The sequence below is a fragment of the Pyrus communis genome, chromosome 14 (genome assembly GCF_963583255.1).
Source record: "Pyrus communis chromosome 14, drPyrComm1.1, whole genome shotgun sequence".
In the NCBI taxonomy this organism is placed as follows: Eukaryota; Viridiplantae; Streptophyta; class Magnoliopsida; order Rosales; family Rosaceae; genus Pyrus; species Pyrus communis.
This window is the reverse complement of record NC_084816.1, coordinates 10,140,381-10,266,650: the sequence shown is the minus strand read 5'-3', so window position 1 is coordinate 10,266,650 and position 126,270 is coordinate 10,140,381. Positions and strand designations below refer to the sequence as shown.

The window sequence follows — 126,270 nt, the reverse complement described above, 5'->3', positions numbered from 1 at the left end:
AATAACTTTAGTTTTACCCAATTCAAAAATTGTAATAGTGGATAACTCTTATGTTACATTTTATGCTTTTATGTTAACAACTAATGAATATTATTTTTGTATAATAGAATTTACTAGCAAAAAAGAAAAACTAGAGAGTCTATACTCTAAAAATTAGTACTTGAGTGTTACTTAAATTGAACAAAATGACTAAGACAAAAACAAGAAAACATGGGGTGTGCTATCCACACACACCATTTTACTTTTCATGCACCTCTTGTTAAACATATGGGTGTGGATATCACACCCTTAAAACATATGGGTGCCCTTTTGGTATTAGCTTCTGGCTTCACCCCTGGTCGTAGAGCCGTCATATTTTTTGAAATCGAGGCCGAGAAGGCAGTATCACTTATGAACTTTTTTCATTTTTATTGTCTTGGCAAATTTTTCAGGGAAATACCCCAAAATGGGACAATTTCTTAATCTTGGGACATAAATTGGACAAACCGGCCATGCACAAAATCGAAATTACTAAAATGTCCACATATAAATACTAAAAATCCTCAGCTAATTTCATCATTTTGGAAGAGAGACATGCCGAGAGAGCATTGTGAGCTCTGGGTTTCTAGGTTGAGCTTAGATCTCTAAGCTTCGATTTTGAAGAGAGGGAAGTCGAGAGCGAAGATTTGAAGTGAGGGTTTCTCCTTTGCATCAGTGTTCCATCCTTAAAGATATGGTTTTTGTACCAGATTTTGCGTTTTGACTAGAAAGTTCCATTCTTTTCGGCCAATGAAGCTTCAGCAGCCATATTTCCATGCCATCCAGTTTGTTTTTCTCTCTCTCTCATCTCATTCTCTCTCTAACTCGATCATTGTCTTCATTTTTGCAACTAATTACTTGTTTCTTCAATTAGGTTTTTTAGATTTGTAGAGATGGGAAGTCGAACAAGAGAGGGATGGGGAAGAAAGGGCTCAAAATGTGTTTTGGAAATCTTTATTTGTTTATGGGTTTTGTTATTTTAGATTATGGGTTTCAATCTTCGTTTTGCATTTTAATTTTTGTTTAGGGTATTGACGATTCATGGAGTTGTGTTGGTGGATTTGGTTTTGTGCGTTTGTTACAAAATGCTCAATATTTATTAATTTGTTATGAACATGCAAATTTTTGTGAATTCGATTTGGAATGGGTGTAAACACGAAAATTCTGTAACGAATGAAACGAGAACAAGTGTACAAAGTAGATTTGTATTATGAATTTGTAGGTTACAATGTTTACAATTTTCTGCTAATTTAGTCTTCAAATTTGATGTAGATGCGTCGATTGTTGATCCAAGGGTCACAATGACTTGATCTCAGATGAATGATTGAATGATTACTTCAAGTTTTGAGCTTGAAACAATGCATGGATAGTCTTCACCTCTAGGTTTGCGTATAACCTGTGGCAAATGTGATGTTGATGAGGGATTTTTTTGATTCAAGGGTTTTGGCAACTTAATCTTGAATCGAACGTTGTTACAAGCTTTAAGCTTGCAACAAAGTCTTAAAGGAATCGGCACAAGTGCTTTTTGATTTTTCAAGGGAATGTTTCGGCTTTGGTCGAAAGAAAGCTTCGGCTTTTGGTTGTACGTTCTTCGAAGAAAGCTTTGGCAGAGGTTCTCCTTTTGAGAAACTTTTGGCCCTTCAATGTGGAAATTGTCGACCTTTATGCTTGTCTGAGGACCTTGTATTTATAGACTTCTTAAAGCTTGCCTTTGGATGGATTTGGCTTTGATTTGTGTCTTGATTCGTCCATGGGAGAATTTAGGCATCTTTTGTGTCTTAATTTCAGCCACTTTCCCTTGCTTGGCCAAAATCTAGGGCTTGTTACCTATTTTGTGAGCAATCTTCAATTCTTGCTTGTTTTATAAAGATGCTTTAGCTTTCTTTCTGGTTTTGGGAGCAACTTGGACCCCTTACCGATTTTAAGAGGGATTTTCTCCCTTTTGCCGACTTTTGGGAAGGTTTTGTACTTACTGCCTTTGCTTGATTTGTGCCATATGTCTGTGATGACTTGTTTATTTGTGAGGATCATATGTCACATGGAGCTTTATGATGCATCATTTATATGCAACGAAATTTACATGTCTACAAATGCCCCCACTTCAAGGCGCATTGTAAGCATGTGCTTGTCACATGTAGGAAACGTGTTTTGAAGTCCTGCAATGTGAATGTTCTAACTCAAGGGTCATCGAGACTTGATCTTGAATTAGTTTGTTTCTTCAAGGGCCATAGAGGCATATTTCTTGAATTGAGATAATAAATTTTGTCAAAGGCCGTTGAGGCGTATTTCTTGGACGAAACATTTATTCAAGGGCTGTTGAGGCGTATTTCTTAAATAAATGAAAACTTTCTTCAAAGGCCATAGAGGCTTGATCTTGAATGAAATGGAAATTTTCTTCAAGGGCCGTAGAGGCTTGATCTTGAAAGAAATTAAATTTTTCTTCAAGGGCCATAGAGGCTTGATCTTGAAAGAAATTTTGGAAATGGATAAATCAGCACATACATATTGTGCGTATTGATTTTCCATAATTTTCACAAAATAATTTGGTGTATTTTGAATTTTTTCCTTATGGATGTAGGAAAAAAAAAATGTTTTTCCTTCCTTAGGTAGGAACCTCCTTTAATTTTGGTAATGAGGTTGATTTCCTTCAAAGTATTGGAAAGCTTTGGTGATTTCCTTTAAGGTTTTGGAAATATTTAATGATTGTCCTTGGGTAAGTAGGATTTGCATTTTTTTTCCTTTCCTATTTTTTTTTTTTTTCAGCCAAGGGGGTATTTTCCCTCTTGGTTGGGAAAATTGAAGGCTTCTCCTTGCTTTGGATGGATTGCCTTTTGTATTTTGGCAAGGAAAGGTACTTTCCTTTGATGTTTTGGAAATTTTGAAGCCCTTTCCTTATTTCTTTGTTTCCTTTTCTTTTCTTTTGCTGATTTTTTTTTTGTTGCAGGAATAACAGCATTTTTTCCCTTTATTGCCGTGTATCACGTTGCCCATTTTGCTTGGAATTTGCTTCCTTGTTACAGCTGGAATGTGCTTCCTTGTTTTTATTTTCCTTTTGCTATTTGGTATGTATTCTCCTTATAGCATTAGCAAGTAATTGACCCTTATTTATAGGACAATTGGGTGTGTGTTTTTGTCACAAACTACCCTTGTTGTGCACTGCCATTGTGCTTGCTGCTGTGCCGTGTGCAATTGCTGTTTGCTACTGTGAGTTTTGTTGTTTGGTGCTTGTTGCAGTGCGTCACTATTTACCACGTGATGTTGTGCAAAAGATTGCAGCGGGGTTACACTGTGTAGTGCCTTTTGGTCACAGTTTTCCCTCAGTGGTGACTTTTTCCGTGCAGTGTAAGAAATTGCATGCATAATCAATGCGGGGTTGTGCAATGCGATTGCGTAGCATTTTGGTTTTCTTTGCTACTGTAGCGTGCTTTGAAGGACCGTCTTGTAGCTACCCTGTTTGCCGTGTTGCTCAAGCTTTGTGGCTAATTTCTTTTCATCGTTGCGACTTTGTCATCGTCATTCTTCAACATTAACTAGGTTTGTCTCGCATGTCTTTTGCTTTAGTGAAGCAAAAAAAAATTTCTTGCCGCCCCACTTTTGTGCTTATGTTTCCTTGTTTGTTTTGTTGCAGCCATGGTATTTTTCAAGTGTTTTAAAAGTACCATTACCATTCTTGCGAAGGAAGGCAATTGGCAAGATAGAGGAACAACGTTGAAGCTTTATGCGCCGTTGACTGGCCCTAAGGAGCTTGTTCTTCTTGCGAAAGACAACTCAATGCATATCAAGTTGTGGTATTTTGAAGTATCTTGGGAAGTGGCAAATTTTAGTCGACCAAATATGAAGAAGAAGGCATGTACGTCGAGGATTCTTATCTTGAATCTTTCACAACATGTTCGTGACAATTCACCGGCTTCGTTTAAGCTTCTTGGTGATCGCATTCGTAGCAGAGCTATGATTCAGAATATCATCTTGTCGACTACTGGAGAAGCCATCTTTGTTGAGTTTTACTGAGAGTGGCTTAAAGTTGTCTTAAGCCGATATAAAGATGTGCTTACCAACATGGGCCTTTATCATGCCTTGTATGCATCTTTGTTTAGATATGATCGCCATCATTTCGTCCTTTGTGATTTTTTTTATCATTGGTGTTCAGCGACCAACACACTTCACACGTCATAAGCGGAGACGTCGATTTCACTTTGGGATCTCCACAAGATAGGAGGTTTACCAATCCAGGGTAAGTTTTACGACTAGGTTATTCTTAGCGTGGAGGAAATTTCTCATCGCAATAGCTGATCATTGCTTGCGAGTTGACATGAAGTACAAGAAGTCTTCGAAGAAAAGTGGCCGCAACAAGACCACTAAGCCAAAGGGCGACTTAGAACTGTCAGGTGTTATTGGTTCAGCTAGATGTCCTGCCCTTGCCGAGTTAAAAATGTTTAAGGATCTTGGCATAGCGTCACAGCACGTGGAAGAATCTTACCTAGCCGTTTTCTTAGCTTATTGGCTTTGTAAGTTTGTTTTGCCCAAAAAAGACGTCAACTTTATCCACCCTAGAGTCTTTAAAGTGGCTAACAAGATGGTTGCAGGTGAATTTTTCAGCCTTGTTATTCTGATCGTAGCTAATATTTATGGCTTGAGTATTGTTTCGAACTAGACGAGCACCAAGTTGGGGCATTCTTCATCAACTTTGGCTAAGTTGGGGCCTTTGATGACAAAGTATTCTGGTGTGTTTTTTGCAAAGAGCCTTGATGATTTGCAGGCACATGCATTATTTAAAAGCTGTGAAGGTTTGAGAATTGACCATCTAGCAAGGGTTGGCTTGGCGCGGCAAGGTCTCATAGATGATTCGCACCTTGTTTCTTAGACTTGTCTTATCTCACAAGTCTTCGCTTGGGGTATGTTTCTTTGTGACAGGGAGACCGATGTATTGTTTAGCTGTATAGTCCTCACCATTTTAGCAGGCAGTTTCGTTTTCTTCAACATGTGCCAGGCAAGTTGAAGGAAAGCACATAGTTGGAATCCCTGTAAGCCGTGTATATGTATTGAGAGTCTTGTACCCATTCATGCATAAATGATTTTATCACCCTGTCTGCCAACGACGAGTTTAAGAGCAATCTGGCGACTCGTGCCTACATAGATTGGTGGTCAAAGGTACACCATGAAGACTTGGGGACGGCAAGTGACACCAATTCTTCTCGTTCACATAATGATGCGCCAAGAGAGGGTTATTCTACAGTTCCTATACAGCTGGCACCTTTTGATTTGCAAGTGCAGCTCATTTGCAAGATGAACCTGCAACTTTAGCTTCTCAATGCCCGTGTTTGTCTTCTCAGCGTTCGGATGCTTTTGAAGAGGTAGGTGACGAAGTTGACTCGCACAAAGATGAACTTGTTTTGCAGCAGTGTCAACAAGTTTTGAATAAGCGACCACTTGAAGGTTCTCAGGATGACAACGACATTAATTTCCGTCATAGAAAAATAAAATGTTTAGGCTTCCTCAGTTTGATGGCCATGTGTCATTTGAGAAAAATGTATGTATTTCCGTCTTTCTTGTGATTTCTTCTGCTTTCATTGGTTTAGCTTTTGTTTCTATCACCTTTCTTTGTCTTCTTTAGGCTAGGCCCTCTTGTTATTTTGAATTGGGGAACATGGGTTTTCATTCATTTACAAAGATGCTATTTAGAGGCAATCTACCCACAGACGAGGAGATTGGAGATCCGCCCAATGCGGAACTTGTTCTAAATCTGCCAAGTCGCCCAAGTTTACCGTGTGTAGGTTAAGGTATGCAAGAGCCTGTCATACATCCAACACCTTTGCTAGCTAGCTCTGAGATATCTCTAAGAGGGCCAAACCTTTATGGCACTAAGCAACTTATCCATCACATTAACCTTTGCGCGGCCATGGACATCAAGAGCCATATTGAGAAGAGGATTTCAAAGTGCCCATTAGAGGACCTTGTGTTGCTCAAGGAAGACTTGTCGAAGCTTGTTTCTACGATTGACAATCTTAAAGTTGATTCCTCACTCTTGAGAGTCAAGATTGCCGAACTTATGGCCGCCTCAACTGAGTATTCTTCCTTGCATGTTATTTCCTCGAAGAAGTTGAGTCCAGAGGTTAGAGCTCAGCAACTTGCGGTAATAGACTTATCAATTGCCCAAGTTCGATCTTCACAGTAAGCCGCTTCGGAAGGTTATCAAGCCACAGAGACTTCTTTGGCTTCTGTCCAGGCACGACTAGAAGCATTGGCACAAGAACTGGATCAGTTGGAAGTCGAAGCATCATGACTTCAGGGTGTTCTCTTGGAGCAGGAAGCTACACATTTTCCGCATCAAGAGGAGATTTTGTCTCCCACTGATGTGGAGACCTTGAAGACTTTGAAATGCTTGCTTGAAGATCGTCGCCGTAGTTTTAGAGACATAGCTTTCAAGTAGTGTCTTTTGTTCTTTGTACTTTAAGCCTTCTTTGTTTTTTTGCTCATTTTGTAATACGGCTTTGTAGCCGAATTCTTCCTTTAAAGAAATAAAGTATTCACATTCTTGAATTTGCTCTTTATTCTTCAAAGTGTTTGTGTTTTTCTTGATGATGTAACTGTACTTGAAGTTTTGAAGTTTCAAGTTGCCTACATACCCTCGGTTAAGGAGGGATCAAGTTATGGCGTAGTTTAAAGGAATGATAGATTGCTTTTGCTAGTTTTTATGGTTTTGATGATGATTTTGATTTTGATTTTTTGTTTTGTTTTGTTTTGCCGTATACAGTTTATGCTCTTGTGGGCTAAGAGAGTTGGGTGTCGCCTTTTAAGCTTGTGCGAACAAGGAGCATTGGGTTCGCGTTTTAAACTCGTGCGAACAAGGAGCATTGTTGCCGTGTGCAATTTAGGCTTGTGTAGGCGATGAGCTTTGTGCCGTGGGCAGTTTGGGCTCATACAGGCGAGGAGCATTGTTTGTTTGTTTTAGGGGTAGTAGCGCTTTAAGAACCTGTCATTGATGGGCCCGATCTTCAAGCTGTATTCCTGCATGATTAAGTAGGCACCGTTGGTGTAGACCTTTTGTATTACGTAAGGTTTATCCCACTTTGATGTGAACTTGCTTTTGTTTTGTGAGTTGTGATGATAGACCTTCGTAATGCAAGATAAGATCTCTAGTTTGGGTAGACCTTCTTGTTGAATGCCTTGGATAGCCGTGCTTAGCAGCAGTCCAAGTGTTGTTAAGCTTCGAGCCTCACTTCGTCAAGTGCTTCTAACTCTTGAAGTCATAGCTTTGTATTTTCCTTTTCAGTTAAGCCTTCTTGTATAGTTATCCTTAGTGAGGGGATTTGACTTTCAAGGGGCAGAATAGCTTCCACGCCATATACCAGAGAATAAGGAGTAGCTTGGGTAATCGTCCTATGTGTCGTCTTATATGCCCAAAGTGCTTCGCTTATTCTTTAGTGCCAGTCTCTCTTTGTTCGGCCGATCACTTCTTCAGGAGGTTGCACAGCATTTTGTTGAATGTTTCTGCAAGATCGTTGGCCAGAGCATGATTCATGCAAGACTTGTGCTACTTGAATTTGTATTTCTCGTAGAGCTCATCCATAAGTGGGTTGGAGAACTATTTTTCATTGTCGGTGATAATATAGCAAGGCACACCATATAGATGGATGATATGCTCTTTGATGAAACGGACGACAATTTCCTTTTTTACTTCCCTTAGGGCTACGGCTTTAGCCCACTTAGAGAAGTAATCCATTATGGCTAGGATGTAGGCTTCTCCTGCATATGATTTTAGTGTGATTAGTCATACGACGTCCAATTCCCATGCATCAAACGGCCATGATTTTGGTGTGATTAAAAGTACTCATTCAAAAGAGCGTCGGTAGAGTATTTCTTTGCAATAGAGGAAGAAAGGTGTTTGTCGATGTATTTCAGAACGGTGTCTAGGATCATCTGGAAGCTTTCCATGCTCCAAGCAGTTGATTAGTGGCTGTCTCCACTCTTTAATATTAACTGGAAGTACTGAAATGATGTTTATATCATCCAGTAGCATTTCAGTGATGAGTGGGATCACTTATCTTTGGTAAACTGGCACAATCGCATTTTTGTCTTCTCCTAGTGCCATACTTGAGGCTAGGTTAGCGAGTACGTTAACTCGTTCTGATAGGGCGATAAGCTAAATATGCGTTGTTTCTCAATCAATACGAGATCATCTGCATACTAGCTAAAGCTGTCAAAGGACAAGCACTAGCAGATTTGCTTGCTGATCATCCAGTCCTAGTCAATTGGAAAATCTCAGACGACTTGCCTGACGATGAGGTGTTCTACATCAACATCTTCCTAACATGGACAATGTTCTTTGGCAGATCCACACGAATAGACGGAGCGGGGGCATGAATAATATTCATGTTGCCACAAAGACAAGTATTACCCTATTCTTTCCGACTAAGCGAGCTATGCTCCAACAACGTCGCTGAGTACCAAGCGCTGATTATTAGACTCCAAATGGTGATCAACATAGAAATCACAACACTAGAAGTGTATGGTGACTCCAAGCTCATAATCAATCAACTCTTGCCTAAATATGAAGTGAGGAAACCAAGTGGATAGTGTAAGTATGCATGTAGTGTCTTAGCTTTTGGACGATAAAGACTCGGGCAAGGCACACATTCTGGATCGGTGAGTAGTTAAACTCAGCACCAAGGAGAGTTCTACTTAAGTAGTAGAGTGCTCTTTCCTTTTGGTCTTCATTTTCTTATCCCAAGAGTTCTTCAATGGAACCCTCATGTGCGGCAGTGTATAGGATGAGTGGCTTTCCAAGCACGGGAGCTTCTAGGACAAGTGGGCTTGCCAGGTACCTTTTTATGCTCTCAAATGCGTTGCGACAAACATCATACCATAGTGTCACTCTTCATGAGTCGACTGAAGGGTTAACAGTGTCCAGGAAGGTTAGAGATGAAACGCCTAATAAAGGCTAGCCGTCATTGTAGACTTTTCAGCTCATGTAGATTCCTTGGCTCGGGCATGCTTTCAATGGCCTTAATCTTCGATTGGTCCACTTCAATGCCACGGTGCTTGACAATGAAGTCGAGGAACTTCCTAGATGCGACACCATATGCACACTTCAACGAGTTCATCTTATGGTTGTAATGTCGTAGTTTGTTGAACATCCTTCGTAAATCCTTCAAGTGATCGGATCTCTTCTTGGTCTTAACAACTACGTCGTCTACATAACATTTTATGTTTTTGTGTAGCATGTCGTTGAAGATCTTTTGCATTGCATGTTGATATGTAGCCCCAACATTCTTCAAGCTAAAAGGCATTACCTTGTAACAGTAGATACTTTTTAGAGTACGGAAGGCTATTAGTTCCTCGTCTTTCGTAGCCATGTGGATTTGATTGTACCCAGAGAAGCTGTCTATGAATGATAGCTCATCATGGCCAGTGGTTGCGTCCACCATGATTTTGATGATTGGCAAGCATCGTTGAGGTCTTAGAAGTCTATGCAAACACGTATTTGTTCCGATTTCTTAAGGATAATGACAATGTTGGAGATCTACTTAGGGTATTGCACCTCTCGAATGAAGCCTGTTTTGAGTAACTTGTTAATCGCGGCCTCAATTTGTGGGATGAGCTCAGATCGATAGCATCTTTGAGTTTGCTTTATCGGTCGTGTTCCGAGCTTGACTGCAAGATGATGCACGTCGATGGTAAGGTCAAGGTCAGGCATTTCTTTATAGGTCCAAGCAAAGACGTCTTTGTACTCCTTTAGCAGTTGGTAGTAATCCTCGTTCTCGTCCTCGCTTAATAGTGTGCTTACGAAGATAGGTTTCAGTTCCTTGCTTATGCCTAAGTTGAGCTCATTAAGATCATCGACCCTAGCTTGCCCTTCATCCTCGAGTTGTAGTGGCGCAACAGTGACGTCTTCCTCAGGGATTTCGTCTTCTTTGTCTTCTTGGATAGTGATGTGGAAGACGTCTTGGACCTCTTCTTCAATGTCGTCCTCTTGGGTTTGTTGGCGTGAAGATTGGCTAGTGTGGATGATGGTGCACCTCTTTACCTTCAATTGTCATTTTGTGTCAACTTCCAAGGTTGCTTGACGCTTTATCCTTGAAGGAATCAAGCTTCGAACGTCATCTTTTTTTGCTAAACCGTCGAGCTTTTCTTCCTTTGGCGTTGTCTTCCTCTTCCTAGAAGACTTCTTGGTTTCTTCAAGTCTTTCCAAGGCTAACCATCGTGGAGGAGAGCTAGCCATGTTACTTTGTTTCTGGGTTTTAACAACCTTTCGAAAATAGAGCTTTGGGGTGTTGGTGTGTTAAGCTGTTTAAAGACGGAAGTTCCGTCAATCAAGTGCCAAAATTCTGGGTGTTGAACAATTCAACCTATCAAAGATTGACGTTCGAGGGGCATGTTTAGGCTTCTCTTGATCACTCACGCTGATGTGTTGAGTGCTAACGTTTTTCGTTTTGCTTGAAATCTTCACGGGTGTATTTGGTGTGAAGCCAAGTCCAGCTTTGTTGTTGTCAACTCCGTAACCATGCTCCTTCAACTTCTTTTGAGTCTCGATGAGCTCACATTCTTTGTCGTTGACATTGTTTGCATTATTCTTTCCAAGATTTGAAGAAAAGGCGAAATCATACCCAGCCTTTGACATAAGTTTATAGGCATTTGGGCTAAAGCCTTCTTAGGTTCTCTTGGTTGGAAGAGAGTTTGGTTCGACCCTCCTTGGCAGGGGTTTTACAAAACCTTGTGGTGGTTTTGAAACTTTAGTGTCGCCTAGCTATGTCAGAGGTAAAACTGCGTTTGTTTTTAGAAGCTTTACATCATCCTTGTGCAGCTGTGTATCGGCTTTGCTTGTTCCAGTTTCGAAAAGAGGTTGCTCATTCTTTCTTCTCGACATTGGGATGTATTAGAAGACTGGTGTGTTAGGTCCTTTTGATGGTGTCACAATGCCTTTGATTGTTGTGGGCTTAGCAGGCTCATCATCATCTTTGCTTGAAGATGGCACGCCTTCCCATTCTTGTTTCTTGGGCACAACTTGCCACTCTTGTTTCTTAGGTGTGGCTTTGCCTATGGATTTGATCTCTTTTGGAAGAACTTCAGGCACCAAGTCTTCATCTATGTAGAACTTGGCGTCTGCGAAGTGTGATTCGTCTTTGGTGAATGACTTGGTGTCGTCTTGTATCACATTTACTCATTCTCAGTAGAACTTTAAGCATTAATGAAAGGTGGACGGCACTACTCCATTCTTGTGATCCAAGGCCTTCCTAAAAGCAAACTATAAGAAATTTTTACATCAATCACATGGAATAACATGCTTGATTGAGTTCGCCAATGGTCATTTCCACTTGGATCATGCCCATCGCTCTTTGCCCTCCTTGGTTAAAACCTTGGATTAAGAGGCGGCTTCCGGATAATTCATCCACCTTGATGTTGATTGTGGTCATTGTTGACTTTGGCATGATGTTTATGGCCGACCCACCATCCACAAGCATACGGTTGATTTTGTTCTCTCTCGCGTACCTAGAGAAAAAGTGCCGGCATGCTTTCTTTGGGCGCGATGGTCTTCTTTTCCTCGATGGCGATGTTTTGCCTTTTTAGGGCTCTTTTATCTCCACTTTAACCATGTGATAGGCAGTGGTAGTGCATGGTTGGAAGAAGTCTTTTAGGAAGTACTTGTGCAAGGAGATTGGAATGTATGGCTCTTATTCCATAGTTTCCTCTACGTACGTTGGCTTAGCAGCTCTTACGCTCTTTTTGGGCTTCCTATTGTTGCAGCAGCGGTGCTTTCTCCTTTGTTCCACGTTTAGCTTTATGGCTTGTGGTCTTAGCTTCCTTGTATTTTTGTAGGTCACCAATGTCCACCTTTCTTCTTCGGTAGGTTCATTTTGGTCACTTACCCTCAACGATGGTTGTGCAGAAGGTGCCGTGTAGCTTGAGCATGGACGAGAGTGGTCAGACGTCACTTGGAGAGGCACGTGATCGAAGGATCAAAACACAATCGTAGTAGTATGTGTTGTGGCCATATCTTCAAGGTTAAGCTCGATCTGCCCTTGTTGTGCTAGTTTCATGATGAGCTCCTTGAGGACGAACCACTTACCGACATGATGGCTTACGATACGATGGTATTTGCAGTCCCTAAGATCGTTAATGTGATTCATCTCTTCAGGGCGTTTACATTCATGTAGCTCAATCACCTGTTTTTCCAGCAAGTCGTCTAACATTGCAGCCATGTAAGAGTCAAGAAAAGGGTATGTCTTCTTCTCCAACTCCCTCAAGGTGTTTTTGTACCTGTCTTGGGTGCAAGAAGGCTCACTTCTCTTTATCTCCTTCACTTTGTTCTTGGAGGAGATCTTGACGGGCCTTGAGAAGGTCTTGATGGGGCTAGTATTTACAATAAAAGTTTCCTAGACGAGCTTCTTCCCTATCTTGTCTACCTTTAGGGTGAAGACCTTATCTTTCTTGAAGTCAGTGATCGACTCATTCTTCCTATGGTTAGCAATACTCAGCTTTATGTCGTGGGAACGAGTTGCCAATTCCTCAAATATTCTTAGTTTTATGCCTTGAAGGATGTAATGTAACCCCTAATGTATGCCTTGAACACATATCTCAATAGCGAAGGTTTCAGAAAGCCGATCTTTGCACTCTAGACTTATTGAACGCCATCTATTGATATAGTCGACGACAAGTTCATCCTTCCACTGCTTTGTACTTGTCAGCCCCAACATACTTACGGTGCGGAGAGTGTTGTATAATCGGTTGAGGAATTCCCTTTCAAGCTAATCCAACTATTGATGAACTCAGGCTCAAGGTTGGTATACTAGTCAAATGCGTTACCTTTCAACGAGCGTACGAACTGCTTGACGAGGTAGTCTCCCTCCGCCTCATTACAGGTTTCGATGAAATGAGCAATATGTTGTTTGGGATTGCCATTTCGATCGAATTGCAAGAATTTTGGCGATTGATAACCCATTGGCATCCTTAAGACGTCAATCTTCTTGGAGTATGGCTTTGAGTACAGCACGAAGTCATGTAAGCTTCTTTCGTACTGCGCCTTGATTATGCTTGTGATCGTCTTTTGCAACTGTTGGATTGAGAAAAATCCCATGAGCGTTATAGCTCAGTCCACCTCTAGCTTATCCTCAGCTTTTTCCATTAAAGGCTTATCTTCCTTGGCGGTTTCTTTCTTTTGTGGATCAACCTTCGGGTTAACTTTCTCGTCGTGTTACGCCTCCAGACGGTTAACGAATGTAGCAATCTGCAAGTCCTTTTTCTTTCACGGTCCTTGTCAACCTTGCAATTGCTTCACTCATTTGTGCTAGCCACTCCTTGATTGAAGTCGCACCAGTAGTTATGACTTGCATGCTTACAGGATACGAGCTGCAACTTGAGTCGGCATCGGAAGTCAACAACTCAAAGTACCTTCTCGAACTTTCCTCTATTGGCGCCCTAAGAGAGGCCAATGTGGTCACAAGCTAGTGCCTCGAGTGTTATTGCTCTTTCAACATGTGTGATGTAGGAGTGGACGGCACAGCAGAGATAGCTTTTGCCTTGCTTCGAGTTGTGATGCCCAAAGTGCCACTGCTTGCGGCAAGGATGTTCTTGTTCTTTGCGTTGGTTATAAGAACAGCTTGATCCATTCTTGATGCCTTGTGTGTTTCTTGTGGATTTGAAGACAGAGATGAGAGGCAAAGAGATCCCACCGAGCATGACAAATTTGTAAACACGAAAATTCTGTAATGAATGAAACGAGAACACATGTACAAAGTATATTTGTATTGATGAATTTGTAGGTTACAATCTCTGTTTACAATTTTCCTCTGATTCAGTCTTCAAATTTGATGTAGATGCGTAGGTTGTTGATTTAAGGGTTGCAATGACTTGATCTCGAACAAACGATTGAACGATTGAACGATTGCTTCAAGTTTTGAGCTTGAAACAATGCGTGGATAGTCTTTACCTCTAGGTTTGCGTATGACCTGTGGAAAAAGTGATGTTGGTGTGGGATTTTGTTGATTTAAGGGTCTTAGTGATTGATTTTGAATCAAACATCGTTACAAGTTTTAAGCTTACAACAAAGTCTTGAAGAAATAGGCACAAGTGCTTGTTGATTCTTCAAGGGAATGCTTTGGCTTTGGTCGAAAGAAAGCTTCAGCCTTGGTTGTACGTTCTTTGAAGAGAGTTTTGGCTGCATATTAGTCTTCAAAAATTTGGCAGAGGTTCTCCTTTTGTGAGAATTTCAACCTTTCAATGTAGAAATTGTCGACCTTTATGCTTGTCTGAGAACCTTGTATTTATAGACTTCTCAAAGCTTGCCTTTGGATGGATTTGGCTTTGATTTATAAACTTCTCAAATCCATCCATGGGAGAACATGGATTTGCCATGGAACTTTGCATTAAAACCCTTAGTTTCATGTGGGAACTTGACATGTTTGTGTTGTCAATTGTTTTGGCCATCTAATAAGTCTAATTTTGCGTTAAAACCCTTAGTTGAAATAACCATTAACTCCCCTCAAAATTAGACTTATTAGATAGCCAAAACAATTGACAACACAAACATGTCCAAGTTCCTACATGAAACTAAGGGTTTTAACGCGAAGTTCCACGTGTGATACAACATGGAACTTCCTCCACTTCTAGGGTTGTTGAAGGCAAATCCTACATCATAGTTTAGCTCTGTAGACTCAGAGACGCCCTTGAAAAGTATAGATCAGGTCTGCGGGAGACTCAACTATGAGACGGTTGTTACCGAGTTTTGGAACCACAACCTGATAAAGGCAGAAAAAAAGCTTGTGGACCTCAACGGTGAAGTAAATGAAACATTGTACCGTGCAAGCAAGCAGAAAATGAAGGTTGACATGTCTAGAGAAAGGATCACTTTCCTAAAATTTGAATTGTTCCAAAAGCGTCAGGTCGTATTCAGTTGCACAAGCATTTTTGGGAGGGAAAGACCAAAATAGAGAAGGAACGCAACAAAGGCTTTGAGGATTCTTGTCGACTAGCAAAGGGAAAGGATCGCGTCAACCATAATGGGATTATACAACATTTTATTGTTGTGAAATGTATTAGCTATGTATTTTTGTTGTGAAATGTATTAGCTATATATTTTATGATACATATGTACAATGTATCCTTGTCATATGCACATAACATGCACATAATTTGCACATAATATGCACATAATATGTTGAGCATATGCACATAATATGCCATGCGCAAGAAATGCACACCTTATACAAGTATCCTGCATAACATATGCACACATTGGAAAAATTTTGTGAAATTTCTACAATTGGACTGAAACACAAATTGGAACATACCAAGTATTGTGCCATGTCAAAAATCAAAATTTTCCACACATTACTGTAAACCCAGTAGGCATTAACATGTTGGCCTTGGGATTTTGTTCAAGACTAGGCCTCAAAAGGGATGAGACTTACCCCATTATTTTAGGTTTCATATCTTAAAAAAAATGAACCATCCTCATATTAGTGAAATCCCAAACAAAAAAGTGCAAATTGGATACCAAATTTTTCCTTCCATGCTCTATTTCTAAATGAATTGGTTGGCAAACGAGTTAGCAATTTGACAAGACAAGCTATATGTGGTGTAGATGTAGTGTACATGACCCTCATGTCTTGTTCTAGCCTACTTAAGTGTGCTTGACATTCAATATGTGTAAGATGTGCTTTTTCCTCAAATCAACTCATAAATTTCCCAATGTTTAATAATAATATATTACAAAAGTAGTGGGTTTTAATTAATGTTTCGTTTGGGTATATAATGTGTGTATATAATGCACATGTGTTGTATACGGAGGATGGTTATCATTAATTTACTTATGTAATGGTATTGGGTGGTTTTGTTTTTTAATTATTACGTATTTTTTTCATGGGAAGATGTATCGTTTAAATGACCCTTTTTGTCACCGAAAATTGCACTGGCCCTTATTCTCCATCTATTTAAGTTGTCTTGTGGGTTTGTGTTTCATTACAAAACCACAAGTTCAATTTACATCCCCCCCCCCCCCCCCAAAAAAAAAAAAAAAAAAACACCATAAGTTGAAATTGATGAAGAAAGGTTGCACCACCTCTTCCTCTATACAATCTATTTTTGACGACGTTCTTCTCAAATTCTCATCATCCTTACTTCCCGCTCATTAAGGGATCTCTTTTCGACGAAGGTGGCCTCGAATAAGTTCAAGGAAATAGCTGAAGACCCTTGCATCTATCAACACATCAATATTACAAACTTTGAGACCGTCAACCCGCTTAGATCATGGGGCGACAAAGTCTTAAACTTCATCAATCGCTGCATCCAATGTCGCAACCACAAGGCCTTTTACAAGATGGGGATGCAATACTTCTTCTGAGACAACAAGGAAGAAGCCAGAATTAAGCGGCTTAAGAGTGCAATCTCTGAGGGCCATCAAGTAGCAACGTACGTGTATGGTGTAATCTTGGTGTGCCACGGGTGGGATTTCAAGCACGAATAACTCAAAGTTCTCTATTCTCTTAATCGTCACAACTCGGGACGATTCATTGTAATGGAATGCTAAGAGAGGTTATCGGGGTTTTATGTGCATAGGGAAGTAAGGGCCCAAATCTTAAAACTTCACCAAGACAACGCTGCCATCAAACCTTGTAGCAACTGTGGGAGTTGACAGGGTCACGTCACTCCGAACACATTGGGATTGTTGGTGCCATGATAAATTCAATAGCTGCAATACGTGTCGATGACATTAGAAAATGAACATTTTTTGTGATATAGTATGTGGTAGATAGGTACTAAGTTTTTCGTTTGTTTAATTTTGTTGTAATTGCAACGTTTAAATTCCAATGCAACCTTTTGTTTTCCTTTATGACTCTCATGTACTACTGAATTCATAATTCTATAGACTTTGTACTTTTAAATTTTTCTTTGTACAAATACACAAATGACAAGGTGTGGTCATTACCATGTCATTGATCTACCTTGTCGCCACTTTTTCCCACTCATCAATGCTTGCCTGTCTTTTTATTATTTTTTTTGGATATTATGCATGAATGACTGACATGCAAGGAAAATGCACATGTCATGCGTAGAACATGCACAATACATGCACAGTATATGCACACGAAATCTTCATTTCCCTTAAATGAATCCAAAAATTACAAATAATAGTCAATAACGTGTCTCATAGCTTTGGTGTGTGGTTGGGTTCTCGAGGGTTGTCTTAAATGAAAGATGCAGAGCACAAAGCATGAACAAAGCATGCTTAAGTCTCCAAAACCCGATGTCGTAGGTTTGAATCGTATAAGGTATGATTTTGTGTCGTTATTAATTGCGTTATGTTAAAATTAGACTACAATAATTGAGTACAAACCCAAATTTGACCTCCTTTAATGTGCATAACATAGTCAAGCCATGCACATGATATGCACATAACATGTACACACCATGCTCACTTGATGATCACAATATGCAAATTTGAAATGTACAAAAAAAAAAAAAAAAAAAAAAAAAAAAAAAAAAAAAAAAAAAAAAAAAAAGACTTCGAAATATCACTGGTAAATCAGTCATAGGAGCTACAAAAGAGACACAAGAAACTGAAATGGACTGGAACACCCCATCAAAGAATCGAGAAACGAATTTACAAACGATATAAGAAAATAAACGAAAACATTCATTTGGATACATATTATACCAAGTTTCAGTTTATCTTTCACAAGAGCCTTCAACAGAGATTAAAACATTCAAATTGTCAACAATGTTTCCATAAAATTGTCAAAAATTGTCAACATAACCTAAATAACAAATTCATCTTGTACAATAATAAATGTGATTCATCAAGCTCAAAAGCCTTACAAAAGCCATCAATAAGAGCATTGAAACTTACAACAGTAGCCACGAGAACTAAACCTTTTTTGCTCATCTTTCTCAAGAAGTTGAAACCATCGTCTCTGATAGCATATGATAATCCATTGAATCCAAGAACATAACCATCGCTCTGAAATGACATAAGATCGCATAAGAAAAGTATAGAAAAAGTTTAAAAATAAAATTAACAACTATATTGTATATCCTTCAAAACCATTATCAGATCAAGAGCTTTGAACATTTTTATAATCCAATGTGAATCTCAAGATTAAAGAAGCTATATATATGCTGCAAAGAATCATCCCAACTATCCACCAATACCAAGATGTAATTTTGGAAAATGGAACTCATAACAAACTGTATAAACAAGTTTCAATTCACACAACTCCACCAAAGGTTCCAAAATTATTCCCAAATTCTAATGATCCAGAATTCAATTCCACATATCAACTAAAATCATTTTCCCTCTAACAAAATCACTTCTTCAAAAGTGCAACCAAACAACAAATCACAATAAACTCAAGCTCATTTCTACAAATCAAAGCATCAAATTTCATTACAAAAATACAATTTGCAGAATTTAAGCCAAATATAAAAAGAAGATGAAGAAAAAAAGAGTCATAAAGATCCTGAGTAGCAAAAACAAGGGAAAATAGAAGATGGGTTTTACCTATGCCCAGTGGAGCATGAGAAGGTAGGGGAGGCGAGAGAGGTTTCCTCTATCTCTCTCCTCTTTGTTTCTCTTCCTACAAAATCAAAAATGAGGGTTGCAATTTTTTGGGTAACCCATTTATATGGGAGAGCAATTAAGTCATTTTAAGGTGTTCAAAATCCTATTTTTGTCCAGCAACTGTGTATGGCATGTGCATACTCTGAGCATATTAAAAAAAATCTTATTTCTATCCTAAAATTAAGAAATTGTCCTATTTTAAGATATTTTCCAATTTTTTATGTGGAAGTCAAAAAACTTTCCAATAATCCTTGAAATTGTGTTATATCATTCAGACTGAAAGTCAAAAGTAATATCAAGAGACAATTAAAAATCTATGTCGCGTTCACATGAGTAATTAATTGTAGAATGTTATCCTATAAGTTGGTGTGGAGGAGTGGTATTTATCAACTAGATTGTAGCGATTTTTTTTATTTTTTTTAATATAAATTATAGTAATTTCACTAAAAAGGGATGTGAGGCTAGCAATCCCTTATTGCAAGATTCAAGGTATAGCTCTTAATTAAGTGATATTTATTTATTTAGCAGTTTGTGGTGGTGTGGGGTTGTTATGGGATTGGACGGGGAAGTTCCTAGCGGCTGGAGCGTGGCGGAAGGAGGGTATTGGGTCTGCTCTCCACGCTGAGCTAGTGGCAGTATTGGAGGGCCTCCGTTTGGCGAGAAGGTTAGAGGCAAGGCATGTTCTGGTGGAGAGTGACTCCACACCTTCTCTTGCTGTAATTAATAATCACTCTAAAGATTTATCGGAGTTCGGTCTGTTGGCGGAAGATGCTAGGCAAGTGGCAGCTTCCCTCACTCTGATTCAGTTTGTGCACGTGCCAAGGTCTGGTAACAAGGTAGCCCATATATTAGCGAAGTTAGTTGTTTCTATTGGCAACGAAATTTGTATGATTTGAGAACCCTCGTGATCTCATTCAAGACTTCCTCTGCCAAGATTTGATGTAACAGCATTGAAGTCAATAAAATATGAGCTTTAGTAAATAAAAATAAAATAAAATAAAATAAATTCGAACTTGTTATCTACAAATAACTAGGTTTAATTTTTGTTTAATTCAAAAGTTTTATAATTGAAACTCAAAACCTTCTTCAACAAAATCCAGACTAATTAAGGTCCTTAGCCTAAATAAGTTGGTAAATGTAGTGTCGACGATCCCATGATAATCAAAGTTCTACAGCATTTAATTTTTTTTCAGGTTGCCGTCCCATAATCATCCCATGCCTACTAAATGATCCAAGATCAATCGTAACCTAGCTGTAAATTCATGTTGGACATGCTCTATAGCACTGAACCTTTATCATGTACAGTCCAGAGACATGCAAATCTTCGTCAGAGCATGATTTGGCTTGAGAACATATTCAATGAAAAGCAGTCCCCATCGATCCATCTACTCGTCTCACACCAATATATTACTACACACGTATACACACCAGCCATCTAATTTTGCAGCCCTTTTATTATGAGAGAGAGCAAAGGAAGGCAAGGCAGCCTGGCTGCTTAATACTTTATTGGGACTTCTAATGGATACACTATATAGTATTGTACATACATGTTCTCCTAGATTCCGGAGTTTAAGAAAATTATTGTCACTCTTCATTGGATCATAATCTAACTATAGATGTTCATTTAATTTTCTTTTTGTATTTTATCCTCCATAGTTAAATTAATTGTAAATGTAGATGGATGACAATGATTTCTTTGTGAACTGGCCAAGAAGAAGGAGAGTCTAATATTAACTGTATACTCTACATAATTTAAGTTCAATCTAGAGAATCCAAATAGGTCATCTGCCCCACGAAAGGGCTCTTTTTTGTTGCTTTGGGAAGGCAAACAATCATTGGGATGGTTAAGAGATTAAACTGTGACCCTAACAATTGGTTTAAAGACAAAAGGGGACCATGGATTTGTATTCACAGTGGATCTGAGATGAAAGGACACCGCCCAAATACTTTCCATAATTTGGTTTTGGCCCTATCCTCAGTTTGGTAGCCATTTCAAAATTGACTTGGTATACTTGTTGAGCATTTGTTCTTGGCAAAAGCTGTGATTGTTCTATTTTGATATTTTTACCCTAACAATTATTGTCTGAAATATTTGAAATTCACAACATCATTCAATCAAGAAGATTGATTGTCACTACATCAAATGGTCATGGACGATTGTCTTTCGCTTTTGTTCTTGGTAAAACTACGAACAACTTGCCCCCAAGACTTTTGCTATCTCTATAATAAGTAATTTAGTTGAATTGTTGTTGCTAATTGCTGAAAAAGCAAATACAAAACAATTTTTCCTTGAACCGTTTTGTTTGCCGAACTCACTTTTTCAGAATCACAACCTATATCGTTCAAGACAAGCCTGATAGAGTTGGCTTCTTGGACTAAATTGGATCTGTCCAATTTTTCCTGACAAGTCAAGGCCAAGGCACTAACAAGGTGGAAAAATATGATGTAATAAATTAAAATTTAAATGCTACACAAAGGAAGCAAGTAGTGTTAATTTCTTTGTTTTCATAAAAAACTGGAAAAAGAAGTGAAATTTCCATTACTTTTGCTACCAAATAAACAATAACAGTAAGCATTAATCTTGCACAATCCTATTATAAGCTACATACTAATCAATCATCTATTTCCCTTGTTTGAAAGATGTATTTATCAAATGAGACTAATTATTACGTGGGAGGATTCTCAACTTTATTTGATTCCTACAAGCCTAAAAGCAATTATACATGATTCTCAAAATTCCCACTTGCCTTTCAGCAAATCTTCAGTCGTATCTCTTGCTGTCTTTCCTTTTGCCCTTTTGTTAACATATTCAAACCTTATACAGTCACCCCTCTATCATAACCAATTAACTTATTACCACTTTGCAACCGATTTTTCTTCCCTACAAACAAGCATTTAGTGTCATTGCACAATTAACCATTGAATGTGATCTAATGACTTAAAATTGATGACCAATTACTATTAGATCAATCATGCAACGACACTTAATACTTGTAGGTATTGAAGAAAACTCGCATACCATTTTCTAGTTTGCAAAGATTCAATTGCATGCATTATTGAGAGATATATATACATATAAACTTGTCAAATTCATCTATCTACAATCACATACCTTAAGCATTAATTTATTTTGTTTTCTTAAAAATGATGAAAATGAATGGCTAATCTATTCCTCTCTTGAAAGGAAAATTAGAAGAATAGTTGTAATAAATCTTAAATGTCAATGATTAACAAACAAAAAAGAAAAATAATTAACGACAAAATTTGATATTTGTTGTAGGCCTATTTGATTGCACGATCTAGGATTTAGAGAGAAAGCGGGGGCCAGCTACATTTAGAGAGAAGAGAGATTGATTTAATTGTAAGGTGTGTTGGATTCACCCCCATTGTGCCTTTATTTATAGTAGTAGGATTGGTAAAAACATTTCCCTTTAGGATTACAACATTTAATAGGTAATCAACTCCTTATATGAATATAAGATACATTCCCATATCTACTAGGATTTACATGATCACATTCCTATTCTAAATATGACTGCAACACTCCCCCTTGAGTGTGTAGATACTCAACAAACCATCGCATCAGATAAGGTAGAATAGTTGATGAAGTCATTGGCACAATGGGTGATTGCGAGTCTCAAATTTAATTGAAGTATGCATTTGTAGTAAAACTCACAAAACCTCGCTATGGTAAAACCCAAGGCATGGGGAAAACCTATAGACTAAGGAGAAAAGTGAGAAGTATGCATAATGTCTTAAAACAAACGTCAAACAGGACAAAAGTTGTGAACTCAACGGAGTATGATCATCCCAGGATGGGTGCCTCATTAAAACCTCGTTAGGTAGCAAAAACCCAGTGGGAAAAATGCTCCAAATCGTAGGAAAAAGAGTACATTATGGGTGTACTCGAAGGTTTCGCTTTATCTTCATTAAAACGTCTCAACACCTTTTGGGTGTAGTTCGATTAATGTACTAAGATTCCATCCAAACAATGCTCGATCTTCAGTCCGAGACAGTATCGAGTTTTCCCCAGATCCTTCATCTCAAATTCCGATTTCAAGTGTGTAGCAATTTCCTCAAGCTCTGCAGGAGTCCCAATGAGGTTCATGTCATCGACATAAACTGCAACGATTGCAAATCCGGAATGTGACTTCTTTATGAACACACATAAGCATAATTCATTGTTCACATAACCCTGACTTGTCAAATATTCACTCAGATGGTTATACTACATCCGCCTGGATTGTTTCAATCCGTATAATGACCTCCTTAACCTAATTGAGAGAGTGTTCCGTGGTCTAGAACTATTTGAACTAGTCAATGGAAGTCCTTTTGGAACTTTCATGTATATTTCTGTATCTAGATCCCCATAGAGATACGCGGTTACCACCTCCATAAGCTGCATATTCAGTTTTTTGGAAACTACCAAATTGATTAGGTAGCGGAAAGTTATAATGTCCATTACAGGGAATATGTCTCCTTGTAATCAATCCCAGGGCGCTAAGAGAAGCCTTGCGCTACGAGGCGTGCTTTGTATCGCACTATTTCATTCTTTTCATTACGCTTCTTCATGAAAACCTACTTGTAGCTAACAGGCTTCACGCGTAGTGGTGTAGGAATGATAGGTCCAAATACCTTATGCTTCGTGAGCGAATCGAGTTCAACCTGAATTGCTTGTTTCTAGTTTAACCAATTGGTTCTACGTCGACATTAATTGACTGAACATGGTTCAATGTCATCGCTAAGCATGATGTCAGTAACTACTAAGTATGCGAATGCATCGTCAACGATCATCTCATTCCTATTCCAAACCTCATCCAATACTGCGTAGTGGATCGAAATTTCATGATTCTCAAGATGCCAGCATGTTTTGTCTGAAGCATCACCGTAATCTAGAATAACCTTATGTGTTGGAACGGATGAGTGAGCGATGGTTGGATTCAAACTAGGGTCACTAGTTGGTGTCATTTTCCTCTTCCGGGGTTGTGAATCCTTTGAACCAATGGGTCTGCCATGCTTCAGGGTTGGAGCAAATGATTGGCTAGCCGTCAATGTACCTTACCGCGTGGAATGTGCAGCCTCCCTACCTTCGAGGACTATCCGACCTTCCCAAGTAGGTTGTTAATGTACGTGGGGTACATCTATCCTTGCAGGTGTGTTTGCAGCAGGTATATGTGATCTTGTCACCTTTGCTAGATTATTAAAAGCATCCGGCATGCTTTGAGCAATGCTCTGAAGATCTATAATTCTTTGCATCTTAGTTTCAAACTGGGCAGTGCGGGGATTTAAATGAGACACGGTGGGAGCATACCACGACAATTCGCAGTGTTCTACGAGAACGTTAGCATGCTTATCTCCCCCTAACGACAGGAAGACTATCTCATCAAAGTGACAATCTACAAAACATGCGGTAAAGATATCTCATGTCAAGGGTTCTAAGTAGCGAACAATTGATGGCGAATCATAACTGACATAGATTCCCATTTTTCTCTGATGACCCATTTTGGTACATAGCGGCGGTGTTATTGACACATAAATGGTGCACCCAAACATCCGTAAATGAGATACGTCAGGCCCATATCCAGTGACCAACTGTAATGGTGAATGTGGTTAAGTCGCGGTAGGCCTCAGGTGGACCAACATAGCTGCGTGCAATATTGCATAGCCCAGGCAGATACCAGCAGTTTGGTTCTCATAACCAAACTCTGAGTTATCAATTAAAGGCACTTTATGAAAACTTCTGTCAGGCCGTTTTGGGTATAAACATAGGTTACAGAATGTTCCACATCAATCCCTACTGACATGCAATAATCGTCAAAAGTCTATGACGTAAACTCTCCAGCGTTATTCAGTCGAATCGACTCAATCAGATAATCAGGGTGGTGAGCCCTTAGCTTAATGATTTGAGCTAGGAGTTTAGCAAACGTGACGTTGCATGTGGACAACAAGCAAACATGTGACCATCGTGTCAATGCATCAACCAACACTATAAAGTATTTAAATGGTCTGCAAGTTGGTTGGATAGGTCCACAAATGTCCCCTTGAATCCTCTGAAGAAACTTAGGGAGGTCATGAATGATCTTTGTATGTGAGGGTTAAGTATTCAACTTCCCTAAATAACACGCTTTGGATGGTGGAACTCCGACATAGGGATGTAACTTATGCCCGTGTGAAGATTTGAGGATACGACGCATCATGTCACGTCCAGGATGTCCCAAATGGTCATGCCAAAGTAACAAAGTGTTCTATAACTCAAGCATAGGGTCGGGCACTCTATGGGCTTCTATGCCCCGAATGATTGAGATGTACAACTCATTTAGCAGACGTTCCAACTTCTCGTGAATATGCTTCTGGTCATATTCGTATAAAGTAATACAAAGAAATTTAGAACCATTATCTTCATTGGTTTCAAGATGATATTGATTATCTGGAATATCTCTAAAACTCAGCAACGTTCTTCCGGAACGTGGAGAATAGAGTGCCTCCTTAATGATCAAAATTGTACCATTAGACAACATGATACATGCTTTTCCGTATCCTTCAATCAGGTTGGACAGGCCTGAGAGAGTTGTCAAATGAGCTTTTTTGGGTATTAAGTTAGTAAAATAGTGTCGTCCACACAACCACTATCTGCCAAACCAACTAACTTCCCCACTAGACATACCTAGAAATAAATTGATTGAATTGGTCACATGCATAAATATCAGTCCATTCATTCAATTAAGAAATTCAAGAAAATAATATCCATTCAAATAATAATCCATAATTCAAAACAAAACAAAACCAAACAAATTATTCTAAATACTAGAAAAATTGTTCAAAATTAAACCATAAACCTAGAAAATAGGGGGTAAGGGCTGGCCACTCCTAGTGGGTTCAGCCACTAGGGTTAAACACCCTAAAAACATGGCTAATTTATTCATCCATAGGCGTTGACGCCTCCTAAAAATCTAATATCTCCATTGATGTAATTGCATCTTCCAGATGATCCACATGTGCAAAGTTAGACTCACGACAGGAATGATACTTGGCAATAGCCTCATGGGAAGCTCGGCATACACGTGTCCCTTGATCCACAGTGATAGCACATGTCCAATTCGGTAGAAGCGAGTTAAACGGAAGCTTTGCCCTTATTCTTAAAGTTTGGGGCCTTAAGGGAGAGTGGTGGGCGTTGTTGGGTCGCATTTCCTCCCTTAAGTGTGGCACTCTGTTGACCTTAGGTCTGTGGTTGGGCTTGTTGCCCATTACCACGGCCATGACGATGCTTTTGTCGTTTATGGCTGCTAGAAGGGGTCGCATACGCTTTAGGTGCAGCGTTCGAGCCAGTGGGTTGAGCTTGATGATTTTTCATGAAAAGCTAGTTCTGCTTTTCAGTGAAAGGTAAAACAGAGATCAAATCCAAAAACTTGGTGAATTTATGAGCCCTATATTGTTGCTGCAGGACAAAATTGATGGCATGGAAGGTCAAATAGGTCTTCTCCAGGAGATCTATTTCAGTTAGTTCCACTTTACAGAATTTCAACAGTGAACGGATTCTACAAACTTCAGAGTTGTATTCATTCATGGACTTAAAGTCCTAGAAGCGAAGATGGTGCCAGTCGTGTCTTGCTTCAAGCAAGTATATGTCTTTCTGGTGATCGAAACAGTCGGCCAAAGCAAGCTAGAGGGTGCATGGGTCCTCCTCATCAAGGTACTCAGTCTGCAGTGCATCATGGATGTATCTTTAAATGAAGATCATTACAGTAGCCTTCTGAGCTTCGTCAACAAGTTTGTCGGCGATAGGTGCCTTGATGGTGGCTCATATGCCCTTTGTAGTTAGATGGAGCTTCATGTCTTGAACCCACTTTAGATAGTTTCTTCCAGAGACTTCTAGAGCGGATAAATCAAGCTTGTTCAAGTTCAACATGTCCCTAAAACGGAGGGAAAAAAAACATGATTAGTCATATGGTAAGCCATAGACATATATAGTAGAACATACAGGTTATATAGACATGTATTAGTTTAATTTATGCATGAAAACTACAGGTTTCATATGATATGTTTTGAATGAAAACTTCGAGTTTCAAAGGCACTAAATTTGAAACTATAGGTTCAATTTAATTTTTTGAACAATTAGTTCATAATGAGAGGTTCTTGCAAGAAACACATAATGCAATATACTAATTTAAATATAGTGGATTTGAGGTTCTTCGGGAACTCAAGTGTGAGAGCTACTACGACAATATGTTACAATTCAAAGTATAAAGAATAATTTATTGAATGGCTAATGTCCAAAAGTGATCTTGAGGTCAATAATTTTGGATTCATTATCAGATTAATGGATTGCAGGTCACTTTTAATTAATTCGATAAATTGAGTCATACGGGGTTGATTGTAGAAGCAAAATAATATTAAAATAATATTATCGGGTTGAAAACATAGCCCCAAAAATAATTGGGCTCTGGTTAGGTGCCTTGAGTAATGGGCAGGGCCCTAAAAGGGCCTCGGGAGTGGACTGCAGGCCACGAGGGGTGGGAGAAACCCTAGCCGCAGCTGGGTTTCATGTCTGGGCCGACGGGGGGCACAGGTCAAGTCCAGCAAAAGCTGGCCTGTGGGTTTGGGCGCACGAAGCCTAAGCCCAGCCTTGTAGGCTAGCTGGTGTGGGCCGTGCGAAAAATCCCAGCCAACTGCGCTGGATTGGATGGTTGCAGGTCAAGGCAGCGATTGGGCTCGGGGCTTCAGGCCCTGCCGAGGTTAATTCTAGGCCGAGACCTGGTTGCCGCTTCCACAATGATGGTGCGGTGGGTGTGCTATACCATGTCCAATTCCCTTTCTTTTTTTTTTCTAAATCCCCTAGGGTTTAGGAGACCCTATATATGCTTCTAATTAATTTTATACATTGACTCACATATTCCACATAACAATTTAATTGTGCGATGCATGAAACAAATATATGAACATATACAATATATATATATATATATATATATATATATATATATCGTAAGGAAAATATAAATATAGAGGGGTTCATGCATCATGGGGAATGTTTTCATGCTTCGTGGACATTTCAAATATCTTCTTTTATTTTAAGCATACCTGATTAGCAAAAAACGAAGGCTTTGATTTTTTGTGGAAGATTGCCTCCTACGATACGTCAATTCCTCAACTTCTGGTAAGAGCGAGCTTATAACGTGTTGTAGGCCTATTTGATTGAACAATCTAGGGTTTAGAGAGAGGGGGGGCCGGCTACACTTAGAGAGAAGAAATATTGATTTAATTGTGAGGTGTGTTGAATTCACCCATTATGCCTTTATTTATACTAATAGGATAGGTAAAAACCATTCCCTTTAAGATTACAACATTTAATAGGTAATCAACTCCTAATAAGAATATAAGATACATTCCTATATCTACTAGGATTTACACAATTACATTCCTATTCTAAATGTTACTACAACAATATTATGATTTATGAGATCTTACAGGCATACATCAACAAGGAGAATTCAACTTTGTCGTCCTCCTTGTGCACCATCTTCTCTTCCAACCACAATCTGCTATCCGTCCCACGTCTTGTTCTGAACATGAACACTGCATACCTTGATGAAGGATTGAAGAACCAGTTATGAACATCCCACATCAGATCAACAAGCAACCCATCAACAAAAATTGTCTGATTCCCTCTAAAATTCCACTGCAGCCTCTTCACTCGAATGACCGTCTTTTTATCGATGCAAACGGATAAAACCGGATGTTTTAAGCCTTCATTTTCCCCACTATATTTTATCAAAATGTCATGTTCAATGCCTGTGTCACTGAATTGAGCTCTGGTGGAATAAAGAGCATTTCCGGAACAATGCTCTTGCCTCGAAACAAGAGAGGCTTTCGCAACACCACTGGTCTTGAACTTCTTGCTTACAGCTTCTCCGGCCATGTCACCAAGAACTAGGCCTATTTCTGAATCAATCATGACCAAAATGTAAAAACCCTCAACCGGTTCAGGACCAATAACATCATACTTTGCTCTAGAGAGATCCCAAAAGATTTCTGTCTTCAAATTATCAGATTCGATGACTTTGGTGCCTTTCTTCTTTCTGAAGATACGCGAATTCGTGTTCAACTTGAAGGATGCTGCTGAGGGATCGTCAGAAAGCTTAATGGTCAAGCCTTGTGCGTAGTGGTTTTTGCACCAGGAGACTGTGATCAAAAGCTGCTTTTGAGTGGAGGAGAGAGTGATTTTGTAGAAGCATGAGACTGCATTTTGGACTGAAGGAGTTAAGTTTGGAGAAACACAAGCAGTGTTTTCATACCTAGAACATGAAGGATGAGACACATTTACTGCATTTTCATTGAAACAAGCAACTTTGTCTCTCATTGTGTAAACAACAATTCTAAGTTTCTAAGCCAAGAAATAAAACCCTGCAGCAGTCACTACTTGAGAGAGAGAGAGAGAGAGAGAGAGAGAGAGAGATAGAGAGATATTGGGGGGTGGGGGAATCTAAAGGGTTTGGAGAAATGGATCTGTCTGGTTTGGTTTCGCTATTCGAACTGTGTTTGCGTGTTAGAATTTTGCAAATGGGAAAAACTTGAGAGGCTGAGAATGAGAGGAAGGTAAGGAAGGAAGAGAAATGAATTTAGTACCTTTTAAAAACTGCATCTTATGAGAAAGGAAAGAGGTAGAAGGTTAAGACAGAAAACCTTCAAGCTTGCCTTGTTTGGCTGCTTTGCCAGTTCAAACGAGACAAAAGATTCAAAAGAAAAATGAAAGGAAAGGCTAACAAAGGAGTGTCAGGTACCATCACTATTTGTGGCAGGATCATGGCTGCTTTTAATTCTTTCCATTGGGTTTTGTGATTGAAAAATTGATGTGAAAAAAAAATCATCCGCTTGTAAAAAATCCTTTTGAGGAGAACTTTCTGTAAAAACAGCGACCTGGTTCAGACTGGTACCATTTTCTTCACCAAAAAAAAAAAAAAAAAAAAGGTGAGAAAAAGGCAAAAGACAATTAATTATGATGGATAATACTTGACTCTTAACATGTGTCTAGAATACTAGGTATATACATTTGTATGTTATTAACTTGTGGAGGGGCACTTGAAAAAAAAAATTCCCTACTGTGTAATAATATGGCGTACCACTCCGTGTTCCAAACACATTAAAAGATCTCTCCTAACATTGGATCTTCTAAATAGCAATTTCGCTTTACATGATTACACATAGTACTGTTTCATAGTACAAATGTTAATATTCAAGTATTTAATACAAGACTATTTAGTCATCCATATGCATTGAACAAATTGACAGTTATAAATACAAGTAATATCCTCATGCTTAACGGTCAACTTGTTTGATTAAAATGGATGAGTAAACGATCTTCAAATCAAATGAAATTTTCTAAATATGATCTTCATATAATGAGAGGGAATATAAACGGTTTGAATTATGATATTTGTATGGCTTGTTTGATTGAAATGGATGAGTAAACGGTCTTCAAATCAAATGAAATTTTCTAAATATGATCTTCATATAATGGGAGAGAATATAATCGGTTTGAATTATGATATTTGTATGGTGAAATGATGTTACGTAATCATGTAAAACGGAATCGCTACTTGCATGTTAGGAGTCAGGCAATAGCCAACTATATTTTCACGTTCTCTAATTTATAAATGGGTTTTTATCACAAATGGTCCCTAAAATTGACCCTTACCATCAAAATGGTCCCTAAAATTGAAAATCAATCAATGTAGTCCCTAAAAATAGGTATTGCAAATTAATGTGGTCCTTCCGCCACAAGTATGTTAAAAACTCCGTTAAGCGCTGATGTGGGACATAAATGGATCTCATAAATCTTTTTTCTTTTTTTTTCACACAAATGGTTTTTGAAATTGACCCACAACATCAAAATGATCCCTGAAATTGGCCTGTGACATCGAAGTGGTCCCTAAAATTGAAAATCGATCAATGTAGTCCCGCAAGTAAGTATCCCAAATCAATGTAGTCCTTCCGTCACAATTCTATCAAAAATTATGTTATGTGCTGATGTGACACATAAATGGATCACACAAGTTTAATTAAATTAAAAAAAATACAAATTGTTTTAATAATTTAATAGTTAATAAAAAGTTGTGAACCCAAAAACCCAGTCCTACAATCACCTTCGATACCAATCCACATTCTTCTACCTCATTCCTTGTCTATTCTCTAAAAAAAATCTCAATACATCCATCTTTACACACTTCGACAACCTTCACCAAATTGAACCTGGATTGAAATCACCTTTGTTGACAGCTTGGCTGATTGGCAACGACTTCTAGGACATCCCCATTAACATTTAGGCGATCAACATCCTCAAAACCTTAATCTTGGAGAGCTTGTTCGGCGCTTCCCTGGTGGTCTAGTGACTCAAAGAACGAGGATGTCTGCCTTGAGATAATGAGGTTATAATCGAGGTGCGTTTATTGTTGGTTGAAAACTATTTCGAAACCCCCTCTTAGGCCTTGGTTAAGCCTTGTGCCTTTGAGAATTATAGAAGGGATCTTTCTTTGGAGTAGGTCCTACTATAAGAAAAAAATTTCATTGTGCAAAAAGGTATTTAGACAACTTTTTAAATTAATTATTAAACCCAATGGAATTTGAAATATTTTTGTTGGAGGATTTTTTTTTATTTGTTAATCATAAGTGATACTAAAGAGAGAGGCAGGGTTTGAAACTAGAACACACTTAGTTGAAAAGAAAGATTAACTACTAAGACAATTCACTACATACTTTTTGTTAAAAATATATATAAAAAATGAAGAAAAAAGAAGTAGCCCGGAGAGTACAAAGGACAAATTGTCAAAATAGTTGACAAGGAGCCTTCTCTTTATAATAGTATATAGATGTATAGATAGATAAATATTTCCACTAGAAATATCTTCTTGCATAAGTTGAAACAAACTCATCTTAAATTAAAATATCAAATTGGACAAACTGGACACAAAACAAATAACCAAGAAAGTCCTAGGGTTGGAAAAAAATTCCCGAAAATTCCGAACCACACCAAAAAGAATTCCGATCCCAAATTTAAAAAATTCCAAATCAAAATTCCTGAATTTTCAAGATGAAATATCGAACCGATCCCAAAATTTTGGTATGGGATTTGGTATTATCTACTCAATTCTTCAGTAATCCCATACCAAACCGAAAATAAATATTATATATATATATATATATTATTATTATTATACATTTGAAATGTTGCTAACTAATTGTAGCAATATAATTAGTGTGGTCTACAGGCAGTAACCATAGCCCTTTATTGCCACATATGCCGGTACGAACCTCCCACAAATGTGCCTATTTCTTCAACACAAAATCAAAAAATTGTATTGTTAGTTTTCGAACATATTAGGTTTGTAACTTATTTTTTTGCTTTTGGGTTTGTTACTTATCTTATTTTATTTTCATGTTAATTTAACTTGGTATGAATGGTTGCAATTTCAATTTGTATGAAATTTGGGAACACCAAACCATCCCGAAATACCGAAAATATTTCAGAAATCTTGAAAATTGGGAATACCGAAATTTTGGTTTGGGATTGGTCTTCAAATTCTCATCCTGAAAATTTTCGATTTGGAATTCGAGATCCCATTTTCAATTTGGGATACCATACTAAACCACCCCTAGAAAATTCTATAGTAAGGAGGCTTGGATTTAGCTAAATTGTCAGCATAGCATTGTGCTTTGCCGCCTAAATTTAATTCGAATCTTCTCCTATCATTTAGATGAAGTTAATGTAATTATTTTATTATATTTTAAGAAGAAGAATTGATCAATACCTTGGTAGATATATTATGTGGAGGGAATATGTTATTTCTCCGAGTCTATTTATTTAGCTATTTTGATTTTACTAAAGGTGCTATGGGCATGCATTAGGATTATTATGAATTTATGACAATGAGTGTAGACCCACAAAATAAATTCAGTCTGTAGAACCACCAACTCCTGCTCCCAACACATGACCTATAATTAAAAGCAAGGCATAATGTGTTTATGCAATGAGCTATAAAGTTTCCCCTATTTTTTTTTTTTTTTCTCCATTTCTTAATGTATATTTGGTCTACCGTTATTCAGTCTTGATTTTGTCTGAAAATACCTTAGATTCAAATCTCATAAACTATAGCTGTTACTGTTAGATAGAAGAGAAATGAAAGAGCAATCATCTGTGACTATTTTATACAAGTTTTGTATATATACATTACATCCTTTAATATATGAAAAATATCATGTGGTTGCTGGTTGGAAAGTGGGATTAGGAACATTAAATTAATGGGAACCCATCACATGAACCCTATTTATGGGTGCGTGAGCAGCTCCTCCTGTGTCCCTTCCTTGTGATTATTTGTAGGCTCCAGAATTTGTTGATATACTGATATCTATTAAAGTAGCACTAAAGGTTTTAGAGCAAAAGAACCAGCTATTATTTAAACTTTGAGATTAAGGCTTATAGGATTATTAGATTTTGATTATGCAGGTATTAGCTATGCAGCTGTTATGTTATCATATTATCGTGTTAATTACACACATAAACATCATAGAGAAATACTGTTACCTTGTTAGATAAGTTTGAGGGATTGTATATTGTAATTTGTGAGGCTATCAAATCTAATCATTCTTCATATTAATCATAGTTATTGTTTAAGTTAAGAATATGGTTCTTTTAAAAGAAAAGCTAGGAAAAGGGTTGAGTTTTATTTCCAAATGTGTTAATGTATATCGACTGAATTTGCATTGTAAATTTGCATTGTAAAAAAGTATAATTAATCATACCGGAGAAAAATTCAATATATGTGCAAATTAACGAGGCATTATATATATATATATATATATATGAATATTTAACTTCATGAGTCTTATTAGTACAAGCGGGAGGCGTACTCCTGATCCATAGTCCCCAGATCTTAAATATAGAAATTTGATATATTGTCTGTAAACAACTTCGTACTGGTTATTGTCAACATTGTGCTCAATTAATTTCTCCTCATGTTACTCGTATGATAGCTGCCAAATGGATTTTAAGTTATATCAAAGGTACTTTGGATTTTGGCCTAACTTTGGCTCCTAAGCTTGCTTTTGCATAATTGTCTGTTCAGATGTTGATTTGGCGGGTAACACTAGCCGCTTCAGCACTGGCTACTTAATTGAAGGTGGTGCTATCCACACCATTTTTATTTTCCACACACCCTTTTCAATTTTTTATCATCGAATTGAATGAATTGAAGACAATCAAATGACATAAATTAACAAAAAGTATGTGGGAGGTAAAATGAAGTACGTTGATAACAATACCCCTTAATTTATCTTGGCATTTAATTTATCTTGGCACCAATCCCATCTCGTGGTGCTCCAAAAAGCAACTAATGGCCTCCCATTCTGCTAAATTAGAGTACCAGTCTCTTGCTTTGTGTGTGCTGAAACTACATAGATTTGTTATCTTCTACAAGAACTTGGTCATCGACGGAGACATCCTGGGCCCAGGGGGAGGATGCCTCCACTCAGTTTTTTTTGGTAAAAAAATGGACATGCTTGTGAAATTAGCAAGATATTTCACTAGTTTACTTGTGCTTGTAACATTATCATTAACTCTTCCAGTTCCTACTGCCAACGTTGAAAGAGCATTTCGGCCATGAAATTTCTAAAGAATCGATAGAGAAATCAATGGATGAATGATAACCTGAGTATTTTCATAGAAAGAGACGCTTTCAAAACATGAAACATATCGAGGGATATTGTAATATGTTATATATTAAATTTTATGGATTAATATACAAGTATTTTATTTAGTAAATTCTTTAGCTTTTTAATTTGTAACTTTGTTATTAGAAGATGCCTCCATCCATAAAAATATCTAACTTCGTCTCTAGGGTTCGGTTGTCCTTTCCTGTATTCCTTCATTGTGACAACATTAGTACCAATATCTTGCTTCTAATCATGTTCATCATGCTCGCACTCGTCATTTAAACTTAATTATCAGTTGTTCGTGAGAAATGGTGCTTGTGAGTCATCGGGTTTGGTACATTTCTTCTATTAATCAACCTGCTTACTAAAGCTCTCCATTAGCCTCGTCATGGTGTTCTTTCCTCGTGTGGGTGGGAGAAGGGGGGGGGGGGGTGGTGGAATGTTAGAATAAATTTACTTATTCTAGGAATCGTCGTCATAATTATAGAAATGTAATTCTTTCCGCATGTGAATTTTGTCAAACCTAGATATATTGTAAACATTGTATTACGTGTGAAGTCCAACAGCCATATGTATTCCAAGTCCAACGGGTTGTATTACGTGTGAAGTCCAACAGCCATATGTATTCCAAGTCACACGATTTGTGTTGTCCATGTGTTTGGCTTGAAAATTCATTACAAGTAAGAGAATGTGTTTAGAATGAATGAATCACATTGTACAAAGAGTAGTGATACACTTATTACCTATTTGTACCATCATTTGACCATCTCTCTAATAGAGGTAGGGCTCACCAACACATGTGAGTCTTGTCTCTATAAGAGAGATGATACTAATAGATGGTAAAAATAACATTTTTTGTTGTAATCGGATTTGGTACATTTCTTCTATTAATCAACCTGCTTACTAAGGCTCTCCATTAGCCTCGTCATGGTGATCTTTCCTCGTGTGGGTGGGGGAGAAAGAGGAGGGGGGTGCGGGTGGTGGAATGTTAGAATAAATTTACTTATTCTAGGAATCGTCTTCATAATTATAGAAATTTAATTCTTTCCGCATGTGAATTTTGTCAAACCTAGATATATTGTAAACATTGTATCAGATTAATTAAGGAGTCATATAATTACAACAAAAATGTTATTTTTACCATCTATTAGTATCATCTCTCTTATAGAGACAGGACCCACATGTGTTGGTGAGCCCTACCTCTATTAGAAAGATGGTCAAATGATGGTACAAATAGGTAATAAGTGTATCACTACTCTTTGTACAATGTGATTCATTCATTCTAAACACATTCTCGTACTTGTAACGAATTTTCAAGCCAAACACATGGACAACACAAATCGTGTGACTTGGAATACATATGGTTGTTGGACTTCACACGTAATACAACCTGCTCATATGAAGTTGAGATTCCACAATAAAATCAATTGGCAATATGGGGAGTAACTCAACTCCTTATAAGTCCATGCAAAATTCTTCATTCCATCAATATGAGATTCATTCTCACCAATTGTAAATATGGAGGAAATTAAATCCTGCCAACCAAATTGGTTAGGCAGTTGCATTGTCAATACTGAAGATTATCTTTTCAAAAGTGTATGACACCCCAAGTTTCATAGACTAATATATACATAGATTTGATCTGTCATTCATTAACTAATAATCTACGTATTACCAAATTAACAACTTCACTTTGCTTAATTAGTTTACCAGAAGATTACCTGGAATTGCAGACTTCTTCAGAACCCTTTACAGAGAAATATAAAAAATAATCGAAAACGAACAATTAAGATAATGATGTGCACATTCAAAAGGCAGCCGTCATATACCTAATGTTATGAAACTTGCAGCCGTTATATACCTAATGTTATCAAGTACAGGTCGAAAGTGTATCAGAAAATAGAGTTTTGACCAGAAAAAGGTCGCCCTGTAACTATATATTTCTCGAACAGAATTGTACACATATTTTCTTAATAATGCTTCCCCTAAGCAGCCTAACCTTTCGGCTGGGAAGGATAAACCCTATAAAAGCTTAACAGACAAATATAAAGCCTAACTACAAAAAGAAAGTGGTCCTTCACACAACAAGAAAACTTTTGAGACTTTAATAGGAAAGAACTAAATATGGGAATATTTAATCTCAAATAGTTCGTCTACTCCTATTTTCTGTGATGATAGTGTGATTTGTGACTTTGTCGGCTTCAGGTCCAGAGTTTACTGCATTGAGTTTACATTAGAAACAACAATTAGAAGGAAAATACTTGTATTCATCTCTTCTTCACTCTTTGTGGATAACGTATCTTCATTAAACAATTTTCGTAATCGGAACAATATATTCAATTTCTTAAGAATCGTTTGGAGATCATATCTTCACAAAATCATTTGAATCATATATCGTTTAGTAACCCAAATATATGGAACAAATTGACGATATAAGTACCAAATAACACATTCATGAAAAACCATTCATTATATTGATATAGCAATACTAGTAGGAAAATTGTACGGACTTTTTTTAAAAAGAGAATCGGTACCATTTGTATTAAAAAATTATTAGCGGACATTATGGAATTGTTAATCATCGTTATTCATTTTTTTGGCTCCCTTCATGTTTAACTGGTTACAACATGACCTTAATACTCAGCGTATGAAATACATAAAAAATATGAGGTTACACTATGATCATCAAAGCTTGCAGTCCAAGACTACAGAGTAGTGATGAGGTTCTAATTAATAACATTGTTACTAGATAACAATGTTTATGTTGTGGACGTCTGTTGCACTATTAAGATAGCCTATTATATATGCATGAACGTGTATGGATTACAAAATTATTGTTCAGAATAAAGGGTACTGGTACTCTTTTTTTAAAGGGTATTGTACACTAGTTCTATTTAGAGACACAGTATAACGCACACGCTAGCACAATCTCTAATAGAAGTGACTCTACCATGTATGTAAAATCGATTTATATTTAGAGATGTGTTAGCAAGTGTATTAATTTTATGTGTCTAATGGAGCTATCTAGATATTACATACCTAAGACCATCTCCAAATGAGATGTCAAATTTTAAGTAGAATGTCATGTAATCAAATTTGAATGTATCAACAAGTTGCAACCGATATGTCAATCCTATGTGGATTGACATATGAGTTTTTATATGTCAAATTTGACATATGAGAAAATGTGATGTCAAATAATTTTTAATTATTTTATTGTGTATGTCTCATTAATGCACCAATTGTAGATCTTGAAATTTTATTTTAATTGATTTCTTTTTAAAAAAAGAGTCCTACAAATATCATTTATAACAAAAAAACATACCAATTGGAAAAAGAAAAAATTTGACATTAACACATCAACCATCAAATTAACATTTGATATTTATTTTTTGATCTCCATTGGAGATGCTCTAAGAACATTGGTGGAAGGATAAGTATTCCTAAGTACACTAGGGCTACGAAGGCTCCAAAATTCCAAATCTTATATTCTCCCATACACGAAGGCTCCAAAATTCCAAACATGAACACCTAAATCAGTGGCTGCAACGTGTGAGCAACGATGAAAACAGTTCTCAGGAAAAGTATCCTATAGAGTGGAATAATTTCTCATGACATTTGCCAAATCTGCAGAGTTTTGAATGTGGACCACTTGTTTTCAAAGGAAGATTTAGGCAATTTTTTATATTGGAAGAAGATAGACCACTTGACGAGGTCATGGACTTTTGGCCCTTCTTTCTGAGGAGGGTCTACCTAAAATTATACTAGTTTGGCAATTGTTTGGAAATTGGAAGGCTACTTATGTCATGCACGTTGCAATTTGCAATTTGCAATTGTGCATTCAACTGAAATACGTGAAATAGTGTCAATATTATAGGGAAGTGCAGGCCTAGGTTGGTAACTTGGTATTGAGGAATGAAAGAGAAATTAATGAAACAACAAAGAAACCCCAACGGGTTAAGTCTAGTAGAAAGCGAGCAAAAATTTGGAATCTCTAATTTGAATTTGAACTCTTACAGACGTATTTTTTTAGGTCACTAGTTTTGCTTTGATGTGTTGTTTGACCCTGGATCAAAAGTACGCTACCGCCTCATATGAAACGAGAACTATATAGAAAAACAAATTAATCTGCTATCAATTTGTGGTGAGATGCCTCTTATATTAAAAAAATAATAATAAACCAATAAAGAAATTGGTTAGGGTTTGCCCCTTTGTTTAAGTGCATAAAATTTCTAATGATCCCAATCAATATTGTGGTGTTCCGTGGGTTTTTGATGATGGGCAGCCAAGAATTTTTTATCTTAATAATCAAATCAGAAGCTCTCTGCCTCTCTTAATATAACATTGTGGAGTGTGCGTGAAAGCAGGCATGTGTGTTGAGAAATGGACATTAGACAGAGACAGATAGCTCTACACCGACAAGATAGAGATCAACCGCTAATGAACATTGGTTTCTTGAATTTCATCTCTAATGATTTTTAAGAGTGCTAATTAATCGTGTTTTCAGGTTCATCGACAAACACCAAGCTTTGGAACTTATTTTAGTTATACCTTTTTGTTTATCCATCATGCATGAGGATTGGATGTGCTTCATTTACAATTCACATTCATGACATAAGTTTGAAAATACCTTTTTCATTTTTTTTTTAATTCAAGAAAAATTCTCTAAAGTTAGAAAGAATTTCTTGTCGTGAATGCGTTTAGAATTTTTATTGTTATTACAAGCGATATTTAACATTAATTTACATTAAAATGAGAGTATTTAAACATGAGATACAATGAGTTAGACAATCCACTACTTTCATACAATTTAGGATTTAGTAAATATGTGTATCGACTACCCACTATGATATTGGTTGTTATGATTGCTGACAAGAGGCAAATTACATAACTTGAAGTTGAGTTTTTACCAAATGAAATCCATTTTCAATTAACAAGTAATGTTAACAATTTTTCTAAGAATCATGAAGTGACATATATACATACATATACATATATATATATATATGTTTTATTAGTGTTTGGGAATCAAGGGGAGGAAATTGTTCATAGTCATAGACTCATAGAGGAAAACTAACTTTAAATTAGTGAGAAGGTGGGTAAAGAATTTTTTAAGTAATCAAATCTTAAAATTCACTACCATTGGGCTATGAAAGTCAACTACTTGAATGATCAAACCAAAACATCTCATAGAAATTAACTAATCTACACTCGGAGGAAATGGCTCCACTCAATTAACTTGTACAACAAATTGGAAAACACTTATAGTTTGATCTAGACCGCAATATCATCGTGTGAATATGTGAGTGCCTCATTTATTATGTGCTCAAAGCACATTGTAAGTCAAGACAATTATACAAGAATATATCTTCGATGTCATTCATTGTGTGACTAAATCACATGACAAAATTACATCTACACGAAATACTCTCAGTGACACCGAAACCTTCCAACACAGTGAACCTCTCCCACGCATGACAATAACTATAAGAGCGAGTTCCCCCTGTCGATCTTCTTTCTCTCCAAGTATTTTCACAATCACAAGTCACAACCGGTGGGATAGTTGAATATTTGGGCAATTAATTTATCAACCAAATTTAATTTGACATCTCATCTACTACTTAATCATATATATAAAGCCACGTGAAAACTTAGGCTTCCAAGTTAGTCTATGTTTTTTTTTTTAATATGACTGAAATAATAATGCACTGTATCTGCATCTGCCAATTAAGTCAAAGATATTGCATGTAAGCATCCGATTAAGGATAATGTTAAGAAGATTAAATTTGTAGATTAAATTTTGTAAACTAAATAACATAGAAGTTGATAATTCAATTATTACCTAAGCGTTGATTAACGTGCTTAATTTTTATTTGTGACATATCATTTAATTTGTAAATTTAATTTACAAATTTAGTCTCTCTAGATACCTTAAATACCTGATGCATTTGTTGCTTCTTGGAAGTTGGTAAAAGTCCATTTAGTTTGTTAAATGAAGATTAACAATGGAAAACTGACTTTTGAAATTCCCATTCAATTCCTGCATCATTAGAATAATATTATATTTCAGAAAATATAATATAATCAGTTTCATTTGTCGGCACATTTGTATTACTATTTTTATATTTGAGAGTATTTTTGTCAATGTATTTTTATTTAATGAAGAATTTTTACAGAATGATCAAAATGATTGACGGTGAACAAACTCAAAAACCACTTTTATCGATGTTAAATTTCAAGGATCAAAGTAAAAAGTTATGTCAATCTTATGGACACTTTTACATAAAAATCCATATGAATATGTTGCTAACCAAACCGTTCCTTTTTTTATTTTTTTTATTTTTTTATGTTCAAGTGTACATGTGTTTAAATGTTTTGGTGTTGAAATTGCATGCCTTTTTGCTCACCACTTCTAATCATAGTGTAGTATTATCACCTCACTCGATGCTTGTCGCATATTGTTATTATAGTGTATCATAATCCATCTTGCTAATTACCATTTAGTTTCTGGGTATGAACTCGTTCTACGTTGAACGGTTGAAGGAGGTTCTAAGTTCTAATTTCATGAACTCTAGGTGAACTCCATGTACATGTTCTAATGATTCTGAAACATCTAATTGCTGAACTAACTAATCTCAAAAATTGATGGGTATATAGGGGTAACATGATGAGTCTATGAGGGTGGTATAATGAGACTAGAAGGTATCAATAAAGGGTGGTGCTATCCATCCAACATTTTTTTACCTCCTACACACCCTGTTAATTTCTGTCATTTAATCATCTTCGATTGATTTGATCTGAATATCAAAATTTGGGATGAGAGTGTAGAAGGTACAAAAAATATGTATGGATAGCAACATCCTAAATAAAACACGCAACATGAATAAACTGCAACAAGAGGTGTGCAGAAGTTTTAGCACAACTGAAAAGAGGCTATGCTATTGGGCCGATCCAGTTCACTCTTCTTCTACTCTGCATTTGCATCACAGAGGATTGTGTAGGAGCAGCTTGGTAGCTCTATGTGCTGTTTTACATCAAAGTGGAAGATGATGCGTGGGAAGATTTGATTTTCCAAACCTACTAGCTAGCCGAGAGGTGATTTTCGCACACTATTTTTAATCTCTCTCACACACTTCTTTTTATTTCTAACTATTGGATTCAATAAAACACTAACAAAAACAGGAGACAAGATTAAACAGGAATATGTGGTAGGCTAAAAAGGGTGTGTTTATCATTTCCTATGTAGTCATTGTACGCTGCAGAGTTGAATTTTGTGTCTCAATTCTTTCAGGTTTCATCACACTTTGGTCACTTATATAGCTTCTACCACCAAGGCTCACCTCTCAAACTATTTGTGTCAAAAGAAGCAAATCATATTGGCAAACTGGCAATCAGGCAAATTACTCAATCCTAACATTCTTGTTGACACATTTTACTGGCAAAATTAACTGAGATCTAGGCTCGTTAGCTTTAAAATCAAAGTTCATCTCCAGGTATATAACTCATCCGCATGCACAAATAAAAACAGTTGCAACAGGAGCTATATGATCATTTAAGGATCGAAGCGAAACAAGAAAAGCAATGAATGATCGATTGTTACTCGGCAAATAGCAGTAAAGGTGTCACGGGAGTGATTCTAAAAATAGGAAAGTTTAGCATGACCTCTGATCCAACAACTAATAATAGATTTATGCAAAGAAACAAATACAAATGACAGAAAACAATGGATAACATGCGTCTAAGAAAGATAATTCAGACCAAAAAGACAAGTTAATCTAATTACCAGAGAAAACAAAATAACTTTTTAACTCCGAGACAACCCTTCTCTTTGTGCTTAAAATAGGAAGCCAACAAACTTCAACAATCCCAAACCACCGTGTCTCTAACATAGTAAATAACTACTGCTTAGTAACCAAACGCTTTGCAAGACTAGTTGATAACTTTGCATTCTTTTCGTCTTGCCAGTTGCTACTACATAAAGTTGCATGCAACTCTACAGAAAGCAGCCAGTTTAACAGATACTAATATATCTGCCTCTTAAGCAAATAGAGGAAAAGAGACATGTCGATCTCTCATACGAAAATTTCTCTCATAAATCAATTTTATGAAAAAGGAAGACTAGGTTCACAAACAATTCAGACATTCCAACCCAATAAATGAAGGAGGAACAATTCAGACCTAGACTTTAGGCCTTATCATTCCAACATCAACATCCCTTTTAGTAAAAGTATTTTCCCCAAAAATAAACCATCACCTCATCTCATATTTTATTGATTACTTTGATACAAATTTAACATGACATTACTTCAAAACAATACAAGTACATCATCTAACTAGTGAATGTTAAATTGAACTCCCATGTAACAAACTAGAAGAATTTCAGGAGATGCAAAAGATTTGCTTTTTAATTCAAAACAAGCGTGTTCAGCAGTTCACCTCGAAAGACAAGCATTTCGTTTCAACTTTCGAAAGAAACTTATCAGCAAATTCAAGAATAGTACAAGAAATCTTGATTTCAGCATGCACATGCTCCTAGATAGGACTGATATAGTTCACAAATCTGCCTGTGGGCCAGGGGAAGAAAGAATAACATAGTACCATCAGGTAACTCCCAATAACAACTAATAAAGCTGTAAAAGAAGAAAACCGAAAGTTCAAAGTTCAAACTCACATCTCAGCACATAAATCAGGTAATGTTACCATATGATTCTTTCCCTTTGGTTTTTTTTTTTTTTTTTTTTTTTTTTCATTTGGTTTTGACAGCATAAACCAAGAATGTTCCCAAAAAATATTTGTTTATGCTTAGTTTTCCCCTTAAATTCCTCATCCCACGTTAAGTTCTAATTCCTAAGTTTTGAACAAAACTACTTGTGAAGCTGAAACCCACCTGTGCAAGTATGTCTCACCTCCGCGAGAGATATAGTCACTAAACACGGTGCATATAACAATGCTACCATCCTTTATCCAGTATAGACAATTTAACCAATCAATGAGAATGGATGCTAATTTATGATACTGCATTCAATGAAATTTACCCCTGTTAATTTACTTTTCTAGTTAGAGATTAACCTTCCTAAAGGACGTGTCGTTTTTTAATTGCCTTATCTCGAGGGATGGACATCATATAACAAGATTACAGGCTGAATGACAATTAGCAAACGACACGCCGGTAAACGGATAGGAAGACGTAAACATGGATGCAAAAACACCAAATTAATAGAAAATGAGGACATTAGGGACCTTCGGAGGAGGTGGCCAGGGCCGGAAGCTTGGATATTAGGCAAGCGGACGCAATTGCATTGTGGAGAGGTTGAAGAGAGCTCAATTCTCGGCGCAACAGCCTTCCAATGCAAATATAAACAAGATTATTACATTCATATACATTTCAAATGTGTATATACACAATATATATACATATGTCAAAGAAAGAAACTACCTTAAGGAAGAGGAGCGACGAGCCATGAAATTGGACGGAATCGAAGGGCATGGCGCTGCTGAAATTCTTGTTCTTGTTGTTGATGTTGCTGCTCGGCAAAACGCGCGCAGAATTGTCGATCTTCCGGCGATCGAAGCTGACATTTTTGTTCTCTGTTCGTCTGTGTGTTTCGTTTCGAAACCCTAAAACCTCTGTAAAACCCCAATTTCAGAGACGAGGAGTGACGGACGCTGAGCTCAATTTCACGTCCTGCTTTGTATTGGGTTGGGCTGGATCAATTCGCATCGTATTTGGGCTGAAGAGATTGTGGGCTTTTAGTTTGAAGTTCTTACAAACGTGTCAAGAAATAATGTGGGTACTTATGGAAATTTCTTGTTTTCGTTTTTTACAAATCGATATTCTAAATTATTCTAATAAGAAGGGGATATTCGAACTTGGGTGAAAGATAATAAAAGGGAGGCATCTCTCATGACCAGCTGACTTATCCCACATATGTGTTGTGGCAATTTATTTATAGAGACACGTGTTACTACCTAGTTTGATATGTTATGTTGCTAAGCTTTGTCTAAACTATTATCCATGCATGAGTGCAAAAATTTACTGAAGTATCTAGTTTACATTTAAATGTATGGGGCAGATTTGTATATAAATGAAGGTAGTTTACTCCGGTGAAAAAACTACGTCTATTCACCTATAACTTGATGATAGCGTTAGTAGAGTAGGGAACTCTCCAAAAAAACCAATTGCCATGTGAGATGCTCATCTATGAAATGATCGTGAATGCCGCACAAGCACATGATTCTCCTATCACGTATCCCACTCTCAAAGCTCTTCTTCTCACTACTGAAAGAAGAATGGTGGAGCCGACTGTTTCGTTGGTTGAAACTACTCCAGTGAATACTTATGTGGCTACAAGAGGACGTGGTGGACGTTCTCAAAAAACTAGACATGGTGTTGGTCGGTCCAATCGTGGCATTCCTGTGAATCAGCAAGGGTATGCTCCCCACAACAATAGTCAACGATAACTGCCGAAGAAAGGTTAGTTTCTAGAACTGGTCGTATAACTTGTCAAATATATGGAAAAGAAGAGCATTCAGCCCTAGACTGCTATCAGCGTATAAATGCAGCCTACAAAGGTTGTATCCCAAGGAAGCGCCTCACCGCTATGGCTTCTTCTTCGATCACACTTAATCGTCAACAAAATGGGTTCTGGTTATTTGATACCAGGGCAAACGCATATATTACTCCTGAACTTCAGAACTTTGTCAATCCCAATGAGTATAATGGTAATGAAAACGTTGGCAGAGTAGGTAATGATATTGGACTCTCTATTGCACATTCTAGTTCAAATACAATTATGACTGATTCTTGCTCCTTTAACTTGAATAATATGTTACACTATCCCTCGGCCTCAAGAAGTTTGATTTCAACCCATAAATTTACCCTTGCCAACCATTGTTATATCCTAATTTTCCTATACTTTTTTCTTGTTAAGGACCTCAAAACCCGGAGGACGCTTTTCCAAGGAAGGTGTGAGAATGGGTTATACCCATTTCCAAATGGTGGTGGATCATCCAAATATCCCTTTTCAACATTTGTAGGCGTTCGAGTGTCTACATAGAAGTGGCATGCTCATCTTGGCCATTCTGCGTCTAAAATAATAAGATTTTTAATTGTAAATAAACAAGTGCCAATTAGTGGAAGCTCTAATGAAAGTTTTGTCATTCGTGTCCGTTAGGCAAGAGTACCAAGTTGCCTTTTAATGTTTTAGAGTTTGTTTCGCAATTTCCTTTAGAACTTTTGCATTTTGATGTTTGGTGTTCACCTATTGTTTCAATTGAAGGATATCGCTATTATTTATTGTTGGTTGATGATTTTTTAAGGTGTTCTCATGCTCATATTCCTTCAAAATATTGGTTTGATGCGTGTCAAACAACAACTTAAATCATAAATAGGCTACCTACTCGAGTTCTTTTCGAATGAGTCACCTTATGAAAAAATGTTTCAAAGAACACCAAAATATGATTTATTAAAAGAGTTTGGGTGTAGATGTTTTCCGTGGCTAAAACCTTATACACAAAATAAACTTGAAGCTAAGTCAAAATCATATGTTTTCTTAGGTTATTCGTTGGATCATCAAGGATACAAATGCTTGGATTTATCCACGATATGAGTTTCTTCATCTCGCAGTGTCCCATTTGATAAGGACTCTTTTCCATTCCAGGATTCTACACCTTCAAAGGAAGGCGTCAACACCACAGGTAGTTCTTCTCAACCTGAACTCTAATTTGTTTTTCCTAGTTTATCTCATCCATATCCTGCAACCACCGAGACCCAAGCTATAGTCTCTCAGTCACATGTGATGTCCTTACTTCCTAACATAAGTAGCCCTGCACAACCTTAGAGACTTCATTGAAAACCATAACGTATCTGAATCCAATCTTATTGTAGGTTTCCCCATTCTACCTAACCTTAGTACCGCTATCCTAAGATTACCAAGTGAGCAAGGATCAGCCCCCGAACCTATCCCTCAACAGCCACCTGCATGTGTTCCCACTCTAGTTCATTCTATGCAAACTCGCCCCAAAACTAGCATACAAAAACCCAATCCAAGTATGCATTGCATGTTGTAACTAATGATAAAAGTGTTGAGCCAACTTGTTTCAGCCAAGCAGTTAAACACCAGGAATAGAGGAGTGATATGGTTCAAGAATTCAATGCATTACAAAGGTGCGGGATGTGGAATCTTGTTCCTTATAAACCCCACATGAACTTGCTTCCAAACAAGTGGGTTTACAAGATTAAATGACACACCGATGGTTCCATCGAAACACATAAGAACGGCTAAGCAAGGCATGGATTACGGTAAAACATTTAGTCCAGTGGTCAAGCAAAGTACCATTCTCCTGGTGCTAAGTCTTGCAGTTTCAAATCGCTGGCCAGTTCATCAACTGGATATCCAAAACACCTTCTTACATGTCTACCTGATGGAGGAAGTCTATATGAAATAGCCTTTTGGTTTTATTGATCAACAATACCCTAATCATGTGTGCAAATTACAATGGAGCTTGTATGGTTTGAAACAAGCACCGCGAGTGTGGTTTAAGCGCTTCTAAGATTTCTTGCTTCATTTGGGATTTCAGGATTCAAAATGTGATTATTCACTATTTGCTTTCAATCAACGAGGTGTGTATTTGATTTTGTTGATTTATGTGGACGATATACCACTTACAGGAAATAACCCACACCAAATGCATCACTTAATCAAGAAGATTAGTACTTTGTTCTCTATGAAAGACTTGGAGCCTCTCCATTATTTTCTGGGCATTGAAGTCTGCTATTTGAAGAATCATATGTATCTTAGTCAAAAAAAAGTATGCATTAAAGCGGACCAAGTTCGTTGATGCAAAACCTATCTCTATGCCAGTTCCTGCAGATCTAAAACTAAGTCTTTATGATGGTGAACCGCATCCTGATACTCATAATTACAAAAGTGTTGTGGGTGCTTTGCAGTACCTCACAATCACACGTCCTGATATTTCTTATGCGGTTAATCAAGTGTGCCAGTTTATGCATGCTCCAAACAATACGCATTGGATGGCTGTGAAACGAATTCTGCAATATGTTAAGTCTCTCTATGATCATGGACTTCTGTACAGACCTGGTAACATGCATCTCAATGCGTTTTCAGACGCTGATTATGCAGGAGATCCTTACACAAGGCATTCAGAAGGAGGCTTCGGTATATACTTGGGTTCGAACCTAGTTTCGTAAAGCTCCAAGAAATAGAAAATAGTCTCGCGCTCAAGCACAAAGGCTGAATATAGGCAGTTGGCCTATACTGCAGCTGAGCTTTCATGGTTGCGTTCTTTGTTTTGTGATATGTAGCTCCCTCTTCTTCTTCCACATATATGATGTGATAACATTTCGTCAATAGCCTTGGCCTCTAATCTTGTGTTTCATTCACGAACCAAACACTTGGAGGTTGACTATCATTATGTCCGAGATAAATTGGTTCTTGGTGAGCTTTCTGTTAATTTTATCTATTCACATGATCAAGTTGCAGATTTATTCACGAAAGGTATATCATCATCAAGGTTTAAGCTTTCGATTTCCAAGCTTCTAGTTATTTCTCATCCTATCAGCTTGTGAGGTGATGTTAGACAAAGTCCTCGGTCTGTTAGAATCAAATCTGTTTGAATCTTTTATTCTCTTTGTAATTCTTATCTCTAAACAGTTTGTTAGGCATAAGACTTTGTCAATATTCTTAAGCACTCTGATTATATATTTAAATTTCAAACCTTCCATGTAAATAGAGGTTTGAAACCCTATATGTAATCTTCAGTATATTATGAATACATGCAACCCAAGCTTGACGGGGTATGCAATTGACTGTGAAAAACCTAGCTACATATTTTACAACATTTAGAGTTCTTAGTTTGTACAACAATTCCCCATCTGTGCTATGTGCAATGCAGGATGACAGACAGCTAAAACAACTCTTTCTTGTTTGGCTTTAGCGTCTAGTTCATTTATGAGAGACTCCCAGGCCTTCTCAGACTGATCCCACACATGTCCCATGACTGTGTCCTCTAATCCATTTAGCCATCCAGCCTGAAGAAGCAGAATATTACCTTCATCCTGCAAAAAAAAAAAAAAAAAAAAAATCAAAAATAATCGATTGGCGAAGTTAACAAGGGCCACTCTTAACGAAGTTTTTTTAGTACAAAGTTAAAAGACTAGCTTGTTTCCCTACCCTCGTGGACTTTATTGCATTAACCAAGAATGAAAGAAGAGATGAAAACATTTATGTTTGATGCTATATGTTGTTCTATCGAAAAATGAAGCCGGAATTGAAGAATGACAAAGTGTGATTCTTTCTTGGAATCTAAGCAAGAGAGAAAGATTATGAACATCAAGTTTAGATGTCTCACCTTAGATGAGCATTGAACGGTGCAAGGCCGGCTCTGAGGGAAACCGGGTAAGGCGGGCCCCCAAATTTTTTTATATAATCTACAAATAATATAAAAATATCAGAAGTAAAAAGCTTCATAGTTGTGTTGTTAGCGTAGTGGAAGTTTGCCATCTGTTTTTCCTTGAGGGGTTTAAGTTCGATACTTGCAGTTGCGTCTTATAGCATTAGTTTCTTTTTTATTTTTTAAAATTGAAATTAATAGCCTAATCAAGGAGTTGATGACAAATAGCCATCATCCTAGTCCAAATGTATATAGACGCATTAGTTTCTTTTGCCTTCCTCTTCAACATATAAAGTAACAAAACCTAAGTCCCTTTGCAATCCTCTTTTTCCTTTTACTTTCCGATTTCTCCATTTTTATTGAATGTTTAAATCAACTCTCACATGTTCTTGAAGATTGTAATTTGAGGTAACCAAAACTATGTTTTTTTTTTCAATAATTTATTATTCAACTAGATGATTCTAATATCTTGGCCTCGTTTGGTGGGTTGCATAATGAAGCGGATAAGATTAATAATACGAACCCGATCATTTGGTGTCCTCTTGTATTAAATAGTTGCTGAATTAATTTAGTCAGTTTGCTTATTTAGTAGGGTATACACCTGCATAACAAAGCCTTCCAAAAGGAGTGGATTATTAGTTTGGTTCCCTTCCCTCTCTCTTGCACTTCGTTCTCCATGACACCTGATTGAGCGCCAACACCTGCGTGTACAAAATTCGATTGGAGACGACGGGGAGTCCCTAGGACCATGACTCGAGTTCTTAGGGAGATAAAGCTTCGGACTTTTTGGGGGTAGACTTCTTGGGCCCGCATTTTTTCTCCTTAACGACGGTGGGGATTTGGGGGAGGGAGGTGGAGATTGCTGTCAGAGTTACAGAGAGCTTGAGGAAATCAAAATTGGATTTGTGGGTTTTATCGTTTTCATCATCGTCATCGACGGGTGAAATGTGAAAGGAGGAGACAACGGATGGAGGGAGGGGTTTTGGCTGGGTTTTGGTGAGGGGTATTGGTTTGGGGTATAGGGATAGGGAAGAAGATGAGCCTAAAAGGCAATGGGAGTCCATAGAGCTTCTCTCTCTTTATCTCTCGCTTCTACATTTGATTAAGCAAAGGTTTTGTGGACGAAAGGTGTGACTCCATTTTTCAGCTTCTTCTCTTTCAGGTTTTTGTGAGGGTGTTGGGGGTGCGACGAAGAGATCTGGGGAAGACAAGACTGAAGAGATTAATTTAATTTTTTTTAATTTTATTTTAAGTTTGATTTAAATAAAGGAAGATTTTTTTTGTTTTTTTTTTTTTGAACCCAATAAAGGAAGATTTTGTTCTTTTTTAATTTGACCCATTTGGTGGTCGTGAATGTGTAAAAAAAAAAAAAAAAAAAAATTCCATTTTTTTCCATTAATCATCAATTTTTATCTTAAAAGTAATAATACTATGAATTCCTCCTATCCGGTATAGTATCAAACACAGTATAAATAATACGGTCGTTAGTCCGATACTGCACCAAATGTCAGACAAATTTAGTCAGTACTATCCAATGACTATTTATCCTATCCGACTGAAATAGTCAATACAATCCGAGCTGCTAAACGAAGCCTTAGTGTAATGTTGATTTTAAAAAGAACCATGGCATTGTTGAACTTATTATATTCATCAATCAAGTTTAGTTGTTATTTACTCTATCAATCAAAGTTTTATTGTTATTTACTCTCTTTATCATATATCGTTGACTGTAAATTCTTGGTACATTTGAGTCCAAAAATGTGAGACGTGTATTATTTAAGTAATCTTTGTATATATGTCTTCTTTGATATTAATTTTTAAAGATATTTGATGTAAAACTAGACTTTTTCATGTATTTAGAGAATTCTTTTTTATACATAATCACTATACATAAGACTGAGGGTCAGATAATTTTAGGGCCCCACTTCAAAGACCCGTCTAGGGCCCCTAAATTCTCAGGGCCGGCCCTAGAAGGATGTCTTCAACATCAAGGTTCTCCATCTCTTTTATCTCCAAGTCACGTGGCAAACAATCAACATCCAAGCAATCTACAACTTCTTGCACCTACAATTGCTTTAGCATATAATTAACTAGGGAGCAAAATTTATAACTCTTTTAATAAGAGGATTTAGATCACCAATTCTTCCCCAATCCCCTCCTAAAAGGAATTAATAGAAATTTTAGTCTCGTCGAATAAGGAAGAAAAAAAGAGAGGGAATACAGTATTCTACAAACTGACTTGAGAACATCTAGGATGAACTTACTTTGGAGATGGCAATTGCTGTTTCAACACAAGCTTTCTTTGGACTACTGCTAACTATAGAACTCACTTCCAAATCCAAAAGTAGCGCCACAGTTTTTTGGGACCGTAATGTGTCTGCGAAAAGTGCATCAAATTCCGATCATATGACAGTGATATATGAAATTGTGAAAATAAAATAAACAGTTGGTGGAGTACCTTCATAACCCCAAACATGTCCATTGGTTGATCGTTGGTCGAAGGAAAACCGGTCTGTTTAACATCGGAGGTGATAATTCAGAAACATATATGAGGAATATAAAGCTTGGTGGTTTCTCTTGACAGTCCAACCTTGAATTTATACTCAACCAAACCAACAAAAGAAGTGAGAATATATCAACAAAAAAATCACACAGCACTTTCAAATGTTCTCCTCATACCTCTATGTCGCTCTGTGTGGATCCATGACAAACAAGTATAATCCCTTACCTGTTTTCCTTCCTCATGAACTTCCACCAGCAACTGGTGAGCTTGGGGTCTACATTAACATTGCAATATCATTTAGAGGACAACATATCCACTTACACAACCTACATAACAATAAAAGCTTCATGAACTACGCGAATAAATTTAAACAACAGAAAGAGAGACAGAGAGGGAGATGTTTGTTGTCTTCATACTTATAGCTCATACCAGCAGCATAGGTAATTACCATGATGGCGAATGTAATCAACATCCTTTTTCATCAGTAAAGATGCCCAATACCTGGTACAGTCGATTGAGGCAAATATACGGTGATCCACCCTCAACTCATGGGATGAAATCCAACACACTTACACCACAATTGCTCTGAACTAAAACCCTAAAGTACTATGTTCCCAATCCTGATTTTTCGAATGGAAAATTTTAAAAAGTGAGGGTGGTTGTGTAGCTTGTTGCTTCACAAGAGAGCCCAACATATGGAATTCCACAATTTGGAAGGTTGTGTTTCGTTTTAGGAATTCGAACTCCAAATTGCGCTTTCTAATATCGTGCTAAGGTTTTCTTTGAGTTACTAATTTTTCAAAACCTTACAATTTAAAATGTGGCATGACAATTATGCATATTCAAATGGGCTGAAACAAGATGGCTTATTTGGCTCCGACTACTCTCGAACTAGTACGGAATCTATTTTCTTAAAGCCTGACATAACAATTCAATTGGATATTGCTCCAAATACTCCGTTTTCCTCAGGTTTTCTTTGGGGATTATTTTCCTAACAATTCAATTGTTTCTCGGGCATTACATAAGCTACAAAACTAATCAAAAATGCAGCAAGTCAAATGCAACGCCCCGACCCGAAAATTTTTATTTCGGAAAATAATTGCGATGATAGGCCAAATTAAAATCTTATTTATTTAACTACCATAATTTATATTTCTTTATCTAAATTTATTAATCACTCACAAAATCTATAACCAAAATTTAATTACCAAAACATAAGATTTAATTTTACAATTAATCACCAAATTTATTTTCTTAATTCAAATTCCCAACAAAGGATTAATCTCAATTATTTAAGGCTGCATCTAACCCTGTTAGATTGCCTATGTACCCTTGATGCGGGATCAAGCCTTTCGTAGTTCACCTTGCATTTTCAATCCATTTCCAAGGACATTCAAGTAACCGAAATAACCAACATTGGGTTTAATAATCGAAACACATTAATTGAATACCAAATTCATATTTAGAAGATCAAAATTTGCACAAAATGTCAGCATCGGCCCACTGGCCACATGCCACCGTGGGTGGCGGTTAGCCGCCCCTACTATCCGGAAAATTTAACTATTTCCCAAAATTACCAAATTTTGTAGGAATGTACAACTAAAGGAGAGGAACATTTTTCATACCTGGACCGAACCCTAGTTCGAACGAGAAGTGCTCGGATTTTCCTCGAACCAGTCGGAACCCTAGAATTTGGATGTCCTCGATTCGTCGAAATCGTAGCTCCGCCACCCCCAAACTTGTTTGGGCTTTGATCCAAGCCTTAAGGGGAGTTGAACAAAGGTGGTGGTCAATGGTAGTACATGCAGAAATGGCGGAATTGTTGTCGACACCCATGAACTGTCAGGGTGTTTTCCACTAAAATAAAACCAAAATCCTTCTAATTTTTGGTGGAAATGGAAGGAGGGGCTAGATGATGATTAGGAGTGGTGGATTGGTCCAAATCATCAGAAAAAATGGTGGAAAGCCACGGAAAGCCGCCGAAATAGTGGGTCGAGTCGCACGATTTGGGTGAGGGATCCATGATTCAATGTCTCCTTCTTCTCTCCCTTCCCCTCATTTCTTCCTTCCTCATTGGTCCACCCTCTCCCTCCTTCTCTTTCCCGCAATCTTCTCTTCCTCACAGCCACACACGTGGCATCATCCCATTGCTCCAGATTTTCTAGAGCCTTTCAATTTAATGGTAAAATGCCTATTTTGCCCTCCACTTCAATCGTTAATAACTTCTTCGTTATAATTCCGTTTCACAAACGGTTTTTGCCCACACGCTCATGAGATCGAACTCCATCCAAGTATGCCAAGAAAAATGATAAAATATGCGAGGATAAAATACGTCCTCATAAATTATAAAAATTCCTGGAAATAAAACTTTAAAATTTCTCAATTAAATTTTCATAACTATAAATCGATTTATTTTCGATTTTCTTCACATATTCATAATTAAGAATACCTAATTCATGTATTTAAATTTTCAGGGTATTAAACCGAACCTGGAGCATCATTGATGAGTATCAGGTGGGAAGTCTCGGCCTGAGCCTCACCTTTCTTGGTGAGCACGGAAAAATTGGAGCTCCCCTAGATCCTACCCTACTCGTTCCACATGCTCTGCCCGTGCCTCACCAACACCAGCCTTTTTGCCCCCGTCACTGCCGAGAATGGCATCGACGCGTAGAGCTCGGAGCTCAACTCCCTCTCCTCGGAGGACTTGGGCGCCTCCTGCACGGCCAAACCGGCTAAAGAGCATCGGATCCTGAAAGGGAGGCTACCAGTGCTAGGGTGCACCCTTGTAGAGTTTGGGGTCAGAAAGACAAAAATGACGGCGAAGCTTGTGCTGTGGACGAGAAAGGGAGTGGGAGTGAGTGAGATCATAATCTAGCATTTGGATTTGGAAGTGTTTGTTTCTTGTGATTTGGTTGTTTGGCGCTTAAGAGTTGGAAAAATCAATTGGAGGAGTTTTTGTTTGGTTACCGTTGCTTCTGTGGGCCAGGGAGATGAGGGAGAAGCTAAGGGGACTTCCTTGATACTTCGGATTATCAGTTACTCCAGTTGCTTTAACCGTTACATTTTTGTTTTAAAATATAAAAAATAAAATTCAAGGGTTAAAAAATCCAAAAATACAGCGGTGCATCTAAAATTTTGTGGGAAGCTAATACCACGTGGCACTCTCAAAGTTATATTGCTTCATGTTCAAGGGTGCATTTTTGCATGTTTGTAAGCATCACCACAATTCATTATCGTTGGATGAGTGATTTGATCGTTTTCCTGCACAAATATTTTTCTTTGCCAACGTGGTTTGAACTTGCACCGAAATGCAAAGGCACAACTTTCCATAACTGTGGAAAAAACCACCTACTTCCGGCACAAATTTTAAAATTTAAACTTGTCAAACCAATTAATATGATGGTAATGCTCGTCACCAATTAAGGGTTGCGAACCAAAACGTTCCATATGCTCCCATGTTCAATGAGGTGCTATGGGCAAAAGAAATAACAGGCTATATTTTGAATGGTTCATGTCCAAGAGAGAGCATCAGGATGAAATAAAAAGGCAGCCGTCGGGCCTTGAAAAGTGAGCTCTTAACTAAACAGCGTATTAAAATGATTCGTTTACCAGAATGTAACTGTTGGTATCACAGTAACACCCAAGTTTTTCCCATATCAACGAAGGTGCATTGACTGGGATATGGCTGATATGAATTCTTCAAATTGACTTGACGCAATCCCTATGCAAATATAACTCCCAAAACTGCTCAAATCAAATGTATAAAGTCCCAAAACTGTTGGACCATAAATTCAAAAACTTACATATAGACCATCTTGTTATAAACGTTTTACAACAGACCTGGGACTCGACGAACATGATTTAGATCCGACACTACAAATTCATGAGAAGGAAAACGGGATCCAAAACTTCAATCCACACAGAAACAATCGTCTTGCTACTTGTTGAAACTGTGGATGCAAAAGAGACGGATAAAACCATGACTGCTGAAACAATAAATTTACTCCTCCATGGCAACTTGTTTCTCGAGATGCGGTTGGGAAACCTTGACGAGTGATGGCTCTTGCTGTTGCGCAATCGGAGATATGACCAAGTGGAGGCTATGGTCAATCTCTTTCCTTTTCTCATTTTGCTCTTTGACATTCTTGCCCTTCATCCTGCATAAGTTTTTAACAAGTTTCGTAAGATGAAGAAAACCAAAAACAGGTTTGACTGTTTTCTACATAAGGTTAAAATGGAACAGGAGGAATGTACCTATTCTTGTGGTGTCTGGCCTCTCTCTCGATTCTGACTTTATCGATCTTCTTAATTGCCTTCAGAGTGTCTTCTGTAAGACTCCTGTCATATCTCTCCGGCCTATTTCGTTTTCTCTCAAACTCAAAGGTTGAGTCCTGCAGATAGAAAGAAAAGAGTAACATAACTAACAGGATATTACCCAAGCAATTAAACGATATTTACTAAAATGTCTGTAACAATAATAGGATTAAGAGAGATCAAAGTTAGTTTACCTGCGTCATGTCCTTTCCACGCAACCGCCTATAGGCCTTAGTCCACTTCACCTTTCGCGGATTCCTCTTCATCTTAAAGTTCTTGTGGCATTTGGATCTGCAGAATCGAAAAATCTAGAAGAGGAATGGTGTCAGGTTATCCGGTCACACATAATATAGCCTCAGCAGCAACGTGAGTGGTATCAGAAACCATCATCCGTTTCACAGTGAAAGCATAAGATGCTAAGAAAATGCAAACTATTTCTGGAGTAAATCTGAACTAAAAGATCAAAAAATTAACCCGACTTGGGGACCTCAGTCCAAAACAAAACCCCAAACTGAGTGCCAAATAAATTGACTCATCGTAGCGTCAACCCCGAATGGAATTAATATAAATAGCATCCTTGACATAACCATGTAAACTAAAACTAATCTAAGCTGACTTAACCAACAGTAAATCAGGCACTGTTTGATTATAGGAATGGAAAACCATATAGGTTCAGCTGTTCAGGACTAAATGAGTAACATTTTCAAACTTAAGGCTCACGAGTGCATCTGTATGGCTGTCATAGTCCATGATGAGATTACTACAATTAGAATACAACTACTTTTGTGCTTTAGTAGAGAGTAGATAACAACTTTACCTTTGCATCGTTGCGAACAAACTGAATCCCATGTCCAGGGTATACGGTAGAGGAACAAAACCAGCACTTTTCCAACCTCATTGTTCCCTTAGATCATATAGTCCTACTTTCTGGGAAAAAAATTAAGTACACCATCATTAAGAATTCACAACCAACCACATCAATTATTATAAAAGTACATGGAACCCCTTTATTCGTCTATCCAAATCCATCCATGAATAACGACCTAAATGATTGCAATGATTTTGCCGAGCAGTATCACATATACTCTCCATCCACATTAATCTAGCAGGCATTAGATCGATTTGATATATCAAAAGAGCAATACATTCTCAAATCTCAATGTTAGCTCTAATATTATTCTTCTAAAGTCCCACTGCTACGAAAAAGTTAACGAATGGAAACCAGCAACATAGTGGACAAAAAATAAAATCTCAACTGCGCCACCGGAAACAGGAACAGGTAGAGCAATACAATGCGATACAGTGATTCAGGAAAACTCAAAAATTCAGATACACGTATGGCATAGATAAGTCAAGCAGAAATATTACTTACAAATTTTAGCCAACAATATTCAAATTCACAGGAAAAAACTGAATCAATATTAATTTGGGCATTATTCTAAATCAGATAATTCAATTCGTAGCCAGTTTTCAATTTTTCCCCAGAAGAATATGAGGGGGCAAGAAAAAAGCAAAATTTTCAACATGAATTTGAACATACATTTAGCCTATCAACCAATATCAAGCAGTGAATGACATTTCCAACAGCACAAACACGAAAGCAAAACATAGCGAAATTTATAAGTGACATCAAAGAATCGATTGAGATTACCTAATGAGAGAGAGGGAGAGAACTCACCGACTGAGAAGAGAGAGAGAGAGAGAGAGAGAGAGAGAGAGAGAGAGAGAGAGAGACGAGGGTGGGAGAGGGTGAAGCGCCTGCAAGAGGCGTCGCAGGAGACGAGAGGTGGTGGGTAACACGAGAGATGAATCGAGTTTGGGGTTTTAGTAAGAGTTGGGCTGGGAAATTAGGGTTTACATGACAACTGAAAAAATCTTGACCTTTTTTTAGGGGAACCAAATTTTTTCAAACTAAATTTGTAAATCAAATGATATGATTGTTGATGATTGAATTATTAATATGTTTATTTTCTATTTGTACCACATCATTTGATCAAAAAAATTGTAAATCAAATTATACGATTGTTGATGATTGAATTATTAATATACTTATTTTCTATTTGTACCACATTATTTGATTTAAAATTTGATCTCTTTAGACCAACTCTAATGGTGGGCTAAAAGCCAAATTACCCCCTAAAATTCTCCTCCAAACCCACTCCAACCCAAGGGGAAATTTTGAGTTAAATGCTAAATGTTAAACCAATGCCAAATTCTCCCCGAAATTTAGCCCAGAAATCGAGGTGGACTCTACCCAATATTTATCGGAATTTAAATTTTTTTAGATTAAAATGTTCATAAAATTAATTTACGATAGTCTACATATTTATTTTTTTTTTAAAATTTAATTTAACAAAAAAATAGCCTAAGTTCATTCTTTAATAATCTCAAGCTAAAATTTTAGGCTAAAACGGTTGGAGCAGAAAAGCTATTTCTGGGCTAAAAGCTAAATTTTCCGAGCTAAAAAATTTGGTTTTTAGCCCAACCATTAGAGATGGTCTAAGACCATCTACTAAACCTGGGCTATTTGGCCAACCTGAGCATTGGTTTAGCATTTAGCATTTAGCATTTAGCCCAAAATTTCCCATTGGGTTGGAGTAGATTTAGAGGGAAATTTTGTGGGGTAATTTGGCTTTTAACCCACCATTGAAGTTGGTCTTAACATTATCCTCCTTTAAAATAGAGCACTTATTTTAATAGTCAGGCCTTTATCGTAAGTCAGAAAAAAAAAGTGATCGGGAAATTAATATATTGAATGTACGTAGAAATCACATTTACACGGTAAATTAGAAAATTTGAGTGTGATACTTATATGTTGAACTTGTCACATCTCGGCCTGGGGCGGATCACTTCTCGGGCCCACTCCACCATCGTAGCACGATATCGTCGGCTTTGGGCTTACCATTCCCTCACGATTTTGTTTTCACACTAATGTAGCAATAGTGTTATAGATAACAAAATCAGGTTACCTGATTCCTATGTGTATATGTATCACACTCACTCAAACTATTATGGAATGCGTAATGACACGCCTCGACTCAAAATGTCCACCTGGACTTCGAATCGAGCTGTGCTGGCCGACACCAGAATGGTGATGTAGCCATAAAGTGTAATGATGTGGAAAATGTGAATAAATTTAAACCTAAAAGTGCCTAAATATAAAAGTGCGCTTGTGAGCTGGAATGAATTCATTTCACACGTGATGTCAAAGCATAAGTAAAGTACAGTAAAGTATGATGAGAATCATACCATCAAAGGTAACCATCTATACCAAGATTTGCCAAAAATTCTCGTCGACACGAAAACTCAGCTACTAAACCTAGAGGGACGAAAAATAAGGGTGAGTGGGTCTAAAAATAAAGTTTTATAAAAACCTTTTTCAAAACTTTATAACCCCTCACTGTAAAACAAGTATAGTTTCCAAAATATACATACTACGTATAGTATGAAAATACTTACCATAGCCTGCAATATCTCAAGACTTCAATACATCACAAAATTCGTAGATAAGCATATAACTTCTAGAAATCCCAATATCTCACAGAAATAAATATATCACATCGAGTGTTCATCGGCACATGCTGACACACGAGTTCATGGAGAGGTATTCTGACATGAACAGAACTCGGTGTAATAATGATTTACACTCTATTACTACAATCACGTAAAGACTAGCGTTATACGCATCACATACAAGTCCTAATTGCCTATAGCAATCTAGGATATGACTGGCACCTACAATGGATCCAAAGTGAGCGTATGGTGCGAAGTGAACATACACGTGAAAGATTGGCCTTAGCCCGGGGGAGTACTAACACCGATACAGCAATGATGAGCAGATAACGTAAATAAAATCATACAGTGGTAAATTGATAATTCACGTCACCGTGATATTATTCATGGCCATAAATATAATTAAGGTATCAATAATAATACGCATAATTGTGCATCTCGTAGGACGTAGCATAACTTCATAATTTCTATCATTGCGCTAATAAACGTCACACTAATCTAGACGTACTATAGAAAAATCTTTAAGAAATGTATAAATAGAAACTAACAATTATACATATATTATATAAAAGAAAAGACTCACTCACATGCAAGGTTCTAAAAAACACTAGGTGCTAGTCGGGCGACACGCTGGCGCCTAGTGCCTAGGCGGCTAGGCAGGGTCTAGGCGGCCTAGGTGGATTTAGGTAAATTTCTTGTATATCTTATAAATAAGTGCATATTGACACTTACAAAAAATTATACTTGTATGAAATTCATGGATAAGATAATAAAAGAATGATAAAATACAAAAAAATTATTTAACAAATCCAAAATTTAAAAACACATTAAACATATATGTCATATAACTTAAGACATTTTGAAAGATTATATGTAATTTTTTTTAAAAAAAAAAGTAAAAATCTCACGTAGTGGGTTGGGTGGTTCATAATAAAGAGAAAATTTTGATGACAATATGGGTGGTTCATAATAATTTGCAAAATATTTTTAGAGATCATATTAATTTATGTTGAATTTAAAGAGAAATAAAGGTGTCAAATATGTGGATGTGGAAAAGGCACACTAGGATGCATAAAGATGGGACTCTGCACCAATACTTATTGTTAATGACATTCAGCCTAATACCCCATCAGTTTTTATGAGCTAGGACTGATAGCCTATGGCTTTTTACAAAAAGCAAGTAATTTAATGCTAGGTGTCCAAATTTGATTGGAGAGAAACTAAGAAAAAAAATTAAATAAGAATAACATGTAGAGTGGTCACGTGGTGTGAAAGGAAGAAAGAGAAAGTAATCATCTTCATCTTTCCTCTTCGCCAAACCGAGAACCAGAAGAAACCCAGAAAAGTGATCTGCATTCTTGAAAACATAACAAAACCGAAATTCCTAGACCACCTAGGCCACTCAACGACCCACCTAGGCAGCCTAAGGGCCGCCTAGGCCGTCTCGGCGGCCGCTTAATCCCTATCCTGATTTTGAGTTAATCCCCACGGCCGCCTAGGCCAATTTTTAGAGCACTGCTCACAGGTACATGCGATGTCACATCCGTTCAAGCTAGGAAGCCGGAGTCTCCGATAGTAATTGCACTTAAGTAGAATATTAGGACCCATTAGTAAAACTCAACTAAAACGATTAAATTTGGAAAAACGGAGTGCAGATTTGGAACTAGAATGTCAAGATACGCTAAGAAGGGTCCTCCTGCAAATTTTGTAAAAAGTCAACCAAAAGTTAATGGTCAACCCTAAAAAGCCAACTGAGACGCCCCAATGGTTATCTATGTTAAAACTTTAGAATTTCACTAAATAGATATCAAAAATGGACTCGAGACGTCGAAATTAGCCTATGAGGGTTTCCAAGAAAATTTTGAAAAAAGTCAACTAACAGTCAACAGTTAACTTTAATGAAATATTCCATTCTCAGATGGAATATTCCAAATCTGAAATGGATCCAGGTCGTATCCAGGTTTGGGCTAAGTCGGATCTGGGTTAGGGTTAACGAGTCATGGGTCTGGGCCCTTTTTTTTTTTTTTTGAAACAAGTCGACCCAATCCCCGTCGAGGGTCCGGTCATTGGTTTCTGAGATGGTTGGTTGGGATAGCTTCTCAAGCTCAAATCTCAACCATAACTCACCATTTAACTACCAAAATGAAGCTAGGAGGGTAGGGATTTGAATTATCCCATTTTTGTTCTCAGTTGTGGACAGAAAGTGGCCGAAAAAGGCCTGCAATCCACGAGTCCTTCTCTGGAAAGCTGGGAAATAGTTTTTCCAAACTATTTCTGTCATAAAACCTACCCAAAATCACTTATCACACTTAGATTTACACTGAGCAACTAGAGATATTCATCCCAAGGTATTTCCGACTCACCTTCATCGGAAATTTACGACATCTCATCGCCGCTTGTGGTGGATGCATCACGATTTGATTACATCTGTGCAGTGAACGCAGGGAGAAAAAAGAAGGCCTCGAGGTTTGAGATAAAGAGAAGAGGGAGAACTGGTGAAGGTTAGGTGGTCGCTGGCCTCGGTGGCGGTGGTTTCAGTCTCACGACGTGGGTTCGACGGAGAGAAGGAGAGTTAGAGTGAGAGAGAGAACCAGAAGAGATGAGAGAATGAGTGAGTTTGAGGGAAGAAAGGGCCGAGAGAGACAATGTGAGGTGGCAGTAAGGAATAGGTCCCAAAGGTCTAAAAGGGGACACGGGAGCAAGGGAAGAGTGAGGTGTGGGCCCCACGTGGCTCACAAAATAAGACACAAAATATCTCTAAATATGAAATTACCAAATCGCCCTTCACGTTTCGTAGTTCCGTAAAATCTTCATCGTGGCTCCAAATTCATTTCCTCTTACGCCTACGCATTCGTATTGTCGAGTACTTCAAGAATACGGTAAAATAGTGGCTCGTACACCTCACAAAATAACAGTCAACAAAAGTCAACAATCTCACCTCTAGGGTATTTTTGTCAATTCATTCTTTTAAAATTAATAAAATCGTAAAAGTAGGGACGGGTTGTCACACGTAAGGTGGAGATTCCAACCTAAAAACTGTTATTTATAAATGAGGAGAAATCCTATAAAACATTGTATAAGTTACAAGACAAACTTGAGCCAATGTTTTCTCTTAAATCTTTTATCATAAATATTTTTAATTTTTTTTATATTACTATACAATAGGTCATATTTGTCACGCCACAATGGTCAACAAAAGTTAACCTTCTAGCTTTTAAAGGCATTCTAGTCCTTTTACAGAATTTAAAATATTCTAATTTCAGGAACGACCAATGACAAAGGTCCATGTGGAATTGGGTGAAAAGAGAATTGATTCATTGGATTTCCAAAGAACAAAAATTTTAGGAGAGAAAATGGTGATCGGAAGAAGAGGGTGATGTCGTCAACGACAACATCATAGTCCCTTTATTCTCTTCGACAAACCTAAACTCATCCTGCAGGCACTTCGCCTGACATTGTCGAAGGCCACAATCACCCTTCACTATATTTTCATCGTTCTGTGATCACTCTTTTCAATTCCGATCCCATGACACCATTTACTATTTTGATCTACCTATCGTTGATTGATAGTTCAATAATTTATCTATAGACCCATTTTATTTTATGGTATAGTTAAAATATAAACTCATTTTAGCGCATTGTAAGACTAAATACACCCCCACTTTCTTAGTGTAATAATATCGTTTGTTTAAAAAAAAAAAAAAAATATATATATATATATATATATATATATATATATAAACTTATGTTAAAAGTTGTTTGTCAATAGTTTCTCTATAGACCCATTTTACTCCACCCGTCCTTTTGTTTGTCAAAATAAAATATTGTTTCCCGCCATTTAGTACTACGATCTAGTGATATTCCTCTTCACTTGTAAGTGAAAGGTCTTAGGTTCGATTCTCGTCAAGGCAAATTTAAATCACATTATTATTAGCTCATTATGAGGCTATACCCACCTTATTCTTCTTAGTTTCACTTTGAAGCTCTAAATATGTTATAAGTTGACACAAGTCATAGAATGGCTAAAAAAACATATATTAGAGTTACTACCTTGACGAATAAACGAAACGACAATGGCTAAAAAATCTCAATAGAGCAAGAAAGTTCTTGGCGATAGACTAATGAGGTCAAGAATAAACGGCTCCCATGTGAAATAAAAAACCATAGTTAATACCACTTTGGTACTTCAGGAAGAAAAAAAACCCACTTTGGCACATTTTGGAAGATAAAATAATCCTACAAATTCGATAAGCTTTAAAGAGTTCCACACCCTAAAAACTATCAACATCTATTTGTATAAACACCGAAAGAAGCGAACTTGAAGAGAACTGTTGGATTAATTTAGCACTTGGCGCAGTTATTGCGCTTAAATGATTTATATGTTTTTTAAATATGGAATAATATGAATAATGGAAAAACTCCTCGAAAGATAATTGTGTTCAAGATTGTCAGGGCAAGGTCCCACCTTAATTAGTTTAAGACCTTAAGCTTAATAAAGCATGATGTTAACGGACATGTGAATCTGCTATTAAACCTTAAATTATACAAAGTATATTGTTATATAAATAAATAATTGTCATGTACATCAAAGTAAGCATTAAGTGTCGTATGAAGAGGGTTGTAGAGCGATTGCATTTCAAGACTTTGTTCTTCTATCGTTACGTTGAGCGATTGCCATTTAATACTACGGTATAGTGATATTCCTCTTTATTTGTAAGTGAGAGCTCTTAGCTTTGATTCTCGCGCAAAAACGAATTTGAACCATATTATTGTTAGCACATTGTGAGGCTAAGCTCATTCATTTCTTTATTAATGTAAATAATATCGTTGGTTAAAAGCAAAAAAAAAAAAAAAAAAAAAAAAAAACAGGTAATGACAGGACCTTATCCAAGAAATGAAGGTTTGTATATGGACAACAGGTTCAAAGCCTACATTCATCATTTAATAAACCATTAGGATATTAGAGTGAGAGCATAATTGGGCGTTTCCATACTCCTCAAAGCTTGCCCGACTAAATTATTAGAAATCATGTCAACTTCAACATGGTTGTCGTGACGATCATAAAAAATTCCCTTCATGATTTTTACGCCATCAACGGTGGTACAAACAACCCCAATCATAAAGGATATCATAATGAACATAATAATATAGGTTCTGAGGGTTATATGAGTTTGTGAATTAATCTTTTGTCTTTTGCTCATGTCACATGCATTTTACTAGCATGCACAACAAATATTTAATTAATTTTTAGTTGAAGAACTAAAATTTTAACAAAAGAAGAAAAATAGTGAAATTGTTGTAATTAATATTTAATGTTGTGTGATTTTGTAAATCCTTAGTCGATTTGGTTTAGGATTCCAATATAACCTCATGATTCTATCCTCTTAGGTTTTGTATTACTTGGAGAGCAAGTATCTCTGTTTATGGTTTACTATAAAAAAAGGCACTGACACAAGGGAAACGTATTTTCAAATTTCGTGGAGCACTATCCTCTCTTTCTCTCTCTCTTTAATGCACCCTCTCCTTGCAATCTTTCTTTTGCTGAAATCTCATTGTCTCTGACAATTTAATTTGAGATTCACGTCGAATCTAGTTGAGATTTTGTGAGATTTAATTCGAATCTCCATGAATTTGGACCTCGACATCTAGACATTCTTCCCAGTTGCAATTTTAAGGTTCCTAGACAAACTTATGACTCACATCAACCTTTTTGGGTTAAGATCATCGTCATTTGTCGCGGCGCCACTAGATTCTCCGGTGAAACCTCACCCAGCCTCGCTGGGCTGTTTTCTAGTCTACTTGAGCCATGTTGGGCTTCCCTTGCACTCGGCCCACATGAACCCAACCTAGTTTTTGGGCTTGGGCACCACTGCTTCTTGTTTCGGCTCCCATTGTGACCTTGTTCTACTAAACCAACCAAAATAGCCCAGTTTCTGAGCTTCTGCTCTCTGCCCGTTCCCTATGTTGCCTTGCAGCGCAGCAGTAACTAATCAGCCCCAATTTATGGGTCGTGACACATCTCACATAGTTGGCCCTATAAACTTCATTTACTTGTTGTTTTATATATTATTGTTCTGTATATATTGCGTTTGCTTGCAGGTTCCAATGAACTTGAAGTTCATAAATTCGAACCCAAAGTTTCGAATAAGTGCCATAGAAACCTAAAGTTCACTTAATACACTACACCTATGAAACCCGCAATTTTCATGTAAAGTTAAACCAAAACATGTATAACAGAACCTAAATGTTATACTTCGTGTGTATGGACGATTTTTTCATTCATTCCACTAATCACAACCCTGTTCCCTTGGTTATAGCAACATGTCGAATTTGAACAAACTTGACTTTATGCTATGGAAGTCTCAGGAAGAAACTACCTGAAATGGGTCCATGATGTGAAGTTCCACCTTACTGCAAAGAGTCTTAGGGCCACCATTCAAGCTGATCCAGATAACCTGGTTGGCAAAGTTGAAAAAAACAACCACCATAATCTTTATACGAAGCCATATGCATGACGCACTCTTGGCCAAGTACCCGGCAAATCAAGTACTCCACTGAAGAAGATTCAAGAGCTTTATGGCTCACTTTGGAAGAGCTCTTTGATCATTACATATATATCTTATTGCCTGAAGTAAGACACGACTAATAGCATTTACGCTTCCAATACTTGAAGTCTATGAATGAATACAATTCTGAAGTTTGTTGAATCCAATCACTTCTCGAGTTTTTTAAAGAGAACTTAACTAAACAAAATCTCCTAGAGAAAACCTATTCAAGTTTTCATACCACCAGTATTGGCCTAAAGTAACAATATAGGGCACAAGAATTACAAACTTTTCGAATTTGATCTTTGTCTAACTACTTGCAAAAAAGCAAAACTAGTTGTTGATGACAAATTATCAAATTAGACCTACTGGCTCAACTGTTGTGCTTGAAGCACATGCCAATATGAATCGAGGCCTAAACGGATGCCATAGGCGTGGTAGGTGCAGTAAGGGCTTAAACCTTAAGTCAAAGGCCCAAGGTTTACAGAGCAATGACCCATGCAAGGGAATAAACCAAGCCTCAAAGGGTGACAACCTCACTCCTAAAGTCTCAAACTTAAAGAATAAGGGCAAAGTACCTGCCACCATAGAAGCAGATATGTGCATCGCTGTGGTGTCAAGGACCATTGGTCCCGTGTTTGTTGAGCCTCCGCTTATGCTATAACTGAGTATCACTCATGTCCTCAGATGATTGAGACTAATGTTGCTCAAGTGGAGAATCCTGAAGATACTACCCTGGAGATTTTTGATTTTCAAAAGGCATCAGCTTTAATGAAAGATTAGATTTTTAGACATGTGGCCGAGTTTCCCTAGTGACCAAACCCCTTTAATTTTTTTGGTTTGTTTGAACAATTTCCTTTGTTTGGATTATTTGTTTTAAAATTTTGGATATTATTTATTGCATGGTTGATTGAATGAAATTTTAAATTTCCTTATACATATCAATTCAATTAATTTATTTATAGGTCTGCCTTGTGTGGAAGTTAGTTGTCTGACAAATCATGCAAAGCGTGAACGCATCTATTTTACTAACTTTATACCTAAAATATAAACTTTGACAACCCTTTCAATCCCATCTAATCTGATTAAGGAGTATGACATTGTCTATATAATTTTGTCTAATGGTACTGAATTATGTCTTATTTGGATGTACTTTTAAAATGACTGAAAGGGCTTTTAGAGAAAATATTTTTTGATTCCAAAAGCACTTAAAGTGCTTTCTACAAGAAGCACCAATTGCCTTAAGCACTTTAAGTGATTTTCTAAATTTACTTGCATTTTTACTAAGGATTGGTTCCAAAAACATTTTCACCAAAAGCGCTTTTAGTCATTTGAAAAGCACATCCAAACGAGCTCTTAAACATTAAAGAGGCTATTTACTCACCCCCATTTCAAAAGAAGGTTTTTGAGCTTTAAAGATATTCGAGATAGTAATTAGGACAAATTATATTTTATCACCTCAATTTTGGGTCACATAATAAACTCATAGCTCAAGTAACTTTCGTATCTTGTAGCAGTTTTTGAGCTCGCTGCTGGTGTCGAGGATCATCGTGACTTGCTGTGGCAATGAGCCGACGAAGAGGGAGATTGTGAGAATGGGAAAGGGATTTGCTGGGAATTGGGCATCGAAGTGGGTTGATGACATGTAGAGCCAACATTGTGAATTTTATTTTAATTTTACAATTTTTCTTATTAGTTTCTTGTCCATGTATCTCAAACTTGACATTTATATCAGTAAAAATGTGGGTCTTACATTTTTCACGTCATTATTTAACGGTCAAATTGACAGAATTATACTAACGACACACAAAAAAACCCCTACACTTTCTCCACACTCTCTTTGCCGCACATTCTCTCTCCCTTGTCAGTTACATAGGCCACAACAAAGTATACCTAATGGAGAAACAAAAAGGGTAATGTTAGGGATACTAAATTTGCAAACAAATTTTTCATACTAAATTATGTCTCGCTTATAAGAATGAGTACGTTTATTAACGTTTAAGTAATAATATCCAATAATCACCCTTCCATGTCATGTAGTTTATAATATTTTACTATAAATTTAGTATCCCTGACATTACCCAAATAAAAGTATGGAAATGAAAAAGTAAGATGGCAATACCAACATTTCTCAAATTCATAACTTGTCTAACAGACAAACTAGATTTGATATTAACTAGTATTTGTTTGACCAGGAAAAAACTAGTATTTGTTAAGTCTATCCTTCAATCTCGGGAAACAAATTTATTACGGAAGAAATTAAAGAAACGCGGTTTTAGCTTCTCCACCTCCTTCTTAGTTGTCTCTCTCTCGCTCTCTCTTTCTCTCTCTCTCTCTCTCCTATCTCTCTTCACTCCCCCTTCCGCACTCACTCTCACTCCAAAGGCAAAACCCTCCATCTCTCTCTCTCTCTCTCTCTCTGGGTTTTATTTATTGGTGTTGTACTTGGTGCATTTCTTAGAAAGTCGTAACCTTGGCGTACAACACCAGATCTGCCCTGTCATTCATTCAATTCAAGCTATGCTCCACTAAGTTCAGTCACCTCCGAAATGTCCAACTCCGACCCCAAAACCCGACCCCGTCTGGGCCCATGGCCTCCGGTCCCGGAGTCCTCCCCAATGCCCCCTTCTTCCTGGGCTAATAAAACCGGCTTCCGCCCCAAGTTCTCCGGCGAGACCAATGCCAGTGATTCTGGCCAGATATCCCTGCCGCCGCACCGGCCCCGAGAGCCCCAAACCCAGCCCGATCTCGAAGCTGGTCGGGCTCGACCCCAACCGGCGCCCAATGGTGTACCCGAGCGCGAGATGGCTACCCCACCACCAGCGCCAGGGCCGCCTTCAGAAAAGGACAATAAGGTGAAGAGGAGGAAGGAGTCTGATGGAGGGTCGAAGAGTGCGGCCAATGGGCCCAGTGGGGTTAATGGGCAGGCTGCGACTACGCCCACGGAGCCCAATTCGCAACCGCGGAGGGCGGCCAGGAGTGAGGAGGTGGTTGATGTTTTGCCACACGGGGTTGATGATGATGGGTATGTGGCTAGGCACTCTCATATGAAGTATGCGCTCAGAGATACACCTGGTCTTGGTGAGTGTTTTTCTCATACAAATGTGCTATCTTTCGATAAATTTAATTGGTATATTTTGAGCCTGGTGTGTTTGTACAATTGTTGATCGTCGAATTTGATTCGGTTTATTGATAATTGAAAATGTGTTGTGCTTATGTGTGATTATTCGGACGTTTATTCATGTATTTGTCTTGATTAAGCGTTGTAAATGTAATGAGTTTAGCTTTTCTGAAGTCAAATTTTTATGTTTTTGATATGAATTGTGTTTGTTGGTACAATGTTGCAGTTCCCATTGGCCTCTATGGGTTCCAGCATTATCTCTCCATGTTGGGTTCGATAATTCTAATTCCACTCGTCATAGTTCCAGCAATGGGTGGTACTTATGTGAGTAGTTGTGCACATATTATTTATTTTATGTTACACATTTATTTTCTGAGTGGTACAGTGCTGGATAGTTTGATTTGACTGGATTTAGTGTATGTAGGAGGATACTGCAAATGTTGTCTCCACAGTGCTTTTTGTTTCGGGAGTAACCACTCTCTTGCAGACATCGTTTGGATCCAGATTGCCCTTGATACAGGGCCCCTCATTTGTTTACCTAGCTCCTGCATTGGCGATAATCAACTCCCCAGAATTTCAAGGACTCAATGGAAATGTATGTTGCTGTTCTTGTTTTTGTTTAGTTTGATTGGGAGTTTAGTGAACATCCTTTTGTATTTATCACACCCCAATCAATAGTTGAGTCTGCAGCTGAAACAAAGTGAAAATTTGTAGTGTTGTCTTATAAAATTTCTGAGTGCTTTAAATAAAGTACATCTTAGAGATGGCTACAGGCGTGATGTCTGCCATCTAATAGTATTGTTTGCTCTTCTTACTTTCTGTCCTTTGTTGGTTAGCCTGAACGGTTATATTATTAAAAGTTGTGTTTTGTTGCTTCAGTATGAAATTTGCATTTTACTGAGGTTCATGGAACTTATCAGGACTCCTTTCCATGCAAGGAAGAAATTCTATTTTATTGTTTATTTTGTGTGTTCTATGAACCATTACTTTGTCCTAATTCTGAAGAAGAAAGACTCACTGATTAGAAAACTGTCTTTCAGTGGATCATATCAGTTGGATCTTTCTTTTTCACCTCTACTTTATTGAAATGCCTTTTTATTCTTGTAGGTTAGTTCATTCAAATTGTTTGCGAAATTTAATATTCATCTTAAATTGTAAATAAAGATGCACACACATGTATTTACATATGTATAAATTATTATTCTCCTTTCCTTCCACTCTCCTCTAGCCTACTAGCCTTTAAGACCTGGCTTGAATTCTAAGAAATAAAATTAGCCACCAGCAGAATTACATAAGAATACCACGGATAACAATACCAAAATGTTAAGACACTATTGCTTTCCAGATAGTCCCTAACTCTGGAGGAACAGAAGCCCCATGAGGATGCATGAAATTGGACTTTCTCACAAATTGTCGACCTTCATCCCCCTAATGTCTTCAACTACCCTTCTATTTCTATCCTCCTGAACTAACCAAAAACCAGCCATCACAGCACAACTCCCCATTACCACTCCCTTCTTATCTCCAAAAAACAGAAAACTCTCCCATAACAAGGAAGCACATGAGACTGGAATCACCCAACTCAGGCCAACCCTAAACAGCCTCGACCGTTAAGACAACACGATTGGACGGTAGAGAAGAAAATGCTACAAGCTTTCAGCCCCACTTTTACACATAGCACAACAATGAAGAGGTGGACTAGAAGAATATCAGCTCCTCTAGGCCATGTCACAAGTATTCAACCACACATGAACTTATCCAAGTTTTGCACCTGTACATTACCTAGGCAGTACTTGAGGCTTCTGAATTACATGCCATGTACTAAATGAAGGGAGTATTTTGTAAGGTTTCTTAATTATTTGGTGCCAAAGTGTGCTGAATGTACACTGGGTAGCCTTTATATATAAAGCATAATTGTGTACTTAAAGAAAGGTCATTTTTAACTAAAAAATAATTGACATATATTGGCTCGAATAATCTCAATTGATGTATGTGTGTGTACTGTGTGTGTATGTGGGTGCGTGTGTGGGTGCATGTGTGGGTGCGTGCGTGTGCATGTGCGGGTGCGTGTGTGCGTGTGTGTCTGTACGTGTGTGCGTGTGTCTGTGCGCGTGTGTTTGTACGTGTGTCTGTGTGTACGTGTGTGCATGTGTCTGTCTCTGTGTGTGTACGTGTGTCTGTATGTGTGTGTATGTACGTGTTGTGTGTGTGTGTGTGTGTGTGTGTGTCTGTGTGTACGTGTGTGCATGTGTCTGTCTCTGTGTGTGTACGTGTGTCTGTATGTGTGTGTATGTACGTGTTGTGTGTGTGTGTGTGTGTGTGTGTGTGTGTGTGTACGTGTGTGTGTGTATGTATGTATGTACATGTGTGTATGTACATGTGTGTATGTACGTATGTACGTGTGTGTGTGTGTATGTATGTATGTGTGGATGTATGTATGTATGTATGTATGTACGTGTGTTTACGTATGTATGTATGTGTGTGTGTATGTATGTACGTATGTACGTGTGTGTGTGTGTGTGTGTGTGTGTATTTCATGATATTTAGTAACTGCGACTAAGTAGTAAACTAGAGGTCATTTTCACATACAAACATCAGTTATACGTTATATGAAACAAACTGTGCTATTCAGTATTACTATGAGTGCCTTAGAGTTGCTGTTTTCTTTATTTTATTAGTTTCATTCATCTTTTACTTCCCTTTGAAATTGAATAACTGTTTCACTACTGGCGAATTCTTATCAACAACTGATGGTAATCCTTTGTCATGGCAGAATTTTAAGCATATCATGAAGGAGCTACAGGGGGCTGTAATAATAGGTTCAGCTTTTCAAGCAATACTTGGATATAGTGGACTAATGTCAATATTTTTGAGGTTTGATTCCAGCATCTTTACCAAATCCCCCTCATGTTTGGTTATTTATATTATTTTTTTCTTTTTGCTAATAGGGAAAATCAGAATGCCCGGTATTTGATTGGTTTACTTTGAAATACCTGCCAAACCTACCAACCAGGATTGCCTAATCGGAGCTTGAGTAGATGGATGGAAATAAGTTTCATTTGTTATAGAGGTCGTGGTTCGATTGTTTGTGGGTGTTTATTAATTATATGTTACGAATGTAATGGTCCTTAGTAGATAGCAGTGTCTTCTTTTTATGTGAGATCTGTGGCTTGTAAGTTGTAATAAGTACTTTTCAATTCTGGCAAGATAGGTAAGGGGTTCCCGAATATGGAAAAAAATGTTGAAAACAGACAGTTTTTTAGTGTAAGGGAAAAAAAGTGATATAGGATGCCCCTTGGAAACCACCAATTTGATTTTCAAGTCTAGAGTTATTTAATTTATTTCAGACTGGGTATATGGATTGAACTATTTGATGCAGCTTAGTTGGCAGTGATCAAATTATTCCATGGGGTTTGGTCTTGGCTGTGGATGATTTGATATGCCATCATTATTATACATGAAAAAGGGGAGTGAACAGTGGGATGACTATATGGAATAATATACACTGAGTTTTAATGTATCAAAGGGGATCAAGTATTTGTGAAGAGGCCAAGTAAGCAATCACATGAATAATGTAGAGGTGCATAGTGATATTGTAAACTAGCCTAGTGTTTAAACCAATTGATAGATCATTAATATGTTAGAAATATTAATCTTGGTAGTGGCTTGAGCTGATTGAATTAAAGGCTTATTTTTTCCTATACCCTCTAGACTCTAGAAAAAAAATCTCACTTTATCCCGTGTACTCATTTTTTATGCCCCCTATTACCCCATTTTGTCAACTGGGTTGAAAGAAGTATTAGTTTTGCTGATCTGCTAACGTGACACTGTTTCTTTGGTGTTTTTCAGCCGTGAATTACAGGGATAGGTTAATAAATTGTGTGTTTTAGACCACACAATTCATAGGGCCTTTCAATATTGGTTTTTCTTTGAATCACTTTTCACTAAATGTTTGCCAAATATGACATCTTATATTCAAAATATTTCTTTTGGATTTGGTTCCTAGCTTTTTGTACAACACTTGCAATAGTTGGGTCTTGTACTGCAAAATCAATAACTCAATGTCAGTTCGTTTGCCTTTCCTATTCAGGTTGATCAATCCAGTGGTTGTGTCACCAACAATTGCTGCTGTTGGACTTTCTTTCTATAGTTATGGTTTCCCGTTAATTGGTAATTGTCTTGAGATTGGTGCGGTGCAGATACTAGTGGTCATTATTTTTTCTCTTGTAAGTATATGAAGCTACCCTTTTATTTGTTTTTAGTCATTGCTTTTATAGGTATATAATAGATTATTCATGTTAACTGTTTTTTTCTCCGTGCCAAAACACCTAACGCACTATTATTTTACTTTCTGCAGTACCTACGGAAGATATCCGTTTTTGGTCATCGTGTATTTCTGATATATGCGGTAAGTTCCTCCATGTAACACAATAAAAAAGATATACGCTGTAAGTTAGAAATATTTAGGTTTATATCATATTCACTGTTTACGATTATTAATCTTAGCATGTATGTTACACTTGTATGGATGCCTTCTGTAAATTGTATAAATTGATACGGTTCTGTCTGAATTGCCAGGTTCCGTTGGGTCTGGCAATCACATGGTCAGCTGCTTTCCTACTAACTGAAGCTGGAGCATATAGCTACAAAGGTTGTGATATAAATGTACCTGCATCAAACATAGTATCTGAACATTGCAGAAAGCATGTTTTGAGGATGAAGAGCTGTCGAGTTGATACTTCTCATGCACTAAGATCTGCCCCCTGGTTTAGGTTTCCCTATCCATTACAATGGGGTACTCCTGTCTTCCACTGGAAAATGGCCCTTGTCATGTGTGTGGTATCAATTATTGCATCAGTTGATTCGGTTAGTTTTCTTGTCATTCATTTTGGATATAAACTTCTTGGAGTTATAGTTTGCTTTATAACATGAACTTTTATATTTTCATATTTTTTTTCTAGTTTCACTGTTAAGCACATGCTGGATTCGTGAATTTGATGGACACCACTATAGTATTTATATAACAGTTCCAGATTTATATATGTTATTAGAATGCTATTTCCATTAAATAGATGAGTATGAAATGAATGAGTTGGCTTTAACCCAGTTTTGATAAATTAGTTCTTAACTCTGCTTGATATGTGAATGCAAGGTTTGATTGATGTCCTGGACTAATGCTTGATAAAAAAATTTCTCTACATCTGTCTTGGTCCCATAAAACTTGTGAGACTGAAGATGTTGGCGATTGGAACAATGTACTTGGTAGGATAATAAACTGAGAGCTACTCATACTTTCTTTGTTGATAGGTGAAAACTTATTGTCTCATGGTCTTGATTGTTCACTTTAGAAAAACACCAGTCTGGTCTTTAAAGATCTTGGTTACATCAGTGTATGGGATTGCCTCTTGGAAATGCCCTCTATACATGTGTCGTGGAAATATTAAAGAACTACTAAATTACTGGTTACAATGAAAACTATTTACAACATTAGGTATTATTCTTTCTTTTCCTGTCAAGTTGCTAATTTAATTTGTCATGTCATACTGTCTGATTAGTTTGGTTGACCTTTTGCTTTGTGTATGAAATTCCTAGATTGGCTCATATCATGCATCTTCATTATTGGTGGCATCCAGACCTCCTACTCCTGGTGTTCTTAGTCGAGGGATTGGTCTGGAAGGTCTTTCTAGTGTCTTGGCTGGTCTATGGGGTACTGGAACAGGGTCCACGAGCTTAACTGAAAATGTGCACACAATAGCCGTCACTAAGATGGGAAGCCGTAGAGCTGTTGAATTGGGTGCATGCGTTTTGATCGTCTTATCCCTTGTCGGTAAGTGTTTGTCAAACTTCTGTTTTCAATTGTAACAATGGGCTTGTACCTAAACAAGAATCTGTATGACTACTAGTCAGTTTCTCTTTTGGTTGGGCATTGCAGCATTTAGTAGTGTGTAGTTTGAATATCTATAATAGCAGGTTATCTATTGGTTTTGTTAGAGGATTATAATTGCTCATATGATATGTTTATGACCCGTTTGGTTACACACTGTTCTCAATCTTCATTATACACTTTTCGGGATTACCATTTGCTTATTCTGCAGTTATTTCACCGCCAGGATCTTTTCTGTGCTATTAAATTGTTAGCATATAGTTGTCCTCCACTGTTTAAAAGATATGAACAAAGCTTGTCTGCTCATGTAAGAATAATTGCAGGCATATGATGGTTTGGGATTGTGATTTTCATGAAATACTACTCTTCAAGCATTTTTAGATGAATTCTTTCTCTCATTGCTGACTGTAATCCTGGTCTGTTTGCTTTATGGGCTGATTGAACCATCAAAGGGTTTGGGGTTGGTCTCAAAATAATTAAATCAGTGAAGCTCAAACAATGCTTTATACACGTTACATTATTGGACTTGCAAAGATTATGTTGGAATATGTTTGTACTTTTTTATCTTGGATTGAACAGATCTTTCTGCCGTAGAAATTGGCTATTTGATCCTGACCATCGTTATCTATATTAGAAACTTATAGTCAACATTTGTTTTGAATGTTTCCTCTGTTTCTCATGCTACTTCATATCACCACATCTTGGTGATTTGGTATCCATTACCCCTGGTACAACTTAAAAGATGCGAGTTATATGTAGAATCAAGTGCATATTTTGCATTGCATCTAATCTCAGTTATTGTACTTGCAGGTAAAGTTGGAGGCTTTCTAGCATCTATTCCTCAAGTCGTGGTTGCCGCACTGCTGTGCTTCATGTGGGCGATGCTTGCTGCATTAGGCCTATCAAATCTACGTTATAGTGAGGCTGGAAGCTCTAGGAATATTATCATAGTCGGGTTATCTTTGTTTTTCTCGCTTTCAATACCGGCCTACTTTCAGCAATATGGCATCTCTCCAAACTCCAACTTATCTGTTCCGAGTTATTTTCAACCATACATTGTAGCTTCTCATGGACCCTTCCGCAGCAAATATGGAGGGGTATGCTTCTACTTGACATTCTGCAATAAAAAGAATGTGTTCTGTATCTTGTTTTTTTGTTTTGTTTTTGTTTTTTTTGTTTTTTTTTTTTTTTTTTGTGTTTCATTTTGGAATAGTAGGAAAAGAACAGCTTTGTGGTCAACTGACCCATTTGGACTACTAGAGGAAAACATGGAAACCAAAATAAATAACTGGCATTCTACAAGTAAATCCGAGTCCTTTGCACATGATAGTAAAGATAACCAGCTGCCTTTCTTTATCCATTCTACTGTTTAAATAGAGTTCATACAATCCAATTAACACAGGAAAAGTCAAACAAGTTAAGCTACTCGTACAACTTCTTTTGCCCCCCACATGTTACTTATATAAGACTCGATACTCATACCATAACTTTCTCCCTTAACATGCTGTAACACCTGGAATTTACTAATGTTGATACCTCCTTTTCCTTTTTTGCTCTTCTGTGTGTTAGGTGTGGTGCATACATTAGTCATCAATTCATTGAATCCTGAATCCCTGATTCTCCCTCGTTTTCCCAGATAAAGCTCTTGGTGGTTGGGAAATAGAACCATCTTACTTAGATTACTTGGGACATATTTAGATACTGATAACCATTTTGGTAACTAGTCCTTTTCTACTTTGTTCCTGTTGGGCAGTTTTATAATTCTGTTCAGTGGTTGTCATTTTTTGTGAAGATGAAAGCGGTTTGTATGCTGAATAGCATAGTAGATGGTTGGTTTCAATTATTAGATATAACTCTGCATATCAACCCTATAGAAACCCGAATGTTTGTTGCATCATTTCCCTAGCATATGCCTATATTGTTGGCATAGTCAATCTAATACACATGCTGGCCCTGCATATGTAATAAGCTCTGCTTAAGATGTTCTCTTTGCATATGTAATAAGCTCTGCTTTAGAACCAATAAACTCTACTCAAGATGTTATTTTTGCAGGTGAACTATGTGCTGAACACGTTATTCTCATTACACATGGTGGTTGCATTCCTTGTGGCTTTTATCCTGGATAACACTGTACCTGGCAATCGTCAAGAACGCGGGGTGTATGTGTGGTCTGAAGCTGAGGTTGCTAAGAGGGAGCCTGCTGTTGCCAAGGACTATGAGCTGCCCTTCAGAATTAGCAGGTTTTTCAGATGGGTGAAATGGGTTGGCCTTTGACAGAATTTTGTGGTTGGTGTTGGCATAGTCAGAAGTTAAAGCTTTTCGAGCAGCCATTTTCAGGTGACGATTGTACTGTACTGTGATTCTAAATGTAAGTTCGGGGCACATACTCTTAATTATTGGCCTGGAAACTGTTTTTTCCTGCACGAACAGAGTTGCGACTTGTTAGACTCATAGGTCTTGTAGAGATATTGGTGTACATTTGAGGAACCAGAGGATATGGTTTTGCTGTAATCTTAGATAAATGTATCTAGTTTTGAGTCATTGGGAATATCAGGTGGGACTCTCTTTCATGCTGTCAAGTGAGGTTCATGTATATGTTATTTCGTTTGTTGTTTCGCTTTTGTTTTCCTTCATCAGCTAGACAGCTACTTCCACAAATGTCGGATTCTCAATGAAAACAAAAATATTCACACCGCGGGAGATCTGCATGCCGGAATGTTTTACTTTATGTAAACTGTTTACATATATGATCAACTACAACTCCGACTGATTAAGCTTGTAACTCCGCCGTCTCTAACACCGCACCTTGTCGTGAAGATTGTGAAGAACCCTATTTGCGGAGTCAATTGGATGATTCCGTTGTATATTTTGTTTTTGGTTTTCTTTTTTACGGTGCACAAAGATCTCTCCCAGTCTGAAACTTTCTGGCTTGGATTGCTTGGAGCCTGCATATTTGCAGTTGAGAGCCTTGAGGCTCCTCTTCTGCACTGTCGTCATGGATTCTTCACTGGGAAAGTTGCCCTTTTGCTAAGATTTCTCGGATTCGGTTTCCCGATTTGTTAACAGACTAATCTAATTGACTTGGTGCAAATCTTGTGCTGAAAAATCTTTGTTCATTGATTTCGTTCGTGCCATCTGGTTCTGGTGAGAGGGAACACGACGAAATAAGCCGTAAAATGATTGCCGGAAAATACATAAGATTGGGCTGGAATCCAAAATCTGCCCATGCACCAACAGGGGCTGAGATTTTTTAGTGCTAGTGTACCGGAACACACAACTTATAGACCAAGCGTCCTAATTGAACGTACTTGCAAAAGAAAGTTAGCAATCATTTGCATTGTAACACTTTTGTGTAAAAGGCCATATTCTAAGTACATTGAAAAATTTCACCAATGACGGCGAATACACTCTCATCTTTCGATTTGTTAGCTCTCCCAAATATTAAAATCGAGATAGAAAAAAATGAATTTACCAAATGAAAAAAATGAAAGTCAATTGAAAAGTGTAGACATAATGAGCACGATGAGTGGTGATAAATCCGTATGATGAGAGCTAATGGATTATGGAATAGAAGTACAAATGATTGGACTAAAAGTACATATCCGGATTCTCGCCGGATCCTCCTTGTGACGATCTCAGGATCCGTGAATCATATTCGTTCATCGTACATCATGCGATCAGAAATCATTTTAAATATTTTTATTCAAAATTAAAGGGAATTGTTATTAGCACTTCAAAAATCTTATTTGGCACTCCAAACGTTCTATAATTAGAAAGAAAAATACACTTGTAAGGAGTGTAGAATGAAAATTTTGAAGTGCTAATAACAATTCCCAAATTAAATACAAACAGTACCTAACAAAAACTGACCGCGCAATGTACGATGAAATGATACAATTTACGAATTCCCAGAATCCTCACCAAAAGAATTTGAAGAGGATCATGTTGGTAAAAGTATGAAGCACTTTTTGTTGAGATTTTCTGCAATGCCTCAGATAAGGACACGTGGCAAAACCTTATTTAATTGGTTTCCTATCATCATCGGGAATTGGGATGCCGAGTTAACTTGAGAAACAATCTATTCTTGTTTCTTGATTGGAAACCCTAACCCACTAACCATTCGCTTATAAATACAAAACCGCATCCCCTTTCTTTTGGGCACCCGCAATTCCCCCTCCACCAATTCTACAAACAAAGGCACTGCACCTACTGATTTGGGACAAGATTCAGAGGAAGAAGTCGATGTGTGTGTGTGTGTGTGTGTATATATATGTGTGTGTGTGTGTGTGTGTGTGCAGATGATATAAGAATCATCATCATGGGGAAGAACAAGATCGACATCAAGAAAATAAAAAACAAGAACTACCTCAAGGCCACATTCTCCAAGTGGCGCAAGGGTTTGTTCCGAAAGGCCACTGATATATGCTGCTTGACCGGCGCCACCCTCGCGGTTATAGCCTTTTCGCCTGGTAACAAGCCTTTCCTCTTTGGCCACCCCCTCCGCCGAATCTGGCATTGATCGATTTCTTGTTGAACAAGCAAGGTGTGCATCCAATGATTGCAAAGAGGAGGTTCTTGAGTAAAAATTTGGAGTCGAGTTGAGAGGAAGAAAAGGAAGGGGGCCAAGGTATGGACGAGGAGAATGGGAATTTTTGGTGGGAAGAGCCAATTGATGAAGGGTTGGAATTGCTGGAACTCAAAAAGTACAAGTCTGGGTTGGAATTGCTGGAACTCAAAAAGTACAAGTCTTTGTTAGAACGTTTGAGGGAGAATGCGGCTATTAAGTTAGATGAGATGAATAGGAAAGAACTGTGCACAAAAGATTATCTCGGTATGAATTGGGGTTTCGAGGTTGGTTTGAGTTCTTCTACTCCTAGTGAACAAAGAGATGTATAAGATTAATGGTTGTGTTGAGAATTTTGGGTTTTAGTTTTGGGGTAGCTAGAGACGGTGGTGGCGCCACCTTCAGCAGGAGAAATCACATCTCTTTTGAGAAAGGCCACGGTTTAGAGAGGTGCGCGGAGCTGAGCCTCATTCTCTAAATGGGGTGTGATGTTTTTTGGTTTTAGTTTTGAATAATTAGGGAAGTTGTAGCTATTGTGATGCAGAAGACAGAAATTTTAATGCAGTTGTGACTTTTTCTTGAATCTTTCTTTCTTTCTTGCAATATTTTTGGGTACTTCAATCTTAAATTTCCGGAATTCTGGTTGTGTTAGTAAATTTTGTGTTGTTCATGTAATTACAAGTACTAACGTACAATTCTCTGTGCCGAAGTTTGATCTTTCTCAAGTTTCGAGTGTGACGCCAATAGATTGGCCAGTAATTACTAATGAATCGGCATGAATATCTTGTGAAGTTCTGTCAATTGAATTCATATGCAAGAGGGTTAGTAAGGCTAACATCAGATGTAGACTTCAAGTCTAGCTAGAGTCGATTTTGGTCTTTGAACTGGGGTTCGTGGTTGGGTGTCACTACCATTTTATAGTCGTTTATTTTTATTTTTTTATACAAACGATATTTTCTACACTAAACATTAGGTGTGTTGGCTAAGCCTTATTTGCTAGCAATAATGTGGTTCAAATTCGTTTTTTAAACCGTAGTATTAAACACCTGTCCTTATCATGCTTATTTTTGGGCCTTGGCCTTAAGGAGTGGTTTTGGGCATTAAGAGTCCACACTTCAATTATTTCTAATTTCCTAAACTACAACTCAAAAATAACAATTGTTTAAAACAGTGAAAAGCTCCTTAATAAGACAATTATCCATAAGAAGGAAATTATGGTAGCAAAATTCAAGCATGAGATTTGAACCCCTCAGGAAAGCCATGTTGAAGAATACAACCATCTCACGTCAAAAAATTGACGAAGTTTAATATAACTTATACTGATGAGTGGTTTTACTTCTAATTACAATAAGATCTTTTGTGATAAAATCTCGCACTTGTCCTCTTTACGGTTAATACTGAATACAATCCATGCACTTGTGAACCACCCCAAGAAGTACGTTACATAGCGTGAAATTGGTGCCCCTTTTTTGGGCCCTTCTTCTTGCATTTGCAACTGCAAAGGACTAGTCGGAGACTCCTCAAAACTTCCTTAATATTTGTAGAAACTGTATATCACATATTTTAAAAGCTGGTAGTTCATCAAATGTTTAGCAATTAATTAATTATTCACATATTTTAAAATACTAGACCACATTCCAGAAATTTTACGATGTAGAAATCTCCTAAAACTTTTGTTATCTTTGAAGTTGGATAGGGAGTGTGATTGGAGATGAATTTTCAATATTCCTTCTTAAATTTTGGTAGGAATTTATTTAGAGAGTCCATTAAGAATGCAAGTAGTCATAAAAATATATTGGACTTGGTTCACTAAATAGAGGAAAGCGAGTTGAAGAGCGAACTTCTCATCCACTCTGTCAAAGAAAAGAATAGATAAAATACGAAAGCGTAAGAATAGTTTATATATAAAAATTAATAAAGTTACAATCTCCCATTTAGTGGATGACAAGTTCACCATTTAGTGGGAGGCCTTGAGTCTAATTTCGTGAATGATAAGTTTGATATTATTTTATTATGACCGTCTCATTATGTCACTTAACTCAAATTCTGTTTTTTAGTGTATATAACATCGTTGTAACAATAAAGTTTGTGTCTCTAGTCAACAGTTACTAAAACTCGTAGAGGCTTTTAAGCACCTTTTTAAGGCCTGATTTGGTAATGAGGTGATTCTGAAAAAAGTTAGTATAAAAAAAAGCTGTGAGCTGTTTTTGTGTTTGGTAAACATTCAGCTTTAGCTTTTTTTTCACAGTTTTGGGTAAAAAAAAGCCAAAAACAAGAAGCTGCAAAACCCAGCTTTGAAAAACCGGATTTTTTTCACATCTATTTTACATAAAAGTTTACCAAACATTATAATACTGTTTTTTTTTTCAAAAGTACTTTTACAAAAAAGTTTACCAAACACTCTACTACTTTATTTCACAGCTGCTTATTCTCACAATACAGCAGAAGCAACTTTTTTTCAAAGTACCGCAATACTAAACCAGTTATAAGTGAGCATCGGCTCATCTTCGCACAACGCATCGTAAAAGACCAGAAGCACTGTACAATTTCTTTAGATAACATTTTGACTTGACTACATAGTCCTGAGTCCCTTTCTCCTCCCAAAGGTCGTCCCGAACCGACAATTTTGCAGTTAAAGTGGGTCAGAAAGTATAAAGAAATCTCCTACCATGTCCTACCATTTACAACTTGATCGTTTTGGTGCATGATTGCATGGCCATTTGAATTCTACTCCACCAAATAAAACTATCATAACACGTTTTTCATGTCACGCACCAAACAGGTTTGCAGCATTTAGCTTGTCTCTCTACTGGTACCAATAATAATAATTCATTAATTTGCTAAAAGTGGTAGTTGGAAGCTAGCCTTGTCAAATTCCACTACACTGATTTGACCTTCTACAACAACCGCAGAAGGTACGTGAGTATTCTTTGGTTTACATGAAAGTTCACTTTTAGTCTCAAACCCTAGGTTCTCTATCTAACTCAAAGTGTCTTTATTAACAACCATTTCGTTTTCAATTTCAGTATTTTAAATCAATTTAAAAAATAAATAAAAATTGAAATTCAAAAAGTGAAAATTCAAGATCAAATTAGTTTTCAATTTTCATTTTATAAAAAATTAAAAATTGAAGGTAGTTACCAAATAAGATTTCAGTTTTTAGATTTTGAAAAAATGAAAACAAAAAATGAAAAATGAAAATTGAAAACGAAATGGTTATCAAACGGCCCTAAAGTTTTATTTACAGTCAATAGATTTTAAGAGACAAGCTAGATTTTAAGCCACAATGAACATTCACATTGTAGCTTAAAATCTATTTTCTGTGACATGACACTCCCCACTTAAATCCCTGATATTTGAAATCAATAGAAGTAGTCCCTAAGTTTGTCTATTATCAATCATTTTGGCAATTTCCTGAAAAATCTGCATTAAATAAAGATAAAATAATAAAAATACCCTCAATTTTTGTTAATATTGTGGCCCTTTGATTATTAAATTGAGACAATTTTTGTCATTTTGATCCTTATTTAATAATACGGAATGACTAAATGATTGACGGAGGACAAACTCAGGAACCACTTTTATTGATTTCAAATATCAGAAACCAAAGTGAGAAGTTATGCAAACCTCATGGATCATTTTGGTTAAAAAGCCTTTTCAATGTCATCCTCCACAAGTGAACATTAATGTCCATGACAACATGTCATGTCGGTGTTTTATTTAGAAAGAAAATCACAGTAAGGAAAAGGCGAAATCAAATCTTCTACACTTAAAATGAATGTAGTCTTTCTGTGGCCTTAATTGTTGTTTGATACATGTTAAATTTATGACAATAAAGTTAAAAAAAATTAAATTTATAAATACGTATTAATTAATAATTAGGATCAGAGAAATATCACATTATTTTGGATGCAGAAAATTTTGCTTTCGGAAAAGGCACACACATGTATGCATGGATTGGATGGTAATCTCAAACTCCCAAGCTGGCTCTCCAGATATGGGCCAACATCCTTATAAGGACCACAGACGAGTACCAAACACACCCACCCCCTCTCCCTAATTTTCAGGACATAAATTCTTGGGTTTATTACACAAAACAATCTTAATTATGAGTTGAATTACAATTTGAAAATTACACTGTCATACATCATTATACGAATTTGTTGCAATGTCAAACTTCTGTCAGTTTGTTTATTAATTTCTCTGTTAAATGCTGACGTGGTTTGAAATGGAACCCACTCACTCGTCAATTAGATAAAATATTAATTAAATTAATGGTAAAATCATTTAAATATTAATATTTTATTAATGCTCTCTATCTCTCTCTCCGAAATTCAAATCAGCAACTCAACCCATTTCATCCTCAAAATTTCACAACCCATAGTTGAAGTAGTTAATGGAAAGACCTCAGTTGGTCATGTCGCATCTAAGTTAAATTATTCCGGGCAGATGGATCTGGATTTATATTATCACACTAATGACAGAGATGCCACTAGGTGGAGCGATGAGCAGAAAATTAAAAATCCAAGGCGTAGAGAACATCCTCAAGAAGAACTGTAAAAGTTCAAAAAAAGAATTTGAAGCATGGAAAGCTTCCAGGTTTAGGAAATGCTTGAGGATTGCCGAAATTGACAGCGACCTCAATGAGGAAAAGACGGCAGTTTCAGGGCATAGAGCAACGAAGAAAACTTTAGACATCACGCGGTGAAAGCAATCTCGCATGAAGGAGGTGTGCTCCAAAAACCGTCGGCATACCGAGACCTACATCAACTGGACCTACCGAAGAAGCGACGGCGGAATCCGGCTGGTTAAGCCATTGATGGCGAAGTTCGAAGATTGAAGGCATGAATGAATGTCGAATCGATCAGCAACAAAAAAAAATAAAAAAAAATCGTGCTTTCAAAATTTATTTATTTTTTTCTGGGAAGAGAGGAGGATAGTGGTGAACCAATCATGTTGAAGGGAAGACTGGGGAAGGGGAGTGGGTTGTGGTTTTGGTGGTGAAGGAAGGAAGGAGGGGGTGACGGATGGATTCGGGAAAGGTAAGGTTGATGAGTTTATAGGGGTGGGTCCTATATTTTTAAATAAAAATATTTAAATGATTTTATCTTTAATTTATTAATATTTAATTAATATTTTTATCCAGTTTGGCAAGGGAGTAGACCTCATCTCAAGTCACGTCAACATTTAATAAAGAAATTGACAGACAAACTGACAGTGATCTGACATTGCAACAAATTCATAAGATGAGGTATGACATTGTAATTTTTGAAATATGAGGCATAAGATTGTGGCTTAACTAATAGTTGAGATAGTTTTGTGTAATTTATCCTAAATTCTTTCTCAAATGCTAAATAGAACAAATTAAACACTCAATAAAGTACTATTTATTATGAATCTCATTTAATATGTTATTGCGTAAATTCCAGTTAGATTTGAGTTATAGATTACCCATTATTCTAGTGATTCTTTTTTAAATTTGGGTTTTTGATTCTTATTCTAGTGATTCTTTCCCTTTAGAATTGTACTTACTTGGAGACAAGTTATTCTCTTCCTCTTGTTTACTATAAATAAAGGCACCGATATAGGGAGAATAACACAATTCCTGTGCATTCTACAGTTTCTCCATTATCTCTATAGTTGCCGCACTCTCTCTCTCTCTTTCTCCCAGATAAAATAGGCACATTATTATCACGCTTCTACGCTGCGCTACGAAATCGAATGGGAAATTTCTCTGACAAACCAGTTCATAATTATTATCATGCAATCCAAGTTTTTCTAAAGCACGATTGACACACCCTGACCCGGAATCTCCACTAAGACCCCAAATCGAGCTGTGCTGGCTGACACCTGGAAGGTGACGAAGCCATAAAGTGTGATAGTGTATAAAATGTGAATAAATTAAAACCAAAAAGTGCTTAAGTACACGAGTGCGCGATGAGCGGGTCTGGACCCATTTCACGATTTTATGCATGTCATCCTTGCGCAATGGTCATGCTAATCTTCTTTGTATCGTTCAAATTTTATCGGATGTCCCTAAACTAAAATTGGCATTTTTGGGACATGTTATATCCGCCCAAGGTATTCTGGTGGATCCTCAAAAGGTAACAGCCGTTGAGAATTGGGAGCAACCACGAACTGTCATGGAGGTACGGAGTTTCCTTGGTTTAGCAGGTTATTATCGACGGTTTGTTAAAGATTTTTCAGTTATTGCTTTACCACTGACGAGGCTAACTAGGAAGGATGTTAAATTTGAGTGGGACGATAATTGTGAGGAAAGCTTCCAACAGATGAAGTATTGTCTCACTCATGCACCTGTTTTGGCTCTCCCAGATAATAGTGGTAATTTCAAGATCTACAGTGACGCTTCCTTGAATGGTTTGGGATGTGTGTTGATGCAACATGGTAGGGTGATTGCTTATGCTTCACGACAATTAGAGCCGCATGAGATGAATTACCATACTCATGATATGGAATTAGCAGCCATTATCTTTGCTTTGAAGATTTGGAGACATTATCTTTATGGTGAAAAATGTAAGATTTATATGGATCATAAAAGTCTTCAATATCTTTTTACTTAGAGGGATCTTAATCTTCAGCAGCTCTGACAAACTATCACCATTGTATGGTCATCTTTGGGTGTTGTATAATTAGTATTCGTCCTGCTGGACTGCACTTAGGTTACTCATGCTCTGGTTGTGAATTCACACATATTTCGTCTTGCACCTTATCTTATCTAGTGCTCTAGTTAGTTGGGTTTTTATTATTCGCATTTCTTATATTAATATTGCTTCCGCATTGTGCACATGGCTACGTCACCTTCACATGACGGCCAGCACACCTGATTTCGGTCAGCGTGTGTCAACGATCTTAATTGATTTTTTTTTTTCATGCATGATTGCATGAACCTTCACCGTAATGCATGAAGTCAACCTTTTGTTTTATGAAAAATATTCTTTTCAAATTGAGTTTGCATTATATTCATAATATTTCATATTATGCGAATTGATACTTTGAAGAAAAAGAAAAAAAAAAATTAGGATTTCGAAAACTCATGCGAGCAGCGGCTTTGAGCCGCACTGTTAAGCCATGCAAGCCACCAACTTCAAGCCAAGCAACTTGCGCAGTTGAGCTATGAGAATTAGAAGAACGAAGCAACAAACTCTTAAACAAGAACGTAGAGAATTAGAAGAACAAAACAACAAACTCTTAAACAAGAACGAGGCACTGCAAAATGAGTTTACAACTCGAATTCCAATATGATAAATCAAAACAACTTCTCCTCCTTTGCTTTACAAATACATGAATTTACAAATTCTTAAAACTTAACATGAGATATGAAAAGACAAATGAAATAAAGACTTACAGTATAACTCCTAGAAACTAAAAAAGATTTAAGATAATCATAAAACACAAACTTAAGCAGGATACATGCATTATAGCTCCCAAAATGCATGTATCTTATTATACTTCTTAAATCCGAGCTGCTACTTATTAAAATAATGTCTTTTGTTTTCCTTGAGTTTTGTTTGGTCTTCTCAATCTTTTAGATGTCCCAAGGACTCTGGATCGTAGAGCACTCCAAATGAAATGATAAGTATACAAATGATAGATAGGTAGGGTTCACTATCTCTTAGTGTAAAGAGAGACTTTGAAAACCCCAAACACTTCGCCTTTAGCACCACCCTGCCGCGTATAGAACTAGAAGAACAAAGCAACAAACTCTTAACCATGAACCAGGCACTTCAAAACGAGTTACAACTCAAATTCCAATATGATAATTCAAAACAACTTCTCCTCCTTTGATTTACAAATATATGAATTTATTGAAGGGTAAATTACATAATACCCCTTCAAGTTTGACGTCTATTACAATCTCATACAACATCTTTAAAACATTTCACTTTCATACCTCACATACTATTTTATTTCAAAATAATACCTCCGTTAGATTTTTCATCTATGGGTCTGTTAAATGCTGACGTGGCTGCCACATTTGTGCTAATGTGGCTGCCACTTGGCAATTTTTTATACATTAAAAATATTATAATATTAACCCTATTTTAAAAAAAATTAATAAAAAAAAAAAACCAGAAAAACCCGAACCCAAATCCCTTTCCTTCCCCCTCACCTCTCTGCAACTCCCATTTACAAAATCCACCGCTCAGCCCGCGGTTCATCCCCATCTTCCATACCTAATTCTACCCACCAACCAACCCATTTACAAAATGCCCACTCCGAAACCCTAATAACCTAACCCCCGAAACTCGTAGAGAGTTCCGCCCAGGCCGTCGAAAAAGTTAAAGTCAACGAAGAAGCTCTGGAGGTAGGCAGCAGTGGCGATGGAGCCGGAGGAAGTGATGGGCTTCGGGGTCGAGGAAAAGGGGTTGGGTGGTTGGCCCCCTGAGGAGTCGTTGGACTTGAGAAACATGGCAGAAGGTTGGGGGAAGTGAGGCAAGAGAGGTCGAGGTTGGAAGGGTCGAAGAGGATAAGGTCGTTGAAGTTGGGTACTTGGTGATTAAGCAAAACATGGGGTTGATTAACTTGAAATTCAAGAACATTAAAAACCTGCTGAGGAGGGTAATTGGGAGTGTAGGGTCTCGTAATGTGACGCCGTGTCTCGTAAAACACCGTGCGAACTGATTCGTCCATGGCGTAATGATTCGGCATCGTTTTTCCACCCTCCAATATCTCAAACACTAGACCTCAAAAACCACACCCGCATCTCAAAATCCACATTTTACAGAGGAGAGAGAATGAGGGAGGGAGAGAGAGAGAGCGAGAGGTCAAGGTGAGACCTGTACTAAAGGGTGCTTGGGGTGGAGGGGATGGATGGACAGGAAGGAAGAGATAGGTAAGGGGGTGGGGGTGGGATGTGGGGTTACGGGGAAGGATTTCTGGGTCTGGGTTTTTCTGGTTTTAATTTTTAATTTTTTTAATTTTAATATTATAATTTTTTTAATGTATAAAAAATTATTTTTTTTGGCCACGTGGAAGCCACATCAACACAAATGTGGCAGCCACGTCAGCATTTAATAGACCAATGGATGAAAAATCTAACGGAGGTATTATTTTGAAATAAAATAGTACGTGAGGTATGAAAGTGAAATGTTTTAAAGATGTTGTATAAGGTTGTAATAGACCTTAAACCTGACGAGGTATTATGTAATTTACCCCTTATTTAACAGGTGAAAATGCTCTTATATTTTTCTCGCAACTTACTATAAGTTTAGATTCCTGCGAATTGAATAATATACTGCATGAATCACCTACGCATCACATGCTGAGTTGCAATATGTTTATTAAAAATCCAAAAAAAGTCAGTGATAACATGACGAAATCTTTACAGAAGATCACAAACACACACATATTTATATGGGTAAATTACACTTTCATACATTAGGTTTGTGGTCTATTTAAATTCCTTACAACATCTTCAAAACATTTCAATTTCATACCTTAAGTACTATTTTATTTCAAAATGATACCTCCGTTACATTTTTCATCCATTGATCCGTTAAGTGTTGATGTGGCAAAAATAATAATTTTTTATTAAAAAAAAAACCACCTGAATCTTAAAAAAAAATAAAAAAAACTGAAACCTAGCTCCCCCCAAACAAACCCAGAAACCTTAAACCCTCTCCCCCCCTCGGGGACCCACTTCCATCTTCTCCACTCTCTTCACCTCCCCTTCCACCAAGAAACCAGCAAACCCCCACCTTCCCTGAGCCCTTTCTCTTCTTCACCCCCACCCTCCCTTCTCTTATCTGCAACCCCACCTACCCTTAGCAAACCTAACTCCATCCAGACCACCACCAACCAAGCACCGAAAAAATTCAAAATTTGAAGGACAAAACTCAATGCATACCTCGTTGTCAGAGCCGACCGACTTGCCGATGAGCAAGGCACAGATGGGGGAAGGAGAAGAGGGTGGGGGTCGGGTTATGGGAGAGGTGGGTCGCCCGAGTCGAGATCTGGGTGAGGTCTCTTGGAGGGAGGGGGGAAGGAGGGTGAGGTCGCCGGGGGGGGGGGAGACGTCGAGGTGGGTCGAGCCGTAGGGGGTGCGGGCGGAAGGAGAGTCGGGGTTCTAAAAAAATTAGAAAAATATTTTTATTTGCCACGTGGCAGACATTTGGCAGCCACGTCAGCATTTAACAGATCAATGGATGGAAAATGTAACGGAGGTATTATTTTGAAATAAAATAGTACTTAAGGTATGAAAGTGAAATGTTTTAAAGATGTTGTAAGAAATCAAAATAGATCCCAAACCTGAGGTATGAAAATGTAATTTACCCTATTTATATTTATATTAACTATAGTCTAGTCTGCATGTTCGTGCTTTAAAGTAGATAGTGTTGTATTCCAACAAAAGAAAGTAGATCGTGTTATCCCATGCTATTCAAAATACGTCCTGCCCACAACGAATCACATGATCAGATAACTAGAACTCATTTCCAGGACTTTGCTTAGGCTATTAATTAGGTGAAGATTCTCTACTCGTCACCTAAAACTTTAAATTAAATAAGTTAAACTAAGAGACCTGAAAGTATAATGTCCTTATTGTTAAGTTGACATTTCTTTTATCACTAGTTTCTAATTTTAAACATGTCATATATATATGTATAATAGTACGCATATGCATGCCCTAATTGTACCTAATAATTGATACTTTAAGATAAGATACAGGTGTACAATTCATGCTGCGATTTAAAACAATGTTACATGCTTCCAAATAAAAAGTAAACCAACATGAGATGATCCTATGGTTGTAAACGAATTTCAAGTTCGTATTCTATACGACATATTTTGGATTCGATTCCTGCTGTTGGTGAATTACACGATGATGGTTAGGAGAAGACTGAAATACCTCTATGAGTCTTCTCAACCTAAAAAAAGTAGACTTGTTTAAATTATATAATTCAGGTCTAATAGCCATTCACGACGTAGAGAACCATGCATAGAGAAGACTAGAATCCAGCATTATTATGTTTTAATAAATGAGGATAAAAAATGAAGCAAGGAAAGAAGATTGTGAAATGTATGGCTGCATGTGTATTTCGGCTACTTGCACGTTTGAAAAATGCAATGTGAATATGGTGCGCAGCTTTTGATATTACAACACATGCATGTCTTTCTTTGTACTATATTTAGCAAGGGAACGGATCCTCGCCGGATGGGATGCTAGGAATTTCATGATCGTGATCTTTCATTGTATATTATAGGATTAGTTTTTATTAGATACTATTTATATTTAATTTTAAATTTTAAATTTTAAAATATTTTCTGACCGCACGATATATGATATACGGTCATGATCACATAATCTCTATGATCCCTAGAAAAATGATCCAGCGATGATCCTTTTCCATTTAGCAAATACTAGCAATTGACAAGTGGATGGTTGTAAAATTAGTACAAGTGGACGGTTGTAAAATTAGGATGTCCTTCTCTAAATTTGAGTTGGTTTTTTTTTTTTTTTTGTTTTTTTTTTCTTTTGTCAAACGATAGATTTTGTTAGATTAGATGTTAGATCAGTCATCAACATGGTTTGAACTCACACCATTATACAAGAGTTCAACACATTTTTATCACTGTGATAAAAGACCATTTGCAATTGTATTTTTTCTTTTTTCTTTTTCAGTTTTATGAAATCGGTCTTCATTCAAATAAGAAAAAAAGAACAAGTTGTACAATTTGAAAATGGCTAAGAGACCATGGAAACTGATATGAAATTACAGACTCTACAAAATAATATAAGAGACTGATTGATAAATTTGCATGCCTAAAAATATTAAGGGACTGAAATTCGTGCAGTTGATCAAAATACAAACGTATTAATTAATTACTGGATAAATGCTTTGATTGTCTGGATTTGAAATTTAGGAGAGCTTCTAGCTACTTATTTATGGTTTATTATGGGCAGTTTGATAGTTATTATTTTTTCATTAATAAATATTATAGTAATAGATTAGGCTTAATATCATTAATAATTTTTTGGAATAAACTTGATATTGATACATTCTCAAATAAAAATAATAATGTATTCATATAAGTTTTAAAAAAGGAGTTTTAACAAAACACTCATGGTATTGTTCACTTTTAACGAAAAACCACATTTATACATTTCTCTGCTACTATTCACTATACCTTTAAAAAGGGCTTTTCATTAAAAGGGAAGTTTTTTTGGATTTTTCGTTAGTTTTCCTTTTAAAAAATGATTAAAATAATTGAATGGATTTTACATAAAAAAATTTGGTACATTTTATGTAACATCCCACATCGCCCAGGGGAGCGATCCTTAAATGTATATTCCCATCCCTACCTAGCACGAGGCCTTTTGGGAGCTCACTGGCTTCGGGTTCCGTAGGAACTCCGAAGTTAAGCGAGAAGGGGGCTAGAGCAATCCCATGATGGGTGACCCACTGGGAAGTTGCTTTTGAGTTCCCAAAAACAAAACCGTGAGGGAATGGTAAGCCCAAAGCGGACAATATCGTGCTACGGTGGTGGAGCGGGCCCGGGAAGTGGTGCCGTCCGGGCCGGGATGTGACAAATTGGTATCAGAGCCTAACCCTGGTCGCGTGTGTGCCGACGAGGATGTCGGGCCCCTAAGGGGGGTGGATTGTAACATCCCACATCGCCCAGGGGAGCGATCCTTAAATGTATATTCTCATCCCTACCTAGCACGAGGCCTTTTGGAAGCTCACTGGCTTCGGGTTTCGTAGGAACTCCGAAGTTAAGCGAGAAGGGGGCTAGAGCAATCCCATGATGGGTGACCCACTGGGAAGTTGCTCGTGAGTTCCCAAAAACAAAACCGTGAGGGAATGGTAAGCCCAAAGCGGACAATATCGTGCTATGGTGGTGGAGCGGGCCCGGGAAGTGATCCGCCCCGGGCCGGGATGTGACAATTTACATTTAAAAAAATTGGTACATTTTAAAGAAAGAGAATCAAAACTAAATATTCATGTTGTAAATTACTTATGAGATTAACAAACATGTGAGTATTACAATCTTAAATAAATTACCAACTTTTATTTAAAAAAAAATATTTGACTGACATGTAAATTCATTAATACATTAATGTTAAAGACTTCGATCAAAACTTAAAAACCAATAAAAATTTCAATAAAAAAATAAGGCAAATTACATAAAACTACCTCAACTATTGGGTCAGTCATAGTTTCATACACCATCTTTAAAAAATGTCAATGTCATACCTCATCTTACGAATTTGTTACAATTTCATACCTTCCGTCAGTTTATCTGTCAATTCTTCCGTTAAATAGTGACGTGGCTTGAGACGAGGCCCACTCTCTATTAAAAAATTAATTAAATATTAAAAACTAAAAAAATAAAATCATTTAATATATTTTTTTTGCATGGGGGACCCACCCCTTATACCCCTTACCTTTCTTCCCCGCTCCCGTCTTCCCCTAACCCAGATCCCACCTGTCTTCGCCTCTTCCATTTCTAGCTTCTCCTCCTGCTCCTCCACCTTCTTCAACAGTGCCGCTTCCGCCCTCCCCCCCTGGCTAAAGGAAGAGGTTGATCTTGGGGCCGCCACCGTGGACGAGGATAGGCCTGAGGCCGACGCAAGAGAGGAGGATGAGGTTGTTGACGACGGAGGCCTGGAGAGACTCGGATTTCATGGTGGCGCCGCCATACTTGACGACGATGGTCTTGCCTCGGAATTTATGGATAAAGGGGAGAGACTCGACGAGGATGTCGACTTGGAGTTGCCCCGAAGTAGGATCAAGAGACGAACAGGATTGGGGAGAGAGTTACAGATCGAGAGAGAAAATGAAGGTTTGCGGCGGAGGGAGGGGTTGTGTTGGGAGCTTGAGTGATGGCGATGGATTTATTAGCGTTTTAGCTGGCAACATTGTCCTTTTTAGTGAGGTAGTGGAGGCGTGAAACTGAAGTGAAAATTGGGCGGAGGGGGCCACGGTCGTGATGTTGAGGCGGGTGAGGGGGGGTGGGGGTTGGGGGGAAGTGGCACGGTTGAAGAAGGTGGATGAGCGGGAGGAGAAGCTGGAAGTGGAGAAGGCGAAGGCGGGTGGGATCTGGGTTGGGTGGTTTTGGTTTTGGGTTGGGGGAAGACGGGAGCGGTCTCAAGCCACATCACTATTTAACGAAGAATTGTTAGACAAACGAATGGAATGTATTAAATTGTAACAAATTCGTAAGATGAGGTATAACATTGACATTTTTTAAAGATGTGGTATGAAACTATGACTGACTCAATAATTAAGGTAGTTTTATATAATTTACCCAAAAAATAATGTCAAAGACTTCGATCAAAACAAACTGAACTTCGATCTTAACTGGTTGAGTGTGTTGTCGACCGGCCGCTGGAGGTTCAGACAATAAAGCTTCAACCAATTACAGACACGGTTGCTTTTGTAGGTTTTCAGTGGATGCAAAAGCCATAAGGCGGGAGGCGAAGCCTCACGACACTTAATTTTAAATATAAATTATATGTAATTATACATACCATATAACATTTTGGTGGAATACTTAATATCTTAAAAGAAAAGACAAAAAAAAAAAAAAAAAAAATGACTAACTCGCTACTTGAGGAATTGAGCTATAAAGTTTCTTATAAAATTTGACTTCACCTCGAAATCCTCACTAACTCGCTACTTGATGCATAATCAAATATTACGTGCTCTTAGTTATGAAATTTGACTTCACCTAAAAATCTCACTAACTCGTAGGGCTCGACAATGTGTTGTTTGAGCTCATAGTATTAGCATGGATATACACATGAATGAACAACAAGAAATCACATGCTAGTAATTCTGTAACGTAAGGAGATGTCCTTGGGAGCCACTGGAAGATCCATCTTTGAAATCTCTATATAGTACTTGTTGATCAAGCTATGGTTTGTAAAAATTATTTTAACATGAGGTGCATCACTATTTCGTATCACAAAAAATCTTGATTGGGAAATAAGCAATAGAAGAATCAAATGGCATTGTACCTATACCTAAAGTTTGGAAGGGGTATTATATTACATATACCTGTGTCTAATTTTGGTAGTGTTTCCTTATTTTTGGCATGGGAGGCCGCTAAGGAGGATTTGCTTTCCTTCTTTAGATATAGCGGCAGGTGGGCCGCCAACCAAGTCAAGAATTGGTGAGGTTAGAACTAAATTGAAGTTCGACTTCTAACCAAATGATTGAACGATAAAGCTAAGAACCAGTTTTTGGTCCAAATTTAATCACTAAATTGTTCCGATTACACCCACACAAAAAAAAGGACCAATTAAAAAACCTCAGCACCAGTCGACTAAACCCAAAAACCAATCGAACCCGTTAACTCTTATGTGAAAGACAATATTTACCAATGCTCCAATTTTCTCTCATACTTTATCCGGTGCCATGAACAAATTGAAGGTTGATAACTTGCTATGGAACTCCCCTTTTCTTGTACTAGGATATTTCTAGACTTGGAACAGAAAGTTACTTCAAGGCAGTGATGAATAGATATCTTGTTTGTGCATTCTACTTCGTACCAAACACAAGATTTGAACCATGCCCTACATATATATATATATATATATATATATATATATATATATATCTTCTTTTCTTTTCTTTTCTTTGTTGTATGATGTTGAGGCAGGTACATGTTTGATATTGCCAATGGATTTCTTATCACGTCTTTTCCTTATGTTTGATCTTCCTTATTAAGCTGTTATTTGCAAATGCCTCTTACATACATTTCTAATGATCATGGAGTGCACTTTTAAACCCCTCCTATCAATTTTTTGTGATCCACTCCTTACAAACTCGACATCAATCCCCATGAACTTAGCAATCATCACCCCCAACATAGCCTTAACTTCACTCTCGAACTAAATAAGCAGCTTAACGCTTGTTATCAATTTGTTTTTTGAGTGATCTCCACAAATTCAATTTCTCGTTCAGCCTCTACTCTAATTTGAAGAATGCTAGCAGTTTTCTCTTTCTCATTTGAACCTTCTCATTTTGTTTTTTAAATATCACCCGACTAAACTCTACTAAGGATCAACGAAATCCCAAAATCATTTAATCATCTAAGTTAAACACTGAAGTTTTTACAACGTTAAAAGTAAATAATTACAATCGTTGCGCAATAATGCAAAATGAGCAAAAGACTGAGAAGGCCATCGCACTTCTCATTTTGTCCGTCTACAGAAGGTTCCCAACATTTTCAAAGCAATATTAAACCAAAAAAATACGACCGAGGGTCAGAGCTAACACGTGACACGTATTTATTTCTTCCCAGGTAATAATAAAAATAAAATCCAACGAATATATAATAAAAATAAATCCAACAAAAACAATAATAAAAATTAGCACAGCCAAAATAAATAAATAAATAAAAGGCAAACATAAAATATTGTAAGAAATGAGAGCATTAGGCGAGCGAGGGTGGTAGGTGTGAGATTTGACCAAACCCGCCCTCCACCTCTTCGCAACGGACTCGTCCCCCTCTCTCTCTCCCTCTCTCGATGTATAAATACCCATCGCCACCCTCCTTTCGTCTCAGCTTGACGTTCCCAAGGAGAACACCAAGCTTTCAGTTTCCCCCAAAAAAAATTTGAAAAAAAAAAAAAAACAATACATCAATTTCCATTTCTCTAAATTCCATCCGAGTTCCCAACACGCAGCACCACACAATGCAGTCTCTTCTTCCGCCCTCACCAAACAATCTCACAAGCCCCGCATTCCGCCTCACCCGCCTCGCCCCCACCCGACTCCCCGTCTTTAAATGCGCCTACCGCTCCGACTCCGTCCACTTCCCCAACGGCGTCGGCTCCAGTCGCGCCGACTGGCAGAGCTCCTGCGCCATTCTTGCCAGCAACGTCGTCTCCCAGCAACCCCATACCCCCTCCGACAAATCCGGAACCGCTGACCATGTCGTCTCGGTCAACGGCCACAAGACCTCCGTGGACCTCGATATTGTCCCCATCGAAAAGCTCGAAGACGACAAGTCGTCTTCGCCGCCTCCGCCTCCCAGGGCGCTCACCATCACCGACTACTCTCCAGCTCCTATGCACGGCTCCCAGCTGCGCGTGGCCTACCAAGGCGTCCCCGGCGCGTACTCCGAAGCCGCCGCCGGCAAAGCGTACCCGAAATGCGAGGCCATCCCCTGTGATCAATTCGAAGTCGCCTTCCAGGCCGTCGAGCTCTGGATCGCCGATCGAGCAGTTTTGCCTGTCGAAAACTCCCTCGGCGGCTCAATTCACCGTAATTACGATCTCCTTCTCCGCCACCGCCTCCACATCGTTGGGGAAGTCCAGCTCCCGGTCCACCACTGCCTCTTAGCCCTCCCCGGAGTCCGAAAAGAGTACTTGAACCGAGTCATCTCGCATCCCCAAGCCTTAGCTCAATGCGAGCTGACTCTCACCAAACTCGGCCTCAACGTCGCCCGAGAGGCCGTCGACGACACCGCAGGCGCGGCCGAGTTCGTCGCCGCCAACAACCTCCGGGACACGGCAGCGATAGCCTCCGCGCGAGCCGCCGAGCTCTACGGCATGGAGATCTTGGAGAATGGGATCCAGGATGACTCGAGCAACGTGACACGCTTCGTGATGCTGGCCCGGGAGCCGATCATCCCCCGTACGGACCGGCCGTTCAAAACGAGCATCGTCTTCGCACACGACAAGGGGACGTCGGTTCTGTTCAAGGTCCTATCGGCGTTCGCGTTCCGGAACATCAGCCTGACGAAGATAGAGTCGCGGCCGCACCGGAACCGTCCGATCAGGCTGGTGAGCGATTCGAACGAGGGGACGGCGAAGCACTTCGAGTACCTGTTCTACGTGGACTTCGAGGCATCGATGGCGGAGGTCAGGGCACAGAACGCGCTGGCGGAGGTGCAGGAGTTCACGTCCTTCTTAAGGGTCCTGGGAAGCTACCCCATGGACATGACTCCTTGGAGTCCTTCCAGGGGGGGTGATTAGTGCAATTACTTGATTCCTTAGGCCCCGAAATAGTATAATTATTACCACGAAGAACAAGGACTTGGGAGAAAATTTGATGTTTTTCGATTTTCTCTCTCATTCGCTTACCTACCCTTTTTTATTATTATTATTTTTTTAATATTCGATGGATCTGAATCCGGATCGATGGGTGGGCCCATGCGATCACAAACAAGTGAATACAATTTGGAATTTGGTGTTTGGGTAATTATATTTATTTGTAGTTTTACATTTTTCAGTCAACTTTTCTTATGTCACGTGTAACAATGAACAATTAGAATTCTTTTTTTCTTTTCCTTTTTGTTTGTATTTTGGAGATTATTTTTCTATTGTTTGTGGTGCCGTCTGTATTCGAAGATTACAGTTTGATTCGTAACGTTATTGTCAGTTGTTGAAAATTAGTGTTATTTTAGCAACATGTGGTTCTTTAGAAAAGTCATTCATCATTTTTCCAAAATATGATATCGATTTTGTTATTAACTTATTTTTCATATTTTTTCGGAGATCAAAAACCTAAATGCTTTTTTCGACAATTAAGTATTTATTATTGTATTTTTTTTAGTATAAGCAAGTAAGCACTGCCGTCCTTTTTTCCAAATTAAAAACATGCAAAGATGCACGATTTAGGTGAATGGATGAGAATGTTTGGAGAGGCTCGTGCTTGGGGTTGTTGAAACACTTGTCAAGGCATGTCTTCACCAACCAAAACCGAGCGATACAAGTCTAAGTTTTGATTTGAAGCTATTGCGAATAAGTCAAGTCTCCAAACTACATATAGAATAAACTTGGAGTTGGGGTTCATGCACTTACCTTTGTTCTTGTTTCTACCCCATTTTCACGGCTTCACCAACCAACCAATGAGTTCCATCAACAATATCACTATCGTTCATTATTCTTACAAATGTGAAATTACCTTCTACTATAGAAAACTACTCTCGTTTTAAAGCAAAATTTCGTCGGCAATTTTCGGTCCGCATACGTGAAAACCGACAAATTTTGTGTAGTTGAGATCATAAGGTAGAGTTTACATTAATAAATGACTTTCAGTGGTTGATGCAAGAAGCAAATACTTAGCATATATATACGAGCGATTGGTCCCCAACTTTCATTGCAGATTGGATTTGGTCTCCCAACTGTTCATGAAGTTAACAAAATACGTACTATTGGTCCATCTGTGCGATTTATAAACTTTCACCCGAATTTATATTTAATTGTTTCACCTTTGTTTAAATTTGGTCTGTAAACACATATTAGAATTGAATATATTAGACATTTAGTTAAATTTAGAAACCTCAATTAATGAAATTTTAGTTTACGACAAATTATAAACTATAATGAAAGTTCAGAGACCAATTATAAAATTTTCGAGTCCCTAGTTTCAAAGATGTAAAGTGAATTTGTTTGCCTTCCTCTTTGGGTGTCATTCTCATCTCCTCCTATTTGTACGGTCACGGTTAAGTCACGTCAACATTTTATATTCTTATTATTTTTTGTCTTATTATTTCTATAAAAAAAATCAATATATAATGTTGACGTAACTTAACCATGATCGCACAAAATAGGAAGGAATGAGAAGGACATCCAAACAGGAGGCAGACAATCTGCCTCCCAAAACAAATGTGTCCAGAGTCTTATATCTTGAAAGGAAAGCTTGGTCCACCCTTAAATGATTGGATTATGACCAAAATTATATACAAGAGTGATTAAAGTATAAGAATAAACAATGTTAAGATAGGATTACGTGGGTGATTTAGAATAAGATAGGATTATGTGGGTGACTATATATAGGGTGGTCTTATCACACATCTCCAGCTAATTTTTATTATTTGATATTTTCCAATTCATTTAATTTGATGTTAAAAGTTGAAAAGAATGTTGAAGGTAAAAAAATGATATGTAAATAGTATCATCCTATATATAAAGAATATTCATATATATATATATATATATATATACATATTTTGAATAAATTATATGAGGTAAGCCTTACAATAAGTTAACGATAATGTAGTTCAAAACTATTTTTTGACGAGAATTAAACACAATATTTCGCTTACAAGTAAAATAAATAATATTAAACAAAATAATGAGAAAGAGAGTTTGGTTGGGTGAGCAGGGGCATGGTGGAGAAAATGGGTTGTGGTAGGTGGAGCAGTCCGCAATTGTGCTTTGGCAGCTTTGCTTGCCAACAAGTGGTCGATAGCCACTTCACTTCGCTTTCACCCTGACGCCCTCCCCACCTGTCCCTGACGTTCCTCGGTATTTCCTGACATGGAGTGGGCCATATTGGTCCCCATATTGCATCAATAATTTCTCAATAATTAGCTTTCTCTATTTAAACATATTGGGTATTTATTTGGGAAATTGAATAATATAATCACGCATACGTGAGATGTCTCGCTTAGTATAGCTAATTTTCTTGATTTGTATTTGGTCTCTACAACTTCCTAATTGTCATCTACAAGTCCTTGTCAAGTAGGAACGAGCTCTCCTTGACAAGGATTGCTCAGACTCTCGTGTGGTGTTTTAGATTAGATTAAATTAAATAATTTATTATGAGAACTATTAGACTTATTTTCTTGTCTTATTTCTTCATTCATGTTATAATCTTACCTACCACTTTAAAAAAATTAAATAATTGAAATGTTATTTCCCCACTTACTATTATTCTCAAGATAAACTTTACTATACAATATATATATACACACACACATATGAAGTTATAAAATTGTCTCTTAAAAAAAATATAAACAAGTAAAATATAAAACTCAAATTAAGAAAGAAAAGCGAGCAAGAATCAGAGGGAAGAGAGGACAGAGATGGGAGTGTCAAAGGAGCAAGTGAAGTCCTCACTGACGTCAAAACTAAACCCTGCAAATGTCAGAGTAATCGATACATCTGGAGGATGTGGTGCTATAGCTTTTGCTATTGAGAAGATAGTATTGGAGGCAATCTGAAGGAAAAAACATCAGGAGTATCAGGTATCTAAACCTGCCGCTTGAACATCCATCATTTCAAAGGTTTCAAGAACACAAGTACGCGAATTCAAAGGAAAAGTTTGGTGGCAAAAATATGTGCTAATACTAATCGTAATATAGTAGGCAAAATCAAATATAAATTCAAAGTAATATAGTAGGCAAAATCAAATATAAATTCAAAGCCATCAAGGTATGTAAATTCAAATGGAAAACCACATGAGTATGCAAATTCAAAAGGAAAACCACATAGGTATCCAAATTCATGGATAAAATTCGACAACAATAAATTCAAATGATCCACACACAAAATTATTCTTCTACCTCTTTAATGGAAACATAATTTTCTACCTCTTCCATAGAAGTGTCACCTTTTACCTCTTCAATAAAAAAAAGTCATCTTCTAAGTCCTTTTTTTTTTTTTTTTTTTTAGCTTTCTCTGAATGAAAGGAGATGAAAGGATGAGTTAGGATTCGTCTTTAGACCACTATTCTAAAAATCCCCGCCTAGCACCCCCTAGGCGGCTGGCCACCGTCCCGATTAATGCCTAGACGTTTGAAAATTAAGAAAGGGAGCCTAGACCTGCTGAGGCGCCTGCCTAGCCTGTCCAGACCCACCTAGACACCTGTCTAGGTTGCAACTCACTTAGATGGAAAATAGATAACTTTCCTTTTTCATTTTATTGTTTCCAATAAATTGTAAGAGACTTATTGAACACTTAAATAAATACACATTACATGTTTGTTCCCCATGTTTTTATTATGTTCCAATACTTCATAATATATATGTCATTCTATTTTCTAGTTTATGATGAAATTATATATATTTTAAGTATAAATAGACACTTATTTTCACGAAAATGCAATAGATTTACTTAAATTCGTCTAGTCCGCCTAGGCGCTAGGCCCCAGCCCACAGCTCGACTAGCACCTAGCGTCTTTTAGAACCTTGCTTTAGATAGAGCGTGGGAGTTGTCTTGTCCAAGCTTTTTTAAAAACAAATAATGCAAAAGAGGATAAATAATGTCCTTACCAGTCATTTTACAAATGGACAAAGTTGTAATTAGAAAATTCATTAAAATGTGAGTGGAATAAGACACTGGAGATGTGAATAACATAACTTTTTATTATTTTCAAAGTATGTTAAAGGAAGAAATAGATAAAAATAAAAAAGAAAAATTACAGACTTAACTGTTGAAGAAAAATTACTTATTAAGAAAACTTGTATCTTTCAATCCTTACAAAATGGTAGGATTAGATTGGACAAGTTTCATTTTTGTCTAATTCCTCGCACACCACTATTGTGAATAATTAATCTCGTATAATCCTTCCCTGTTTTCGTTGAAAAATCAAATAACATGAGTTGTTTAATCTAATTTAATTCTAGACATAAAGCGGTACAATAAAATAATAAGAAAATCTAAATGCCTTTAAAAAGGCACAAAAATTAAGTTGATTTTCAAAATTTCTTCAATTTGGTCGGTAATGCCATTTTTTGGATTTTAAATTTCATGCCCTTTAGCAACCACACACGCATAGCACTTTTGCATTTATACCAAGTGACGGGGTTGGAGAAGGTCCAATTGCCCATTTTTTCGTAGGTCTAAAATTGAGTTGGTGTAAAAAACATATACGTAATTACCAACCCAAATGCTGGATTGACTTCTGATTTGGTTTTATTATTTGCTCAATTTAATAAGGTAAGAAATCCTTCTCTTCTTCTTGTATGGATTGTTTTGTATTTAGCATATCAACACATAATTTATATAAATATTTAATTAAAGTATATCTAAGGGAAGATATTATGTGTTGCTGCCAATTTTGTGATTGAAGCTTGAAGGTTCTTATTTGACATATATACTACAAGTTAGGTTGTCCATGTCACAAGATGAATAAAAAAGAAACGAATGTTGTAACCATGGAAAAATAAGAACATATGTGCCGGTATTCTTCTTAATTTTGTAAGTAAAAGACATTAGGTTTGTAAGTCGTAAATGACTAGTTCAATACTAATTTATTTTCTTCCGCCTAATAGAAATGAGTATCCAAAAATTAAGAAAAAAAAATTGTGTAGGCTATCAACAAATTAACTTTGCAAAATTATTGGGTTTGAAGTGAAACAAAGAGAGGAAAGTTGGGCCATCCACAAGTTGAACTGGACAAGAGAAACCAGGGTCATAATGTTTTCTTGCGCTCGGAATGGCCCAAACTCAATTGGGCTAAAAGCCTAAACCCGTAGTTTTGTTATGATCATTGGGGTTAAATGCTATTGATGACAAACTTCTGCGGTACCAGTGTTCGAAACCCAAGTAGTTAGGGTGGCTACGATAACAGGAGTAGGCTAGATTCAGTGTTTGAAGCTATTCAATGTTACAGTAAGGGGGAGAGTAGAGTATCGAACTCAAGATGCAACGATTGCCAGGTCAAAACCCTATATATTCACAAACATATATAATGTACCACTTGCGCTAATGTTGAAAGTTGGAGTGCCAATGATCATATGGTTTAATAGCAATTGGTCACCTCTTTGTTTGAGCTATCTTAAGTTCAAAATGCATGATCGAAATCTATTGGATGTAAGTGATACCCTTTTATTAGTTGGAAACACTGGATTGTTTCGGTCCTCTATAAAGAAATTTCTCTCTATCAAAAAAGAAAAACGATAAAAGAAATAAAAATTACAAACTAAAACCTAGAAGCGAAATAGTTATCCGTCATACTCTAGAAAATTAAACATTTATCCCATAGTTTAGGGCACTTTGATTTTGTGGAAAGTCTCTGGTGGAGAAGTATGCATTTGATAACATGAAACAAGAGGTGAAAGAAGCACAATTTTTCTTGATCCACAAAAAGAGAGAGAACCTCTGAGCTGTATCAAATGGTCTTAACGATTTATATCTGGCCTAATAAATTAAAACATTGCAGTTTGGACAGCCAAACAAGAGAGACTTATCCATGCATGAGATACAATCAAATCAATAACGTCGTCTGTAGCCAGAGAAAAAGAATAAAAATAAATTAGAATCATACTGAACTTTTAACTATGAAGATAGACGACTCTATATTTCGTACGTCTCATGCTTTTCCACGAAATTGCGAGGAATACAGCATGAAAATTAGTGAAAAGGAAAATAGAACGGAGAAGTCAATGTCAACAGCAGAAAGCAGACTACAAAGCGACCAATTTATGCCGGTGCCCGAATTCTGATAACTTTAAGATAGTGGAAAAAAGGTGACAGTCTAACAGTTGTTACAAAAAAAGGGTAATACAGTTCATGAATAGTTTGGCACAATAATTGGAGCATATAGTGGCTTTTGTCTGTAGCTTACATTTGGGTAAAGATGAAGTGATTATGGTTCCATTTTAAACAAGATTTCATTTAGATAGGTGACTACTAGCTAAGGTGCATTTCGAGCACATAAATTTATATGATTGATATTCTAAATGACTAATTTTTGGGGAAAATAATTCAAACTTGAGTGCAAGTGATGAGCACATTACACCACTTCTATCACACACGACATTACATGACACAAAATGCATAGTCAATACACACTTAAAATGTCAATGTTCCGGTTGCAGCGTATACAAACCCTAGCCATCATCCAATCTCAAAACTTCAAAACTATACTTATATTTGAGTCCAAAAAGTGTTGAGTTTTATATTCTTAAAACCATTTGCAATATTTAGAGTTTTAAAATTTGAGAGTCTTTGTATCAGAGAAAAGGCATCGAAGTCGATACTCAAATTTTGAGTTTTAGCAATTTGGGTATAAGAATTTGATTAATTGAATTCATAAATCAAATTTTCTTGGTTGAATAACATTTTTCTTAACAGCATGAGGTAGACTCAACTTTTACACCAAAACCCAACTTTGAATAGCCGAACAGAGGCATGAACTCGTATTAGACTCAAATATCATATTTGATTTCAAATTTTCTTCTGCATTAGAGATGCTCTAATACGTATTAGAAAATATAATCATGCACTAAAACCAGTAATGGGTTATATGAGGATAATACTTAGGTATTCACTAGTGAATAATTTATATACTCACCTTCTGATTTGGTTCAGTAAAAAAATGTAATGTGTTTTTTGTTTTTTGAAATCTAAAAAAAATTAATAACATGTTTATTATTTTTTTAAAACAATAAAACATGTGCTAGTTTATCATTGGACGAAAACAAAAATTAAATAATCATTGGTGAATACGCAAATATTACCTGTTATAAGATATCAACAACAAAATAATGAGTTTCCAATGCCATTGTCACATAACATAACTTGGTCAAACATTTCATGAGTTATCATGATCGTGTTCTCAGTTCCCTAGAGAATAAGTTAGTATTCACAGAACCCAAACCCAATAATGACCTTTGCTACGATATGTTTATGTTCAAACAATAAATGATGGATTCAAACCTTCCAATAGGAAAGCATAATGTCCTTTACCATTCTTTATTAAGAAGAATCAAGACACATGTTCTCTTTGGTTTTGGTGAGTAATACAATAGAGATCAGGAGAAGACAGAAATATTTTTATAAGTTTTTTTTATCATCGTAAATGTGGATTATTATGGCGAAGTCACTAACTAATTCTTTTTTTAAGAAGAAAAAAAAAATAGAAGATACACATGATTCAAATGGTTCAAAATATCCACATGCATATAGATTGGAATTGTTCTATATTCTAGGACATTGATCTTTTTTATTTTTTAATCAAATTTAGACATATGCGTAGAATTATAAGTACGTGAAAACCCTAATATTTGCTCACATAGTTTGTTGTTAAACCATACAAATGATTATGGTCCCAAATATAAAATTTTCATGTTCAAATTTATATCAGAATTGCATAATCAACAAGATTAAGGACATAGATTTATACATACATACATATATATCTATAATTATTTTATAGAGCAATGATTTCTTATTATACTTCAGTTGTAATAGAATTATTATGTTTCTAAAAATATGCTTATGTTGTTGGATAAATATACTTACGTTGTCGACTAAATTATAAAATTAACTTGATTAATGCCCTAATTGTTTGGTCGTGAATCTGAATCACATAATCAACATAGACATCTTATCTTAGGTGACATAAAACATTTAGAGCTCACTAAACAAAGTTGTGATCAAATTGTGCGCTAGCACATATATCATCAATAAATATATGCTAGGGATTGGTTTAAATAGCTTAGAAACTCGGTAGAAATATAGGAATGGTCTGATCACTGATGCCACTAAATACATACATGTGATGTGGAGCACTTGTATGACATTGCGTTTTTAGTAAGAAGTCATTTCATCTTCGTATGGTTTATAACCAGACAACACGATATTGATGCCACATGTTATCAGATGGTGACATGTAAAATGAGAACAACATACCCAATACAGTATCATGATCTGTCTTCCTACACCGATTAAATAAGAACATACATTTTCATTTCATTAACAGATAATATTACTGTAGCGGTGTCTCATGTTATGTCTATATAAGTCAGGTAAAATTTTGTAACGATGGCAGCAGCTGTCAGCTTGACCGAAAGGTTGACTTGTGGACGCTGTCAACCACGATATAACATTGATTTTTTTAGTGTGTTTGGGCTCTTTTGGACCACCATATGGCAGACAAATATAAAGATAGGCAATGACCAAACCAGGAGCAAGCCCTCTCTCTCACACACACATATACATATGATATATCATATATCAAAGTAGTGGAGAGGAGAGGTGTTGTCACACAAAAGCATGGTGCTGGTTGGCCCCACCTTAGCGGAGAGGAGAGGTGTTGCAACTGCAGGCCTTGTTTAGATGGGATCCTTCATGTGATTTATTTGACTTACAGAAGCTGAGTGAGTGCCTGCTGCTTTCTTTTTGCATGTATATTTATCTCCATCCTCTTCTTCCTTCTTCTACCACCTCAAGTTCCAAATCTTTAAGCTCATCTCTCTCTCTCTCTCTCATTTGAATTCGAAGCTATGAAGCAAAGCTTCAAATCAGGAGCTGTTCTTGTTCTCTGCATTTTTTTCATCCTTTTCTCCTCAACATTATCGACCCGTCTCTTAGCGAACAAAGAAGGTAAAACATTTGTGCCATTACACCAACTAGCTATTAGTTTAGTAATAGTGTACACCAAATAGCTATTAGTTTAGTAACAGTGTATTTTATTACATCAATGAAAAAAATCTGAAATTCGAATTCTTCTGTTAATTGAAATAAAGAGAAGTTGTTATTCATTAACTTCCCTTCTTCTCAGCAATATATAATCTTCGGCATCTTTACAGGACAAGAGAAGGAGCTGCTCAATGAAATGGCTCATGGGGGTTCACTTGTAGGATTGGAAGGCAGTGAATTAATGGATGTATGTTTAAGTTCTTTTCTTTTTTCTTTTTCTTCTTGTTTTTTTTTCCTAACCCTAGCTCGAGTAATTCATCAAGTAGATACTATATATAATATATGTCTTATACTGCTTTTCTGTTGGGATACATTATTATATTGTAGCAGCTTATGGGAGTGGAGGATTGTGTTGATGGAGATGAGGACTGTTCAAAGAGAAGGATAATGGCTGAAGCTCACTTGGACTACATCTACACACAGAAACATAAGCCTTGATACCCTTCATATTTTCCAACTCAAGGGCCTTCATTTCTTGTTATTTTCATATTCTCCTTTATTAAGAAAACTTTTGGAGAGCTAATTACCAGATTGCAGATCCTACTTTTAATATAATGCAACAGTTACATCTAAAGTAGATATGGATATTTAAGTTTATGCGTGTACTCTTAATTCTCTACGAGATTTGAACCGAATACCTCTTCTTAAGAGAGAGAATAAAATCACAAGCGCAGTAAGTTCTTTTTGCGATTGATTTATACATAAACTTCTGAGATTATGTATAAGTGCCACTACTGGTACTACTACTGAGATTACGCGTGTTACATTATAACCCATGAAAACTTACAATCTTTGGTAGGTGATTTTGGGAAATGGCATTAAATAAAATTTCCAATTAATTTGCAAACGGGTAAGGAGATAGGAAGTTGAGGCTGAGTAAATTTAGATACAGTTGGGAAGTAAACAAGATTTTTACTACTTGTAGTCCCAAAGCTCACGTGAAGGCACTGCGGAAAGAAAGCTCTTAATTCTCTCTTCAATTGGTTTGGTTGTCGGTTGAGTTCTTTCTTCTGGTAGCTACTTTGGCGCACTTAATACATATGTATGTGCTCACAGAAGCAAAATTCTGGTTTTATTATCTGCTTGTAAAGTTTCCACTAAAGAGAAACTAAACACTGCATTATTTAATTGATAGAATATTAAAGACAAAGTGGTCACCTTCCCAATTGTTTTGGTCCAACACTACATAGTATATTGCAATATAGAATCCAATGCAGCTACATGTGTATGTTCTTGAAGATAGGTAAAGTAATTGCAAAAGCAGCTTTTAGCTCAATTGATTTGAGCATTACCTCTGTATTTGAAGTCGTAAGTTTGTTATCATCTCTTAAAACCGGGTGTGGCTACAATGCTCCGTGGTATTTGATGCCTAAATTTGTAGCTGTATGAAATTATCTTTTTAGTACCAGTTAAATCAGAGTGTTCAAATATGATCGTTCAATTTTATAGAGTATTCAATCCTCTGTTGTATTGTAGAGTAATTGCACTAAGTAAAGTGATACTTATCAGACATAATTAGTGCCTTGGTAAAAAAAAAGAGGGAGCTTTAACGAAAAGCTGATAGTACTGTTCACTTTAATGAAAAATCATATTTTTACTCTAAAAAGTCAATTCTGATACTAATTACCATACTAAATTTTAACATTGTAAAATCGATTACCAAAATTCTCGTACTAATTACCATACTAAAATTTTAACATTGTAAAATCGATTACTATTACCATGCCAAATTTTCAGTATTATCGAAGTTTGGTATGCTAAATAGTTTGGTTGACATGGTATAGTAATAGTAATTACCATTTTGTTTTAAACGACTTTTTTGGACCAAAATCTGATATATATATATATATATATATATATATTTTTTTTTTTTTTTTTCATCAGCCCAATTCAAGGCCCACTTTTTTTCAATTTTTATGCCCTTATCTCATATTTTACATGCACAATCATATAACTCTGTAACTAATACATACCTTTCATACGATTTAATACTTGAAGCAAGTAGGTATAGTAAGCAGAGACAATAAAAAAACTGCAGGCAACAACCATATAGTAAAAAGCATAGGCAACAGCACACCAACACAAATCTAGCATATTTTCATGTAATTGACACTATATATATTCATGTACTAAACACTATATATATATATATATATAAATAATATTTATATTTTCGGTATGGTACAGTAATACCGTGATATCGAATATCGTACCAGAAAATTTCAATTCGGTACACTACCATGCCATTACCAAGTGACACAAAAAGTTTAACGCAAAACCAATAGAGTACAGTTGGTAATTCGGTTGATATGGTAATTTGATAAATAAAAAAAAATTCCATCTCTATTCATACCCGACCCGTTAAGGACGAAGCCCGCGGGAACCAAACTAGTGAGAAAAATTGCCATCCCAATATATAATACGAAGCAATCAGCCTTCAAATTTTCGTACTTCTCGTGAACTAAGAGAAACCAACTTCTTTTTCCCTCAAACTTCAGTAAGTTGGATGCATCTTTTTGGCTTCATCAAGTTAAGCCAATCAAGTGGCACCTCCTCTCTTCTCCTTAGAAGTTTTGGTTTCTACACTCCAAATGTTTGATTATAATTCAAGGGTGTATAATAATCTAATTAAATTCTAAACAACTCAAGAGATCCAATTTTATTTCTAAAAATTAAGGTTATAAAAGAAGCTAGACGTTACTTAGATAGTGGGCTGGGACCTGGCGCCAAGGTAGCTAGGTGAGGCCTAGGTAGATTTAAGTAAATTTATTATATATGGTATAAATAAGTGCATATTTATACTTTAAAAAAAATTAAAAAAAAACCCACACAATTATTTTGGGATGCATAAATTATAAAATATAAATTATAAAGTATTAAAACATATTGAATACATAGGGAACAAACATATAATGAGTGTTCATCCAAGTATTCAACAAGTTTCTTACATTTTATTGAAAAATTAAAACACAATATGAGTCGCAACCTATGCGGGTTTAGGCAGGTGCATAGATGGGTTAGGCGGACGCCTAAGCGGGTCCAAACACACTTTCTTAATTTTCAAATGCTTAAGAACTAATCGGGGCAGTGGCCAGCCGTCTAGCCTGGGCGGGCCTAGACTGCACTAAGCCCAGATGTTAGGCGGAGATTTTTAGAACAATGGTATCATCTTGTAATAAATCAACCAACAATTTACAATTGCAATTCAAGCACTATCACCATACTACACGAAGTAGGATGATAACTTGGGACAACATAAAACCACCCCACAAAGAATCTAGAAAAAGGTAGATGTAAGCAATGTTTAAAATATCGGTACCAGTGGAAATATCAATAGGTAGAATATCAATGAATATATCATATATCGATTGTCTTCGATGAAAATGATGGAAATTTGTTCACAAACATGGAAATTTAAATTTATTTTTTAGGGAATGTCATATGAAGCCATAATACACGTATGAATCAAGAATTAATGATTAGATATTATGTAAACAATATGTCACATCCCAGCCCAGGGTCCACCACATCTTGGGCCCGCTCCACCACCGTAGCACGATATTGTCCGCTTTGAGCCCCGACCACGCCCTCACGGTTTTGTTTCTGGGAACTCACACGAGAACTTCCCAGTGGGTCACCCATCGCGCGCTACTCGCTTAACTTCGGAGTTCCCATGGAACCTGAAGCCAGTGAGCTCTCAAAAGGCCTCTTGCTAGGTAGGGATGGGAATATACATATAAGACTTACAGGATCTACTCCCCTGGGTGATGTGAGATGTTACAATCCACCCTCCTAGGGGTCCGATGTCCTTGTCGGCACACCATGGCCAGGGTTAGACTCTGATACCAAATTGTCAAATCCCGACCCGGGGTCCACCACATCCTGGGCCCGCTCCACCACTGTAACATGATATTGTTCGCTTTGAGCCCCGACCACGCCCTCACGATTTTGTTTATGGGAACTTACACGAGAAACTTCCCAATGGGTCACCTATCATGGGAATGCTCTAGCGCTACTCGCTTAACTTCGGAGTTCCCATGGAATCCGAAGCCAGTGAGCTCCCAAAAGGCCTGGTGCTAGGTAGGGATGAGAATATACATATAAGGCTTACAGGATCCACTCCCCTGGACGATGTGGGATGTTACACAATAAATATATGATATGTGAGAAGAAAAACTTCCTTATAATGACAAGTAATAAAATAAAGCGTTTCACTAGAAAAAATAAATTATATATAACTTAATTGAAATTTTTGTTATGAAAGCAATACTAGTTTTATTGAAGTAAACTAAAACCATAAAGAAAGAAATGAAAAAAAAAAAAAAAAAAAAAAGAAGAATGCATAGGCTCGTAGATATTTCTCACAAATTTTTTACAAATTGTTTGCAAACACTGGATATTTCCTGAAAATATCGAAAATATGGATGAAATTGACTGATTTTCATAAATATCGTGGATATGGGGTGAAGTCTAAACTTCACCCCCTCTTTCCATATCATTCCATGAATTTGTAGATATTTTCGTAGAAATATCAAGCATATCTAGGATATTTCAAACACTGGATGTAAAGGCATTGTGCTTGCCTACTTGCACATTGATCTCTTTTTCATATATTAGAGCAGTTTAAAATATTGATTGTTGGAAATAGTTTTGGGCCTTTACGTTTGTCAAACTTGGACCCATGTGAAAATTTTCAGTTTATTTGGTCTTCGAACGAGTAACCGAGGCCCAAATTCAAGACATGGGCCAAGATTTATTTTGTTTTTTTTTTTTTTTTTTTTGAATTTTAATGTGTAAAAGAACACCAAACGGCAAAAACCCTCTGTGTCTCTGCAGCTGCTTCTCTACCTTATCTTCTTCTTCTTCACCAGACCCCCCAACAATGCCGGACCAAGACTCGCCCAAACCCACTGAATCCCAACTCAAGGACCAAAAATCCGACTCGAATTCCGACCCAGATGAGGAAAAAGCAAATCTCTCCTCCTCCGACGACTCAGAGTCTGAGTACGACTCCGACGAGTCGTCCGAGTACGAAGGAGATGGAGGTGGTGGCGGCCCAGATGGTGGTGAAGCGGATGATTCACTCAAGTACATCCGACCCGGTGAAGATATTCCCGAGGCCGATAATACACCCGAGGTGAACATGAAGCTCTTCTCTCAGGTGCTCCAGGGGAAGAGAGTGAGGAGAAGGCAGGACGAGGAGGACGAAAGCTATGTCTTTTATGAGGACCTTTTCGATTTTCCGGAGGACCCGGAGAATTGGAGGGAGGAGGACTTGAAGGAGTTATGGGGGGACGCTCCGTTGGAGATGACCAACCCCGGGTGGGACCCGGTTTGGGCTGATGAGGAAGAGTGGGACATTGTCCGGGAGGAGATTAAGGCCGGCAAGGACCCTCCAATTGCCCCGTTTTATGTCCCGTACCGGAAGCCTTACCCAGCTATACCGGATGACCACTATGACATTTCCAATCCCAAGGCTGTGATTGAGGAAATGGATAGGATTGAGGAGTTTCTCAAATGGGTTAGCTATGTTTTCGAAGATGGAAGCACGTATGTTTTTGTTTCTTTCTTTACTGCATTCAAATTTGTGTAGAGTTAGTTTGTCAATTGAATGTTCATTCTCTACATTGCTGGAAAGATTGTATTTTTACTCCGTTTATGTTAAAAGTTGTTGCTTTTTGGTGTTTTAACTTATCGTGTTTCTTATCACATTATGCTATGATGGTCTTTGTTGAAGGTATGAGGGCACTGTCTGGGATGACTTGGCTCATGGGAAAGGAGTCTACGTTGCCGAGCAGGGACTTGTCAGGTTTGTATATAATTTACTAATTTCAGTTGTCACCATACTCTTATATGTCGACGACTATCTTGGACATCTTTAAAATGGCTAGAAGAGAATGATGAAAAGACACAGAAATGTGAAAGAAAGATAGGCTGAGCGAACGTATCTTTTTTTATTTTGTTTTGATGGGGTGTATGACGGGATAGTGAGTATTTTGACATTTGCATCCTAGGGTGTGGTGGACAAAGCTTGTATCAAAGAGTTTATGCAGGACATATAGTCTGCTCTATCACTATGGTTCTTTTCCGTCAGGTTAGAGTAGTTTTCAAGTTCAATATATTAGAAAAAATAAATAGATAAATGGGCATTGTTACTTTGCCTTGTCTGAGGCCCCCACCCTGTTTATGTTTATCTAAGTTTATTAATTTGGCTAGCTTGCAATTAGTTCATTCTTTTTATGTGAGAAATAAAATTTCATATCCTTTTTGTAGGTATGAAGGTGAATGGCTTCAAAATAACATGGAGGGTCATGGGGTTGTTGAAGTTGATATACCTGATATAGAGCCTATTCCAGGTTCCAAGTAAGTTTATTATCCCTATATATATGTTCCCTGGTATATCATGGCAGTTGGTTCTTTAAGAGTTTTTTCTGTGCAGTATAAACTAATTGAGGTACTTGTTACCCTCTTGTAAGGCTTGAAGCGCAAATGCGTGCTGAAGGGCACATAATATCAAGAGATTATATGACCCCAGAAGATAAGAAATGGCTGGAGATGGATATTGAAGACAGCATTCTTCTAGCAGGCGGGCAGACTGAAGTACCCTTTTATGAAAGTGAAGAGTGGATCAGACAATTTGGGAGGAAACCGTAAGTTATAGGCTTCTATGTTACATCGGTTGTAATCAGGATTGTTTTTTGATGAATTCTGTGTGATATTAATGATTTGATTTATTTAAGATTGTAAGATGTGGTTAGTTTTTCAATATGTAATCTTGATATGGCTATTTGTATGGATTATCAAGTAAAATCAAGTGAGATAGTTGGTCAATGCGCTTGAGTTCCTAAAGTGGTGTCGTATTGACTAAGATACCACTTCCCCTTCTTTAGTAGCCAACCCGTAGGATCTTATTTTCACGGTAACAAGCCACCAGCAAATATCTGATGCTGAAATAGTCCCATACAGTCTAGATGTGAGTATAGAGTAGCTAGCTTTTGGCATATATACCTTTTTGCCAAACAGAAGAGGTGAAATTGGCCTGAGGGCTTGTTATTTACAATTTTCATTTACCATTTATCAAGCCATTGCAAATTTTACTGTACAGCTGTACAAGATATAAATAGATATTCTTTTTCTGAAACTGGTTTTGTGATTTTATCTAATGATCTTTCTTTATCAGGGAGAAAGGTCGATATCGTTATGCTGGTCAGTGGAAGCATGCCAGAATGCATGGATGTGGGGTATATGAAATCAACGAGCGTACCATTTATGTAGGTGCATGAAATTTTAAGCCATTTCTTTTAAAAAATTAACTGAACACATATTGTAAGCTTTAAGATATGGAAGAAATCAAAAGCGTGGAGAATTATTGCCTCTTATCAAGTACAAATGGAGACCTTTTCCTGTTGTTTGTCACGATAAAATACACAAAGCAACATCCAAGAAATTAGGTTAAACCATGTATGGGGTAGTAAGACATATTATTCTCTAGAAAGAGGGTTGTTGAGATTCAAGAAATGGCTAGTTGATTTGGAAAAAAATAGCTTTAATACCAAAACTGATGTACCGGTATAAATGCTTTGCTTTCTTTTATGAAGTTCAGAACTGTAAGTTTTCAGTGATGCATCATTAGTTAGTTTTATATTTCTTCAAGTTTCATTTTCAGTTTTATATTTTAGGAGAATATCTATAGCTTCCCTTGACCTATAATGATACTGGTATGACTATTCCTATTCCTGTGAATTGAGACCACCAATGTTTCCATAAAACATCGATACTTTTTCTTATTGTTTTCTGCTACTTCTAATCCTAATATGATATAGACCCCGTCTCCCAATCTACGAGTTGTAGACCAAGTTGTAAACTACCCTAGGGCTTCGTAACAACTTAATAACATCTCTTAACTCAAAATTAGATCCCTAGGTTACAACGACAGCCTATCTCTAATAATTGTGGGAAAGTGGGAAATCCCAGTATACTCTTCAGCGATAAAAGATGCTTGTAGGGGATGCCAGTGAAAAAAGTTTACAGTGGAAAGAAATCAAATGACCTGTAGGGCATGCCAAGAATTTCCGGCATCAAATAATGTGAAAGTTCTGCCCTTGTTTGCATTCCTCAGTGTATAACAGCTTGATACTATATTATGGTTATTGAGTTAAGGTACTTTACGTTCTATTTTCCTGCAGGGTCGGTTCTATTTTGGGGAGTTAGTGGAGGATGATACTGGTTGTGATGAGGATGTATCAGCGGTAAAAATATATGTTCATTCTTTGATGTATTATACAGAGGCGTAAGTTACCATCGGTGTGAAGATTTCTCTAATGTGTTGGTTGCTTTTCAGATGCATGCGGGTATTGCAGAAGTGGCTGCTGCTAAGGCTCGGATGTTTGTGAACAAGCCTGATGGAAGTATGTTTTTAATACCAATAATTGCCTTCCATAAAATTAAATTGCGAATTGTTGTATCTTGTAGAAACTGAAAATTTGTACTCAACTTTTATTGGTGGACGTTTCTGGCCAGAGATTAATTAAAAATGCACTAAAACATATAACATTATCGTCAGGAACATGGCTTACATATTGTTAGTATATTTATTCACGGATTCAGGTGTAAAAGTGTCCATATAGACAGTATTTGAGGACATTGACCAAAAAAAAATGATAGCATTTCAGTATTCTATGGAATGTACATATTATTTTTACTGAAGAGATACCAATAGTTCTTCAACACCCCATATAGGTTTGCATACATTTAGTGTGTTGGAATACAGCCCTTGTTGGGGCCTTGCTCCATTTATTATTAATATTTTATGATAATCTGGCTCTCAGAAAATGCAGTTTTAGTTGATTTTGTAGACTTTCGTACATAGGAACTTTGAATGACTATTATAAATGCTTGCATCATGTAGATCTGGTTTATACCATAAGATCCATTCAGCTTTTGTAGACTCTGTGATTTCTCCTTTGTTCATGACAATGGAATTTCTTTTCTTTTAAAGTGGTTAGGGAGGAAAGGGGACCTTATGGTGATCCTCAACATCCCTACTTTTATGAAGATGATGATGTTTGGATGGCACCAGGCTTCATAAACCAATTTTATGAAGTAAGTTATCATCAATTGTTTATGGCTGGTAAAATTTTTCACGTAACAAAAAATGAAAGTAAATCAGTGTACTTAATTAGTCAGGAAATTGATTGATCAGGTTTAAGAAGTTGAGCATGTAATACTTCTTTTCTCATATAAAAGTATTTATACTTCTTTGTCAGGTACCTGATTATTGGAAAACGTATGTGCATGAGGTCGATGAAGAAAGGGAAATGTGGTTGAACTCCTTCTATAAAGCTCCACTGAGGATACCCATGCCTGCTGAGCTTGAATACTGGTGGTCAAAGGGTATTAATTTCATCATCCATAGACATACGCCCTCTTCATCTCGCATTCATTCAAAAAATTTGCTCTGCACATCCACCCATGCATGAATTTCTTTTTCCTTCTTTCTCCGAAGTAAGAAGCAGAATGTTAGGGATCTTCCAGACATACGACAAACTCAATTTTATGAACCCTTTTATCTTTCCATTGTAAAATTTGAGAGGTGTCACCTGTCCACATAAGCCATTGGCTTCTTCATATAATTCCGTTTAGTTTTGTGCTTCTCTGAATATAAATGCGTGGTTTGGTCTTCCACCTAAAAAGACAAAGTTAAGTTGCCTACTAGTACTAATGTATGTTACATTTGCTCGATCAGATGAAACTCCAGAATTTGTTCTTCTTAACAAGGAACCAGAGCCTGATCCTGAAGACCCATCGAAGCTTGTATATACTGAAGATCCCATAATCCTACACACACGAACTGGACGGTTAATCAACTATATCAATGATGAAAAATATGGGGTGCGCTTATTTTGGCAGCCACTTCTGAAAGATGGGGAAGAGGTGGACCCAAAAAAGGTGGAGTTCCTTCCCCTTGGTTTTGATGATTTCTATGGAAGGAATGTTGGTGTGAAGAAGAAAAATTTATGGATGCGTGTCGTATCAGCAGTGGAAAATGCATGCAAGCCCGTTCTTGAAAAAATAGAGAAATGGACTGAAGAGAAGAGGAAAGCCAGTGAGGTGAAGTTGAAGTTGATTGAAAAAGAACTTGAACTTGTAGAGGCTGAGTTGTGCCTGGAAGAGGAAATTGAGGATATGGATGAGGAGTTAAAGATGAGAGAGAAAGAGGAAGAGAAGGTGGAAATGAGTTTGCAGGAGGAAGAAGATACTTCTGCTGCATCGGCTAAGCAAGATGAGAAATCCTTAGTTGAAGAGGATGAAGAGGACGAGGACGAGGAAGAGGAAGAGGAAGATGAGGATGATGTTGCGCCATCAAGTTTTGGGTCAGCAACTGCAGATCAAGATGCAACTAAAAATGGCCAGAAGGGAAACAAACCTGGGAAATCTCCATTTTCTTCGTCTTCATTGGCATTTGCTTCATGTAGCCTTGTCTCTGGAGTGAGTTCTGAACTTTTCTTTTACAACAAATTTCTTGGAATTTCGCTTCATTAAAATGTTGCTATAAGTCAGCATTATTAAATAGAATATCTTGTGATGTTAAGACATATATATGCTATACAAGGCCTTAGATTACCAAAAATGAAAACCATAGCCAATCAATATATTAGCTCAGTCAGTAGGAAAGTTTATATTGTGGTAGTCCAAATGATGTCATGGTTTTGAATAAAATCAGCATCTTTTCCTTTCCTCATAGCCAAGCAACTTTGTAAAATTTTTGGATTAGCAATCATAGACTTATATGTTACTGCATCAGGTCTATTTTTATATTATTTAATAAGGATTTGGTATGCTTGGGTAAAAAGCTTGTTGTAGTGTCCTCTTAATGATTAATTGCGCTGTACACTGTTTGATGGATGAGTCATGACGATTAGATTTCTAAACTCATTAATCCCCTTCTGTAGAGGCTTGACTTGATCTTTTGTATCTAGTTAGTGCTGATGACGGTTTATATTGGCATTAAGGATTTAGACTGTTGAACTTGATTGCTTTTATGATTGAAACAAGAACTCTGCTTGTTTATATGAACTACAGATTTTGACATCTTTCCATGTGAAATATGCTTCTATGCAATTAATCACTATCCTTGCCAAGAAGAGTTTTGATAGCATACGCAAGTGATGTATAAGTTGGTACAATGAGTTAATTAGTCAATAGAAAATATGGAATTAGAGCGTAGGTTATACTTACAAATGAGATAACCATGGATCGGTTTTCTTGTGAATTAAGAGTTTAAAAAGTTTAAAATTTTCAGAATACCATAAATCTGGGTGTGTGCATCTATTGATGTGCAGTTATTATGGTAGTTCAGATTTAAAGTTTCACTTAACCGAGTGATTTTTTACTTATGGGAGCTTATTTATATATCCGTCAAGTAGTTACAACTTATGGTAGTCCTTCAAAAGATAGGCAATGTCTAATGGATTTGATCATCAACACTGTCACTTTCTAATCCATCTTGTTTGTTTGAAATAAGTTGAAGGTTGAGGGCACTCTTAATGATGCCAACAGTGTTTATTTTATATTACCCCGCATGAGTCAAGATAATACTCCGTATTTGAAAGCAGATGCTGGTGATTGACACATAAAATGTGAAGACTTTTAATCGGTATATCAGCTGGTGTTTTGAATATTTTTGTTACATATCCAACTGACGGTGCCCTGTTTTCAGAGAATGCAGTTTGAGTGATGTCTGTGAATTTGAACTAGTTCTTACAACTTTTTGTTGTTGTGCAGGTTCCATCCAGGCTACAACAAGCATTTTGGTCTTGGAAAAAGAGTAGAGCGATGCTGAACACAACTATTCCTTCGTGCACTGACGCCTCTAGTTGCCCCTCAGCTGATTCAGTTAGTTTCCCTCCGGTGGTTGGTCCAAAAGTAAACTTGAAAGCCACTAGTCAAAGGCAGCTGAACTTCGAAGCCAAAATCTCCTCAAACGTGAGGCTATCTCGGATGCGGCCCATATCTCAGTTATGCTCATCTCATTCAACATCTATGGATACCAGAATAAGCTCAAAAGAGATGAGATCAAGAAACCGTAGTTGGCCGCATGTAGCGCAAGGGAGGGAACCATACAGCGTTTTGTCGCTTCACACCCCAGTGCATTGTTTGAACCCGTATGAAGAAACTACGCATGGCGAGCTGCCGCTGTCTCCCTTGTTAACATAATACTTGTACTCTTAAGGGTAAATTTTGTAAGCGGCACATTCTTTTTCCAGCTTAAATTTTATGTATAAACTCGAGGTTCTCCCCCCAAATCCAACCAAGAGACAAATAAAGGTGAGGATGATTGGAGCTTGGGTTTGAATGCCTTTTAGGTGTTGTGAAGAGGGCCTATGTAGCGACATTGTTACCGTTATTGTGTTTTTGTAATTCTCAGTATCGTATCGTTGTACGTTGTATTTTAGGTTAATAATAATATGGAAGATGTTTAGTGTAACACCAATTTCTCCTGGGCTCCAAAAACTTCGCATTTCCTGGGATCGTCTCATATTTATGACTGGTAGAACGCACACAGTATATTGCAAAAGGTTTCGTAAAAATTGTAAGAAAAAGTTAAGGGCATGTGTGGTATCTTATTCAAAAAAATTAATCATTTCTCAAGACTTATCATAAGAGTATTTCTTAAAATTAATTTATTTCAAAACTCAAAAACTTGTTTGACATGAGATTTAAAATGTTTAAATCTTAAAATTTAAACTGAACAAAAATAGAGGGTCGCAGAAAAAGAAGAAATAACATAGTAGCATAAGAGATGGAGAGGAGGAGAGAGGGAAAGAAGAGAGAGAATTGAAAGAAAGAAAAAGTAAGAGAGAGAGAGAGAAAAAAAAGTAAGAGAGAGAGAGACGCGGAGTCTGAGGGGAGGAGAGGAGAAAGAAAAGTGTGTGCTTTAACTTTAAAAACTCTAAAATATTATTTTTTGTATTTTTAGAGAATATGCAAAATTTCTAAGTTAGTTTTGAATTTATTTTTTAAAAACAGTTCTATTAAACAAGTTTTTAATACTTAAAACTTAAAAAAAGTGTTTTGAGTTTAAAAATTTGAATTCAAATTGAGTACCAAACAGTCCCTAAACATTTTACATTTTTTTTTTTTTCACTTTCTTGAGGATAACTCTTCGTGACTCTCACTCATCATGTCACACCCAAATGAGGAGAGAGAGATAATTACAAAGACATAGATGTGTTACACCAAAATCACTATCACATTTCCAAATGAAATGACGCATCTGAAAAGTGTACATTTTACTAATAAAACTCACATAAATTTGTTAGGGAAGAAAAGAAAGGATTTCAAATGTTGCACCATTTTCAAATCCATCCTTTACTCAAAGAAAAATTTGTACGAAAGTAGTTTTGAAGTCAAATTAAGCCCCAATAAGTTGAAATATTTTCATCCTAACTTGAAGTGTATATGCTCACCTAAAGTTTGGTGAATGCAGAAATGTCACAACCCAGCTAGCTACCTGCAATTACTTGTTATTGACTATTAAAAATGGCGGCAGCATGACTATTCTCACATGGCTGCGTTTTGTTTTTAATCGAAATTAATTACAAATTTAATTAGGATCAAATCAAAAGTGGTCGTAAAGATGGTGACTTTTCTAAAACTCAAGTTTTTAAGTCCAAATTCTTCAGCATAAAGACTTGCATGGCTAGATTAACTGAACTTGGAATTTATTGGTAACATCGTTCTTAAATCTTTATTAATATAATTTTGTATTAAACTAATATTTATTAGTATAATTTTAGTTTTTAAAGAGAGAAGCATTCAATTATTTGTTCAACGTATTATGTGTTAGATTCAAAACATTTAAAATGATTTTTGTTAGTACATCGATATTTTTATACTAAGGAAGAGAGTTCAGTTAAGTCACATAATGGGCAACCTAATTTGGTATCGAATTCACCATTCACGGGATTCGAACCTAGGACCTCTCACTTCCAAGTGAAAATGAATACCATTGTATCATAGTACTGAGTGGCCATTTGAAATGAATTTTTGGTAGAAACAAACACACTAATTAGGATTATTTTTTTAATATGAATGATATTAGAGAAAGAGGAGGAACCGAACATAGGACCTTCCACGGGTATGCCCTTAGCAATTTGATTAATTGCATCTCTCTTGTAATGAGATTCTTCTTTGTTATTTATTAGGATGTGAGCATCCAATTTTTAAATTCTTAAAACAATTGGTAATATGAAGAATAAATTCAGGAGACTTAAACTCTAAGCAGTCTTCACTTATCAAATATGACGTCATTTAACCCTAACACAAAAAAAAAGGCAATATGAAAAGATTAGGTTTTTCTAATACATAAATATAGCCTTTGTCGAACAGAATACATAGATTGTTTATAGAATAATATTGATGATACCCACAACACTAGTTTCTTAAACTGTAACTACTAATATCTATCATTTAGCATTACTGTTTAGTATTTTTAGGTTTGATTCTCGCCTACATTATTGCTAGTCCAAATTAACAAAGATTTACTAATATATACCATACCTTAAATTAAAAACTTGATCGTAGATGCACCAATATCATAACATGTATTAATTATATGTTCGAGTACCAAATACTTGGAGCTTCTTAGTTATTACTTGTTATACTTGTAACAACTGAATTTTTTCATGAAATTACTTGTCCCATGCTCTTAATTAGCCAAAGTATTATTTATAAAGCATTTACGATTTACTTAATTACTTTGAATAGAAACAAGTTCGCATCCAACATATTAGAGCTTTCAACATTACAATCAAATCCTTCCATATATGACATGCTTCAAACTTGCAGTCATCATATTGCATGTACAATAACCTACACATCTCATATAATTAAATAGCATAACTTAATTAAAAGTATATTTTTTTTTATTCGAAGTTTTAGGATGATTCTCCATCTTTCGACGTGTGGTTGTATAAAACTAAATAAAATAAATGGAGAATTTGGATGTAGTCCCTAACTGTTCATATTTTATGATTGAAACCTTATTGGTTTTCAGTTTTTGATCAAAGTCCCTAACATTAATACAATAATATATTTCTAAGTAGATTATTATATTTTTTAAATAAAAAATGATATTTGTAGTTGTTTATATTAATGAGATTTTAAATAAAACTTATACTTTGTGGAATTAAAAATAGTAAATGATAAATTATGCTCTCCAATATAGTGTATGTATGTATAAACTTGGGTACATTCATCAAAATTAACCAAAAAAATATTGTACCAAAACATGGGTACATTTTTCTAAATAAAAAAAAAAAGATATTATGTTTGATAACATTATTAAATTTCTTTAATTAAACTTGACATGGATATATTCTCAAATCAAAGAAATAGAATGTACCTATGTTCATAAAAAAAAAAATATATAGATTGAATTTTATATAAAAAAAGGGTTACATTTTATATTAAAAATGATATATTTTACATATAACAAATTGATATATTTATGAATGGGTACATTTAAGATTTAAAAAATTACAAAAATTATAAGAATGGGTACAATTAAGATTTAAAAATTAAAAGTCTTTTTATAAAAAAATTAATGAGAAACTTATTCATAATACCCCCTTGAGGTTAATTAAAAGATTTAAAAATTAAAAGTCTTTTTATTATAGAAATATTTTGAATTGAAAATGGGTTAATTACACAAACACCTCTTGAGGTTTATCAAATTTTCACAATACCCCCTCACATTTGAGACATTAAACTAACACCCCCTCACATTTTAATTCACTTTCACATAACCCCTTTAGTCAAAATTCTGCTAATAAATTGACAAGTTTACCCTTATAACTAATTAATTAAATAATAAAGAAAATATTTAAATAAATAAATTAAACATTAAAAAATAAATTAAAAACTTAAAAGATCGAATGGGAAAAAAGAGAGAAAACCCTAAACCCTCACAATTCCACGCCTCACCGTTCTTCCTCCCCGCCGTCTCACCATCGCCACGATCATCCCTTTCCTCTCCCCCGCCCCACCCTCTCGAAAAAGGAGGACTAATCTTTGTTCTCTGTATGAATGAACCATATACATGGTCCATAACATAATGTAGTATTTCCAGATTCATAGTCACCATTTTTTTGAGAAATCCAGAAATTTAAACACCAAAATTTTCACCAAAGTTAGGTTTTTTGATCAATTTGAACAAAACTCAGATGAGATTATATGCAAATTTTGAGAAACAAAGAAGAACCCAAAATCCAGAATGTCGAAAAAAAATAAGATTTGTGAATTTTATCATCTGAACCTCATCTCTCACCACTTCCCATTCCCCAGCACGTTCCCACGCAACCATCCCAACCCAATCTAGATTAGTCCCGCTCCCTCCTGACTATATCCAACTGAAACCTCACACACCCATCTCGGATTGTGGTTCCAGATCGTACAACCCATAGAATACAGGTGTTGCTTATCATGGCCATGGCGGCGCCGGAACTCTCCGGTGCCAACAACAATGCAGTGTTTTCCATAGTGGAATGATCAATCGATGGCTTTTTCTTCTTGATAAATATATGACTTATGCTTGGTGGAGGAGTTGAAGGATTTGGGCAGCGTGCAGGCATGGGTGAGAATGGTGGTGGTGTGAACAAGTCAAAGAAAGGAGGAGAGAGGGAGAAGTTTATAATTTTTTTTAATGTTTAATTATTTATTTTTATTTTTATAATATATTTCTTTATTGTTTAATTAATTAGTTACAAGGGTAAAGTTGTCAATTTATTAGCAAAATTTTGACTGAAGGGGTTATGTGAAAGTGAATTAAAACGTGAAGGAGTGTTAGTGTAATGTCTCAAATGTGAGGGGGTTTTGTGAAACCTCGATAAACCTCAAGGAGTGTTTGTGTAATTAATATTTCTATAATAAAAAATATAAATATGAATAAGTTTGCACCCATTAATTTTTTTATAAAAAGACTTTTAATTTTTAAGGGGTGTTTTGTGAAACCTCGATAAACCTCAAGGGGGTGTTTGTGTAATTAGGAATTTTAATAAGGGTGGGAGTATTAAAATTCTAAACCAACTACTAATTTTTATTTTGAAAATTATGTAACTTACATATAAATTCATTAACACATTAATACTAAGAACTTTGATCAAAATCTAAAAACTTATAAGGTTTCAATCACTGAACATTAGTAATTAGAGACTGGATACTAATTTTCTCTAAAATAAGTAAAGAAAAGCCTGTCCAAGCACGGCACCGTGTCCTGCCAAACAAAGCCAAATACATAACAAGTAGAAAATTAAGCCAATTCCACAAGAAGTAAAATGGTTGAATTTGTCCAAGTAGTGGACACAATAACTGGTCGGTATTCATGCATTCGTGGTCATGCATGAGTGTGACGTCGAGAGAGAGGGAGATGAATTTGCATGCCACGGATACACCATTACGGTAAAATTCTATGCTCATAGAATAAATATATGTATAAGTTTTTATTCATATATCTTTGTATTATTGACACAAGATACCACATAAATGTGTACTGGTACCATGTAAATTATTCTCGAGTGATAGAGATATAAAATTATTGCGTCAGCCGGCAATAATAGAGCCAAATCTGATCCATATGGACATGTTGTATGCATTGCTTGTCCCCTTGAATTGTAAGACCGTAAATAATGGACACAACTACAAACGTATGAGTCCAAGTAAATGGACTTAGATTAGACTCTTGCATTGCAATTTACATGCATGTATGTCGAGACTGCGACTTCGACGTGGCCCTTTTCGCTCACGTGTTTTGCTTGCTTAGCATACCTTATATATGGCTAGCTGTCTAGATAGACCAACCTGCACCAGTGATGCCTCCCTTCTATTTCTTGTCTTCTTTTCTTTCATCAATCACTTTGGTGGATATCGCCTACCCTAGATAAACAATCTTGTGGTTATTAAAAGAAAAATATATATGGTTATTAGGGGAAGGGAATCCCCATTTTTTGAACTTATGGGACCCATACCACATCGAACTTCAACGATTCGAACCGTCTATTTTTCAAGTTGCATAATCCTTGCAAAATATTAGCCAAATTGAAAATATTTGAGGCATCTAATTGAGTTTAAAGAAATTGATGAAAACTATGTTCTAAGAAACATTAAATTTCATCGTGACAATTAAATGGACAAATGATTTCGGATTGAATTGAATTTTTGGATAGATGATTTATGAAATGAGACTTACATAATAGATAGTTCGAATCGTTGAAGTTCGATGTGGAATGAGTCCCACAACTTATTCCCATTTTTTGAAAGAAAATGAAGATCTCTTTCCTTGAAGGCTATATATATTATTTGAATTTGTCATGATTCAAGACCTATTAATCAAATAGAAACGGATGGAATAAGAAAATCATTTCGCTATAGTGTATGGAATCAAGCACCAACTTATCAAGAGTTGTCTTTGACATTTCGGAGACACTGTACAAATTTTATTAAGGGGCCCTTCTTAAGTAATTTTTTTTAATAGTTCGGACTATTCAGCAGTACGGAAAATGAACAGTTATGATTGAATTGAGGAATATTACTTTTACTTATTTGCCAATCTAATGAATAAAAGCCGGACATCTATGTATGTAATCCAGACTATTGAAGATTTACCACTTCTGAAGATGGTATTTGAACAATTTTTTTTAAGACAATATATTCAAGCCAAATTCAACAAACAATCAGAATTTTAGCTTAATATGTTCATATGAAAATATATAAGAGGATGAAATTTTTTTGGAGATCATCAATGGATGGGATCTAACCAAAACAATACATATTTATCAATATAAAAGTTTATTACCAATATATAAATCACGTGAGTCTTCATTGTGACATCCCACATCGTCCAGGGGAGTGATCCTTATATGTGTATTCCCATCTCTACCTAGCACGAGGCCTTTTGGGAGCTCACTGGCTTTGGGTTCCGTAGGAACTTCGAAGTTAAGCGAGAAGGGGGCTAGAGCAATCCCATGATGGGTGACCCACTGGAAAGTTCTCGTGTGAGTTCCCAGAAACAAAATCGTGAGGGTGTGCTGGGGGCCCAAAACGGACAATATCGTGCTACGGTGGAGTCGGGCCCGAGAAGTGGTCCCGTCCGGGTCGGGATGTGACAATTTGGTATCAGAGCCTAACCCTGGTCGCGTGTGTGCCGACGAGGACGTCAGGCCCCTAAGGGGGGTGGATTGTGACATTCCACATTGCCCAGGGGAGTGATCCTTATATGTATATTCTCATCTCTACCTAGCACGAAGCCTTTTGGGAGTCACTGGCTTCGAGTTCCGTAGGAACTCCGAAGTTAAGCAAGAAGGGGGCTAGAGCAATCCCATGATGGGTGACCCATTGGGAAGTTCTCGTGTGAGTTCCCAGAAACAAAACCCTGAGGGTGTGTTGGGGGCCCAAAGTGGACAATATTATGCTACGGTGGAGTCGGGTTCGGAAAGTGATCCCGCCCGGGCCGGGATGTGACATTCATAGCATAGAGTAACAAAAATTATATTAGAAAAAAAAGGAAAATATATTTTGGTCAGCTCGATAAGATGGCATGATCTTATCCCTTTGAAGAAGTAAGTTCATAAGAAAAGCTAAAAAGAAAAGGTCTCTAGAAATTGATCGATCCCCCAAATGATATAAACTCTATCAAAGGAAGAAAATGAAAGGAGTATATATATGAAGAACCTACTTATTTATAGAAGGAAAGAGCAATAGTCAAATGTATATTGCGTTGCGTGCATGTAATCACTTTCTAGAAAATATGGATCAAATGAATTTAAAAGGAATCATATACGAATCTCGGATGATAGGATTAGAATGCGACGGAAAATTTTACATTAACTAGCTGGTGAACCTCATCATCATACTTGAGTTTTGCAACGTATTCTTGAGTTTATTTTATTTTATTTTTCTTTAAATGATAATGGTGTTTCAATTTGATTGATCATCACAAATAAATATAAGGGTGCTT

The 126,270-nt window shown here is 36.9% G+C and overlaps 7 protein-coding genes, 1 non-coding gene and 2 pseudogenes across 11 annotated transcripts; 6 read left to right on the top strand and 4 right to left on the bottom strand.

The window, feature by feature from the left end:
- Nucleotides 1-27,904: 27,904 nt before the first annotated feature.
- Nucleotides 27,905-29,019, bottom strand: LOC137714224 (uncharacterized). The gene has a single exon (XM_068453487.1). It carries the CDS (start codon nt 28,926-28,928, stop codon nt 28,023-28,025), a length of 906 nt encoding a protein of 301 aa, XP_068309588.1. The 5' UTR covers nt 28,929-29,019; the 3' UTR covers nt 27,905-28,022.
- An 18,110-nt stretch (nt 29,020-47,129) lies between these two features.
- LOC137714352 (uncharacterized mitochondrial protein AtMg00810-like) lies at nt 47,130-47,483 on the top strand. Its single transcript, XM_068453589.1, has one exon. It carries the CDS (start codon nt 47,130-47,132, stop codon nt 47,481-47,483), a length of 354 nt encoding a protein of 117 aa, XP_068309690.1.
- Nucleotides 47,484-48,143: 660 nt separating this feature from the next.
- Nucleotides 48,144-53,931, bottom strand: LOC137714351 (2-carboxy-D-arabinitol-1-phosphatase-like; annotated as a pseudogene).
- A 1,002-nt stretch (nt 53,932-54,933) lies between these two features.
- LOC137715869 (probable ribosome biogenesis protein RLP24) lies at nt 54,934-57,326 on the bottom strand. Of its 2 annotated transcripts, none has more exons than XM_068455221.1 (5): nt 57,181-57,326; nt 56,320-56,429; nt 55,697-55,810; nt 55,443-55,579; nt 54,934-55,345 (listed from the first exon to the last, which is right to left on the bottom strand). In XM_068455221.1, exons 2-5 carry the CDS (start codon nt 56,398-56,400, stop codon nt 55,189-55,191), a joined length of 489 nt encoding a protein of 162 aa, XP_068311322.1. In that variant the 5' UTR covers nt 56,401-56,429; nt 57,181-57,326; the 3' UTR covers nt 54,934-55,188. The 2 variants fall into 2 exon arrangements, with proteins under 2 accessions (XP_068311322.1, XP_068311323.1); XM_068455222.1 differs by having other exon boundaries at nt 57,154-57,324.
- A 10,535-nt stretch (nt 57,327-67,861) lies between these two features.
- On the top strand, nt 67,862-77,258 carry LOC137716314 (nucleobase-ascorbate transporter 12). Its single transcript, XM_068455753.1, has 10 exons — nt 67,862-68,641; nt 68,908-69,005; nt 69,106-69,276; nt 71,455-71,555; nt 72,772-72,907; nt 73,039-73,089; nt 73,260-73,547; nt 74,274-74,508; nt 75,376-75,662; nt 76,618-77,258. Exons 1-10 carry the CDS (start codon nt 68,110-68,112, stop codon nt 76,837-76,839), a joined length of 2,121 nt encoding a protein of 706 aa, XP_068311854.1. The 5' UTR covers nt 67,862-68,109; the 3' UTR covers nt 76,840-77,258.
- A 1,625-nt stretch (nt 77,259-78,883) lies between these two features.
- On the top strand, nt 78,884-79,461 carry LOC137714986 (agamous-like MADS-box protein AGL61; annotated as a pseudogene).
- Nucleotides 79,462-85,071: 5,610 nt separating this feature from the next.
- On the bottom strand, nt 85,072-85,171 carry LOC137716645 (U6 spliceosomal RNA). Its single transcript, XR_011065710.1, has one exon. It is a non-coding gene; the product is annotated as a U6 spliceosomal RNA (small nuclear RNA).
- A 10,288-nt stretch (nt 85,172-95,459) lies between these two features.
- LOC137715501 (arogenate dehydratase 3-like) lies at nt 95,460-97,385 on the top strand. Its single transcript, XM_068454846.1, has one exon. The coding sequence runs from the start codon at nt 95,793-95,795 to the stop codon at nt 97,074-97,076; it is 1,284 nt and encodes a 427-aa protein (XP_068310947.1). The 5' UTR covers nt 95,460-95,792; the 3' UTR covers nt 97,077-97,385.
- An 8,431-nt stretch (nt 97,386-105,816) lies between these two features.
- LOC137716517 (putative phytosulfokines 6) lies at nt 105,817-106,939 on the top strand. 3 transcript variants are annotated; one of them, XM_068455973.1, is made up of 4 exons: nt 105,817-105,934; nt 106,059-106,160; nt 106,367-106,443; nt 106,584-106,939. In XM_068455973.1, exons 2-4 carry the CDS (start codon nt 106,061-106,063, stop codon nt 106,692-106,694), a joined length of 288 nt encoding a protein of 95 aa, XP_068312074.1. In that variant the 5' UTR covers nt 105,817-105,934; nt 106,059-106,060; the 3' UTR covers nt 106,695-106,939. The 3 variants fall into 3 exon arrangements, 2 of the variants coding, with proteins under 2 accessions (XP_068312074.1, XP_068312073.1); XM_068455972.1 differs by lacking the exon at nt 105,817-105,934 and having other exon boundaries at nt 105,941-106,160; XR_011065686.1 differs by lacking the exon at nt 105,817-105,934 and having other exon boundaries at nt 106,096-106,160; nt 106,587-106,939.
- A 4,148-nt stretch (nt 106,940-111,087) lies between these two features.
- Nucleotides 111,088-118,743, top strand: LOC137715773 (protein TIC 100). Its single transcript, XM_068455120.1, has 11 exons — nt 111,088-111,806; nt 111,994-112,065; nt 112,530-112,619; nt 112,733-112,906; nt 113,437-113,527; nt 114,443-114,505; nt 114,598-114,664; nt 115,255-115,358; nt 115,523-115,649; nt 116,002-116,744; nt 118,041-118,743. The coding sequence occupies exons 1-11, from the start codon at nt 111,139-111,141 to the stop codon at nt 118,470-118,472; spliced, it is 2,631 nt and encodes an 876-aa protein (XP_068311221.1). The 5' UTR covers nt 111,088-111,138; the 3' UTR covers nt 118,473-118,743.
- Nucleotides 118,744-126,270: the final 7,527 nt, after the last annotated feature.

Excerpts from the sequence above, each read along its gene's own strand:
- LOC137715773 (XM_068455120.1), top strand. The coding sequence starts at position 111,139 with ATGCCGGACCAAGACTCGCCCAAACCCACTGAATCCCAACTCAAGGAC. Across the intron at positions 114,506-114,597 it reads GTGATGAGGATGTATCAGCG|ATGCATGCGGGTATTGCAGA; the intron begins GTAAAAATATAT and ends GTTGCTTTTCAG. Across the intron at positions 114,665-115,254 it reads TGTGAACAAGCCTGATGGAA|TGGTTAGGGAGGAAAGGGGA; the intron begins GTATGTTTTTAA and ends TTTCTTTTAAAG.
- LOC137714352 (XM_068453589.1), top strand. The coding sequence starts at position 47,130 with ATGCCAGTTCCTGCAGATCTAAAACTAAGTCTTTATGATGGTGAACCG.
- LOC137714224 (XM_068453487.1), bottom strand. The coding sequence starts at position 28,928 with ATGAGAGACAAAGTTGCTTGTTTCAATGAAAATGCAGTAAATGTGTCT.
- LOC137716517 (XM_068455973.1), top strand. The coding sequence starts at position 106,061 with ATGAAGCAAAGCTTCAAATCAGGAGCTGTTCTTGTTCTCTGCATTTTT. Across the intron at positions 106,161-106,366 it reads TCTCTTAGCGAACAAAGAAG|GACAAGAGAAGGAGCTGCTC; the intron begins GTAAAACATTTG and ends GCATCTTTACAG. Across the intron at positions 106,444-106,583 it reads AAGGCAGTGAATTAATGGAT|CAGCTTATGGGAGTGGAGGA; the intron begins GTATGTTTAAGT and ends ATTATATTGTAG.
- LOC137716314 (XM_068455753.1), top strand. The coding sequence starts at position 68,110 with ATGTCCAACTCCGACCCCAAAACCCGACCCCGTCTGGGCCCATGGCCT. Across the intron at positions 71,556-72,771 it reads CTAATGTCAATATTTTTGAG|GTTGATCAATCCAGTGGTTG; the intron begins GTTTGATTCCAG and ends TTTCCTATTCAG. Across the intron at positions 73,090-73,259 it reads GTGTATTTCTGATATATGCG|GTTCCGTTGGGTCTGGCAAT; the intron begins GTAAGTTCCTCC and ends CTGAATTGCCAG.
- LOC137715501 (XM_068454846.1), top strand. The coding sequence starts at position 95,793 with ATGCAGTCTCTTCTTCCGCCCTCACCAAACAATCTCACAAGCCCCGCA.
- LOC137715869 (XM_068455221.1), bottom strand. The coding sequence starts at position 56,400 with ATGAGGTTGGAAAAGTGCTGGTTTTGTTCCTCTACCGTATACCCTGGA. Across the intron at positions 55,811-56,319 it reads TTGTTCGCAACGATGCAAAG|ATTTTTCGATTCTGCAGATC; the intron begins GTAAAGTTGTTA and ends TTCCTCTTCTAG. Across the intron at positions 55,346-55,442 it reads GCCAGACACCACAAGAATAG|GATGAAGGGCAAGAATGTCA; the intron begins GTACATTCCTCC and ends AAACTTATGCAG.